Below are 143,282 nucleotides of genomic sequence, written 5' to 3' on the forward strand. Positions count from 1 at the left end.
ATTTTTTTTCAATTATAATGTTTATATAGATGTTCCATGTTTCGTCTTTTTTCAGTATAAAAAATTTTATAGGTTTTTTGGGTCACTTGGAGAGATTTTGAAGAAGAACTAAGTGAGATATAAAATGAAAAGACACCACATTTAATTCAAAATCTTAAAATGTTAAGTTAATGAATATTTCTTCTTATAAACTCATCATTCTTGTGGAATTAATTGCGTGCACTTTTTACACTTGTAATATTAACCAAGTTTTTGCTTACCTAAAATTATAAGATCACGAAAGAAAAGAAAGAAATTTTTTTACTGTCTAAAAAACCCTAAAAAATCCTTAATCCATCTGAATTAGTCCGTATTATATTAATGTGAATAGTTAAGACATTCCAATTACAATTATGAATGTAATGGAAGATATAAGGTCGGAAGATTATGACATACTAACGGAACAAGATATATGCTTGTTTAGATCTATTGTGTTGCTCAGTAGTACAGTGTAGCAACTAATTGAACTGGAAAAAAGAAAAAAAATTATTATTATTATTATTATTATTATTATTATTGATAACTAACTATAAACTAAGACTATATCAAAACAAAGAATTGTGTATGTATGTGCTGTAATAGGCCAGATGCCAGGTGATTTATAATATTGTATTATAATGTTAAATTTATAATATTTTTATTCTCTTTTAAGAAAAATATTTATTTTTGTTATTTAGATTATTTTTTATTAGTTTAATATTGATGATAACTAATTATAGTAAAAATACATAAAGTTAATTACAAATTTTTTTTCCAGTTTATAGTTAATTTTATGTATTCTTTATGTACTCCTATTCTAATTAATTATTATCAACATTAAAATAATAAAAAATTAATCTAGTTAGTTTTTGATAAATAATACATGTTGCTTCATTCTTCAAATACGATATATAAATTAAATATTCTATAATTAATAATTTTTATAGCAGGTACAAATATTAAATCCAAGTATTGATAAATTTACTTTTTATTTATTTTTGGTGAATCTAGTATTTTTGCACTTGCAATGATTTTTTTTTTAATGTTCAAAAGAATAAAACAAATTATGCTAGGACAATTTGTTATAGCATATTTTCATCATATTTTTAACTACACTTACATCAACAGGCATAACAAGCTCTGCATGCTCCCTCACCCTTCTTCTCTTACTGTCGTGCACCTGTGAACTATCATGCACCCTTACCTATCAGGCTTTTATAACATTGCATTATAATGCTAATTTTGTAATATTTATCGCTCCCTCTTAAGTAAAACATTTACTATTATTATCGAAATTATTTTTTTATTAATTTAATATTGACGATAATTAAGTATAATAGGAGTACACAAAGAGTATATAAAATTAATCACAATTTTTTGTTGTCATTTTTTATTTTGATTTATTTAAAAAATTTTAAATGAATAAAAACAAAAAATTAAAAAAAAAATTGTGGTTAATCTTATGTATTTCTATTATAATTAATTATTATCAACATTAAATTAATAAAAAAATAATTTAAGTAGCTTTTGATTGGTCATTCATTATTTAGATATAATAATTTTATGAGCTATCATTGTCCCTCTAAACATTATACAACTACTTTGCTCTTTCTTAACAGACTATGGATTCAGTTATCAAAATAAATAAATAATGCATGTTGCTTATTTTTTGAAATGCTGTATATAAATTAAATTTTTTATTATTAATAATTATTATAGCGGATACAAATGTTAAATTGAAGTATCCATTCTATGATAAATTTGCTTTTTAAATTTTTTTACCTTTAGAGGACTTAATATTTTTGGCACTTGTAATGATTTCTTTATTTTTTTTTACGTTCACAAGAATAAAACAAATTATACTAGGACAATTTGTTATAGTACATTTTTATTATTCTATATTTTTTCGATATATATTAAACCTATTAGAAATTATTAAACGAAACCATGATTATTTGGGAGTGTAGCTCGTATGACTAAATTATTCCGTTTTTAATAATACTATATTGTATATAATTTTGATACAATAGAATTGTCTGCTATCCCTATAAAATTCAGGTAATAACAGTACCCTTATTTTATTTGCGATTAATAATTTATCATGTGTTTCACTAATTCAAAAATCAAAATACTAACTGCTTTTGATTAGGCACGCCAGTGCCTTTATACAAAGTTAACGAAGGAATATTCCTCTTGTACATGATATGACATGACTACACATCTACTATGATAGTTGAGATAATATAAAATACTTTCTTTATACAGTTATCAAAATTAATCTCTGGCTACATACCACCGTCTTCTTCTTGTTTTACACAAAAGAATAAGCAAAGATGAATAAAATGGATTCCTTTATTAACTAGACAATAAAAAAATGCTGAATACAAATGAATTACATCAGGTAAAAATAAATAACTAAACCAATGAGCCTGAAACCTCAATGGTTTATGTCAAAAACTATTCTACTCTCCTCTGAGTGTTTAAAGAATGATTATGCTCCCTCCCCTCGACATACACAAAAGAATCTAAAATCCGAATTCGGCTCAGTAGCATTGGTGCTTTCTACTTATCCCATGCAACAGCTTCAATTTCTGCTTGGGCATTTCTGTATAGCTCTAGCCTTCTTGCGAGCGAGGTTCTGCGCTGCATCACTGCCGGATCCTCATTCAGCAACGCAGATAGTTGTTTTCCCTGGCGAAAAAGACATAAAAGCATGCAAAATGTATGGTCATTGCCTCATTTTTCATCTGACTTGCTATACAAGGAAAAAAAAAAAAAGAAAGAAAACTCACATCCTTCTTCCCCAACTCTGTGAAGAAATGATCGAGTAAGCTGCGTTTAGCCTCGCGTACTTGACAATAAACTACAGACTTGGGAATAGTATTCCTGAGGCTTGCACATACCATGTTCACGTAGGACAATACAGTGGTTGCTGTTGTATTCAAGGAAACTCAGTGAATGTAAAATGCAGGAAAACAATGCCTAGTGAAAATGTGTATATTTGGGTTATGATTGTACCTATGCAATATATGATGATATGAAACACTGCTAAAGGAGTTTTGTTTGAATTATTGAAAAGAAGAATTAGAAAACAAAAACAAATATCTTATGTTCTTTAGCTGAATTATAGTTTCTTACCAATTCGACGAAGATAAGCATCGCTGTATCTGTCGAAAAGCGAGTGAGTTGGATTTCCACCCTTCTCGGCATCTTGAGGAAGTTTGCGGAAAAAGTCGATAGTTAAATAAGCACATTCCATGTCTACCAATTGCAGAGTTGCTCTCTTACTTTCTTCTCTCATCCTCTCCAATGATTCATTGGCTGCAGCTCCAAGTTCTACTTTAAGGGTGGGATATTGCTTTAGTTCCTATAATTAAAAGAGATTGCAGCCAGTAAGACGCTGAACAAAAAAAGATATATCAACTTTGGTATATTGTTGAATTATTATAAAATCACTATAGTATATATAATTATATACAGACACGAAAGATAAAAATAAACAATGAATTACTTGCCAGGGTTTCACTCATAGATGTCTTGATCAGATCCTTCAAAATTCCATGAACCTGAAAATTATAGAAGTTTAATATCAATTGAGTAACTTGCACCGGTCACTACAACTAATATTGTGTTACATGAAAACATACCATATCAACAGCTGCTTCAGCAGGGCCCCTAATAGATACTACACAAGATTCAATAAGACGGCGGTATCCTTGCTCAGGAGCGATGAGGTGAGGTTGATATCCATCTGCTTCAGTTATTAGTTTTCGCACCGTGTCCATTGAAAGATGTTTGTCAAAGTGTAGCCTTTTAAGAGCTGCTGGAAACTGATTGTCAAATACTTGGTAAATTTTATCACCACCAGGGCGTCTGTAGAAATTTAAGCGTTCCCAAAATCAATTTTGATCTGGCTGAGTTGAAAGCATTTCATGTTTTTCATTGTATAAACCAAACAATAGGGAAGGACGTACATTCCATCAAGATGATCTTTAAATATCTGATCAAAACTTCGACAGATTTCCATTACCGTGTACAACTTCCCCTGAAAATGATGAAAGACAATTACAAATTGAATTTTCTTTGTTACTTTGTCATTTGGTGTTGGGAGAGGGTTGGAGGATGTGGCTTACTCCAGTATCTGCAGCAATAGGTTTCCCAATGCGATTTAGTTCCATTTCCAAATCCATGATTGTCTTACTAATTAGTGACTGAAGGCCTGGGATCCGAGACTTTATGACAGTTTCCAAATGCTGATTTAACAAGCATTGAGAAACAAAAAGGACAATAATCAACAACACATTTTTTAAACAAATCATTTGGTAATCCAAAATCAGCACTTAATGCAATTTCAAGTACTACAGATGACATTATTAAGAGAATTACAGTTTAGGCATACCTTAGATAGCACCTTTCCTAGATGCACTGAGCCCATTCTGCTTGCGAGATGTCTATATTCTGGAGTAGTTTCAAAATACTCTTGCTCTCTACGTCGAGCAGCAATCATATCAACATTTTTGTTGATATCTGCTTGGGAGCGGTTGACAACACCAATCCAAGGGAAATTTAGCTTATATGCTTTCCCTTCAAGGATCTAGAAAAGGGAAACAGGAAGAAGAACTAATAAGATGAAGTGACTTTAAGAACTATAACTACATATGGTTAATTCCATTTCTTGTGTTGAGACTTGCAAAGACAAATATAAGCCAAGATAATAATTTTTCATCGTCCAATCCACTGAGTAGATATTCAACATAAGGAAAATGACACTTGTCGAACTGCAGATGATAATTACCAATGTGACATACTGGCATTTTTCTGACATATAGTTGTAATCCTACTTGTATATACTATGGCCATAGTTCATACTGTTTTCACTAATCACAAACTAACTCTTCCTATGTAGAAAACTTTAAAGACACCAGAGGGGAAGGATTTTGAAATGGCAAATTTTCCATATTGTGAGAGGGAAGAGAATACTTACATCCACGGCATCCGTACCCTTGTCCATAAGATCAATCTTTGTCAAAACTCCAAATGTCCTTTCCCCTAAAAGTTTTGATAAATGAGTTAAACCGAGAAGTGTTACAACGATTTTCAGAAACAACTAAACTTCAGCCACATGGTAATCCTACCATCCAATCAATTGCTATTAAAATTATACTGTCTTTGTTATTATTGACAAATCATATAAAAATTCCTATGCTTAGTTAAGGAGCCGGCAATAAAAACTTGAAGAAACAAAGCTTATTGTTCTGTTCTTGGATGTCACAAACCTTTCTTATTATTTACAATATCAACATCTTCTATAGTTTCAGTTTAGCTAATTTATGCAATTAATTAAATATAAAAAATTTAAGTAACAAATTCCATCAATCCAAGTGCTTTATGTTCAGCACTTACCTTTAGGGTCTACTTCACGGGAAATCTTAATTGCATCTGAGGTAGCAAGATCTTGATTAGCCGGAGATATTGCCAAAATGATGCAATTTGGCTGCAATAAGTAAAATTTCATAACTACTTTAAAATCTCAATTACATGATTGTAAATTTAGCTTGCACCACATTTTCTCAACAATGCAAACCTTTCATACTGCTATGTTATAAGCATATTTCTTTCCTCAATATACACACATGCATGTATTCACTGTTTAAGAACTATTACCTTTTCGATAAAAGCCCGAATCATATTTTCAATGTCTTGCACAATGCTATCTGGTTGACCATCTGTAATAACCCGACCAAAATTTAGCGATTACTATAAAGGTGTCTTTTTTCATAGTATAATGCAGCTAGAAATCTGGTCTTAATGTTTTATAGGAAAAATTCAAGTTTTGGAACTCACCAACGGCGACTTTTGTAAGTCCAGGAAGATCAACCAGTGTTAGATTAACAACTGCCAAAATCACCAAATTAAATGGATGAAACAAATCTTTCAAACTTGTAAATAATTGAAGGATGCATAACGTTGCTGCTGAAAAGAAAATGATTGCTACTAAATATGTTATATAAATCTTGTCTCACCATGAGGGGAGTAGATACTAAGATGGATAGGAACAGAAGAAATGCCCTTGGTTCGACCAGTTTCTCTGTCAGTCTCATCAGAGATCTCTTGCCTAACGGCAGCTAAAGAAAAGGAAAATTAGTATCCACTAAAGAAACGGCAGCATACAGATTAATATCAAAGTAATTAAACTCGAGAGTTCAGCTAAACCAGCGAATCGCAGGTAAAACCGAACTTGCAAGAGTTTATTCTTGAATGAATTTGGGAAACTAAACTTCTAAACTTGTTAGACTGTACAGGTTAACAGGAGAATTTGAGAATTCTTGGTTGTTATTATTATTAGAACTAGTTATCACTTAATTATTACAAAATAATCATAAGCAACATTTATCAGATACGTAAGTACAATACATACATGACAGGGGAAAAAAAGGGGGGGGGGGGGGAGATAGTGATTATTAAAAAGGGAAAAATAGTTCATGTTGCACAATTACCAAAATCAGTAAACTTCTTCCTTGGAAGATGCATAAACTCTGCATACTCCCTCCCTTCGTCAATCTTATGAAGTTGCAAAACAAGAGGACGCCGAGTTACGATACCTGCAATTATAAACAAAATAGTTCACTATTAACAGATTCATATCATGGAGACAGAGATTAACATCAATCAATCATAAGGCACATAACTGTGTGCCTTGTAATTTATTAACTTGTTCATCAAAACACCTTATAATCTAAAGCTTACTAAGATAACTTTCTTTTTCCATAATATTAAATCTAATTCAAGCATGCTCAGAAAATATGTCTGGATTAACTTACTTAGGTACATTCAATTCATATTTTATTTTTTTCAAATTTAATCAAATTCAATATACACAACAGAATGAAGTTACCAGATCCACGAGGCAAAAAGTCCTTTCCGACAATACTCTCCAACACCGAAGATTTTCCAGAGCTCTGCAATATCATTAACTAAATTAAACAAAAATAATCGATCGCAAAAACCTAAGCTGCATTCATTCGGTGGAATCTCAGTACAAGAACGAAAGAAAACAAAGGAAACATGAAAAACCAAATGTGATCTATCAACATAAACCAAATAATAACAAAAATCATATTAATGAATCAAATTACAATTTCAATGGAGAAAATCAAATATTCCAAAAGATTTAAAACCGTAATGTATATCGCATCGGCATTGTAGCGGAAATTGTTGCAATTTAAAACCGAATGAAGAAATGAAGAGAGAAACCTGGCCGCCGACGACTGCGATAGAGGGAAGGGCGTCCCAGAGAGTGGGAACGGCACCTTCTTTGCCGTCCTCGCCGTGGTCGCCGAGGGCGGTGCATGCTCTCTGTATCTTGTTCACAAGCTGTATCAGATTCTCCATTTCTCAACTCAGCGAATTGATTACCGAGTTGCCGGCTGAGTTAGTTAGTTAGTTAGTTAGTTAGCCGAGTCGACTCGGCGGTGACACGGAGATGAAGAATGAAGAATGAAGAAGCAGAGAGAGAGAGAGAGAGTGTAAGAGAGAAATGAAAGGAAGAAAGGAAAAAAAGGCGGTTTGAAATGTTCCCAAAGTTCGTTGGAGGATCCTTTTTATAGTTTTAAGTGAATGTACAATATTGCCCCTCTTCTACCCGCCCTTTTTCTAATTAACCTGTCTATCCATTAACTAAGGCATATCTTTCTTTTTTCTTTCTTTTTAAGTTTAATCTTGGGGTAAAGAAGGTTGTTAAATATTTTAAAGTTTTATTTTGTTTTAATTTTATTTTAAAAAAAAAAATTATTTGTATTAAATATATTTTTTATAGTTAAATTTTTAAAAAATTTAGGATTAATTCAATAATAATATAATAATGTATGATAACTAGTTTTAGTTTGTTTGTGTTGATTTGTTCTCGTAAAATTGTTACTGAATTAGTCTTAAGATTTTTAAAAAATTAGTCGTCATGGGTATATTTAATGTAAATAAAAAAAATTTTGGGACAAAATTAAAATAAAAATAAAATTTTAAAATATTTTTTAAATTTTTAAAAATTTAAAAATAAAAAATACTACTTTATCCCTAATTTTGGCATGAATATATATGAATGGGTAAATAAACATAATTCTAAAATATTCAAATTGTATCAAAACTAAATTTTTATTTTATAAAATTTATATTCTTTATGTTATTTTGGGTTGAAGATACTTACGAGTTTATGAAGTCATTTTATTTATTTCATAAGTTTAAATTAACAATTTGAGTTTATTTATCGAATAAGTTATACTTGAATTTTTTTTTTTATTTGAATAGCTAATAAGCTAATAATATAACTAATAAAGGTAAGAAGAGTTAATCTATTTAAAATATAAAAGTTAAGCAGTTCAATACACGAGGCACAGAACAGTATTCCCCCCAATTTAGCATCATCGGTGGTGACGACACGTTGCAGCAAAGAACAGTGTTCCCTCCGGTGCGCCGAAGCGGGGATTTTCCTGCACAATTCCATTCTCAAAATCAAATTGCAGTTTAGGGTTTCAGACATATTCAAACGAGTTGCAACTTAAAGTGTTGTCGGTAATGGTTCTATAATTCACGGGTAAGCATAGGATTCTTGCATAACTCAAGCGCCTCGATCATGACATCAAATTCCTTCAGGTTCTTTCTTTCTTTCTTATAATTTTGATTTGCTTACTAATAAAGTGGAATCTAATTTTGTTGCAAGCAAACTTCTTTGCAAATTCTGAATTGTCTGTTATCCGTCCGAATTTCTTGCCAAGTTTATTGCTATTCATTTTTCTTTTAAATTCATTTCCTGTGTTTTCTTAAACTATGCAGAAAAAATTGAAAGAGCTTGAGAAAGCAGATAATGTGTATCATTTTATTAATATCTCTGCCTCTCTCTCTTTTTTTTTTTTTTGTTCTTGACCATTTTCCTTATCTTCCCTTAGGAGGAACAAGGTGTAGAACATCTCTTCAAACACTTGCAGAATTTTTCAGACAATACGTCACAGCATTTTGATATTGTGTGCATTCTTTTTTTATTTCCTATCATACCTATTATTCATTTGTTTCTTTCAAGTCATTCATGTTTCATAAAGATATATTTCCAATGAAAATTGTGAATCAAATAGGTATCTATTTAGAATCACCCCTATAGTGTTTTGACAAACCCCAATTCAATTTCTAATTGGTTTGGCTGAGCTAATTATTGTTTCACATATTTGAATTTGATATGCTTTTTATTGCTCTGTAATACATTCCATTATCACATATAAAAAGTTCTCATCGTCTCATCAAGTTTATCTATTTATTTATTTATTTAAATTATATTATTTTGGTGACTTTGTTTTAACTGATATTGTGCATGCTCTGTTTTCAGGTCCTTTATTTATTTAATTAATTTTGTTCATTGCAAGAGATCCGTTAACTCTTTTAAACCTCTATATTTAGGAGGATAGGTGGGAACATGGTAACTAACTTCATCCATTCTAATAAATTTCTTTCATCAAATCTATAATTGTCCTTTATTTATATATTTGGTCATTTATTTGTGTTTTGGCTTCTAAAGGTTCGAGTTAGAGGATAACCTTTGTACAAAGTTGACAGTAAATTGGGTGAAGGTGAGCGTCTATTGCAGCCTCTGGTTTTCAAAGTTATTTGAAACTTTTGGTTTGAGATTAATTTTGATTTTAGTTGACTTCTACTTTTTATTTCTCAAATGGCACTAAAATTTGGGATAAGATCAGCAAAGGCAAAACATATCTTGATTTGGCAATAAATTTGGGCACTATAACTATAGCCCTTTTTATGAGTGGCAAATTCATTATATTTTCCTTTAATATCTTGATTGTAAATATCCTTCATTACACATTTCTATATTGACGAGGTAGAAGATACTAGCAGAGATAGAGACAATTGACAAAAAAAGGTCAATAAAGTTTGTTGTCATGTCTGTGTATTACAATTTTCTTCAAGATAGGTATCTTTTTAAAATGGAATTTTATCCAAAATGATTGTATATTTTTAAAAAATTAGAAAATACTAATTTTTTTATCTTACAATAAAATACATAACAGAAAATGAGTGAAAATGGAGAATAAAAATGCCAGATAAAAAGAGGTAATACTGATAATTTTTTATCAAGGATCTAATTCATTTGAATTAAGAAAAAGCAACGGTAAATATGGAAGAATAATTTGTAACTGATGATGTTATTGCAACAATTGATGAACTCAAAGAATTTGAAATGCTACAATGTGGTTACTATTTTGTTTCATTGTTTATTTTTCATTAGTTGAAGTTAAGATGATGGCATTGATTATTTTTAACCTTTTCTTCCTACTAGGCGCATCTTTGATTGGTTCATTTGTCAATTCAAAAATTCTTGTTGCATTTTCTGTTCTTACTGGAAAGAATTCATGCAATATTTTGAAATACAAGAGTCTGATCTTGAAGTAATTCAAGACCTTTGCTATTTTTTAGATTTCATTTGATATATACATTTTCTATTTAAGAGGCATAATCTATTGAATTTGCATTTATACATCATTAGGTAAGTACTTTAATTATTCTGTCTCTTTGACAGTGTGATTGTTTGAATTGGTGGCATGTTTTTTTGGCTATGATACCCAGATATTTATTTCATTTCATTTTGGATTTCATATACACGATTAAAAAAATCATTATTCCTTCTTTAAATTTGTGTTTATTATGCCACATCAGTCCCCAATGATTCTTTCTGTTTCTGATTGTGTGCATCAACGTTACTGATTTCATCTGATTTCTTACTTATAGTAATTCATTTGTGAAATTCTAACTGAAGATATGAGAGATATATCAAGGCATTTTTCTCTTTCAATCATACTCCAAGTGTAATTAATAACCAAAACTTCTATTTTACAATTCATTCTATTTTAAGCAAGAACGGAGTTGTCACAATATCAAAACAAGAAAATTTGATGCAGCTTTGTCTTTGGTGCATCTATTCTTTTATAATATTTGTTTTATACATAAAAGAGAATTGTAATCTTACTTTAAGTTACTTACATATATCATATGTCTAGACTGATAATAAGGTAAGTGAGGTGATATAGAGTTTAAAATAATTAAATTATGTTATTCACCTAAGGTCCTACACTATCCCATCTAAATTGAACATTGCTAATTGCCATTGTAACGGATGCAATTTTCAATTCTCATGGCCGCATTCAAGGTTTTTTTTTACATTTTTGAACTTCTTAAATATCAGTTTGTTTATTTATTGTTGTTTTGATTGGTGTCGAATGACTAATATGTGATTAATGACCCGGTTTTATCAGGTTGAGGCTTAATTGGTCACGAACCTCATCTCGCACAACACGTTTGATGAAAATGCTCCCTACACATTCACTGTGTTATCATTTTGAGTTACGGGCTCTGAAAACATTGTTTAAGTGGCTAAAGCAAATTACAAATTCCATAGAGAAATATTTTTTTGTTGGTTTCATGGTTTAGTTGCTAGATGCAGAGGATGATCCTTAGTTGATAAATCTAATGGCTTCTTAAGATAAGCACTTTTTTATCTAGAGAACATTGAAGGCCAAAAAAACAGGTAGATTTAAGTCCACATGATGCTTCTAATGAACCTTAGGTAAATATTGCAAGTTTGTTCTTTCTTTTTGTTTCTTCTTCTTACATTTAATTTTTGTATTTTTAGAAATACACGCTTATGTTCTATTCTTGATGATGATTTGATTATAGAGAAGTTCTCCGCAGCAATTAGTGCGTCCATCATTGGTGTAATTAGAATGGAGACATCACTTGGAAAATATGGCATTAGGGATTGAAGAAAATCTCATGCCCTAAGCTGTTCAAGCTGTGATGTTGATGGTTTGATGAATCAGAAAGGATTAAGAGAGGGAGAGAGATAGGTTCTTCTCATTATTTGAGAGAATGAAAAATCCCCTTAGAAAATATTTGTTGAGTTATTACACCTTATATACTATGTACTTTTTTTTATGTACTCTCACTAAAAAATAATTACAATGGTAAACCTATTATTGATAAAGAAATAATCTAGGTAACACCCTCCCGCAAGCTAGAATTGTGTAAATCTAACAATCCTAGCTTGGAAACATTGGCAAGAAAAGGACCCGGTGGCAGAGCTTTGGTAAGAAAATCAGCAAGTTGATCATTGGAACGAACTGGCATAAGATGAATGAGACCAGACAAATGCTTTTCACGAACAATGTGGCAGTCCACTTCAATGTGTTTAGTTCTTTCATGAAAAATGGGATTATTGGCAATGTGAATGGCTGACTGGTTGTCACAGAATAGAGTGATAGACTTTTGAAGCGGCAAGCCAATGAAATCCATTAAGAAAGATAACCAACTAGCTTCACAAGTGGCAACAGCAAGAGACCTATATTCAGCTTCTGCAGAGGACTTGGCAACTGTGGTTTGCTTTTTACTCTTCCAGCTAATGAGCGAGTTCCCAAGCATGAAGCAATAACCGGAAATGGAGCGACGAGTATCGGCATAGGTAGCCCAGTCAGCATCGGCAAATCCAGTGAGATGCAGATTAGAAGTAGAGGAGAAGAAGAGACCAGTTGCAGGTCGGCCTTTTAAATATCGGAGTACACGAAAAGCAGCCTGTAGGTGAGAAGTTGTTGCACAGTCTAAAAATTGGCTCAAACGTCCCACAGCATAAGAGATATCGGGTCTAGTATTTGTGAGGTAAAGGACTCGGCCGATGAGCTGTCTATAAACAGTGTTGTCTGTTAAAATGGTACCTGATTCCTTTGAAAGTTTCTGACTATAATCAAATGGAGTAGAGAGAGGCTTGCAATCTAGATAACCAAAATCTCTGAGAAGGTCCATGGTGTACTTCCGCTGATAAATGTGAATTCCAGAGTTAGAGCGTGCTACTTCCATTCCCAAGAAGTATTTGAGATCACCAAGATCCTTTATTTTGAATTTGTCATCCAAATCTTGCTTGATGGAATTGATTTCACCAATGTCATTCCCGGTTAAAACCAAGTCATCAACATATACTAGAATGGCAGTGAAGCTTTGAGATTGTTTCTTAATGAAGAGGGAATGATCATCAAAAAACTGCTTATAACCAGCATCCACAAGAGTCTGAGTGAGCTTAATGTTCCATTGCCTGCTTGCTTGCTTAAGCCCATATAGAGATTTTTGCAATTTACAAACCAAACCTGGTTGTGACACAGCCAAACCGGGTGGTATCTTCATATAAACTTCTTTGTCCAAATCTCCATGAAGGAAGGCAGTGTTGACATCCAGCTGTTTCAAATGCCATTTCTTTGCCGCTGCTAATGCTAACATTACTCGTAGGGTAGTCATTTTGACAACTGGACTAAAAGTATCACCATAATCTACTCCTTGCACTTGAGTGAATCCTTTTGCAACTAGCCTCGCTTTGTGCCTTTCTATGGTGCCATCGGGATTGAATTTTACCCAAAAAACCCATTTGCAACCCACAGCCTTCTTGTCCTTTGGGAGTTCAGTGAGACACCAAGTTCTGTTCTGATCTAGAGCTGTCAATTCATCTTGTATTGCCTTTCTCCAACATTCATGTGCAGCCGCTTCCTCATAAGTGCTAGGTTCTTGATTTGAGGTGATGGCTAGAGAAAGTGACTTATATTTCGGGGTTAGTTTATCATATGACAAGTGTTGTGAGATAGGATATAAAGAGTTAGAGTTGGAAACATTGCTAGAGTGAGCTGTGTGGGTTGTCATACAATGATAGTCCTTCAAATAAGCAGGCGGTTTCTTGACTCTTTCAGACTTTCTAGTAATGCAGTCATGTGTGATGTCAGAGTGTTGTGATGCAGGTGCATTATCAGTGTGTGGTGTGGTAATGGGTGCAATGGTGTGTGAGGAAATTGGTGAGTGCATTGAGCTTGAGAAATGTTCATTTGAATCTATGAGTGTGGTATGTGTGGGTGATTGCAAATGATGTGTGGATGGTGTATCATATTGAAAAAGATCAATGCATTGTGGAGTACGAATGGGCACTACAGAAATGTCAGTGCTAGTGGAATGTAAAAATGGAAAATGAGTTTCATAAAAAATTACATTTCTGGATATGAAAATTTCCTTTGATTTTAAATCAATAAGTCGAAAACCCTTTGTTCCTAATTTAAAACCAAGAAAAGCTGTTTTTCTGGCTCTTGGGTCTAATTTTGTTCTTGAATTTGTTAATGTGGAGGCATATGCAAGAGAACCAAATACTCTTAAATATGAAAGGTCAGGTAAGTTGCCATACAAAAGCTTATAAGGACTAGCATTATTCAGATTAGTGCTGGGCAGCCTATTAATTAGGTGAATGGTGTGAGCAACTGCGTATTACCAAAAACAATGTGGAATTCCTGATTGAAATAGCAGTGCTCTAGCAACACCTAAAATATGATGGTGTTTTCTCTCTACAATCCCGTTTTGCTCTGGTGTTTCTACACAAGAAGTTTGGTGTAAAATTCCAGTTGATGCAAAAAAGGATTTTAGAGTGAATTCTGGCCCATTGTCGGTCCTTATACACTTAACTTGTTTTTCAAAATGTACTCTGACAAAATTCACAAAATTAATAACCAATTGTGATGCTTCAGATTTGGTTTTCATAAAAAAAATCCAAGTGAATTTGCTCTTACCATCCACCACAGTCAAAAAATACCTATGTCCTTCATTGGAAGGGACAGAAATAGGACCCCAGATATCCATATGAACTAAATCAAAACAATCTTTTATTTTAGTTGTACTAAGATTAAAAGATAATTTCTTTTGTTTTGCAAAATGACATGAATCACAAGGAAAATTTGAAGCAATACTATCTATAAAAGGATAATACTTCTTCAGAAAAATCAATTTATGCATGGGTATGTGTCCTAATCTAAGATGCCAAATGTTGTTGTGCTCACTGTGTGAAGGTGTGGTGGGATGAGTAGTAGTAGTAGTTACCGCCAATGAAGCTTGCTTTGTTGGAAGAGGGGGAAAATGAGAGAATTCTGGTTCTCTACTCATTGTATATAACCCTTCTATACACTCAGCAATGCCAATCATTTTTGATGTGGATCTATCTTGTATCTCACAACACTTATCATTGATTAACAATTGACAATGTAAGTTTGAGGTTAACTTTGACACAGATATCAATTTAAAATCAAAAGAAGGAATGTATAAAACATTTTTGAGAAAAAAATTTTTAGAAAATGTGATTGTGCCAATGATGGTGCTAACAGTTTTGGTTCCATTTGGCAATATCACATTGATTGGATCAATATTTTGAAAACTTGCAAAATCTTTTAAGTCAAAAGTCACATGATCTGTTGCACCGGAATCAATGATCCATAGTGCAGATTTTGGAGTGATAATGCTCATAATTCTCGCATTAAAATGTAATGCAATGGTTTTACCTGGAGTGGAAGTGTGAATGGAATTAGTCAAAATTTGATTTGCATTATGAGGTTGTTGCTGCACACTTTTGTCTTTGATCAACTCTAACAAGGCAAATCTTTGCTCTGGAGTGAATCCAGATCTTGATATTCCAATGTTCTCTTGGAGACAATTGAGCTGGAATTGTTTGTCACTGAGTATATCATCATGCCCCTCAGTGATCACGTGATTGATAGTGGTGTTATGTTGCTGCCATTGGTAGAAGTGGGAGGAGTACCCATGCTTCTTATAGCATACATCTTCTGTGTGGCCTTGCTTGTTGCAATGAGAGCAAGCCAATGTAGCTCCACGACCTCTGCAATGGGAGGATCTGTTTGCCATGTTTGCCATTTTGAGAAATCAATGAATCACAGAGTAATAGGGATTCAGATCTTCTTCCTTCCAACTCGTTGATCGGAACAGCTATGTTCACCAAGAAAGAATCTTGCGAAATAGCCTCTCATCAAACTCTATTGGATGAGTTTGAAGGAAGAGGTAAGAACGGGGGAAAGAAAATGTCGAAAGAAAAATTAGGGATAGAAAGAGAATGACAAAATTGGATTCGCAACTTTTTCTTTTTTTTTTTGATTCACAGCTTGGTTGCTCTCCACGCTCACTGCACCATGAAGAAAATCTCATGCCCTAAGCTGTTCAAGCTGTGATGTTGATGGTTTGATGAATCAGAAAGGATTAAGAGAGGGAGAGAGATAGGTTCTTCTCATTATTGGAGAGAATGAAAAATCCCCTTAGAAAATATTTGTTGAGTTATTACACCTTATATACTATGTACTTTTTTTTATGTACTCTCACTAAAAAATAATTACAATGGTAAACCTATTATTGATAAAGAAATAATCTAGGTAACACTGGTGGCCTATTATTGATGTTTTTTGTTTAGTTTGTGTATAATTTTATATTCCATGAATTATGTTCTTTTGTTTCCAACTTACCAAGTAACTACAAAAAAGAGTATGTTAAATAACAATGTTGAAAGAATGGAGTTAATTTTGAGGGTATTGGGGAGTTTTTAATAAGTTGGAGTTTAATAAAATGTTTGAGAGAATTGAATTAATTATGGAGAGAATTCTTTGATTAGGAACCAAAAGAATATAATTGAAATAGAACATGTAGAATGTGTTTGAAATAATTATTTTGTCCTTTAACTATTACCACTAATTCTTTAGTGAGGATAATTTTGGTAATATTATAACTCACGAGAATACAATTGAAAATTAGACCACTTTTTGTGTGATTTGATTTAAATTGAATCATGAAAATTGAATTCTTATTAGAAATCAAATTTGTGTTATTTTTTACTACTTAAGTATAAAAAAAGAATTCTAACACTAGAGTGAATTGAAATCACAATGGTATTATTCATATTATCACTGCATCTACAAATAACACTAGAATAATCTAATATTCTTCATATCTTCCTTTTTTTAATTGAAATGATTACAATTTACTTTAAATTTTACAAATACTTTAAAAAAATAAAGATGATCGTTTCTTTTTTACACTAGATAAAATAACTAACAATTCTTTATATTCACGTCATTCTAATCTGTGTATGTGTATCTTGCTAGTTAGTTAAATATTTGTTTTGGTCCAGTCGAACAAGAACCGGAAATCCACTTTGCAGGTTATCGACTCTCGACAAGTCGTCGACCCATTTGTGTGGAAATGACCTATAGTCCTACACGTTATCCCACTTTCTGAAGAAAGTTTGGATAGTTAACAGAAGCTTTTAGGCGGATAAATCCGAATTAGAATGCCCACTCAAATACAAGATATAACTCCTTCAAAGTACATCATCCTTATAATTAACGACTTCATCATTCATACACTTATTTTGCATTAAAATAATCTTGCAAGTAGTTTCACCCGTCAATTTACCGACGATTGCGACTACGTCTCTTCTCACCAAGCTTGCGTTCAGGTCCAAATACCTTCTCCTCTCCAGTCGTTGCTCTCGATCCAAACATTTTGGACCCTTACGAGCAACCAAACAATATTCATGTTCTTTATCAACTTTACAACATAGCACCAAGCTTTGGTTTACTTTATTTAATTAGAGTTAGGAGTTTTGTAAAAAAAATATTTCTATTCTTCTAAATAGCACCCTATGAATAAAAATGTTTGGAGAAATGGAATCTAGTTATCTTTTTAATGCTTTTCATTTTAAATATTTTGGTCAAAGATGGAGAACCATACAATAAAATTGTTGTTATTATTATTATTACAGGGACTGTACAAGTGTTCAAAACTTTACAAATTAGACAAATTCATTGTCGCATGTCTAATGAGATAAGCATAAGCATGTTAATATTAAAATCAAACAATTATAATTATTATAATTATAAAAATTTCAAAATGCATCTAACGTAGGACACATGTACACGTATGCTGTATATTTTACTTAGCAGAAAATCCATCATTGATCTCCGAATGATCTTAGCCGTCCATTTTGTACCACATGTTAATAACTTAATGAAGTCCACCTAGTACATTGGATCAAATTCAAGTTGCACAAGACTTGTGCAATAAAATAATTAACCATTTCTCTTTTTTTTTTGTGACTATATATTAACCCTTTCTTTTGTTAATTGTTTCCTTGTTTCTAAAGGGTTATTAATAAAAGATTTAATGAAAAATATTTGGGACATTATTTTTAGGGAATAAAAAATAAAAAGTTAACAATTTGATTCATTTTCAGATTTAAAATAATTGTCATCGAGTCTTATCATATTTATATATATTGAGACTATTTGCAATATAAATATTCTTTATCAATTATCACTTCATATATAATTTTTTGAGTCTTTTTCTATCTTTTATTCTTGTCCAACTTCTCTCAAATGTCTAAACTTTTCAAAAGAATTACTCTAACTTTTTTTTCTCATATATCTTCGTTATATATATATATATTTGCTTTTCAGTTTAGTTCTTACACTATTTTTATTTTTATAATTAGATCTTCTCTAATACAAAAAATATTATAGTTAACTAAATATTTATCTATAAATTAAAGATATCTAGTTATAATTAAAAATCTAATTAGATCTTTGATCATATATTTTTTGAAAAAATATTCTATTCATTTAAATATTTTTTATATGAAAATGACCTAATTACAAAATAAAAATAGTATAAGAACCCAATTGATAAAAAAATATAAAATTCTAATTAAAAATTTTATAAAACTATAGACACTTAAACTTTTTTAATATACCAAAAGTTAAAGCAGCAGTTATTTTGAAACCGCAGCAAATCCTATAACATTCCTTGAAAACAAGGTTATGCTCATAGTGGAATTCCTACGTGGCGTTTCTCATATTGCTCTGGGTTTGTGCGCCACAGTTCAGTGATATTTTAAATTTTGAATTCAAAATAAATTTGGAGAAAAAATTCATTCCCATTATTTAGGTTCTCTCTCTATTAGCTGTATCCCCTTTTCTCTCTTCATACTCTTCTTTGATCTTTTTTCTTCTTCTTCAATACCTCCTCTTTTTTCACTTCATCTTTTCCGTTCACTTCAATTCCTCTTCTTATTCTTCTTATGGTTCTAATCTAAGTTGGAAGTGGATATTATAGAGTTTGTGATAGAGCGGATGTGGAGGATTTTACGCTGTTCGTGATGGCTCCAAGCTTCAGGAGATTTGTCGTTGTTGAGGCAACCCAATCTGGGGTGGTTGATTTATGGCCGTGGTTGCGGTGGTTGCTATTTTGGTGGTGGATGATGGTATGGTTTTGGTGGTGGTCGCAGCCACTGCAAGGGATGTCGTCTTCGTCGCGCTGATGCTGTGGTGATGGATACAGAGGATAAAGCAGCGGGAGAATCCAGGTCGGTAAATGAAGTCCTCTATGGATACAGTAATCTTGATTTATGAAAATTGAAATCTGAATCCCTGCACATTCATTTTTTCTTTTATGAAAATATCAACATGGCCCTCCTGTTAATTTTTTATAGATATTGGGTAAATTACGTTGCTTTCTAATATTTGATGAGAAATTTGACTATGATTTTTTTTTTCTCCTATATAATTAGTTATTAAAACATTGAGCTTTGCTGCATTGACTACGTTTTGTGTTCTGCATTTGTTGGAATCTTTTTTCAATTTTGTTATTGTTTTAGCCGTTATTGAGGTTTCTTTCGAGGTCAGTAACTGTTTGTGGATTGCGTTGATGGTGAATTGGGATGTCTTTGATGATGGGTTGAGTTACAACGGTGCTCTATTTTTTTTGTTGCAGGCACAATAATAACTATTCAATTTGCTTTCTTCGACATTTTGAATTGAATGAAACAGTTCAAATTGGGTGCCAAAGAGGTTAGTTTCTTTTTCTTTTCTTTTGTTTCTTCTGTTTGATTTAATCCTTTTAATGAACCTTGGCAATGTGTTTTGTGTCTGTGTTGCTGCTCCTCTGTTTTCTTTTCTGGATCATAATCAATTCCAGATCTTATTTTTGTAGTGTTTTTCATTGGAATTTGACAATTTTTGCCTTTTCTTTTTTGTGATTTTTTCATTCTGCTTAACACATTGTCCTTGCATTTTCATTTATGTGAGCTATTTATGTATGTATAATCAAAATTCATGTTTAGTTGTTGTGCCATCGTTTCAAAAGAATGATATAAACTTACCTAGAAACCCTTATTTTAGTTTATCACTGTAGTGTGGTTTAAGAGGTATGATTTTTCCTTCTTTTTCTTTTTGACTGTAAAACTGTGATAAACTTAAGTTTGGTGTATTTTGGTCATATAAGTTTTCAATTGCACAGTTCTGTATGCAATGTATCAATGAACATAGCCAAAATTTCCTTTTTCTTACAAGTGATATTTTGCAGGATAATTCTTAGTCACAAACCAAAAATGGAAAATGTTGTTGAACCTCCTAGCAGTCCGCGACACAGAAATATATGTTGTATTAATCTACTGTATTTAGAATATCTGTTGATGGATCATGAACAATACACTTAGAAGTGTTTCTACTTTTCTTCTAACTAAACATGAATTAAGTTTTAAAATTAAACGGTTTTTTTTTCATGTATTGGTAATTTTTAATCCCCTGCGTTGAATTAGAGAAAGTTGTTTAAAGCGGTCTTAATTTAAACAATCTGAATAATTTGAAAATTATGATGAGTAAATGAAATGCTGTGATGCTGTAGGTATCAGCAGGTGGAATCCATTTGAAGCATGTAGGCCTAAAATTGATGAAGCAGTGGTTGCAGAGGTTGCTATTTTGGTGGTGGATGATGGTATGATTTTGGTGGTGGTCGCAATCACTGCAAGGGATGTCGTCTTCGTTGCTGATGCTGTGGTGATGGATACAGAGGACAAAGCGGCGGGAGAATCCAGGTCGGTAAATGAAGTTCTCTATGGCCGAGATATGGGATTCCAACACTCTACCATTGAAAGGAAGATCTTGAAACTGATATTAAAAAGGTATTTTATTATTTATGTAAATTTTTAATTTTTTTTCTTTTTTTTTGGGTCAATTATTGCAAAAGATTGAATGTTTCACCTTTCACTCGTTTAAACTATAAAGCATTCTGAGATTGTTACACCTTGCACCCTCCAAGAGATAAATTCAAATTCTCAAAAAATCACAGTAGAATAATTGAACCATCAAAGTAATAAATTGATATTCTTTTATTTTCAATTACATTTGATGTGTATAATGATGATCATTTATCCTTTACAGAACCTGACACCTACACGTTTGCATAGGAAGTTATGATTGCATTTCACCACTTCTAACCAATAATTGTTTGTTGCTTAAGTTTATTATTATATTACTGACATTTTTATACTTTATTTCTTTGACTTTTTTCCCTGGCCAAACTTACAAATTACCCCATTTGGTTAATATTACACACAAGTTATTATAAAGCTGAACCCAAATAGATATATCCAAATAATTAATCATTTCATGGTTTGTGAAATGAGTTATCTACAATGAATAGTTGTATGTATATATATAATCCTTGAAATCTATCCTATAACATATATTGAAAAGAAGGTTATTCTCATAGTGGAATTCCTACTATCATCTATCAGGTTTATTCTCAATTTCTATTATACATATTCATCTACCAAAATTTCAATGTCTTTAATCATCATCACATTTTATATTACATTCCTATATCAAACTAATTTCATTACACCACATTTTTTATGACTATCTATCCACCAAAATTTCATTGCCTTTAATCATCATAACATTTATATTACACTCCAACATCAAACCAATTTCATTACACCACACTTTTTATGATCGTATCTGATATTTTATTCCCTTTCTCAGCTTGCTTTACAATTTACATGTACACACACGCCTAAAATTTTAAAACTTGAATACAAAATTAAAATTAAAAAAAAGGAATTCTCTCCATTTTTTGTTTTCATTTTTATCTCTTCCTCCTCTTTTTTGGTTCTTAATTTCTACTTCTTCATCTTCAATTTCTTTTCTTTTTTCTCCGTTCACTAATTCTGTTTTTGTATATCTTCTTCTTTTTCAGTAGTTCTTATTCGTCTTCTTCTTATAATTTTTATTGTTCCTAATTTAAGTCGGAAATAGAGATTATAGAGTTAGTGTATGCATCAAGATAGAGAATGTCATTGTACCTGATGACTCCAACTTTTAGAGGAGTCATCGCAATGGAGGCAACCCTATCGCTGGTGGTAGGGTTGCGGCGATGGATGAGATGGCGACTGCTATGGTGGTGGACCATGCTATGGCGGTGGTGGTCGCAGTAGGTGCGGTGGAGTTCGTGGTGATTTTCAATGCTGTAGTGATGGATGCGAACGAAGGAGGAAGCGACGAAAAAGAGCAGATCGCTGAAAAGTATTGAGTCGCCGCCACAAAGAGAACATGCAATGAGATTATGAAAGCAGAGAGCACAACAACGATATATAGTGTGTTTGGCAAACCCGTACAAAGAGAAAAAGCTCGTTTTTGTTGGGTTAATTTTTTGTTTAATAAACGTAGAAGTGATTTTGTATTCAAAATCACATTTACAAGAAGTAACAATTTCTTGCTTATGCCTTTTACTAACGGGTTTTTAGCCATTTACACTAAACATTTATTTTTCCTTTACCAATTTTATTTTTTAGACATATTATTGTATTATTTATAAAATTCTTATTATTTCTGTTTATATAAGCTCTCTTTTTCTATTATTTATTATTTTTATCTTTTATTAAATTTTTATTTGACATTATATACCTTTATAATTGTAATTTTTGTATATTATATTTATTATTATCTTTTTATAATATGATTTATTGATTCCATTAGGTAAAATAAATTAAACAAAAAATTAACCATAAATAATCATAATAGTAAAAATTATGGGATATTAAAAAAGAGTACTAAAAGAACTAAAAATATATTATATAAAACACATCATCAAGAACTTTTAGATTTGTTTCATCACAACTAAGGTAAATATTTAATTTTATTATTTTTAGTATTTTTTATAATTATAATTCTGGTATATAATTATTTTTATAATTATAATTATAACTCCGCCTATGTTACACTTGCGGTACATAGCCGGTCCCAAGCCCGGATAAAGGAGGAGGGTTGTGTTAGGTCTTCGGCAACCAACATAAAAATATAGCCGAACCCCCATGACATGAATCAAAGACATTATTGTGCTAAAGCTAGGTCGTTGCCCGGAAGCAACGCGCCGTATGGCTCGAGTACGGTGTCGAAGCAAGAGCCGCTGCATCGGTGCCCGGATGTAGTGTTAAATGAGAAAGGGTTCTCGCGTTTTCGTGAACGGACGAAGGTAAATAAGCTAGTTCACAAAGGAAAAGATAAAGGTCGAAGCGACAGAAGGTTGAGATTTGGGACATGGAACATAGGCACTCTAACAGGAAAGTCCATGGAGGTGGTGGACACCATGACAAGGAGGAAGATTAACATTATGTGCCTACAAGAAACGAAATGGGTTGGTGCAAAGGCTAGGGAGTTGGATACTTCTGGTTTCAAACTTTGGTATACAGGAAAGGTGAAGAATAGGAATGGGGTTGGAATAATTGTGGATAAGCAGTGGAAGAAGGACGTAGTGGATGTCAAGAGGGTGGGAGATCGGATCATCTCTATCAAACTTGTGGTGGAGGGAGGTGCTTTCCATGTGATTAGCGCCTATGCACCGCAAGTGGGTTCGGACGAACAACACAAGATAAGGTTTTGGGAGGATCTAGAGAGTTTGGTTCAAGGCATACCTTTGGGAGATAAGATTTTCTTAGGAGGAGATTTAAATGGCCATGTTGGGAGAGAAGTGACTGGATATGGGAGTATTCACGGAGGCCATGGTTTCAGGGTGATCAATGCCGAGGGTAAAACTATTTTGGACTTTTCCTCAACTTTTGATCTTCTCATCGCAAATACATGTTTTAAAAAGAGAGACGAACATCTTATAACCTATAAGAGTGGCATGACAAGCTCTCAAATCGACTTCTTCTTGTTGAGGAGAGTCGACCGGAAATTTTGCATTAACTGTAAAATTATCCCGGGAGAGAGTTTGACAACACAACATAGGGTGCTCGTCATGGATTTTCACGTTGAGCAAAAGTTGAGGAAAAGACATCATACGAAGAACCCAAGGACGAGGTGGTGGCGGATGAAAGGTGAGGAACAAAGAAGCTTCCTAAGACGGGTAGGAGAAGAGGCAAAGTGGGATGGGAATGGAAGCGCGGAAGAGATGTGGAGGGAGATGGCAGAAGTTATTAGAAGAACAGCAAAAGAAAGTTTTGGTGAATCTAAAGGAATAGGACCAAGAGACAAGGAGTCCTGGTGGTGGAATGCGAGTATACAAGAAAAGATAAAGATAAAAAGAGGATGCTTTAAAGAGTGGTCTTTATGCCGCAATGCAGATAACTGGGAAAAATATAAGGCGGCTAAGAAAGAGACAAAAGTGGCTGTAAGTGAAGCAAGGACAAGAGCATATGAGGGTCTCTACCAGTCTTTGGGCACGAAAGAAGGAGAAAAATGTATATATAGAATCGCAAAGAGTCGAGAAAGAAGAACGAGAGATTTGGATCAGGTTAAGTGCATAAAGGATAAGGATGGAGAGGTGTTGGCTCAAGAGGAGAAGATTAATGAAAGGTGGAAGAGCTACTTCTACGAGTTATTTAATGAGGGACAGAAGACTCTTCCGAGCCTTGGTCGATTATGCACAAGGGAAGAAGATCAAAACTTTGACTACTATCGAAGGATTCGAGACTTCGAGGTAAAAGAGGCTCTAAAGCAGATGAAAAATGGCAGGGCAGTAGGACTTGATAATATCCCGATTGAGGTTTGGAAGGGTCTTGGAGGAAAATGCATCAATTGGTTAACCAAGCTTTTTAATGAGATTTTAAGGTCAAAGAAGATGCCTGATGAGTGGAGAAAGAGCACCTTGGTACCTATCTACAAGAATAAGGGGGATATACAAAGTTGCGGAAACTATAGAGGGATTAAGCTTATGAGTCATACTATGAAGTTATGAGAAAGGGTGATAGAATGGAGGTTGAGAAAAGAGACACAAGTAACAGAGAACCAATTTGGATTTATGCCAGGCAGATCTACCACTGAAGCGATATACCTATTAAGAAGGATGATGGAGAGGTATCGTAGTAATAAAAGGGATCTGCACATGGTGTTTATTGATTTGGAAAAAGCGTATGATAGGGTACCAAGGAAGGTCTTATGGAAGGTCTTATGGAAGGTTTTAGAAAAGAGGAGAGTAAGGATCGCATATATTCGGGCAATCAAAGACATGTATGATGGGGCCACAACTAGTGTGAAGACTCAAGGTGGTGTGACAGAGGAATTTCCTATTGGTATAGGATTACACCAGGGATCATCCTTAAGTCCATACCTTTTCACATTAGTCTTGGAAGTACTCACAGAGCACATCCAAGAGCCTGTGCCATGGTGCATGCTTTTTGCCGATGATATCGTCCTTATGGGAGAGTCAAGGGAAGGCCTAAATAAGAAGTTGGAGTTATGGAGAGAAGCTCTAGAAGTGTATGGTCTGCGCATAAGCCGTAACAAGACGGAATATATGGAATGTAAATTCAGTCTGAGAAGGGAAAACTCCAATATAGAGGTGAAGATTGGAGAAAACATCCTACGAAAAGTTAAAAGTTTTAAGTATCTTGGGTGCATTATACAGGATAATGGAGAGATTGAACAGGATGTAAATCATAGGATCCAAGCAGGTTGGTCAAAATGGCGGAGTGCATCTGGTTTTATATGCGACAAAAAAGTGCCTTTAAAACTTAAAGGTAAATTCTATCGCACTGCTATAAGACCGGCTATGCTGTATGGTACGGAGTGTTGGGCGACTAAAGGGGAGCACGAACATAAGCTGAGTGTGGCAGAGATGAAGATGTTGAGATAGATGAGTGGTCATACGTGATTGGATAAAATAAGGAATGAAGATATAAGGGAGAGAGTTGGAGTATCACCCATTGTGGAAAAGATGGTTGAATCGCGTCTCAGGTGGTTTGGACATGTGGGAAGAAGACCGATAGAACATCCAGTCAGGAGGGTGGATGAGATGGAAGATGGACAAAGAGCGAAAGGCAGAGGAAGACCTAAGAAGACCATCCGTGAGGTGGTCAAACGAGATCTACATGTAAACGGTCTCTCTGTAGACATGATACATGACAGAGCACAATGGCGTCGTTTGATTCATGTAGCCGACCCCACTTAGTGGGACAAGGCTTTGTTGTTGTTGTTGTATAATTCTGGTATATATAATTTTTTATTATATTTTTTTATAATATAGATTATGATCCCATTAAGAAAAGACAAATTAAATAAAAAATTAATCATAAGTATTAATAAAATCATAAACGTTGAATTCTAAAATAATATTAAAAATAAGATTATTGAGAGTATTAGAACAAAAATATGATGTAAAAAAAATACTAAATTAACATTTTTACGTTAATATTTAAAATTTAAGAAAAAATGTAACATATTTGATTAGATACTCTTATATATGATTTATATTTCTTATTTTTAATATAAAATATATTTTGCTAATTTTTTATGTGTTATTTTTATTTTAATAAATAAATATAAATTTTATTATAAAATTAATTAATAAGATTATTTAAATATCTAAATTAAAATGATAGGATAATATAAAAAATTTATTTAAATTGATGTCTATTTTAGTAATTTTGCATCTAAAAGTAATTTTAAATAGTGTAATCCAAACAATATTTATTTTACTATTTTCTTAGTGTGTGACTTTTTTGTTTAGTAAAGAATCTTACTGATTGTTTGAATGTTACTTTTTTTAGTTTCATTAATAATATCATTTATCTTCAAATAATATAACTTTTGAAAGTTTGTTATCTAAATATGGTGATAATTATATTGCACTGTATTGTAGTTTTTTATTAATAAAATTTCGACATTTTTTGTAAATTTGTTAGTAAATGACATAACAAATATTTTTTGTTATATTAAGGTAATAATTTGTTTATTAAAATTTTAATTTTATTATTAAATTTTTTACAAGACTTTAATATTAAATTGTTTTATTCACAACTTTATTATACAATTATATTATAATGCATTTATTATAATTATATTTTTAATTTTTTTTATAAATTCTTGCATTTTTTAAAAAAATAAAATATGTGATATAATTTAACATAAAAAATTTATATTAAAAATTTATATTAAGTAATTAATTTAACTGTATCTTAATATTAATTTTTTTTTTATACTTATCATACCCGTGCATCGCACGGGGCACTTCACTAGTATATTTGAAGACAGATAAGCCTTAAACAATATTGGTTGTCAAGTTGAAGACAAATTGAAACTTTTGTTTTGTTTAAGGATACAACTACTTTGTTCTATGCCTTTTCTCTTTCATTTAAGCATTAAGAACCTTTTTTTCTCTTTTGGTCTTTTGCAACCAGTATCTAGTTCAAGAAACTGGTTGTAAATTGTAATAAGTAATAACCATTGTTGATTATATAGTGTGTCAATTGCGGCAGTTAGTTATTATTGCTGTGGTTGAAGAACTTCACAATAGGGTTATCTTGTGTGAGCAAATATTTTAGCTGGAATAAGATTTTGGATACAATAATGGGATGCATACCCTCAAAGGTAGCAGAAAATAAGTCTCTGGATACACAAACAGTGCAAAATATGACCAAACTACCCTCAAAAGGATCACAACATAGACCTCACCATGAAGATTTTTCTTTTCTTGCTTCTGAAACACCCTGTGAGTAGATACATACATACATAGCTTCCTTTCATCATGAACAACATAATTATCTGGTCAAAATTTGATTTTTGAACTCATTTGTTATGTGGGGCAGTTAGTGTAAGTGAGGTGGAATCATTGTATGAGTTGTTCAAGAAATTAAGTGCTTCAATTGTAAAAGATGGATTCATTTCAAAGGTATCTGGTTTCTAAGTCAAATTTTTTTTCAACTTCTTATGTTTATTTCTTAGTGTACTTAATAACACTATATTTTTTTCTTTATTTTTCTAATACATGAATTTTTCAGGAGGAGCTTCACTTTGCTCTTTTTAGGAACAGTAATAAGAGAAATCTCTTTGTGGATAGGGTGAGTGAATTGAATGAATCATTTTCATTCAGAATGTTTAAAATTTACATAAGAAATCAAGAATAATGAGTAAACAGATTTCTGATAGTGTTATCTATAAATTGTATTGTAATGACCATATATGAACTTAAGAAAATTTGATTGATTCTGTTGCAGATATTTGATCTTTTCGATGTCAATCGCAACGAACACATTGATTTCGGAGAATTTATCCGATCCTTGAGTGTTTTTCATCCAAGAACTCCTGAAGCAATCAAAATAAGATGTAAGAACTAAGAAATTTGAGTTTAGCAGAACAATAGAGTAATATCATTTGCATATTCATGCTTAGGACTTAGCTTATTTTCTTCTTTTTTTGCAGATGCATTTAAACTCTATGATTTGCGTCACACCGGTTACATCGAGCGTGAAGAGGTAAATTAAATTAGTAATCACAAAATTGTTTGAACATAGTTTGGGAATCTGTATAATCAACATAAGAAAATATTGAACTTGTGACATAATGGTTGTGTATGATTATGAACTTGAAGTATTCTTAAAATGAAGTGGCTGCAATCATTTAACTTTGGAAAACTTGTGAAAATTTTTTAGTTGAAGGAAATGGTGTTGGCGATTTTGGTTGAATCTGATCTGACTCTCTCTGATGAAGTAGTCGAAACAATCGTGGACAAGGTTTGTTTCTTGCCAGTGAAGTTATTAAATTCTCGAGTTAACTCGTAGGATCATAAGAGTTTACAAGTTTATTTGAGTTTAATTTTTATGATTTAAGTTTACCTAAACAATTCTTGAGTTTGATCACCTAAATCATATCTTAATTATTTTTCTATTATAAGGATTGATTTTCTTGGAGGTGTTGACAGACATTTGTAGAAGCAGATTCAAAAGAGGATGGAAGAATTGATCTGGAAGAATGGAAGGAATATGTGGAAAAGAATCCATCATTACTCAAGAACATGACTCTTCCTTATCTAATGTATGTTTCAAATACTATAATACAACAAAAATGCTAATCGTACAACAAAATCAACTACTAAAATTAGTCACCAATGTATTTTTGTGTATAAATACATGTGTAGTTTAATTTATTTTCAATGTATATTTATATTCCAACACATATTTTATACTGGTGGCTGATTTTGAGAATTGATTTTAGTGTACATATAACATGGTCAATAATACAAACCATATTGGGTAAGGGAAAAAGAATTAGAATAGGAAAGAATTAATCAACGAGAAAATGAGGAAGAATCAAGAGGGAGCGATAATTCTTTGAAAAAATTGAAGAAAAGGAAATATATCCATTACTAATTCAATCATTTTGAGAATGGATCCTCTCAAATTTTTTGTTTCACTTGAGAGGGTAAAGTTTTTTACCATATATCTTGTGGGTGAGACAAAAAAAAAATATAAAAGAGAAAACATTAAAGAATTAGAGATCACACTTTGCTCTCTTAGTTAAAAAAAAATTAAAAGGATCTATTCTCCTACGCTTTTCATTACATTTTTACTCTATCTATTTATAGTAAATCAATTACTACTAAAACTATCTTAATTGAACACTGACCCTATTTTTACTTATTATATATTGCCTCATGACATTCTTCTTTTTTTACCTTCTTCTTCTTTGAATTGTGCTCAATTAAGTGGTTTTAGAATTTGACTATTTTTCGTATAGTTTAATTTTGATACATTTTCAAATTTAAAAAAATTTATCTTGGACTTATGTAGTTATGTATAGAGATGACTCTTCAAATATTGATTTAAAAACAAAGCTATTTTTGCTAAGATAATATTAGATATTTTAATTATATTATTTGTATATCAAAAATCACTTATTAATTAGTCACCATATATAGAAATATGCATTTGACATATCATAATTTTTTTTATTATACTACTGCAAATAAATTTGATTACTGATCTATTATAGATTTAATTATTTTACTATAATAATTTGATTATTTTGATTATTAATTATTCAATTAAAAAAATTTATGAATTAATATCTATAAATACAAACAAATATATAATGATTTATTTTAGTTACATGAAAATTTTTTAAGATATATACATAATGTTTTTCTAAAGCACTATTTTTATGCCAATTTCAGGGATGTAACTCTAGCATTTCCCAATTTCGTGCTGGATGCAGAAAAGGAAGAATCACACTAAAAGCTTCGAATGCATAGTATTGAACGAAAAAAAAATGTTATAATGAAGATCATGCTAAATTGAATTGGGTCGTATCTAAGAAATAACAAGAAAAATTTTCTCTCTCTCAACTTGAAAATTCATAATAAATTGCATTGACTTATCCAAAATATTTTACTTCAATCTAGAGTTTGGCTATTCAGTTATTCGCCCTCTATTTTCGGCAGCATAAACTCGAAAGAGGTATGCACTCTACATGCTTATGATAAAAACTATATAAATTGAAATTTAGAATAAAATTTGACAAAATTAATAAGAAACAGTACGTGTAATGGATAAATAGAATACAAATAAATGAAACTCGATTAAGTTGGAATTGATTCATTTCAAGTCAACATTGAATAGTCAATAGATTTAGTTTATTTTAGATTAGATTAAATTAAAATAATCCTCATCTATAATAGAAGTGATTATGTGAATCAGGTAAATTCATCGTACACATTTGGTGTTTATTATCAAATTAAAACAACTTGGTTTTACAAGGATGCCAACATATTACTTATTCAAATGGCACACTAGCACATTAGAAGAACTAATTTTGCTAGAAAAAAAACCAATAAAAAGTTTATATATCTAAAGATTAAAATGTATTTCCACTTTCAGGTTATGAAATTTTATTTTTCCACAACCCTTAATCGCTTAATTATAATTAATTTTATGTTTCTGAATTATATAAAATATATATACAACTAAGCAATGAATTACTGCATATATAAAATAACAGTTGAATCTCTAACATTTACTAAAATAAATGAGAGAGCTAATTGTTCAGCAAACTTAAGTTGGTTCACTTGTTAACACCTAAAAAAAAAAGTATGGGCTATAAGCCCAACATGGTATGTTGAAAAATGGTTATTGGGCCTAAAGCCGAAGAAAAAGCCCATGATATCCCTAAACCCTAAACAGTTTCCTGAAGCAGTATCTTCTTCCCTACAAAAACCTCCATTTCCATCACCAAAACCCTACACCTCTTTCCTCCACTTCATTCACCTCACTCTGCCTACACTCCATAAAACCCTAATCCCAACTACCATGACGGAGCTCGACCATTCTCTCTCCGAGAAGAAAAAGAAGAAGAACAAGAAGCACACCGATGACGACACCACCACCACCACAGACACCACCGTCGCCACCGCCGCTGACTTCATGATCAAGCCGCAGAGTTTCACCCCAACCCTCGACACATCACAATGGCCAATCCTCCTCAAGAACTACGACCGCCTCAACGTCCGTACAGGTCACTACACTCCGATCCCATCCGGTTACTCTCCGTTGAAGCGCCCCCTCCCCGATTACCTCAAATACGGCGTTCTCAACCTCGATAAGCCCGCCAATCCTTCCTCCCACGAGGTCGTCGCTTGGATCAAGCGCATCCTTCGTGTCGAAAAAACCGGCCACAGCGGAACCCTAGACCCTAAGGTCACCGGAAATTTGATCGTCTGCATCGACCGCGCAACGCGGTTGGTGAAATCGCAGCAGGGCGCAGGTAAGGATTATGTGTGCGTCGCCCGACTCCACTCCGCCGTCCCTGGTGACTCGACTCGAGTTGCCAGGGCTCTGGAGACTCTGACGGGCGCTGTGTTCCAGCGCCCGCCGCTTATCTCCGCCGTTAAGAGGCAGCTTAGGATTAGAACTATTTATGAGAGTAAGTTGCTTGAGTATGATCCTGATAGGCATTTGGTTGTGTTTTGGATTTCTTGTGAGGCTGGGACTTATGTTAGGACAATGTGTGTTCATTTGGGTTTGATTCTTGGTGTTGGTGGCCATATGCAAGAGCTTAGGAGGGTTAGGTCTGGGATCATGGGGGAGAAGGATAACATGGTTACTATGCATGATGTCATGGATGCTCAGTGGGTTTATGATAATTATAGAGATGAGAGTTATTTGAGGAGGGTTGTTATGCCGCTCGAAGTGCTGCTGACTAGTTATAAGAGGCTTGTTGTTAAGGATTCGGCTGTTAATGCGATTTGTTATGGTGCCAAGCTGATGATTCCTGGATTGTTGAGGTTTGAGAATTATGTTGAGGTTGGGGAGGAGGTTGTGTTGATGACGACTAAGGGAGAGGCTATTGCGTTGGGGATTGCAGAGATGACAACTGCGGTGATGGCAACTTGTGATCATGGTGTGGTTGCGAAGATTAAGAGAGTGGTTATGGATCGGGATACCTACCCGAGGAAATGGGGGTTGGGCCCGAGGGCTTCGATGAAGAAGAAATTGATTGCAGAGGGGAAGCTTGATAAGCATGGGAAGCCGAATGAGAAGACACCGCAAGAGTGGATGAGGAATGTGGTTTTGCCGACAGGTGGGGACAGCATAATTGCCGGAATGGCTGCTTCGGTTGAGGCAGATGGAGAGGGGAAAAAGAGGAAAGCTGCGGAGGCCGATGGTAGCCCTGCGGCTGTTACTGCTAAGAAGGCTAAAGTTGAGGAAGTTGAGAAGGTTGAAGTGGAAGAGAAGGTGAAGGTTAAGAAGGTGAAGGAGGATGTTGTGGATATTGAGGTCGAGAAGAAGGAGAAGAAGAAAAAGAAGAAGAAGGATAAGGAGAATGAAGTGGCATCTTCAGATGAGGAGAAAACTGACAAAGAGAAGAAAAAGAAACACAAAGAAAAGGAAGAAGCTACTTCACCGGAGAAAGATAAATCTGAGAAGAAGAAAAAGAAGAAGGACAAGCATACTGAGGAAAATGGAAAGGATGGTAGTGATGCTGACAGAAGTGAGAAGAAGAAGCATAAAAAGAAGAAAAATAAAGATGCAGATGAAGAATAGGCAGCAGATATGTACTTAGGAAGTTTGGTTGGTTAATCACTTCTCTCTGTTGTCCATCTTCCAAAAAATTTTCCCAGTTTGCATTTAGGATATGCACTTTATCTTTAATACCTTGATGTTATTGGTAGTCTTTTTTGCCTTTCGTCAATAGTTATGTTTCAGAAAATTTGTGGTATGCTTATATGTACTCTGGTTAACTTTGTATTGTGTTTTTGAATGAGCATCCACTAATGGTTATATTGGCTGGCGAATATCTGTAGGAACTTCAAATTTAAATTGTTTTGATTTATCATGATTCATGATTGACCTATTTCAGGGCCCGAATTTTCCTGCACTGTTTTATTGATTGACATGAGATGTTCCTGTTTGATGTTCACTTCATTGTTGTGGCTCACATTATGTTTTGTGAACATGGTTGTAGATCCTTTTTCTGCCAAGAACTACTTTTCTCCAAGAATTAATTGTGTTCCTTTTGTTACCGTTTCGATATAATATACTTCTTCACATTCACAATAATCAGTAGCAGTGTGTTACATTGAATTTGTTTCCACTGCCATAAGTAATTCTCTATCATGTGGCCACAAATTACCTGATTGAGTTGTGTGCTGTAATTATTTACCTTGTTTTGATGGAAATCTGAAAGTATTTGCAAACACCTTATGAAAATCTTAAAAAGTATTCTTTTGGCCATCGTAGTACTATTATAGTATTGGAAATACTTCAAGTGCACTGGGAGCACCGGTGCACCAGTTATTTTAACCGTTGATTTCAATTAATATATATTATATATATTTTCTATAATTTAGATCAACGGTTAAAACAATTGGTGCACCGGTACTCCCGGTGCACTTGAAATGTTTCCTATAGTATTATCCCTTCCATTTGCTGACATGAGATCTTCCAGGTGTGTTCATTCCAACTGTGTCTGTCATGCCAATTTTTGGATTGACGCACTTGCGTTTCTCCTTTTTGGTTCAAGGTTTTGGACGAAGTCATTACCCATTGTTGAAAAAGAGTACAAAGTATAAACAGCTATGGTCTATGGGGTCTATGGATGACACTCGGAGATTTTAGATTTTCATTGGTTTTATTCTCAATGTGTATTTTGTAGGCTAATTTTTTTAGTTATGGATGTAAAAATGGTGATATATTTTAATATTGTAATTTTTGGTGTTTTTTAAAACGGTGAAAAGTATACAAATTGGAGGGTCTGATTTCTGTACTTCAATATTTTTAATTTTTTTTAACACAAATCGGACGGTTTGATTTCTACTTCTTAGTTAAACGATTTCACATTTGAGAATAACATTCCAACAATCCACATTTTAAAAAAACACCACTACCACTCCAATATTAAAAATAAAAAGTTCGTATTTTGTATTTTAATATGTATTTTATATGAGTTATTAATTTGGTAACTATTTTTTGTGTACATATAACATAATTAATAGAAAATATGTGTTTTTATTATAGAATGAAATGTAAAATTTTATAAAGGTTAATAACCAAAATAGTCTCAAAATTAAGGTGCATTAATTTAGATCTCAAAAAAATTACATTGGTCTTTAAAAAATACAACTATCAATAAGATTGATTAATATTAGATTGATTTGTTTGATTTTTATTAAAAAAATTAAAAAGTATGTATCAAAGCTAATATATAATTATAGTGAGAGTGACTACAAAAAGGCATCTCTTATCATATTCTAATTCAAAATGTAACTTTCAAAGCTGTGTTTTCCCTGTCCAAAAAAGAAATAGCTGTCTACTGTGTTATCCTTTCTAGAAATGGTACCCTATTAACTTTTTGTAATAAACTAAATTAGCTATTTTCTTACCAAAAAAATCTTGGACTTCTTGGGGCAAATAAAATTAAATGCTAATCTTGGTGTTCTTGGGTTGCAATGACAACTAGGGTAGTATCAAACACATTTTCTTTGTCACTTACACTTTCAAATCCATGGAAACTAAGGGTACTTCTCAGTGGTTCTTCTATTTTCTTCCTTTGGCATTTTCCAAATTATATCATGAAGAAATATAAATTATGAGTAAATATAAGAAAAAATATAAGACTAATATAAATTATGAGTTTCATTTTATTGATTCATGTTTTTCTTTTTGTGTGAAAGAAAGGTACAATAGCATGGACACAAAGTATATGGTGAAGTAGTTTATATATTCAAATAACATTAATAGGAAAAAGTATTTATAAAATATGAGCAACTTTATAAATAAATTTGAAATCTTAAGAGACTTTTTAATGCATTTCTTCTTGCCGTGGAATTGTTTTTGTGTATTCTCCAATATCTATCTTATCCTCCAACTTTCTTTTGTTAATATTAAAAAATATTGTGCACACTACAAATCTACTTAATTAACTACAGGTTATTTAGGAATCAGTCATCTGATAGTTTCAGTTGACATTGAGAATTATGTGACAAAAAATTGGTCTAAAAATTGGCCGAACTGACAATTAATTAATAAACTAGTAAAATTGGTCGGATTTCTTTAGAATTATCAGTTCGGTAATATACTTTTAAAACGGTGTTATTTTTTATTTTTAAAAAGAATAAAATGACAAATAAATTCTTAAAGATTTATATTTTGTACAAATTAGTTATTAAAAAATATTAATAAAGTCTTCCAAAATAATAAATGTAAATAGTTTAAATTAAGGCTTTTTTAAAGACTTTATTAATAATGTTTTTAGAGTATATATCCAAATAGGTTCTTAAGAAATTTCGAATAAGATGTTTCCGTCTCCAAATAAATTAGAAATGGATCATCTCAATTTTTTTAACAGTTGAGGGAGTAAAGTGTGATATTTCACCAATAATTTTATAAGTGGGATCAAGAAAAAACGAGAGAGAAAGCAATGAAGAATTAGAGATTATATTTTACTTTCTCAATTTTTTTTTTAACAATGGAGAGGATCCATTCCTATTTTATTATCTTAAGATTCCTAAACTTTATAAAAACAAGACATATAGATCTTTCTGTCATATTTTCTAGAACCTATTTATTCAAGTGAAAACCATGAAATTGATTAAGATAGAGATTTATATATCTTATTTTTCTAAAGTTTAGGATCTCAATGAGGGCCAAAAACGTTTAATGCAAAATTTTTTAAAGACCTGTTTAACTATATATTTTTAATTTATAGCATAGTTATCAAATTCGGACTAAACCGATCGGTTCGACCAAAAAATCGAACTTTAAACAAGTCTGAGTTAACATTCTAATCAGACAAGCAAACAAACTAATCAAACTCAGAAAATCCGATCAAATTCGTTATAAACCAAAAATAAAACCAGACCGATTGATTCACTGATGTTAGCACGCGCATCACTCAAATTTCAAAAAATTGGAGGATATGCTGCTAGGCTGGGTTCGAATTTGAGACCTGCAAGGCAACCACTAGACCAAGTTTACTCTTTATAATGTTTGGTGTCTTTTTATAAATATATTATTAACTATTAAACATATCATAATTAATAATTTGATGTATTAATTTTTAGTCATGCAAATTTAAGATATTTTTTATCTTTTTATTTTAATGAATAGTGTTTATATTAATTTAATTTATTTTTTTATTTTATATTTACTCTTTTTTAAATTAATTATTTTTTAATTATATATAACTATTAAAATAAATATTAAACTTTGTTAAATATCTATAAATATTAAAAGAACATAAGCAAAAATTTTTTATTAATCATAACATATTTTTGTTATTGATAATTATATGACATTTATTAATATTAATATTTTTTAACATATATTTAAATAATGTAATAAATACTAATTAATTAATAAATTAAAAAATAAATTAATTTAATATAAAAAATTAAATTTTATACAATTATTTAATTATGATTGAATTAATTAATCTAATTAGTAATTTACTAGTTGAACTAGTACCCAATAATCCAATAATCTAACAAAATTAATTATAAATTCAATTTTAATAACTATAATTTATAGACTAATTTATTCAAAATATAAATTTTTAAAAATTTATTTGTCCTTTCGGCTCCCAAAAAAAAAAAATGCCAAATACACCCACTAGGCCACACTATCCATCCCCCACCCCTGAAGAAGAACCCAACCCTAAACCTTCTTCGAACGTTGCCAGCAGCCCCCATCCCTCTTCAAAGTCGTCGTCGAACTCTTCTCCTCCGGTACAGGGTACTGTCGTCATCCGGGGAAGCTCTACTCGGCCCTTCTCGCATCGTTCCTCCTCTCCTCGCCGTCGCACGAAGTTATGAGGTGAACTCGTGGCGTCGCCGTCGCGAAGGGTTCCTCCGCTCCTCGCGTGGGTCGTCGCTGCTTCTCCCCTCCTCGCCGTTTTTGGTTGTTGCCCCTTCTCTTCTCCTCTGATTTTAGGTAACTCTGTCTCACTCTCATCGCGAGCTCACTCTGCTTCACACTCTCCGAGCTCACTTTGTCATCGCCGTTCTTCTCTCGCCATCTCTCCGGTAAGCCAATGCTTCTTCAGTTTCATCTTTTTTCCAATTAATTTTTAAGATTCTGAACTGAGTTTGTGCTCAGAGTTTGGAATTGGATTATTTATTTAATTTGTTGGATGCTGATGTGATTCTAAATTCAATTTAATTTGGATTCTGAGTTTGGAATTGGGTTCAATTTGATTTAAATTTTAATGGTTTGTCTGAATGCAGAGGCATTTATCATTTAATTTATATGATTGATTTATTTTCTGGGAAAAATTAATTTTTTATGTAGGTTATTGTAGTTAGTAGCTTATAATACAAATTGGTTTGGTCTTAAGAATTGCGCATGTCCTTTTCCAACTTGGGAGATTGGCTATGGCCTTTCCCAGTCTTTTGAGTACTGAAATAAGTATTGGAAACAAGAAGTTTTGGTGTTAATGATTATGTTGTGACTTTGATTTATACCTTTTTGAAATTGAACCTGCTATTTTGTTAATTATGTGTTGGTATTTGGTATTTTATTGCATATTAGTGGTTGTAAATAGTTAGAATATGTTACTCTTTTGAATTAGTATAAAAAAACCCAAAAACCGAACCAAGCCAATTCAATTTTAATTGGTTTGGTTGGTTTTTAAAAAAAACCAAACCAAACCAAACTAAATATTTTATATATAATTAATTCGGATGAATTTTTTTTAAATACGAACCAAACCAAACCGCAAACTGAACACTCCTGCTAGTTAGTCTTCTCTACACTTTTTTTTTTTTTTTTTAATTTTTCAATAATTTTCTTCTGGTCCCTTTTTCAACTTTAGGGTCTTTTGAGATGTGACCGCTAAAAGAGGAAAATTAAATTCACCCTTCTCCAAACACTCCCATCATTTTGTAGGGTTTTTTGTTACTAGCCCCCAAATGTTGGTGCTTTGTCTTTTTCACTTTTAATTTTCCCCCTTTTCGGTAAATTGAAAAAACAAACAAAAATTGAATATTGTTTTCAATTTAGGGTATTTTGTTTTTTCTCAATTCAGAATTTTACATGCCAACTTTTCACTAGGGTTTTTTTTTTTTTTTTTTTTTTTTTTTTTTTTTTTTCACAGTGGGGGGTTTTGTGGAGGGTAAAAGGGGGTGTTTCAGAACCATCAATTTTCTCGTTGGATTCTCTTAGGTTTTGAACGGAGTGAGTGAAGTTCTCAGCTCCCTCCACTCCCCCGTTGGGAGAAAAACGGAGAGAGATTGAATTTGCATCGAACAGTGAAAAAGAACCTGTTTTTGGTGCAAAAGAAGATATTTTTGGAAGATGAAAGCTGAGAAACCAATCTGGGTTAGGCATGAGGGTATGCAAATTTTCTCCATTGATGTTCAACCAGGTGGCCTACGCTTCGCTACTGGCGGTGGTGACCACAAGGTATGTACTTTTCTTCTTCTCTAAGTCTTAATTGCTTTCTTTTTCTTTTTTTTCCTTGAATTTTTCCAAGGGTCTCAATTTACTGATATCAGTTTGAATTTTGGATTATGGAATTGCTTGGTATCTATGGATATTGCTTATCATTTGTTTATATGGATAAGTCGAATATTTTTGTTCCATTTTGTTTGATATTTTCACTGAACTCATTGGGAAAAAGAGAGTCTGTTTAGATAGTTGGCGCATGATTACTTGTTAGACAGGTACTCTGAGGCACAATTGGTTTCTTTTTTGTTTGAATTTTCGAATATTCCAACCCTTTGAGCCGTGTTTTTCATTTAGGTTCGCATATGGAATATGAAGTCTGTTTCTCTAGACTTGGCAAATGATGACTTCACTCAGAGGCTTCTTGCCACCCTGCGGGATCATTTTGGGTCTGTTAACTGTGTTAGGTGGGCTAGGCATGGGAGGTATGTTGCATCGGGGTCTGATGACCAGGTGATATTGATTCATGAGAGAAAACCTGGTTCAGGAACCACTGAATTCGGCAGCGGAGAGCCACCAGATATTGAAAACTGGAAAGTTGCGATGACTTTGAGAGGGCACACCGCAGATGTGGTAATGCAATCGCTTTTACTATTTCAACCTCTTTTGATTTACTAGAGAAGTATTCTATGTTTCAGTGAAATTAACTCATCATTATTTTATCATTACCTTGCTCCTCCAATGTCTTTACATTTTCAATGAGCATCTTTAACTTGGGATCTATTTATCCATGCTTAAAGTAGGTGGATCTCAATTGGTCACCTGATGACTCCACATTGGCTAGTGCGAGTTTGGACAATACTATCCATATATGGAATATGAGCAATGGCATTTGTACTGCTGTTCTAAGGGGCCACTCTAGCCTTGTTAAGGGGTTGCTTGGGATCCTATTGGATCTTTTATAGCAAGTCAATCTGATGATAAGACTGTCATTATTTGGCGAACTAGTGATTGGAGTCTTGCTCACAGGACAGATGGTCACTGGGCAAAATCAGTATGTATCTTTGTTCTGAAATCTCTTATAGCCAAATAATACTTTCTGTTTTCTAATTGAATTGCCTACTTTTCAGCTTGGATCAACCTTTTTTAGACGGCTTGGATGGTCTCCCTGTGGTCATTTTATCACCACTACTCATGGCTTCCAGAAGCCGAGGCATTCAGCGCCTGTCCTAGAGAGAGGGGAATGGTCTGCAACATTTGACTTCTTAGGACACAATGCCCCAGTTATTGTGGTGAAATTTAACCATTCAATGTTCAGAAGAAATTTTTCCGATGCTCTAGAAGGGAAGTCTGTACCTGTTGGGTGGGCCAATGGTGCTTCCAAGATAGGAAGCAAAGAGGCACAACCATATAATGTTATTGCCATTGGAAGTCAAGATCGAACTATAACAGTGTGGACGACTGCAAGTCCTCGTCCTCTCTTTGTGGCTAAGCATTTCTTCACACAAAGTGTTGTGGATTTATCTTGGTATGCTTGTTATCTATGGCTTCATTGTGTATTTATGCGTGTGCATGGACTAGTTTAGTTCTTCCATCTTGCTAAGTGATACCTATTATTAATTGTTTCCCATTTTAAACAGGAGCCCTGATGGATATTCACTTTTTGCGTGTTCCTTGGATGGAACTGTGGCCAAGTATAATTTCGAGGTGAATGAACTTGGTCAGAGGCTAAATGATGCTGAATTAGATGAGTTGAAGAAGAATCGCTATGGTGATGTCAGAGGGCGTCAAGGAAACTTAGCGGAAAGTCCAGCACAATTATTGCTAGAAGCAGCTTCTGCCAAGCAAACACCTAGCAAAAAAGTGGTTTCTGATATCCAACCAAACGAAATAATCGCAAAACCTCATGTCAATGTCACCATTGCTACAAAGACAGTTGAGCCGCAAGTTGGTGATAGTAAGAAGAATGGAGGTCCTGTTGGTGATGGGTCAACCAAAGTTATGAACTCTGTCCGGATTTCTAGCCCAGTTAAACAAAGAGAATATCGAAGACCTGATGGTCGAAAAAGAATTATTCCAGAAGCAGTTGGAATCCCTGCTCAGCAGGAAATCATGTCTTCTGCAGTTCAGTCCCAGGCACTTGATTTTCCCCTCCTGGTTTCTGATAACAGAAAGGGTACTAATGGGGTTTTACCCAATGATGACGGCATAAGAGGTAGTACCTTCAGTGGAGCACTTGGCCGAAATTCAGATTTGAAAGAACGTTCTGGGGTTACTGCTAGGGCCACAATATCTGAGAGCCTAGTGATTGAGAAGGTCCCAGCTACTACTGGAAGGGAAGGAATCATCAATGTTGAGCAGTTGGGAAATTCAGCAACTTCTAGTTCCTCGACTGCTTCTGGTGCAAGTCTTTCCATCAGGGTATTTGATAAGAAAGGTGGAGACGATACTTCACCTATTTGTTTGGAAGCACACCCAAGAGAACATGCCGTGAATGACATTGTAGGGGTGGGAAGTACGTCCACAATGAGAGAAACAGAAATCTCTTGCACAAAGGGGACTCAAGTACTGTGGTCTGATAGGATATCCGGAAAAGTCACTGTCCTAGCTGGAAATGCAAATTTTTGGGCAGTTGGGTGTGAAGATGGATGCCTGCAGGTAAACATGATTTTATTTGTTATTTAGAATTTTCCATACCCATAGATGTGTTCAGCTGTATTGTGTATCGTGTTGTATCCATCTTCTGTAGAATGTCACACTGACTATTCTATATTAATTGATGCCTATGCTACCAAAAAAAAGATATACACAAAGTGTGGGAGACGAGCAATACCTGCGATGATGATGGGATCTGCAGCAACATTCATAGACTGTGATGAGTGCTGGAAATTGTTGCTGGTGACAAGGAAAGGGTCCCTTTACTTATGGGATTTATTTAACCGAACCTGTCTTCTTAATGACTCGCTGGCATCTCTTGTTGCTTTGGGACCTAGTTCCTCTGCCAAAGATGCAGGTACCATAACTTGCCTGCATATGTTTAATATATGAGATGCTTGGTTTCTTACTATTATATTAGTGCTAATTGTTCAACTTATGCAAAGACAAGCATAAGTTTCCGACAATTTTTTCATATTCTTCTGCTATAATTTTTTCTTTTCCAGGAACAATCAAAGTTATATCTTCAAAACTATCAAAATCCGGTTCTCCTCTCGTTGTTTTGGCCACTCGCCATGCTTTTCTATTTGACATGAGTCTCAAGTGTTGGTTAAGGGTTGCAGATGACTGCTTCCCTGCATCAAATTTCGCCAGCTCTTGGAGTTTAGGTTCAATTCATAGTGGTGAGCTGGCATCCTTGCAGGTTGATGTTAGAAAATATTTGGCCCGGAAACCAGGCTGGACTAGGTATGTATTTATTGATTTCTGTATTTGGTACTGCATCCTCCCCTCCCCCACCCCCTCCCCCGGTGCACAAAAAAAAAAAAAATTGAAGATGCTATTGAGTACTTTTACGACATTGATTTATCGTACTTTAGGACATGTAAAAAGCATTAACCGAGTAATGAAAACAAAGCAGACTTCTTCTCTAGGGTGTTTGATTCATGCTTGTAAATTACTTTTCCATGTGTACGATAGTATCGAGTTCTAGTGAAACACTTTCTAAACATGAACATTTTTCATGCAGATTGACAGATGACGGAGTGCAGACACGTGCTCATTTGGAAGCTCAACTGGCTTCTTCTTTGGCTTTGGGATCTCCGAATGAATATCGCCAGTGTTTATTATCCTATGTTCGCTTTCTTGCAAGGTATTCTTATACACTCCATTTACTTGATGTAAACCAAATGCGATTTGGAACATTCTCATTCTTGCATATATGGGCCATGAGGTGCTCTATGCAATGACACTACCTGAAGACTAAACCAAGGTTATAAAATGATTTCAGAGAAGCAGATGAATCTCGATTACGAGAAGTCTGCGAGAGTTTCCTTGGACCTCCAACAGGGATGGCTGAAGAAACATTATCAGATTCAAAAAGCTTAGCATGGGATCCTCTTGTGCTTGTAAGTCTAATCTATTTATTTACTTTTTCAGGCAGGGGGAAAAATAGTTGAGAGATAGAATTGTGAATGCTTGCTATGATTACTATTTTATTTTGTTCCTCCTGTTTGTTTTTCTCTCATAAAATGAAGCTATATGGTGAATGAATCAGCTTAAGTGAGTTTGATTGTTAATGAATTTTGTTTATCATCATCTTGAAATCTTCCATTTGGATATTTGCAGGGACTGAAGAAACACAAACTTCTTAAGGAGGATATCCTTCCATCAATGGCTTCAAACAGGAAAGTCCAGAGACTGCTTAATGAATTTATGGACCTTTTATCGGAATACGAGATTGCCGACACCAATCAAGAGGTGTTACTCAAGACAGCGTTGCCAAAAGCCGATCAAATTGAGAGTTGTTCGTTAACAACAGATAAAGTCAATAATGCTCTGCAAAAATCAGATACGAACCCTCGTGAATGTCAAGCCATAGATTGCAACAAGGACAGTCCCCAGGTAGCAAAAGATCCAACGGATTCCACTCCTTCCCTTGGAAATGAAGAAAATCCAGATGCATGTGGAGCTGATGAAGTTGTCCCAGATTCCCAGCCGATGGAAGACGGTTCTTGACTTGGACATAGATAGTGCATGCAATTGGAGGAAGCCTTTCACCATGTAGTGTATCAACTACTTGGTATGTTTTCTAACATGGCCTGAATGAATGAATGTTTAATCCACACCCTTCTGCATTTTCCAAGCAAATCTATTACATTACACCTTTTTCCATTTTGGCCAATAGGAATCAATTTCTATTGATGCTCAAATTATGTCTAATTTGTACACTATAAGAGCTTTCATCTAAAGCTAGCTGATCCATCTTCACTAACTGGAGTACAACAGTTCTTCTAAAGATAGCAAAGATATTTAGTTTCTATTTTGCTTTATACAATTTCAAGTGCTGGCAAAATTAGAGCTGGTCAATGTTGTAAATCTGAACCATGGTGTTAGTTTTGTCTAACAACTATGGTAAACTCCATCTCTGTATAATATGTGACCGCTGATGGTGTTTTTTATTTATTTATTAATTTTTTTTATGGAAGCAATTATTATATACTTTAATAAACGGTGCTCACTATTATTTTAGTGTTATTTTTTTTCAGAGGAATGTATATGACTATATGTACAAGTTTAACACTTCACATTTTGAAATCCTCAATAAAAAAGGTACAATAGCATAGACATACAAAGTATATGGTGAAGTAGTTTATATATTCAAATAACAGTAACAGGAAAAAGTATTTATAAAATATGAGCAACTTTATAAATAAATTTGAAATCTTAAGAGCCTCTTTTTATGCATTTCTTGTTGCCGTGGAATTGTTGTGTATTCTGCAATATCTATCTTATCCTTCAGCTTTCTTTTATTTATATTAAAAAATATTACATATATATTAAAAATTAATTATTGAATCAGTTATAATATATTTATGTATAAATACATATTTACTATAAATATAATACATAATAGAGCGTAATAAAGTTTTTTATTTATGTAGTTAATCTCATGGCGGGATAAGATTTTTTGTTGTTTTATTGTTATTTAATTTATTTATTATATATATTTTATATTTTAATTTTATATTGATGACTGATTTGGTAACTAAATTTTAGTGTAGTTGATTAATATTTTGTAAAAATGAGTTGTTCGTGGTGGAAATCTAATCATAAGATGCAAAGCAGCAATTTTGGTGTCCAATTTGGTTAATGTCAAATAAAATCTAAATAAAGTTCACAAAATTGATTATGCTATTCTATCACTATCACGAATTTGACCGTGGAAAAGCACAAAGGAGGAAGAGATGAGACATCATACATAAGATGAGAGGAGTATCACCATAATTTAATGTTTGTTCAGAAGGTGATTCTTTAATTTCCCTGCTTCAATTAGCTTCTAAAATTGAGATTATTCAAATGAAGTATTGAGAGAGGAAATGAATTTAAATTATCTAACTGTAAAATAGGAGAATTTTAATACAGTAAAATTCTTTATAAAATGCATTAGATTAGACATTCCATTATTCCTTCAAGAATATGAAATTTCTCACAACACAAGTGACTCGGTGTCACTTGTTAATCAGTGTTTCAAATTTCAATTGTAACGTTAGAAATAGAAAACCATTACAATGTCCTTTTCTTTATTGCTCTGAAAAGGAGGAGCGCACACGGTTTTGCATAACGGTATCTCCGAACATAATAACGAAGAATATTGCTCTTTTCTATGCAAAAGAAAAGGCCAAAAAGAAATGAAATAATGGTACCCTTCTATCAAACCCTTTTACACGTGTATACACATAGGTGTGTATGTGTACGGTAACCAGGGTTAACACTTATCTCTTTCTTTCGTCAAAACAGTATATTATACGGAGTATGAAGTAGAATGCTACGTATACTTATACTAGGCGGCTACACGCGTTTGTCTTGTTCCACAAACAAACCATTTTTCTCTCTCTTTCTTTCTCTCCTTGTGTTTTTTCACATTTTTCCGAGTCAATGTTAAGAAATAAGAACCCTTTACCTGTTCTTTGTTTTCTCTGCAATCTTGAATTGAAAACTCTTCATTTGGCTCAATTAACAGAACCCCATTACGCCATTTCTTCTTCCTGGTGCTAAAGCTAGGAACTTTCTTCTGCTTCTGCTTCTGGGGGTGGTAAGAAAGATATTACTTTTCTGTTCTTTCTGCCCTTTCTTTCCTCTGTTGAGTTATGCCGTTGATTATTCTGATCTATTTGTGATTTGATCCGAATAAGAAGTTTCTTAGAGATTGAATTTGATTGATCTTTGGCTTTCAAGGGAGGGAAAGATGTGGAATTAGGGGAATTAGGGTTTCATTTCCCCCTTTTTCGTATGCTTTTTTCCAATCAAAAGATTCTATCTTTCTGTGCATATTTTGGTTCAATTTGAGCTTGTTTGGTCATTTGTGTCTGGTGTGTGTCATCATCACACCTTAGGTAGCTCTAATTGCACAGAAATTATGGCTGACTTGTGAAAATTGTTAGGAAGTTAGGGTTTCAGGCTTTCTAGGTCAGAGACTCTGTCAACCTTAATTGGTTTTCAAATTTTCCGTTTGATAATCCTTTGTAACTGAAAATGTCATCTTCCGGTGTTACCATTCTTAGCCCTGTGCCAAGGGAGTCACTGTTTACTCCAAATGGGTTCACTCCACTGCACTTGTCTATGGACCAAGAGTCCATATTCATATACCTTTCCTTCTCGGGGTCTGTGACCCCGATGCGCGTGCTGCCCTGCGATACCATCGAGTCGGTAAAACTCAAAATCCAAAGGAATGAAGGTCTTCCTTCATTGAAAAACAAGCAGAGATTAGTTTGTGGCGGTCGAGAGCTTGCGCGGAGCAATTCGCTCCTCAAGGACTATGGGATTACAGAAGGGAATGTCTTGCATTTGGTGATCCGGCTCTCGGATTTGCAGACCATCAATGTGAAAACTTCTTGTGGCAAGGAGTTCACTTTTCAGGTGGAAAGATGCAGGGATGTTGGGTATGTCAAGCAAGAGATTGCGAAGAGGGAGAAACAGCTCGCTGATCCTGAACAGCAAGAAGTAGTGTGTAATGGGGAGCCGCTTCAGGATGAGAAGATTATAGATGAGATATGCAGCAAACATAATGATGCGATGATACATCTTTTTGTTAGGTTGAAGTATGCAGAAGTTAGTACAGGACTCGACGAGTTGTCTGTTGTTGCGACGGAGTTGAATGATGCAAAACATTTCGACGCTGATGAGGATGGTTATAGGAGGAAATACGATGCTGGTAAAGAAGATGCAGGAAAGGAGCATGAACCAAATGAGAAAACTGTGCCAAGGACTCTTGGTACAAATGATCTTTTGGAGCCGATCATTGTTAACCCTAAAGTGGAGCTGGATTCTGAGGTTTGGAATATGATAAACTCTACATATGATGGATTAGATCATGGAAATAGTCCAATTAGATCTGCAGAGGGCACAGGAGGAGCTTATTTCATGCTTGATTCGACAGGGCACAAGTATGTAGCTGTTTTTAAGCCTATTGATGAAGAGCCAATGGCTGAGAATAACCCTAGAGGTTTACCTTTGTCATTAGATGGTGAAGGCTTAAAGAAGGGTACTAGAGTTGGCCAAGGAGCGTTCAGGGAGGTTGCAGCTTACATTTTGGACCATCCGATAACAGGGCACAGGTCGTTATTTGGCGATGCAAAGGGCTTCGCTGGGGTTCCGCCTACTGCTTTGGTTAAGTGCTTGCATGAAGGATTTAACCATCCGGGTGACGTGACTACTAAGATTGGCTCCTTGCAAATGTTCATTGAGAATAATGGAAGCTGTGAGGATATGGGCCCCGGTGCTTTCCCTGTGAAGGAAGTGCATAAGATTTCCGTGTTGGACATGAGGCTGGCTAATGTTGATAGGCATGCCGGGAATATTTTGATCGGCAAGGATGCTGAAAATGGCCAAGCTGTTCTCATTCCAATTGATCATGGATACTGCTTGCCCACAAGTGTAAGCACCATTCCAATTGTTGTTGATTTATTCATATTTGATTAAAGCTATGCACTTGATGATATAGGGTAAGATAATGTTTTATTCTTATTCATAACCAATAATAACTTGAGTCTTCTTTTCCTTGTTCCAACAGTTTGAGGATTGCACCTTTGAATGGTTGTATTGGCCGCAAGCTCGCCAGCCATACTCGCCGGAGGTTATTGACTATATAAACTCACTGGATGCTGAAGAAGACATTGCCCTTTTGAAGTTCCATGGATGGGATCTTCCAGTTGAATGCGCCCGTGTTCTTCGAATCTCAACCATGCTTCTGAAGAAAGGAGTTGAGAGAGGAATGACCCCATTTGCCATTGGAAACTTGATGTGTAGAGAATCCTTGAACAAGGAATCAGTGATTGAAGGGATTGTGCAAGAAGCACTGGATTCTGTTCTTCCTGGCACAAGTGAAGCCACATATCTTGAAGCTGTTGCATCCATCATGGACAAGCACCTTGATGAGATATGCACTTCAATTTCTTAACTAAAGTAGAAATTCGGTATATTAATTTCTATGTACATGTATTCTCTAGTACATACATAACTAATAGCTCCAATGATTGTTGTTTCATTCTATCATAGTAGTTTCCAATATTTCACAAATTTCTTTCATCAAGTTGTTCATTTGTTTACCCTCTTTAACTTCTGAGTTCCTTTGAAGGAATATTTTTACCTTTTTATGACTAGAGACGGTCTTGGTTTCAAAGTTCTTGGGTTTTTTTAGTGGCATGCTTGTGGTTCTTGCAAATTTAGGGTTTTATTTAAGTGCAGACTCTAAAAAGAGTTCTAATTTGTGATGGATTAGTCTTTGATTTGTCAGTTGCCAGTTTGCAATAGGGTATTGAATTAAAAAAAATGAATTTACAAGAGGGTGGGGGAAAATGTGTTAATGTTTGAGCTAAAATCTTATGGAGGACATGTCCAGTTTTGTGTGAGACAAATCCCATGGGGAATAATATAGGAAATAAGTATATATAGGATAATAAGTTTTTTTTTTTTCATTTGTTCCACTCATTTCAGGTATATTTATTTAAATAAAAAACCCAAATTTAGGCTCTAAGATTTTAATATGGATAATAATCTCTGCCACCCAAGAAGAATATGATTAAATGATAAAAACAATAGCTAATTTAATATGCAAAATTTCTCTTCTTGAGATATTAACCTTTACTATTACATCAATAGTATAGTATATAATTATATATATATATATATATATATATATATATATATATATATATATATATATATATATATATATATATATATATATATATATATATTTGTGCTGCTTGAATAAAATATATAGTTGGTGTTTTATAAGGTCAAGAGAGTCTGTATTATCTCTATTAAAATACAGCTGTCAGTTAGGTAAAGTGGTTGACACTTGACAATGCAACTCAAGATATGTGGGAGAGATTGCTTGAACCTATGCAATTTTGTCTAGAATTATGACTTTGAAGCAATGAATTGTTCAACTCAATTCATAAAAACAATAGCAATTTGCTTCAATTCAAAGGTCAAAGATATATTGTTGATAAAACAAAATAAGAAGAGTAAGTATTCTTGCACAGTAAGTTGTCATTCTTTTTATTGTTCTTTGTTCATTTCATGTTAAGAAAGTTGTTGCTATTTATAAATATTAAGGGAATAAAAAAATACAGAATTGAATCAAAATTTAGCTATAATTTATTATGATAAATAGTTACATAATTTATTGTCTATCTATTATCTACTATATATATATATATATATATATATATATATATATATATATATATATATAAAAGACTTAAATAGTATTAAACAAGTTAATAACACCTACATTTTTAATTTTTCTATAAATTTATCATAGTCAACACTAAATTTAATTTGTGAGAATATATCTATATAACTACATTTATAATATCATAGTAAATGATATCTATAGAACCAACCTATCATTAATTTTATAATTTCTCACATTAAATTCTTCAATTATATAAAAGAAATTATATTATACAAAATGTTAATTCATATAAAGAATCTAAATCATCTAATGTTGCATATTTTATTTGTTGAATAAAATTTATTTTATAAAATAAAAGATAAAAAATATATTAAAGTAAATTAATGACACCTAAGTTTTTAAAGTTCCATATAAAATTTTCATGTTAACGCTAAAGTTAATTTTTAACAACATAGAAAAAAAACACGTTCATTAAAATTCTTTAATAATAATAATAATAAAATTTGAAAACTTAATTTATGAATGTAACAACTGAAAATTGTGTGTATATTCATAAATGACTAGAAGTTAAAAAATATATATTTTCTTTTTTTATCATTATTTGAGTGTTATATATATTATATATATATAGTTTCTCTTGGGTTAAAAAAATCAAGATGCAAAAAATAAATCCATATATTTGTGAATTTTTTAAGTCATTAAGATAATAACTTTATACAAAAATATATATGATAAATTATTTATTATATATTTTAAAATTGGTCTAAATAATTCTATCAAAAAATATTTTATTAAACAATTTTAAATTACTTTATTTTTTCTTAACACAAATATTGTTATTATATTCTTGTATTTCTCCTAGAAATCTATTTACAAAGCAATTCTGATCTGAGAAGGGGAAAGAAGTACAAAACTACTATATACCACCATGAAAATTAAGCATGGATGGAATCATTTTACACCATCTCTTGGCAAGAACAGGAAAAACCAAGCCAAGGCCAAAGCCACCATTACCTTTTATAAATTATATTTTGAAGTTGGAGGTGATGGTGAACATATGCGAATCATAATCCTAAATCCTAAACTCTAAACTCTTCACCAGTTTCTGGTTTCTTCAACCGCCGCTTTAACCTTCAGACAGTAAGAATGAAATTAATAAATCTATGCTTTAATTTAATGATTATAAATCATAATTGTACCATTTGATTACCTCTTGGTGGTACTGTCACTGAAACCAAACACACCCTTCATTATTGAGTTTATATCCACAGATCTCTCCTTCATCATCATATCATGATACATTTTACTGCCAATCTCAGTGATTTGTTCCTCCACTTCTTCTAGTGGCTGGTCTATGTTGAGTTGAAGCTCGCCTTTCCTGATGACCGTGACGCCAAATCCATTCGCTTTAGCTTCTCGGAAAGCATCCTATCGCACCGGATAAAAGTTAGAGGTGTTTGCAGTTTGGTTTGGATCGGTTCAAAACAAATTAACAAAAGCAAAAATATAACTAATTGAGCATTGACACTGGCGAGAACATTTGATTCGTTACCTTTGGAGGCCGTGCAACGACGAATGCATTGCCTTTCCCAAGCATATCCAAATGAGCCTGAACTATGTAACAAAAGTTTTTGCAGTCACTCGCATTTTGGAAGGCGATCACATGGTTCGGCTTAGGTTCCAATTCAAGATCAGAAGCCATCTCCAATGCATAAAATCCCACTCTCTCTTCTCCATCATCAATTGTGTACATCTCAATGCACTGACAGAAAACAAACAACTCAATTCACCATCAATGAATAATAGAGTGGAAAATCTCCAATAATTTTGATCCATCAAAAACTGTAACTCAAGGACATAACATTCATATTTATTTCTTATTTTCAGGATTTGTAAAAGTATTGGAACTAAGAATAAAAGAGATATACATATCTTACCAGCACATGTGGAAGATCTAACCACCACAAGTAATCTTCTTCTTTATCATCTGCATATTCGCGATATTTGCTAACTACGGCTTGTGGTCCAAACAGTTCCATCTCCCTTTTAAGTTTGTTGAGTTTCTTTTCCATGAAACCCTTGCTCCTCTCAGGTAACCTGTTCATCAGGTCAGCTGCTTCGTCGATTTCTTTCTCGGTGATCCAACGATCCAAATCCTTCCCAATATCCTTCATTGTGGCCTTAACTTCTGGATCTGTTTCGGCATTGTAAGAATCCAGAAAACCTTGGGACCATTTCTTTGTGTGCTGCCAATATTCCTTCCCTGACTTTTTGCCAACTTTCACAGATCCATCACTTCCTTCAATAATAGTCCTCGGTTTTTTCAACTTCTTACTTGGTGCTTTAGAACCATCAACCTTTTCTTTTGAAGATGAATGTGCTGATACTTTTGTAGAGAGATTTTCATCCTTCTTCACAGGGTTCAAATTTTGGGTGGAATTTGTCTTTCTTTGTTCTAGGAATTGATTTAGAAACTCCGGAACTTTCTCCACAGGGGGTCCTTTCCAACGGGGAATTATTTTCTCCGGTGGATCATATATACTAATGCCATCTACAAGAATAAAAACCAAGAATTAGCATTAACCTCAAATCTTTTAAAACAAGATAGCTAATATATCTCAAGAATTTAATCCTACAGAATACGCTTATAAGAAACTCAAGAATATGTTAATATATCATGTCCATGACAAAAGCAACTAAACAATGTTGCCAAAATCATCTCAAGAAATTAAGTTCTCTATATCACATAATTTTGAGAAAACGCAACTACCTGCTCCATAATCAAGATTCTCAATATTTGCATGGAGCCATTCATGGATGTGAGAGAGTTTTTTATTTTCTATTTCCACTTTCTTCTCAAGACCTCTGAAGAAGGCTTCTTTATCTTCAGCATTCATCGAATAAAATGGATCTCGTCCAGATAGTTCATTATCTCGGACTCGAAAAACAATGTCCCTAAGATGATCATCTTGCATCCAATCAAGTTCTCCACCATCTTCAAATCCGAGTGATTCCATCTCAGTGGGAATACCTAGAGGTTGATCAACTCTCTCTCTTGCAACCATGTAATTATCTCTAAACCCTTCTCCAATTTGCTTAAGTATGGGCTCAACTTCATGGAAGTTTTTCTCCAGCCAATTTTCTGTCTTTGCAGATGCCCTTTTCTCTGTGCTACCAACATTAACTTCATGATCTAAAGTGATCTCAGACTTTCGAAGTTCTTCTGCTTCAAGTTCAAAACCTAAGTCTTTGTAGACATCCTTTGCCAGGTTGAATTCCTTATTGTTCTGATTAGAATCTTCACTGGCATTTATGGCAGGTTTAGATTCTGATGTTTCATTCAAAGAATCACTTATAGTTTGATTGCTCATGAGCTCATCTTCATTTAAGTTTTCCTCTAGCTGATTTTCTGCCTTTATAGATAGCGTTATATCTGCACTAGTGCCGTTAACTTCACTTTCTAAGGTAGTCTCAGAATTTTGAAGGTCTCCTCCAGATTCAATACCGGTGTCAGGGTTTTCTTTCATTGGACCAAATTCCTTATCCGCATGATCAGAATCTTCAGCAGAATTTGTTAAAGACTTAGAATCTGATATTTCACTTAAATCATCAGTTCTGGACACAATTCCATTCATCTCCGATGTTTGGCCATTAAAGTCAATATTACTCGAGGGCATAGAATCGTAATCCTCTTTCACATGTTCAAAATTTGTTGATACAGTATCAGGATCTTGTTTGTCATGTTTCTTTGAAAGATACTCCCTAGCTTCCTTTACAGACCGTATGATCCTTGGTTTCTTTTCCATAGAGCTTTCATTTGTCACAGATGAGCCATTAATAGGCATAGCCAAGGGTTGTTGGTTGCCTTCTCCATCGTTTGCTCTTACACTATTATTGGTAAACTCTAGTTCCTGTTTATTGGTCTCTGTATCACCTTGAACTAGGATATCTGAAGCATGCACATTGCATTCATCCTGAATTACCCCATGCGATACTGAATTATCAATAACTCCTGTGTCATCAACAGATGCTGATTCCAAAATTGCATTACTATCTGTTGTTTTTCTTTCAACTTCATCTTGATCTTTCTCATCATTCTTTTGTACAACTTCCATCTCATTGGATGACTCCTCAATCACAGGACCATTCCTATCAGTATCTTTACTAACTTGAGACTTTTCTCTAGCCTCAATTCTCCGTGCCCGCCTAGCCATTTCTTGAATTTCTTGAACTTTATAGTCGAAATGCGTAGTTTTACTTGTCACTTTAGCAGATAGACCTTGTACCGCAGGTTTATCAGCAGTAGCCTTAGCCTTAAGAATATTGTTCTTAAGTTGATCCTTATCTAACTTGGGCTTCTTAATGTCCGTTGTCAGTGACTCCGACTGCTCGGGAATAACCTCAATGGCACCCTTCACCAAAACCTCTTTCTCCTTCCTCGCCTTGATCTTCCTCCTCATCATTTCCTTCTCCATTCCCGTGTACTCGACCTCCTCACCTCCAACAGTAAACAACTTCTTCACTGCCCACATCACAAGCAAGACACACAATACTCGGCCGCCAACTCGCGAAATCTTCAGAAGCAATCCCGGTTGAGCAATAAAACCACGAACACCACTGACAAAACCACTCTCTGCCACCACCTCCTCCCCTTGAACAACAAACTTAGCCACAGAGCTATTCCTTGAAATTACATTATTGCCTTTCTCCATTTCCCTAGCCATGTTCTTAGCATTCGAAATCTTATAAATCACTTCAGGGAATTCATCAATCACTTCCCTATCAACCTTGTTCCTTCTCAATATCTCATCTTCATCAACAATTACCCTTTTGACACCACCATTGGAATCCTCATAAACAGTGAATATAGAGCCAGAACCTATACCCCAATACTCAAAATCCTTCTTATACTGTTCAACCCAATTCTCTAACTTATTCAACATAACAGACTCACCCAAAGAAAACTTAGACTTTTGTTGTTTTTCCACTTCAAAGTTTTCAACTTTAGTGCCCTCAGAAACACTATCTTCGACCCCATTATTGAAACTAGTGGATTTTTCGTGGAATTCAGAGGGTGGTGGATCAGTGATAAGCTTATTGGGACTTACCCGGTGGTGGTTATCATGGAGGAGCTTCTTCCTGAGATAGTTGCGGCGGTTGGTGGGTCGTCCAAATTGGGCAAAAGTTTGAAACTTTGTAGTCTTTGAGCTGAAAAAATGGGGAGAGAATAATGGGATTCTGTGAAATCTGGGTTTGTTGCTGTATTTTGATGGGAATTTTGTGTTGCTGAGGGTTTGGGGGTTGCAGAAGGTTGAAAATGTTGAAACATTGAGAACGGCCATGGATGAAAGAAGAGAAGCAGCAGCAGCTGCTGCTACAGAGAAAGAATCGATGAAATCATAGTTGGATTTGGATGAAGCTTGTTTGAAAGATCCAAGGTTTTTTTGCTTTGGGGGGTTTTAGCTTTCTGCTAATGTTTTCTAATGGTGCTGATGCTAAAATCTTCTACACATGAAGAACTGATGTGGAGTGCTTGTTGGAATGACACGTGTTCGCAGAAGGTTTATTTCATATTCTCTCAAATTTTTTTAAACTTTATTTTACATTTTCTTTTAAAAAATATTTTATATATTTTAAAAATTAATTAATAGATTAAATAATTAAATATATAATATTTTTTTTCAATTTGACATGCAAAAATTAATTTTTTATAGATTTAAGTTCTATTTAAAAAGTTGCTGACTAATAATTTGTTACATATATAATACAAAATTTGAATTTCAATAGTCAATACTTAAGGGAGCAGATAAGTTAGCACTCCACCTACACAAATTAATTTCAATAATTAAATTTATTTAAAATAATATAATAAAAAAATTTATAAGATAACAAATACATATCTCCATTAATCATTACTCTTATTATTTGTTGTATTGTCTGATTTAGAGTTGGCTCACATAAGTGCTACAATTGATGGCGCCGGCCTAAAAGGTTAAGACAAATAAATAATTTGAGATTTTTGCTGGCGGTGATATGAGTTTTCCATGTTACTATTGTATGTCATTTTCACTCCTAAGGTAGTAATATTTTGTGAAACATTAATGTGAAAAATTGGTACCACTCTTAACAACTAGATGCAACTCCCTATTACAATAATGACTTCCATCATCAAAACAAATAAAATAAAGACTTTCCCATAACATGACACTCTCTGTTTTTTGTATAGCACTCCTACCTTAGAATATGATTCACAAAATAAGGTACAAACAACCACCAAAGTGTGTGAAGTGTGAACTATAACATTGATGTTCAAGCAGCAAACATCATGTTATTTGAGAACTTTAAACACTATTTTTGAGAACATCTTCTTAATAATTGTCCAACGTCGTTTTTTATATTGGTTGTCGTAGACCTAACAACTCTTGTTATTTTTCCCGAATTTGGGACCAGCTATGTACACATAGGCAGAGGTGTTTTGAGAATATAAGCTTTAAGGAATTTAGCATATCATACGCCTAGGAGCAAAGATTTGATAAGAATCATGGTTAGAACTTTGGGGGAGAAAAGAGAGAGAGGGGAACAAAATCTTATTTTGTAAGTTGAAATTTTCAATCACCATTCATCATTCTTGAATTTCTTTTTCCCAAAATTATCAACATTTGCAAGAACACTACACCCTCTATTTTTAACTCAATATTGAAGAGAAAGATGCTTTTGTTTATGCTCAATATCAAATATCTAGCTGCACAGATTTGGTAAGCACACTCCACTTTCCGGGTTTTGCTGTTCTTTCCATATCCTTCCAGTTACTCTCAGCTTCAGCTCTTTCCGGTCCCCACCGGAGAAGAAAAGCGCCATGTTTCGGTATACAATGAGGCCGTCATGGCTATCTCTAACTTTCTTGTGGCTATCTCTTATGCTTCTAGGACTTCCCTCGAAGGTTAGTTTCCGCCCATTTCCTCCTACTTCCAAGCTGTAGCTATAGCTCCGTGCATCTCTTTCGTCGCCCATGAAACGCAGGAATGCCATGTAAACCGGAGCTGTACCGAGCTGGAAGGCTTCGAAATGGAGACAGAAGTACTGACCAAAACAGTGGAAGACCTAACAGAATCAACAAAACAATTAACCATATCAATTTTCCAGAGAAATAATAAGTAATTCTAAGCTCATAATTTTAAAACCAACAAAACAGCTTATAAGCATAAGTAACATTTTAGAATTGTGATGTTTTTACCAAACTTAGAACTCCATATTAAACTTTATATGCTTACAGTCAGCATCCACGTAGCGTTTTCGACTTCCATAGGATTAGACTTGACATAGCGATGGTTAAAAGTGCATCCAGAATGCATATCAACCCTATGATCATCCCTTAAATGAGCAACAAGGTAGGGAATATCCCCGACAATAGAGCAATCTGATCCGGCATAGGGGCAGTTGTAAGGTCTGAAGTTACAAAGAGACTCGTGTTTGAGTTTGCTGTAATATGGAAAAATCTCAGGACAGCCAAGAGAGGTATATCTGCAAGGCAATTCTAGTGATTCCGCAATCTTCTCCAATGCCAAACACCTTATGTCACCGAGTTCTTGTCTACAAGTAGGACACCGGTTATGTACCCTTGTCTTACAAGTTGAACAAAGGGTATGTCCATTGTGGCACTGCACGACAAATAAGAATAATCAATAGGCATCATGAATCAAAAGCTAGGTAGTCTAAGAGCCCGTTTGCAAGTAGCAGAAGCTATTTTTTTATTACTTTTGAATTATGAAAAGTCATAGTACGCGTGTTTGGCACCATTTTAAACAAAGCTTTTAAGTTTTCGAAAAGTTAATTCACAGCTTTTTGAAGAAGTAAAAATATATGACTTCAAAATAAAAAGATCTACTTTCATTGTAGAAAAATATTTTTTATTTTTGCTGAAAATATTGGCCCTCCACCACCATTTTCATACAAGGTTCCATCTGCTAGAAGTATTGGCCTTCCATCATCATTTTCACGTAATGATTCATCTGCTGAAAGTATTGACCTCAACCACCATTTTAAAACAATGGTCCATCTGAACCACCTATTGCATATATTCTTTCCAGTTTTTTTTACCATTTTACCACTCTATTTTTATTATTGAATTTGTATTTAACATTATGCGTGGTATAAAATCTTAGTTTTACTTTTATTTTTTTCACATGTGATTTTATTTTTATATAACTTGCTATTATTTTTATAGTTAGTTATAGCAAGTTCTTGATCCCAGTAAAAGAGGAAGGAGTTCTAATACGAGTAAAAAAAATAAAAAACAGCAACAAAATATATATTGACACACATTTCACATTTATTTTTTATTTTTACTTACCATATCATACATAATAAAACAGCAAACACTAACTACACAATAATTTCTTTGGCATTGCCATCAAGATTATTGTGAATTAAAATTTTATTACTATTTACCACATAAGAACACCGCTATGGGTGAAGATAAAGTAGATGAAGTAGAAGAACTAGTTTCTACCTAAAAAATAGAACTAACAAGAGAACAAATAAAGAATTAATTCCAAGATAAGTGAATGGACTTCATGCACTAGATTCTGAACCTTGGTAACTACTAATGATCCTTTTATTAATCTTCTAGTTAATTTTCACCGCCAATTACTAAGATTTGATCATGTTCTTATCCTATGGTAAACTCTCTAAGAGTACGTTTGGTTTTTGGTGTGGGGGGATGGGGTGGAAGTTTTCGTGGATGAGTGTAAATTACATATCAAACTCATCCACAAAAATTTCCGCTCCATTTTAACCTCTCAACCAAACACACCCTAAGGTCATAACCCGTAACCAATAGTAAAAGGACTATTTAGTATCTTCTCGTACCTGTTTGCAAGAGATGGATGTACCTAATTCTCCCATAGGTTATACCACCCAAATGAAAAGCTCAATCAGAAACTACACATCTCCAGATATCTCATCTACTTACACAAACTCTTATAATTGATGTGTAGAAATTTATGTTAGATCTTGTAGCCTATCTAGCAGCATCAATGAATTTATTCATAGCATAATTCAGAAACCTTCCCTGCAAAGTGACTTGCATAATATCCATCCTATTCTACTTAGATTACTACTTTATAGGTTCCTCTCATTACCAAGATAAAGTTATTTAACAAAGTTCTTGATTGATTAAGATGCATTGATTAAAGACAACAATCCTCATAGGAATAATCATAAGTTGTATATTAGCCTTATAGTTAATGTGCCCAATTCTTTATTCCCTTAAAGTGCAGTCTATAAAGGTATCCATTATTGTAATTTTCACCCTAACTTTTACAAACCTTTATGTAGAGATAAGTGTGTGCAATCACACCAAACCTTACCCTATCACTATGCTTTCTAGCAATTAAAGCCACTTAATTTGTGTCATCCAACAGAACAGTGTTATCCAAATAGCACTACACCCTAAGGCTGCGTTTGACGACTGTTCCAATACATCAAATACAAGAGACACCGAGACAGTAGAAACCGAAAAATTTTGCTCCCATTGTACTCATATCACTTATTTTCTTCTTCAAACAACTTAGTTTCTCCGAATGTGTCTGAATTTCTATCCCGGGACAGTCCCCAAATGCGGCCTAAGAGGGCAAAAGCTAAACCATGATGCATATTACTTTCAACCAAACGAGGCACAAATCTCAATTGTTAGAACTTGGAAGCACTAGTGTTGATTCAAGGAAATAACAAACCTAACTTTGAATCAAGCTCATCAGTTGAACCATTAATAATTTAATATGCAATGCCAACATTTGAATTCAGCAACTTTCTTTAGCGTTGATATTTTGAACTCATCACCCTAAACCTAACCCCTGAAAAAGTCAAAAACTTTTTGAGCCACCAAGCTTTGAATCAATCAATCAACAACCCTTGTCTCTTACGTCCTGTTTTCAACAACCCCCCATATGATTCAACATCACCCAAATCATTCAAAGCTGAAATCTTTTTTCCTTTGGAAACATGAGATCCATGAAACAAAAGCCAACCTATAATTCCTAAAATCAAATTCAACACTTCTAATGCAACCTTATACCTTAACAGCCACAAAAGAACAAAGGGTACCTAAGTCAGCATAAACACATGACAAAATTGAAGCTACAAAACCAAAAATCAAACCAAAATGGATTGAAGGAAAAAACAACAAACCTGATGGATTGGAGGGTACATTGAATTTGTGCAAACAGGACACTCAAGAAGCTCATGAACACTTGTAGCTGTGGGACCACCACCACTGCTATGATGAACCTTGTTGATTGAAGAAGAATACTGATGATGATGATGATTGTGATGTGGATGATGCACATTTTCATCATCCATCATGATCAATGATGATACAGTACTATTACTATCACCAGATTCCATTCCTCTCCCAAAGCTAACACACTAGTAAGCTCAATTCCCTCAAATCTATGTATTCTTCAAAAATGGGTGTCTTTCTTTTCAATCATATATGCATCAGAAAAACAAAAAAAAAAACAAAAAACAAAAAATACAAAAAGTAAAAATTGAAGCTTTTTTGTGTGTGGGATAAAATGTAAGCTCAGTTTTCAATTGGGTGTGAGAATTTGAAGATAGAAAACAAAAAGGAAGAATTTTTTATTTTTGTTGATCACAGATAAACAAGACCAAATACGATGTTTGTTTTCCCTCTTTCCTATGTTGTTGTTCTTCTCAGAAACCCTTTGATCAGAATCAAACATTTCTCAGCATTTCATAGAGTATGAGGAAGAGGAAGAAGATTAGAAGAAGAGAAGTGCAAGGAAAGAGTCAGAGAGAGAATAGAATGCAACACACAATGTAAGAAGAAGAAAAAAATATGTGGAAAGTGTACCAAGTTTTTGGGTTTGTGTAAGAAAAGCTGAGATTTTTCTGTCACAAAAATAAAGGAAAAAAAAAGAAAGAAAGTAATTTTTATAGTTATGATTTTATACATCATTGGAAGCTTGAAGAAGCATAAGTAATTGATTTATAAATATTAAATAACTAGATTTTTTGTTTTTGTATTGGATATTATTATTATTATTATTTTTTAAGTTAGGAAGGAGACTAAAATTCGCAATTTTTAAGCGAACAATGAAAAACTATGTCATTTGAGTTATAGTTCGTTAGTGAAATTATTATTATTATTATAGAGGTAACATTTTTGAACTAGATTTATCCACAAAGTAAAAAAATTCAATTCTTAATTATTAAGAAAGAGATTTATCATTAATTTGTTTTACTTTTTAATTATTTTAGACACGGAAATGTTTAGTAACCAAAGAAAATCAGTCAAAAACAGTCATAACTTACTCATTAATTATTGCGATAATTAATAAATGCTAAATAAAGCAAGTTCAGGCTGTTTTTTTTGTCTCCCTAGCATTGCCTTTTCAGACACGGATTAACACTTTAATATATTTTGGACATTTTTAAATAAAAGCATATTTTAAACATATAAATTAATTAAAGTGATCTTTCAATTAATTTAAATCTTAAATTTTATTATTCCAAACATGACCGAAGTGTCTAATTAATATTTACTAAACTAATGTCAAAAACAGAACAATTTTTAGTTGAAATTTATAATGACTATTGATATAGAATAAGATAATTTGTAAATAATTACAGATTAATTAAGCCTCTATCTTTGATAATTTATTATTCTTACCATCCTCATTATTGGTCAAGGCTATGATGCATGCAATACAAAATAGATGTATTCAATGGAAGAATAATAAAATTTGAAGGTGAATCTAAATGAATTAATTAATTACCTAACCAAAATCTAAACCAAACTAACTTATTACAATAAGCCAAAAAATATTATATACTAATCTTCAAAAGTATTTACTACACATTTACATACATACACATAATCTTTTCAGTACAACTTTTATTATTATTTAATTAATTATAATAACTAATTAGATTTCTTTCTATTCGTTACATTGATCACTTCATACAATAATAAACATTAGGTGATATGGACCAAACATTACTGTTATGAAACCTAGTTGGTTCTTTAATTTAGGTACTTTATTTATAACTCTCTAAACCATGTGAAGGTAGAGAGAGATGTTGTGGTCTCAAAGTCTCAACCATTAAAGGATGCACGATATGTTTCATTTGATTGATGATGGACCTATAATGCCACTATCTCATCATCATTATTGGAATAAATAAATAAATAGATAATATTTTCATTTTTCTTTGAGCTGTATAAGGGTCCTCTATGTAAAACTTTTTCCATGCATGCGGGGTGTTAGGTTTAACAAAAGTTTTTATCTTTTATTTTTCTATTTTTTAAAATGTGTTTTTTAAATGAAATAATTCTTAATTTAGTCTTTAAAATTCTCATCACTTATTAAAATAATCCTAAACTTTTAAAAATGACCAAATTATTTTCTAAATTTATAAATTATGAATCTCCATTCGTTACTAATTCAATTGTCGTTACTCGTTAACACAGTATTAATATGACGTTATAATAATGCTAAAATAATATCTCCAACCGTAAAGTGACATAGTTAAAACCTTAATATGATCAAGTGTCCTAAATTGATTAATCAAATTTATTTTAATTAATGATTATATGTTGATATATAGACACAAAAATAAAACATAAAAGATAAAAAAATTTTGTTAATAATAGTGCAGTGTGGCCAAAATTTTAAATAACTAATATTAACAAATTATTTTCCATTTTCAAAATTTGAGCTACTTTTTCGTAATAGTAAAAGAGAAACGCATACTTTTAGCAAACTTATATAAATTGTATATGGGAATTTTTACTTCCAATTTGAAAGTGGTTCTTGCAAATTTAACGAATATTAGAGTTGTTTAGTGGTCAGTTTTTTTTTTCATATTGGATTGTTATCCCTAATTTTTATTAATATTATGATGTTTTGGTATAATATGTTAATACAAGAGTATTTAAGATAAAAAGAAATTATAAGTTACAATTTTAAATAGGACAAAAAGATAGTAATTGAAATAGGATAGGATATGTCTTGAAAATGTCATGTAAACTTTGTAGTGTGATAATAATTATGATGGTCTTGACTTATTTAAAACAGATTGTCTTGTGGTTATTTAGTGTATAGTCATAAAAATTACTAAATGACTAAAGTAGTTGATGAAAATTAATCATAAGGTAATTTACACATATAAAATGATTGAAGAAAACGTTTACGCAAATATAATATTGGCAATTTTCAGACGCAAATGCAACAAACGCAACTATATATAATTTGCTACACTTTGCAATGGAACTTAATTGCACGTAATCCGTTACAGGGTATCGCGGATTACGTTGAGGGTGGGGTTACTCATAAACTGCTACAGGGTGTAGCAGTTTATGACCAAATGGCTTTTATGCATAATCCGCTACACTCTGTAGCGGATTATGAGTATAGTGGTGTTTATATGTTAGGGTTTAAAACCCATGATGCCAAATGCACGAATTGATACAAAATATAATCGTCATTCGCAGTAACTCATACAAAAATAATACAGGTATAACTACATAACTAATACAGATATAACTGTCACAAGTCGTTAACCCTAACAGAAAATAAATAAGTCATAATTCATACATGGATAACTGTCGGAAATTAAGAGAGTCGGATGCTACTGTTGGTCACCGTCACCATCATGATCGCCTCCGAATGGACCAAGTAGGTGCGAGCCTGTGCCACATCGAGTCGGACGCCTAACCCTAGCCGCTCGCCGATCTCCCGACGGAGCCTCCTGTGCCCCAACTCCAAATGCAGATGGTGGCGTCCCCCCATCCCAAACCAAGTGTCGTACGGGCTGTCTGCGGGCTCATTTAAGTCGACCAGGAGCTGGGTCTCAGGAACCTGGGTCTCAGGCATATCCGTTGGCTGTGGCCTATACTCCGTAGGGTCTGAAGGGCCGCCTGGAATCGGGCTCTGGTACTGATGAACGTCGTCACCCCATATGAACTCATCAAAATCCGCATATAATTGGGGTCACCCAACTGATCGTCGAAATCCATGGTGAAAGAAGTGGTAGCAAGATCGGCTAACAGCTGTGTGCTACACCCATGTAGTACCTGAGAGCTAGATACGTGGGTAAAAGGTGTACCACCCATACTAGCCTCCATGGTGCCACCAGCATGAGTGTTTGTAGGGTGCTGACGGGACAATCCTGCCTTGTCATCGTGGTGGACGGGAGGTGCTCCTCCACCACGAGCAGCCCGTCGTTTAGCAGAAGATCGACGAAGGCGATGATCTGCCTGGCCTCCGTCATCACCACCAACCTGCTCCTCCTGCATCTTGTCATCTAGCCAGCGCCAGTCGCGATCAGTGGCACGTGTACCGATGCATCGTCTCCGCTCCAAACATCTGTTATCCGGCATATCAGACGCTGGAACTCTAGTCGGCGTCTGCGACGACCCTCTGAGTATAGCATCATCCGGAACCTGGGTCGGCCTGGGGTCGGCGAAAGCAACTCCTGGTGACAGAATCCTATGTGCAACATGGTGCCACCAGTCCAGATACTCAGGGGATGGACCAAGATCAGGAACTCTCTGGACACTCAACACAGAACGAAGTCGCTCGTCCCAATGCTGATGCCATGTCCTATAGTAAGTGGGGAACCATCTATCTCCACCCCTGCCGTCCTTACTATGAAGATACTCTATGTTGAGCGCTGGCTCAAGCAAATGCTGTATGTCCCCTAGCTGTGGGAAGACCCTGTCAACCTGATGCCACTCAATAACTGCAAAGTAGATCAGGTTGGTGACAGCCCGTCATAACCGGCTGTGCTCCTCGGTCAGTATCTCCGGATGGATGACTGCCAGTACGTCCAGCGAACCATAAGGCTCCCACACAATCTGATAGACAGGAGGCAAGGTCAGCATTATACCAATGTATACATATAAGTGTGAAAAAAACAATTAAAATAACAACAAACAAAAACAAAATACTTACATCTCGATGAGTCAGTCGATCCAATGCTAGACGATACTGCATAATCCACCGTTCCTTCCCATCAGAAGAGGGCAAATATGTGGCCCATCTGAGTAACAGAAATAGCATATAAGTATGTAATTTCAAATATATAACGTAATGAACTTGAAAGAAAGAATGAATTAAAGTATACCTGGATGCCAATGGAAAAGAGAAGGCATCAAAACTCGGCGGCTTCAGCATGGGGAACCGCCAAAAGATCCATGACTGTAGCAACTGTAGAGGTCCAGCCAAGTTGGTGATGTTTCTGTTCGCCACCCTGCACATGCATCGGTACAGCCACGCCAATGCAGCGACGCCCCAGCTATAGCTTCCCATATCGTTAAGTCTCGCCACAAAAGGCAACTAGCGAAGGTGGACTCGATTAGCACTCTTGTCCATGAACAGCTTTGTCGACAGAATCATCATAATATACGCGCGTGCATATATGCGCACGGTCTCCTCCGAAGCATCCGCTGGTAACACCCTAAACCGCTCATGAAACCATGTGAAGTGGACTGTGTATAACTTTCTCTTATCCGGCAGCGGAAACTCACCAAATAACTCCTCGAACCACTCCCATGCCGGTCTGGCCCCCTCGATGTGCATGTGGAAGTCTGTCATGTACCCGAAAATAGCCTGGCCAGTGGCCATCCACTGGCAGCCCGAGCTGGTATGCCACGTCCTGGAGCGTGATAATACACTCTCCGAATGGCATATGGAAAGTGTGGGTCTCAGGCCGCCACCTCTCAATAAATGCCCTGACCAGAGGTTCATCCAACCAGAACCAATGCGCGTTCAGCCTAGCCAGGTGGTACAACCCAGCCCTCTCTAAGTAAGGTATGATCCTATCATGTAACGGCATATTCTGTTGCCTACGGACGCTATACACACATCGGGTTGGCTGCATTTTCAGAAATAAAGAACACCGGCTTAATTTCTAACAATAACATCACCAACCAAACTATAGCTTGTATTTCTAGTCTTAAGCTACTTGGGTTTTGAAATTACTAATTTACCTCTCTACCTTGACTATTAAATGTTAGATGCCAAAGTTTATATTTCAAATTTTCATTTACAAACCAAAACCTAAACTAAGTCTCTATCTATCTAATTAATGAATTACTTCCTTAATATTAAATAAAATATACATTTATTAAAATAGTGTTTGGAAATACAGACACTTACCTCTGCATCGATGGTTCTGGCTACGTGAGCAACGCCGTCGAACCGGTACAACCGCCGTTCATCCTCCATTCTTCCAAACTACTCAAATATTTTAAATTTTCTCTCCCTTCTCTCTACTTTCTCTCTCTAACTTTCTTTCCAAAATAACTCAAATGATTTCCGCTACAGCCTCACGCGGTATATATAGACAACCCACTATACTTATAATCCACTACAGGGTGTAGCGGATTATGCATAAAAGCCATTTGGTCATAAACCGCTACAGGGTGTAGCGGTTTATGAGTAACCCGGCCCTCAACGTAATCCGCGATACCCTGTAGCGGATTACGTGCAATTAAGTTCCGATGCAGGGTGTAACGGATTATATATAGTTATGTTTGTTGCATTTGCGTCTGAAAATTGCCAATGTTGTATTTGCGTAAACGTTTTTTTCAATCATTTTATATGTGTAAATTGCCCTTAATCATATACCTAATATAAGTTATATTGGTTTGTATGGTAGAATAGAAAATACATAAGTTATAGCGATTAATTTAGCTATTGAAATTTAAATAAAATTAATTGTTAAACCCTTAGCAACCGATTTGATAGGTCGCAAAACCTTAGTTACTAATTCGCAAGAGTTTATATTAGCGACTAATTTTTAGTTAAGAGTGACCAAAACAATGACAAATTAATTCTGTCGCTAAAAATTGATTACTATTTTAAAAATTTCTTGTAATAAATTACTAAATTTCCTCGTTTGGATTGGCTATCTTAAGAATTTTTACTAAGAAAAGAAAAAAAAAACTCCAAATAATGAAAGCTACGTTTCCTAATAATAATTTATATAGTTTTGGAGTTATTCATCTTTGTCATATTAAGTATTATTGTTGCTTAATTAGAGGGCACATCTTGAAAACGTTTGAGGAACGGATAATCTGAAAATTATTTAATTAAGGTATAGCTTTCGGGTCACTTATTGCTACAAATTTTAATGTTAACTTCCCCTTCAAGGCTTAATTTTTAATAACATTATAAATAATTTTAATAATTTATCTCCGGCCTTATGATTATGACAATTCTTTTCTTCTCTTTTTTTATTTTTATTTTTTAAAAAAAAAATTGGCTAGACATCTTCATTACTTAATTTATTTGCCCTTTTCTTTGGATTTTGTTATGTACTATATTTTGTTGTCTTCTTATAGAAATAACGGATGAAACGGATTAATATTTATAGATTTCATATATTACTAGATTATTGTTAATCTTTATGGAATTTATTGCCATGCTTACACTAGATAAGGTGGGAATAAATGAGAACAAAAAAAAAAAAAATAACAATATCCCTAATCTCTAGCTATCATAAAATAAAATAAAAAGTACATTGCTAAAAATAACAACTTTCTATAAAAGATTAGAGAAATTAAATAATTAACTAATCCACTAGATCTATATACTCTACATATATACATCAATACTTTATTATATAGGAATATTCTACTATACAGATTGAAATGGTATAAAAAAAATATAATTTTTTTATAGTTATTTTTTATTATTTTATTATTATTCAAAATATAAATCCTACTTTTATTAATTTCTCTTTTATTCTATTAAAAAAAATCTATAAACTTATATTTTTACCATATAATTCACCTATTATATAGATCTATTTCAAGTATTAAACTTTTTTCCTCAAAGAGTTACATGCCATTACATTCCTTGAAAAGAGTTACACGTCATTTTCAAGTGTTAAATGACATGTTAGAATTGAAAACAAGTAACAAGGACTAATAATTAAATGAATAAACAAATAATTAAAGGGGGGGGGGGGGAACTAATTAATAGAAAACAAGAAATTATGTTAAATAATTTGGCCAACTATTAATAATACTCCTTCCTTCTTAAATAAATATTTTTATTTTTTAGATTATTATTAAAAAATTAATATATTTGGATAATTTTTTATTAGATACATTAATTTTCTGAAAAATATTAAAAATAAAAAAACACTTATTTTAAAAAAAATAAATAATTAATAATAGGTAAAAACTCAGTTACAGTCAACTTCACATAAAGTTAATAGTTAAAAACTGTTAAATAATTTAACTGATTTGATTAAATTTTATCTAACGATTTTCAATTATCAACTTTATATATATATAAGAATCATATTAAGGCATGGATTAAGTGTTTCTCAAACTTTGCAAGAGATATGTTTGTTTTGTGTTACATGGGAAGCGTTAAAACAAAATTATTGGCATCAGATATGACTTGGAATCAACGTTACTTCAAGGCAAAATCACCATGCTAAAAGATTCTACAGTATATATAAAATAATTATTTAAATTAGTCTCTAAATATTTTAAAAATGAATATTTTAATTTTTCGAAAAAATTAATATTCAGATTAACTTTTAACGTTTTCTTCCATCAAATATAATAATTTTCAGTCTATTTTTTAACATAATTCACTAATAAAAAATATTAAATTAATACGTAAATTCATACATATAATAATTAAATATTTACGTGTACGAAAAAGATAAAACAGTCCATAATCTTAACTATAATAAAAAGAAAACTTATATTAGAAGGTAATATATTATGTACTGTCAAAAAAAAAAAACTATATTGTAGGTCAGAAACAAAAATAGTTATGTAAGATGCTTCATTATTTTATTTTTATTTGTAGGAGTATATTCTCACAAAATTCACCCTCTCATGATTATAAAATAGAGTAACATATACTTAATTGTGGGACCATATTTTAATTTATTCTATACTAACAAACTGAGTATATATATACATATATATATATATATATATATTCTAATAAATGAATACACAAAAAAAAGGTATATAAATTTTTGTCTATCCATGTTACACAACTCACAAGTGATATAACCACACAAAATTAAAGATAGATATTATTAGGGCCAGAAACTCTCAGGTTGGTTCCTAAAGAATGGGGCAAAGGGAATATTTCATGAACATTGATCTACCTCTACCCCTCCTCTACCTTTTTAATTTTGTGGAATGATTATGAGTGTTTTTTTTTTTCTCTTTTAAAAAAATCTGTTTACATATGATGTCACCCATTATTGGTGATGAGTAATAAGCTCAGCTCCAAAATTTCAATGTTAGGGATATTATCTTCTTGTAATTAATAATTTTATTTTTTTATTTTTTTTAATTAAAACCCAACAATTTGCTCTCAATTCATGAAGGTCCACCATCACCAGACATGAAGGTAAGGTGCTTATTGTCATTAATAGTAATGGAAGCCATTTATGATATATAAGACTTTTTGAGGCTGCTAATTATTCTTAAATATAGTTTGATAGAATATTTATAAATTTGCGCTTATTTTTAGAAATTGAAATTGAATTGTGAAATTAAAATTTAGTATTGTATTTGATGGTCTAAAATTAAAACTCTTGAGACACAAAATTTTAGTTCTTTAATAGAAGTATAATAATTTCATACATTTTTTACATTTTCATTTAAATTCAATTTTAATTACTTGATGTGTTAACTATTTGTTACTTTTATTGTCTCTGTTACTTTCATATAAATATCGCATCGTAAATATAAACAATTAGATATACATGAGAAAATGGCAACGACATATATAATATCTTGTATTACTACAACAATAAATATGTTTAACAATGTTTTACTTTATCAAAATAAAAATTCTTATATATAATAGTATATATGCTTTGATTTATTATAGAACTTAGAATCATTTGCAAACCCTCTTCATATCACCAGTTAGACTTTTACGAAGGCGAAATTCGAATTTTTTGACACTTGTTTAAACAAATGAATGAGTTGATCACTCAATCAATCTAAGTTGGTTAAACCTCTGTGTATTTGCAGAAGAGTATGAGATGGGAAAGATTGTATGGATGGAGGAGTAGGGCCGGGCCTCAGCTGTGGGCCTACAGCTATTGGACCTTTGTGCATGAGATGCTTGGGCCAATTCCTAATAGTTATATATAGTAGTATATGATTGAAAAATTGTTGTCACCTATAAAAAGATATGGTTGATTTTTTTCTTTACAATTGGTTAAATCTTTTTAGTATTTGAAATGATAAAACAACTGCTGAAGCCCGCCAAAGAAACTAATAGCATTAGAATGGTCCTCTCCATTTTTGTCAAAAAAAAAAAAAACAATTGGTGTTAATCCAAGAACTTTTTATTTTTAATATTAGAGTGATAACAGTGTTTTTTTTAATGTGGATTGTTGGAATGTTATTCTCAAACATGGAACCGTTTAATTAAAGAAGTAAAAATTGGACCGTTCGATTTATTAGAGATACAGAAATCAAACCGTTCGATTTTTAGAAATACACAAATCGGACCATGTTAAAAAAAATTTTAAAATTTCAGGTACAAAAATCGAACCCTCTGATTTGTGTACTATCCACAATTTTAAAAAATACTAAAAATTACAATGTTAACGTATATCACTACTTTTACTTCCATAACAAAAAAAAAAAAACCTTAATCCAAACATATTTGTACATTTATGTCAATATATAGCTTAACTTGTTTTCATCTTTCACCTACCATATACCAAACAAAAAATGTTAAATCATGTCAAAGAAACTATGTATGAATTCGTGAATTTTGTTTTAATTTGTTAAATTTAAGTTTTAAAAATCTTACTTTGTGTTAGATTTAAGTTTTAAATGTGGGATTCACTTAATTTTATTCTAAAATAATTTACTAAAGTAATGGGTATCTTAATATTAAATTCAAAAATTTAGATTAAAATGTCTTACTTCATAAAATATTAAAATCAATCTTTTAACAGCCTAGAGTCCAACACCATGGGAAAGAGACAAAATTGATCAATTATGCTCTTTTTCTCTAATTCCAAAAAAGGTAGTTTACTAGTTTTACATTCCTTCTCCTACTAACCATTTTGACAATTTTCTCCATTTGTCTCCTTTATGCTCACATATTTTGACTTATTTTTACATGCATGTGCTACATGGGCATTTTCGGAATTATCTGAGATATTCTAACAAAGCATGTGCCCTTGTCTGTCCAAACTTATGAATTATATGTGTAGGAAAAAATAAATAATATCCACGAACATAGTATTAGTATCAATATGCAATAATGCATTAACCAACTTTGTTAATAATTGAAAATATATTGTATCTAAATTGTTGAAGTTTTGCTATGTAAAGAGTTCATGTGTTTCTATACATTATTGCAGATGGAGTCAGAAAGAAAGAGACAATGGGATAATTTTTTAGAAGATAAAGTATTATTTGTTTATAATATTTTGTTAAAAGTTAAAATTACTTTTAACATTTTTTACTTTTAAAAATGTCTCTTTATAATAAATTTTTAAAATAATAGCCTGTTAAAATATAATTTTTAAACAAATTTTTATTTTAAATTCATTGTCACCTATCTAAATTTTTAATTTTAATTCTATTTTGTTCTGCTTAAATTCGTTTATTGTCACTTCCAAATTCTTTTATTCTACCACTCACAAATTACTAAAAACAATTATTCAACAAATAATAAAGCCAGTATGTATAAATTAGAATGAAAAAGACAAAAGTACTGACAGTAACGATAATAAAATGAGTGTGGAGAAGATCATATTTTTATCTATCAGTTCGGATTTAGAATGAGAGTAAAGAGAAGGTTAGGATCTTTAAGTGAAAAAAAAATGACTTTTTTTCCTAACTAATTGGCATAAAAAATAAATTTGTTCAAAAATTAACATTTTTTAACAACATAACTATTTTAAAAATTAATATTTTTTCATTTTTAAGATTAAAATAATATTTTATCCGACCTTCAATTTCAACAAGAGATATTCCTTTATCCTTGTTTTAGATCCTTAAATTAATATACTTTAAGAAATAGATATATGGATGGTGAAAAAAGAAAATAACGAAAAATTATAGAGGTTAGAAAATGACATAGTCGTTAATAAAACTGTGAAAGAATAAGAAAAAAAAGATGAAAAATATTGTACTTTATATTTTTTAATTATTATTGATCAATTGATTGAATTGTGAATTATGAAGGTAAAATTAAATATATATAGAGTATTTAGCCTATGAAAGATAAAAATAAATAAATGTAAGATAAAAACAAATAAAGATAAGATAAAATAATAAAGGCTAAAATTGTAACTGAATTTATGTATTCTGTTGGGTTGAATTTATGGGTCACGAAACTTCTTTATTTTTGTCATGGGATAAGGTGGAAGAGTGGTTTAATATGGCCCCGCAAGCTGGTGGATGGAAGATGTCAATAATCCACAGCTTGGATAAGTTCTGGTGAAATGGTCGAGGAAGACGCATGTGACGTGGTGATGCAGAGGGAGTGCGTGCGGCGGAGCTAGAGCTGCTGACAGAAAAAAAAAACATAGAAGGAGATGCTGTGCTTGAGGGAGAGAGAGCAAGCAACGATCTTCAGAAGGCGCGTAGAGCGCGATAAGAGAGAAGGCGTGTAGAGCGCGATAATTTTGGGTCCATTGGACTCTGAAGGATAAGAAAAGAAAAGATGAAGGTGATGCAGAAACATAGAAGGAGATGCCATCTGCACTTTGTTTCAGTGATTAAACATAAACGTGGCAATCTCCAGAAAGTTGAGGAATTAGGGTTTCCTCTTGAAAGAATGAATAATAATGTAAATGCCATTAACATTGACATTGATGAAAACCAAGTTAACGACGAAGAAGAGATGCAGCCACTGCCATCAACATGCGGTATATGCACCATTCCTATATTCGTCGACGACGTCTTCAACAACAACGACCGTTGCATGCACTCTCCCTATTACTGCCATAACTGCATCCGCATCTACCTCGTCCACCGCATCCGATTCATCACCATAGAACGTCCCTTGCCCTGACTTGAGCTGCCCCGTAAAGTTAGATCCAATGGCATTCAAGACTCTCATCCCTGAAGACATCTTCCATAAATGGTTTGATACAACGGTCAAATCGGCACTCCCTCCGATGAAGTACCAGCGTTGCTGCCCTTTTTGCTCCGAATTGGTCATCAATGAGTGTAAAGATAAGTATATGAAGAAAGTGGAGTGCCCTAATTGTAAGAAGGAGTTTTGCTTCAAGTGTCAGGTTCCTTAGCATCATGATAAAAGCTGTTATGATCATGGTGTGCACGGTAATGACATGAAGTTTGCGAAGCTTATTCGCAAGAAACAACGGCGTAAATGTTCTCATTGTTCTTGATGGGTTGAGCGAGTTGATGGATGTAATTTCATTTATTGCATGTGTGGGTTTTACTTCTGCTATATATGTGGAAAAGATTATGACTCTGATACCATAATAAAACTATGAAAGAATAAGAAGAGAAAGATACAAATTTTTTTATTGTTTGTTGTTGTTTCTTGTTAGAATATGGGTAACCAAGACTGAGGTAGGTTTTCACTTGGATGGATGTAATAGAAATTAGTTGGATTCTGAGCTAAATTGGAAGATTAAATATTCATTGTGGGAGAAGGTTGAAAAAGAAGTATGGTGATTTCTCACCGGAAAGATGATAGCTTATGTATCCTCCTCAAGGAGGATGATACCATAGCTCTGATACCATAATAAAACTGTGAAAGAATAAGAAAAGAAAAGATGAAAAATGTTGTACTTTGTATTTCTTGATTGATTATTGATTGATTGATTGATTGAATTGTGAATTATGAAGGTAAAATTAAATGGAAAATGCTATTCGTACACTAAAATCATTCACCAATGTATTTGTGTAAATACATATGCGGTTTAATTTATTTTTAATGTGTATTTATATTTTAACATGTATTTTATACTGTGGCTGACTTTGGTGGCTGATTTTAATGTACACGTAGCATAATCCAAACTAAATATATATAGAGTATTAGCGTATGAAAGATAAAAGCAAATAAAGATAAGATAAAAACAAATAAAGATAAGATAAGATAAAATAGTAAGGGCTAAAATTGTAACTGAATTTGTGTATTCTATTGGGCAGAATTTGTGGGTCGCAAAACTTCTTTATTTTTGTCATGGGATAAGGTGGAAGAGTGGTTTAATATGGCCCCACAAGCTGGTGGATGGAAGATGTCAATAATCTACAGCTTGGATAAGTTCTGGTGAAATAGTCGAGGAAGACGCATAAGACGTGGTGACGCAGAGGGAGTGCGTGCGGCGGAGCTAGAGCTGCTGACAGAAAAAAACATAAAAAGAGATGCTGTGCTTGAGGGAGAGAGAGCAAGCAACGATCTTCAGAAGGCGCGTAGATCACGATAAGAGAGAAGGCGTGTAGAGTGCGATGATAGAGGCCGCGTAGAGCGCGATAATTTTGGGTCCATTGGACTTTGAAGGATAAGAAAAGAAAAGATGAAGGTGATGCAGAAACATAAAAGGAGATGCCATCTGCACTCTATTTCAGTGATTAAACATAAACGTGGTAATCTCCAAAAAGTTGAGGAATTAAGGTTTCCTCTTGAAAGAATGAATAATAATGTGAATGCCATTAACATTGACATTGATGAAAACCAAGTTAACGACGAAGAAGAGATGCAGCCACTGCCACCAACATGTGGTATATGGATCATTCCTATATTCGCCGACGACGTCTTCAACAACAACGACCGTTGCATGCACTCTCCCTATTACTGCCATAACTGCATCCGCATCTACCTCGTCCACCGCATCCGATTCATCACCACAGAACGTCCCTTGTCCTGACTTGAGCTGCCCCGTAAAGTTAGATCCAATGGCATTCAAGACTCTCATCCTTGAAGACATCTTCCATAAATGGTTCGATACAACAGTCAAATCAACACTCCCTCCGATGAAGTACCAGTGTTGCTGCCCTTTTTGCTCCGAATTGGTCATCAAATGAGTGTAAAGATAAGTATATGAAGAAAGTGGAGTGTCGTAATTGTAAGAAGGAGTTTTGCTTCAAGTGTCAGGTTCCTTGGCATCATGATAAAAGCTGTTATGATCATGGTGTGCACGATAATGATGTGAAGTTTGCTAAGCTTATTCGCAAGAAACAATGGCGTAAATGTTCTCATTGTTCTTGCTGGGTTGAGCGAGTTGATGGATGTAATTCCATTTATTGCAGGTGTGGATTTTACTTCTACTATATATGTGAAAAATATTATGACTCTGATATCATAATAAAACTATGAAAGAATAAGAAGAGAAAGATACAAAAAAATTTTTATTGTTTGTTGTTGTTTCTTGTTAGAATATGGGTAACCAAGATCGAGGTAGGTCTTCCATCGTGCAGCCACAGTCTCATTGGTGCTAGCTATGTTCCATCAAAGCCACTATCCCGTTCGAAGCCCGTTTGAAGGTGCTCCTGTCTCGGTGTCTCCCTTTAGCGTGCTCTGTTCAAGGAATTTAGCTTCTAGGTAATCTTTTTAACTATAATTGAATAATTTTTCATTACTATGAAGTTCTGTGAACTGTGATTTTTTATTTTTCTGTGAACTATGAACTGAACTCTGATATAGTTTTGCCGCGTCCACCTCTCCCTACTATGTTGTTCTGTTGTGTTTATTATTTTTTTACTATGATTTTCTTCTTGATTTTGTTAAGTTGCTATTTTGCTAAATTGTTGGGTTATTGTATTTGAATTTGCTAGATTCAGATTGAGATTGTTCTTCTTTTTTTATTGGGTTATTGAATTTCTATTTAGGTATTGTTCTTACTTATTGCTAAATTCAATAAATTATTGTTGTTGTGTACCTATTGTTGTTCTTGAGATTATTGAGTTACTGTGTTCTTGCTAAATTGTTAATTTGCTAATTTTCTAAATTGTTGTAGTTTTGACTTTTGAGATTGAGATTATTCTTATTTCTTGTTATTAGATTGCTGGATTTGCTCTTTGCTATTGTTCGTGACTTTTAAGATTGCTGGATTTGCTATTTGCTATTGTTCGTGACTTTTAAGATTGAGATTGTTAGCTGGATTTGCTATTGTTGTGTACCTATTGTTTTTCTTTGAGATTGTTAGGTTGTGTTTTTGCTAATTTGTAAAATTGTTGTTGTAATCTTTGAAATTGTTGGATAGTTGTTATCTTTTTCATTGTTGTGCTGTGTTTTTTTGTGTTTTGATGTTTACTGTTGTACTTTTATGTATTCAATTAAGTCAATTAACACTATACTTTGGGCTTAATTGTGCTTAGATTGTTAAGTTAGCTAATTCAGCATATGAATTTTGCCAATTATGCATTTCTTAATTCCTAGATTAAGACTTACACTAGTTTCTTTCCTAGTAACAACTTATGTGACTACTTTTGCACTGTTATGAACTTATCCATTCACCTTGTAGGCATGCACTTGGTGGCTTTGATGGAAGCACAATGATGTCAACCATTGAAGTGTTTGATCCTCTTCATGAAGCATGGATAACCAGAGAACAAATGAATCATCCTAGTTGCGAAGCACAATTATATCTACTAACATTAGTCTTAATTGTAATTCAGTGGTACCTGTTCTATGCTGTGCTAACTGAATGTGTCTACATATAATAATCGGTAGCTGGAGAATTATAAAGAAGTAACTTTCTAATGATGTCATATAGAAGTTCTTCATAAGTATTTTTATCTAATCTTGAATGAATGTTTGTTTATCCTCGACTCTAGATTGTCAACGGTAAAGAAATATATCAGCATTCATTTATTGTTTTTTATTATAATATATAAAATATTTTTGATTTTGTTATTGTTATTTGACTTTTGAATTTGTGTTTGGATGAAATTATAATATTGTGGTTGATGTAGTATATTTAATTTGAATGATATTTTAAAGTTGATATTAGACTATAATTATATTTTAGTATGTTTATTTATATTTTATTTATTATTTTATTATGAAACGGTTATTTTAGTTGAATTACGGTTAAATCAGTTAAACCAATAAACTAATAAACTAATAATTAGAACAGTTCGATAACCGATTCGATTCCCAAAACCTTGCTCATATCATAAAATTCAAATACTGAGTGTTGTGTCAAAGTTGGGTCAATATTTAAAAAAAATAATCCAAATATGATAGCTTAGAAAAAGGGATAGTAATGTAACCCCCCCAAAAAATAAATTGTTGGCCATATGCCAAGCGTGATTGCTGATCCAACATGAAAGTTTGACATGCTTATTTCATTTGTTTCTAAGATTCACTCAATCATTTCCGACACTCTTCACCACTAAAATTATTGACATGTCTAATTGTTTTTTCCCTTAGGATGCTAATTGAAGGGAGGGAAAAATAATTGAGCATGCATTATTGTTGTACCGTGTTTACCTGAGTTATTATTGCACACACGATTTCAGTCACATTCATCTTAAGGTATGATCATGACAATTCACTCTTCTCAAATCTTAATGTTACTATATTGTATACAACATAAGTGAACATAAGCATTTCGATGATGCTACAATTACTAATTAAGATACCAAACTAAATTACCATTGTTAAATCGCCAAATTACCATTTCATTAAGTTAACCAAGGCAAAACATAAATATCTATTCTTATATTTAGTTTGACCTAAACCAAAAATAGAAGCCAACTATTACAAAATTTAACTTTCACTACTACAACTCACATTGATTCTTTTTATGCGCATCCTCTCGGGGCAAACCCGACCCGAGAACCCGCCAAATCAAACACGACCCGAAACCCTTGTTGCTGGATATTCCCAATTATGGACAACCCGCTCATCGTCCCGGCGAACGCGAAGCAGTAAGTTCCCTTATCATCCACCGGAATTAGGTAATTCCCGGCTGGAAGTGACACATCGGCACCTCGAAAATGTAGCACTACGGTCGGAACTTTCACTTGCGTCATCCCCGAAAAATCAAAGCAAGTATCAAATAACGAGTACTCGGGTGCCCGTTTCAAACGGGCTGCCCCAACCTGAAAAGCGTCCCTCAAAGCCTCATAAGCGGGTCGGGTCAATCGAGTCACTGAAGTGCCCGAGTCAATAATTACCCCACCATTTCCGGTTCGGTCAAGCCGAAACAAAGAAGCCGAAATTCCACGAACCAGCACCCCGCCAACACTAATTCCCAACAGTTCGACATAGTAAAATGTGTCGAGCTTTGGGTTCTTTAACAACGGAGTGAACCGTGCCGCTCTCGAAACTGCCAAATCGCCAAAAACCATTGAAGACGGTTTTGATGAAGCAGCTCGGTCCACTAAACAATAACTGAATTTGTTATTGAACCGGATACCGGCTTGGGTCGGAAAGGAAAGCATGCCCCGGCCCAGGCCCAAAAGGCCCGCAGCCCCAACAAAGAGCCCCTCGTTGTCATGTCCACAGCCTAAGGCCACGCGCGGGACGCTGGCGCGTCGCCGGAAAGTCAATGTCTCAGTGGCAAAATCGCCGACGGTGAAGGACCCGTCTCCATATGAGACCTGATACTCGCACACCTTTTTCCGGGCGTCGCATCCCGGCGAGTCCAGCTGCCGGCAGAGCGGAGAACCGCAGGGTACTGGGGCAAAGGTCCGGGACCCTTTCGGGTCGAAAACTGGGTCGGACTCTGAGTAGCACTTCTTGCACGGCGCACATTGGAGCCAAACGACGTCGCTTCCGGTGTCGAGCACCATGTAGAGGTAGCGTGGTGGCGTTCCGACGCCAAGGCGCGTGAAGTACTCGCCGCTGCCCTGAGCCAAACCCGAAATGACTGAGCTGCTGAAGCTCGAACCGGGTTGTGATCCGAACCCGGTTTGGTTCTTGGGTGAAGAAGAAAATGGAGCTTTGGAGACGAAGGAAGTTACAATTTTGACCCTAGCAGCGTCCCTTTGGAGCCTTTGGGTAAACAATTCGTGCGGTGTTTTGTTGGAAGAGAGTGCATCGATGTGGTGAAGAGAGACAGAGAGGGAAGCTGATTCGGGTTCCGGGTCGGGTTGGTCGGTTTCGAGTTCGGGCCAATAGAGGGTGGGTTGAGATGGGAGTGGGTGGAGGATAAGGGTCTGGGTTTCTTTGGTGGCGGTGGAGAGTGTGATGAACACTGAGAAGAAGAAGAAGAGAAGAAAAGCTTTGGCCTTTGCTTTCTTCTCTTCCATCTTTGTTTTGGAGAGAGAGAGTGTGTGTAGTGAAGAGAGGAAAAAAAAAAAAGTGTTTGAGAGTTGAGTGGTTGATGAAAGGGGGTGGCAGAGAATAAATAATGCGTAGTGATAGTATGTGAGGAATGCACTTTCACTCAATTCTCAAGTGTGTTCCCATTTGGTGATTATTTTCTTCTTTTTACTTAATTAATTATTCAAAGTTGCTGTTAGATTTGATGCTATGGGTATGGGAATATATCTCAAAATTTTGCATTTTTGGCTAGGTGACATGTCTTTTTTTTGGGATAAAAATATACTTTTTTAAAAAAGAAATTTTTTTTTATCATCATAAATAATTTTAGACAATTATTAGAGTAGTCAAAATAGTATTTCATTTAAGTTTAGTGACATCTAGATTAAGATTATGTTATGGTAATTAGTAATAAATTGGAGTGTGAGATTACTAGCTTGTCCATAATAGAAAGATTAGTAGAAAAGTGGTATATGCAAAAGGAAATTATCCTTATATGGTGATTTGGAAAAGCTAATATACATGAAAGAATATAGTAATTCTTGCCTAGGTATAAGTATGTGATGAGCTACAAAAATGTACTAGTATTTTTTGATACATTTGTTCGTAGAGGTTGTTGATCTGAATAGCAGGACTAACATACATTGGATAGCTACAAACTTCTCTTTTAATGAATTGGAAATAATATTGTTAGTAGATTTACAATTGCTATGTTTGGTTAATTTAAATAGAATTTTTTTTATTGAAGATAGAAAAATTCGAATTTGTAATTTTTTAGATGACTATAAAAAGAGTAGAAAATTATGCCATTTGAAAAAATATACAATATTATAAATATATTAATTAAAAGAGTATATTATACATAATAACAAAAAAGAAAAATATACAAGAATCACCAATAGTATAAATTACACATGATAATTTTCATTATATAAAAATACATAGCACTGTTGGATCATTGATGGTGGAGAGCTCTTCAAGATCGGCTCAACAAGTGGTATTAGAGCCGATGGTTAATTGGTCTAATAGTTTTAAGGAGTATTTAAGGTGAAACATCGAAAGTCTTTCCGGTAAAAGTGGTCCAGACAACGTGTCCTGCGGTATTTTGCGGCGGTGTAATGGACGAATATTCGCGATAAAGGAGCTAGAAAGAGGGAGAGTTGGTGCTTGATGTGGAGGCTCACACTGAAGAAAGAGATTGTTAATGTTACAAGTGTGAGGAGTTAGTAGTTCCAGATCAAACAAAGAAAGAAAGAGTGAAGAATTTATAATTAAGAGATTCATTAACTTACTACGTACTTTATGATTTTAAGTTGGATGTGGTATCTTCTCATCTTATGTTATTTCACTTGATTCCTTTCCAAAATCTCTTCAATAGTCGAGAGTTCTCTACAATTGGCCAAGAAGCACAGCATACTCAACTTCTACCAAAGTTTTTTATTTTATCTAATGATAAAGTGTAACATTGGTGGTGAAAATTTTATTTCTTTTCTTAATTTAGTATTTAAGAAAAGTGACATATATTTATGAGAATTTAACAATTCAAAATTTATAAAGGCACAAATATCCAATATATCCAAGTGACAAACCTTATGTCATATATTTTCTTTGTTCATTTTATTTATTGCTAGCTATCTCTTTTTTAACATATATTTGAATCAATATAATTAAAGAGAACCAAGAGACATATAGAATATAATATATGTTTAACAATTTGATATGTAACTTTTCATCAAAGATTAAGATCATGCACTTAAAAGGGTCAAATATAATAAACAAATAAATATTATTTATTCATTAGTTTTAAGTACATGTCATTTTCTTGATTTATGAATATATTAACATAAATAAGCAAGACTCTATATACATCAAATAATTGTCAGCACCTCAGTATACATGCATGGTGCCACATTATTTGTTTTTTTCCTTAAAACCAAACGAGAAATTTAGGCTTGATTAGAGGACTTATTTGAACAACCACATGGAGAGGGCAATTTGAGATCAAAACCTCACGAGTAGTCTAATTTTTTTTTAAGAGTGAAAGTGAATGTATTATATTTTGTATTTAGTAAAAGGACAAAATATAGAAAAATATGTGTTATTGCCTTATTATTATTTTTTTGTCTTTTTTTCTCTTTATATTTATATTTTTGTCATGTTATATTTGAACTACTAAATATTTTTAGAAGGATTTCCGAATATAACTATAAATTAATTTATATTAAAGTGTTACTAATAAATTTGACATCAATCATTTTATCAGAAATAGAACATATACTTACAAATTCTTTAAGCATTTATAAATTTATTTACAGATCATCACTTACAAATTCTTTAAGCATTAATGTGTATTAAAAAATTGTAATAAGTTGAATTCATAAAGCTATCTGTGTTCATTAGTTCACCAACCAAATAGTTTTAAGAATTGTGATTTTCAGGCTTGAGATCATTATTTCCCGTGATAATTATATTATTGTTTACCCTTATCCATGATCTTGAGTACTTGAACTTCGATTCTTGTTTCTTTTTCAATAGCTTTATTGTTAATTAAATTGAGTAGATAATGTTGGAATAATGGACAAATATAAATTTCTTTTATTTTTAGATCTACATATAAAAAAATGCAACATGATAAGATATATTTTCTTTATATTTGAATAAATTTAAACTTTTTCTTCATTTGAATATATTTTCACGAACAAAACACTATCTCCGAAGTACTTTTTTCCCAAATCCAAACAATTTGAACCTAAACCAACAAACCAAGACAACCCATGACAGGAGAAAAATAAAGATACCATAAAAGGAAAAAAATTAGGATCAGTTTTTTCTGTATTATAAATGTATGTGTGATATTAATGATATTTTAGTGGTATTGTATTTTATTCTGCTATAGGTCTGCTTGAGTTTTTTGAAAAGAACAAAACGTCATCAATGTTTTGCGGGTGGGTGAATTCTTTTTTTAATAAAAAAATAAAACGACATCGACGGATTGCATAATTTTTTTAAAAATTTAGCATGGACAAAACGTCAGCGACATATTGTATAAAAAATATTTTTTAAATTTTATTACGGGTAAAATGTCAGCGACGTATTGTATATTTATTTTTTTTAATTGACGCAAAGAAAAATGTCAGTAACGTTTTGATTGAAGACATATTTTTAAATTTTTTTCGGTCAAAACGTCGTTGATGTATTGCAGAAAAAATAAAAAACGTGGATGATGTTTTGTGAAAACGTCAGCAACGTTTTGTGCTAGGAGAAATAAAAAAATATATAATTAACTATAAAAGAAGTTCTAAATTGTACTAAAACGTAAAAATAGAGTATGAGAGTAAAGTTTTACATAGAAATAGAGTGATGAGAGATTTATTCTACAAAATGTTCTCAATTTGAGCTGAAAAAAGTTCATGAATGAGTATGATGAGTGTATAAAATGGAGGGTTATATTAGTTTAAAAATATACTACAATGGTAAGATTTTATCTCATACACATAAAGGCGTGAGTTTTATATGTGAGAATCCATGTGTTATTATTGTTCTTTTTTCAATAACATATGAAGGACTTAAGAGCATACTTTCTCAAAGTGTAGATCATTAAGTGCAAAAGAGAGTCATAAATATTCTGTACATGCAGCCTGTGTTAGTATTTGGTGGTTTCAGCCAATTTCAAATAATGCATGTGATTGATGAAGCTAGTATGCAAAGAATGTTTTTTTACCTATCATCAAACTAGAGCACAGACCTCACTTATCGAGTTGTATGTTGAGTTCGAAAAAATCGATGATGTTGATTTTCCAGAACCCAACATAGATTGGGTGGGTTATAATACTAGGTCTAGGTGGGTTAACACTAACCTAACACTAACACTAACACTAACACTGAGTCACTAACAATAATTAATTTATTAAAACTAACCCTAACACTAACTAACACCTATACTAACGCCGGTACTATTACTAACAATTAATTAACTTACTATTAATTAATAACAAAATAACCTAAAAAAATTACAAAACCTTAACCTACTTTTAAAAATTCTTATTCACACTTTCAGTTCAAAACAAAAAGAAGAAGCACAAATTTTTACCTGAATGACTTTGGTTTAGTTGTGGTGACTAATAAGTATGGGTGCTATCGTTTTACTTATTTTTGGTGGATTTATTTATTTTTGTTGGAGTAAGAATAACAATAATAGAAGAGAGCCGTTTTGTAGAACTGGAAAGAAAAGTAGAAGAAATGGAAAAAAGAATATAGTTACTAAGGTGAAAAAGTTTTACGCTAGAAAGAGAGAGCCCATCAGCACGTGTTAACCATGCACAGAAAACATCATTGACGTTTTGTGCAAAACGTTACCGACGTTTTGTTGAAGAAGTTAGTGACATAAATAGAAAAAAGGCGGTGACGTTTTTCTGTAATCATCATATATCTCCACAACGGCGTCAAACACAATTTTTTGGGCATTTTGGAGGATTACACCAATTTGAGCTCTATATTAAAAATAAAAAGCTCAAAAAATTACATTACAAAAGGATTATTAAAAATAAAAAAAAAAACTAAAAAATAAATCGATCTCAAATAGAAAGTAAGACGAAGGAAAGAGAAGTAGCGGAGAGAAAATGAAGAAAAGGAAAAATTCAGAGGCAAAAAAAGTGTGGTAAGAAAATTAAGAACCAGGATAAAAAAGAATAAAAAAGGACGGGTTAATGTTTAAATTCGTCCTTGAAAGATCACGCGATCTTCATTTTCGTCCCTGAATGATTTTTTTAATCAAATTAGTCCCTGAAAGATAAACTGTTAGTCAAATTAGTCTTTCCGTCAATTGGATGATGACGTGTCACGTTAAGTGCCACGTGGCATGATGACGTGACACGCCACGTGGCAGGTCAGTAACACGTGGCACGCCACGTGACAGGTCAGTGACACGTGGCATGCCACGTGTCACTTGACATATAAAAAAAATTTCTATTAGTCAAAATAGTCCTTGAAAGTACATACGTAAGTCATTTTCATCCCTCAAATTTTAAAAATTAGTCAAACTAGTCCTTATATATTTTTTTTTATTTTTTCTTCATAAAATTATTTCTCTCCTTTAATTCTTCTCAAAATCTCTCTTATTCTTTTCTATTCTAAAACTTTTTTGTTTACATTACTACATTTTGCTGAAATATATATATACTCAAAATTGAAATATATGTATTTATTAACCTAAATAAAGTTATATGCTCAAAATCAAAATTTATGTATGTTAACCTAAACAAAGTTATACCAATATTTTTTTTCTACTACATCTTTTTTTTTTCATTACGGTATTACTTATATATAGGAGGTAATGGTAGTGATACTTAGAGTCAAAATTCAAGAAGATTCACAAATTTTGCTTCAATTTCAAACTTTACAAAATATTAAAAATTTGTTGGTTAATTATTATTATTATTATTATTATTATTATTATTATTATTATTATTATTATTATTATTATAAATGAATTACTTCTTAAGCATAATACGTGCAAATATCATAATAAATTTTTGTGTGTTTCATATGTTTAAGATAAATTATATAATTTTTCTTTTAATTTCACAAATCAATGAGATAAAATGAAATAGGAAACATTATACATATGCATAACACAGGCTACTCCGCACTAGTACATTATATAAATAGATATGCTTCGTATTAAAATAAAATTCCTTTTGTTTTAAATGAAATATTTAAAAAATTATATTAGAATATTAAGATTCAAAAAGTGATTCCATAAACCAGTTTTTCAATTATTGAGTTTTACTATACAAATTAAATAATAATAAAAATTATAATTTTAAAAAATTTAAAAGATTTAAAATTTAAAATAATTACTATATTATTTAGTAAAATTTAAAATATTAAATTTTTAAATATATAATCAACAATAATTTGATAAACTCATTTAAATAAAAAATTCACATAAAAATTATAATTTGAAAATGTAAAATTTTAAAATACAAATGACAAAATAACTTTATAAAAATTTAATTATTTTTATTATTTTATATAAAGAGAATTTTGTTTATTAAGGTTTAAAAATAATATTAAAATTAGTAGTATAAAAAAATATTATAAATTTAATATTATAAAAAAATTATATAAGGACTAGTTTGAGTAACTTTTAAAATTTGAGGGATGAAAATGACTTACGTCTGGACTTTCAAGGACTATTTTGACTAATAGAAATTTTTTTTATATGTCAAGTGACACGTGGCATGTCATGTGTCACTGACCTGTCACGTGGCGTGCCACGTGTTACTAACCTGTCACGTGACGTGTCACGTCATCATGCCACATGGCACTTAACGTGACACGTCATCATCCAATTGACGGAAGGACTAATTTGACTAACAGTTTATTTTTCAGGGACTAATTTGATTAAAAAAATCATTCGGGGACGAAAATGAAGATCGCGTGATCTTTCAGGGACGAATTTGAACATTAACCCAAAAAAGGACACACAGAAACACAATAACAATACAAAAATAGAATTAATAGAAAAGAGGATTTTTTTATTAGACCTGTAAAAAATTTGTTTTTAGTGACTTAGACCACTTGAATAGATTTTTTACTTGATATTTAAAGAATTTGTCTTGACAATCTAGATTAGAAGGTTGAAAAATTGAAAAAACTAACACTAAGAATTACTTTCAGTGGGATCCTTCAAATTTTTTCATACAATAAGCAAAACAAATTATTCACCTCATTTAATCACACAAAAAAAGTGCACAAAGCAATTCAAAAAATTTTATTTGTCAAAAGTTGTCAAATTATCTCACAAAATATTTAAATAGACTCATAACAGATTAGTCTAAAAATAGGCCAAAAAATCTTTTTTTAAACCAAGTCCAACTAAATTAAATTACAAGGCTTAGAATAATACTAGTTATAACTAATTTTTGTTATGTTAAACCAACTTAAATAGATTTGATTAACAAAAAAATTTAAATGTATAGAATATCTAAATGGTCTTTCCAAACAAGTATCTGGAAGTGAGGAGAAAAATGGAGTTGGTAATGGGTAGGGTAGGATAGAGTTTGAAGCTAACTTTAATCTTATCTGCGGGTTGAGATTTTTATATAAACTCAACCCTACTCTATCGCGAGTTGAGAATATCCCAACTCTAATCTTATCCGTTCTTAATCTACGGGTATCCGACTCTACTCGTGGATTACAAAAAAGATGCAACATTACTATGTAACTTGATAATAATTTAAAATAGAACTGACTTTTATGTAAAAGAAAAAAGTATTAAATTATCAATTAATGATCTTCTTTTAATAGTTAAAGATTTTTTGCATTTAGTGAGAAATCTTTGGTTCAACATCCACTTAAAATATATTTTTATATAAGTATATAATATATACGTAGAATAATTTACTATTTGTACCCATGATAGTTCAAAACGCTAACATTTGTACCCATCGTAGATGGAAACTGACTTTGTACCCATGCAAGATAGGCTCCGTGTGACAAAAATAGCCTGGCTTGGATTGGCACTTGCTTCGGGGTTGTAGGACCCTACGTGGTTCTCCGAACCTCCCAAAACCCAATCTACGTGGAATTAAACAATTTTTTCAATCTATGTGAAATTAAACAATTTTTTTTACTAAGGGTTGGGAGATTGAAGAAAATTTCGCCGGAGACTCTGCTGTGCCCTAACAGAGGTCGTCGTTTCGTTCTCAACTCGGAGAAGACGTCTGGAAGACTCCCAAGCCATCACCTTGAAGCTACGGGTTTCAATGCTGTCATTCCCAACTCGGAAAAGACGTTCGAAGTAGTAGCAAGCGATCAGTATAAAAACGTAAAAGAGGAACGTGCAAGGAATAGCGAGCAGAGCTCGAACACAGCGGTTTCGTCATCGACGGTGCAGAGGTCACTCCCTTTGGTCGGCAGAGATCAGAGGTATGTCATTGCCAATGTTAATTAATTTCAAATGTCATTGCTACTAGTTAGACAGATTATATTACCATATCAAATCCTGTTTGAGAATTGCTAAATTGGTTGATTTCGGGTTTGTGTTAAGTGTAGTAACATGTAATATTTTATTAGAATGTGTTGGTTAATTTCACTTTCAGAAATGGCACCATTCATATAACACTATGTATTAATCATAGAGGACAATTTGAGAGAGGGCTGTGTGGGAAGGTTAGTTACGTTGGTGGTGAAGTCACAGAGATCGAGAGGGTTAATGTTGATACCCTGAATGGTTTTTTCGTATCTGATTTGCTGAAGGATATAGGATGTACATTTGTTACTAATTTTTTCTGGCTGGTACCTGGGAAGGAGCTTGATGATGGATTGAGTGACCTAAGGGTTGATATGGATATAGTTAGAATGTATGAGACAACTGTGAAGAACAGTAACAGAATAAATGTATATACAGAGCATCCGGTGGATGAGCCCATGTTAGTTGAGGAGAAAAATATGACTCCATCAAAGATGAGAGTAAAGCGCTGTGCTAGAAGGGTTCCAACTCCGAAGAAGAGTCCAAAAAGAAGATTGATAGTAGTGGAAGATGAGGATGATGCTAAAATTGTACGTAACGTGCAAGTTGGGATGGAAGACCGAAAAAGGAGTGAGGCCCAGAGCAGGGAAGAGGCCCATGAAGCACATAAATAGGCTGGAGTTGAGGCCCAAAAAGAGGACAATGTCAGTATGGCCCAGGAGACAGCAGACCCACTACTTTCAGTATCTGATGAGATAGGACAGATTTTTCAGCCTCCCCCAACACCTGTCATACCAGATAAATCACCATCAACTCAGTTCCAACCTTTCCAGCCATCTATTCAAGAAGATCAGCAACCAACACACACTGTTTGTTCAGACCCAGTCTCGCCTTCTGAACCCAATGTCTCTGCACCTCTTGAACCAGAACAACTAACCCAATACATCCCATATCCGTATGGAAATTCACTTTCACAATCAATCCCTCAGTCAGTTCCACCCTCTGAGACCAATAGGACTCCCTAGAATGATCAGAGCAATCCTTCAGATGAGGTCGAGGGAAGGACAAAGGTGAATAAGAGGAGATCAACAAAGAGGCCTCCCTCTACAGGACAGTCTTTCATCCCAAACCCCGATCCGAACAAGTCGCCAACCTTCTACGTCCCCGTTGATGAGGATGATTTTTCTGATGAAAATCCTGGACATCATTGCTATGAATAAGAGGAATTGCATAGCATAGCAAGTGACAAGGATACTGACCAGACGCAATTTTTTCCTCAGAGCAATGCTGATGTCCCGGTTAGCCAGGTGCGGTTGGAGTTAGGGATGGAGTTTGAAACTCTAAGCCATTTCAGGAAGGCTGTCTAAAAGTTTAATATCAATATTGGAAGGAGCATATTCTTTGCTTGTTGTGATTCTACAAGATCGAAGGCTATATGCTATGATGAGGACTGTCCTTGGCAAATATACTGTGCCAAGAGAACATTCCCAATAAGTTATTAGGTAAAGACCTTTGTAAATGAATATACCTGTAGTAAGGACAATCAGTGTAAGCCAGCAGATGAAAAATGGGTCATAGATGAGCTGGAGGAGAGGATACGAGTGCAACCAAACTTGACAGTGAGGGAGGCTGACCAATACCTCAGATCTGAGTATGATGTACTAATCAATGAAAGAAAAATTTACAGATCTATGAAGAATGCAAAGGAGAGGATTGAGGGTTCTGAGATTGTACAGTATGCACGACTTCGTCATTATGCTAATGAGATACTGAAGACTAATCCTGGGTCGACTGTAAGGATCCACACGAATCCTATGCCTGATTCCAATCCTATTTTTCTGAGGATCTATGTTTGCTTTGATGCGTGCAAAAAGGGGTTTGTGGGTGGATGTAGACCTTTTATAGGGTTGGACGGGACCTTCATTAGAGGGTATTATGGGAGGCAGTTACTGACAGCAATAGGACAGGATGCAAATAATCATATCTATCCTATTGCCTACGCAATTGTGGAATCAGAGAACAAAGAAAGTTGGAAGTAGTTTTTGTAGATACTCCAGGAGGATGTGGGCGATTTTCAAGCTAACAGGTTTAATTTCATGTCAATTAATATGCAGAAGGTACTTGTGCATTCTTTTGTTGTTAAGTCTGTTAGGGCAAGTTTATACCTTTTCTGTCTTATTTAAACATGTTATAATGATGTACATATGATTCATGTGTTTAGGGAATCTGATAGTAGGTCTTAATTTGGTTATTATTTTGGCCTGTCTTGAAATTTCATGTATGGACTTGTTCAAGTGTGTTTTAGAATTTCATTGAAAGCTTATTACTTAATCATTGTTAGCTTATTATTGAATTCTAATTTACATTTTCAAAGACCACATGAATTATTGAAATCCGTGTTATGTAACTAGTTGCCCGTCTATTTTTTGAATTCTATTTTACAATTTCACTAATCACATGGATGATTGAAATCTGGTTTGGCCAAGAATGGGCTAGGTAAATATTGAATTCTGTTTTGGAATGAGACTGATATTGGAATGTTGGAATCTAGTTTAGCTAAATACTTAATTATGTTTCTGGATTGTTGGATTGTTGATAATTGCTTACTTACATGCATGCCTATAAGGAGTAATACTGGCCGTACAAGAAATATACCCAAATGCTAACCACAGATTCTATGCAATGCATATATGCCAAAACTTTCGCAAGAAATAGAGTAACTTGCAGCTGAAAATGTGCATGTGATCTTGTGCCAAGGCAACCACAACACAAGACTTCAATGCTGCCATGGAGAGACTAAAAAGGATCAATGTTGGGGCTTGGGAATACCTTGAAAAGATAAGCCCTAAACAATGGAGCATAGCTCATTTTAGTAAATACCCTAAGCTGGACAACTACACAAACAACAACTGTGAGGTGTTTAATGCGAATGTGAAGAATATGAGGAGTAAGCCGATAATTACGATATTAGAGGAAGTGAAGTGCTACGTAATGAGGATTATGGCTAGGAACAAAAAAACTTTGGTTGGGTACAGCGAAAGGTTAGCTCCAATTCAACAGAACAACTTAGAAAGGGAGAAGCGAGAGAGCAACAAATGGAGGCCTCTGCCTACCGGAGATGATGCAGAAAATGTGTACGAGGTGCAATGTCTGCCAATGAAGGTAAGTGTGGATCTTGGCAAAGGTACATGTAGCTGTCGACTTTGGCAAATCACAGGGCTACCATGTAGACATGCCTGTGCTGCTTTGGCTTACCAGAACAGAAGGCCCGAAGAATATGCACACAACTGGCTCACCATAGGTGCATACAACGCAGCCTATTAGACTTCCATGCGTCCGGTTCCAAGCCAGGAGTACTAGAAACACCTTGAAACCCTCCCTATTCTGCCACCACGGTATAGAAAACCAATCGGAAGACCTACAACCAAGAGAGACAAGAGAAATAATGACCCTAAAGAGAAGAGTGACCCTCATAGAACAACGAGGAGGATTGGGACTATTATCTGTAAGTACTGCCTCCAGGTATGGAAGTCTAATTCTAGGTGAAATTCCGTAAATTCTATAATTATTGATTCATGTGATTTTAGTTGAGTTTACGACTAATACTTGTTTCCTTAGGCTGGTCACAATAAGAGAAGTTGTAAAAAGAGAAAGGAAGCAATGGGTGAAGGGACTTCTGCACCACAGGCACCTGCAGATGATGAGGATGAGGATATGCTTGCTAAAATTTACTAGGAGGAGACATTAGAAGCTGTAGAGGCTGAACAAGAGACCACTGAAGAAGGAAACGGAACCGCAATAGCCCACACTCCACATGTAAGTGAATTGTATTAATCATTTCACTAATCTGCCTTGTAAACCTTGTGTGATAATGACTGCGTTGTTCTTTGGAATGAAGTAGCCTCAACCAATGCCTCCCCTACCAACAGCACAACCACAGCCTCCAACAAACAATGCAACAAATAAAAAATAAGTTAAAAAGAGAAGTGTTAAGCGGCCGCCTCCGACTGGACAAACACAGCAGCCAACGACACCACCTGCCAACCGGCCAACTACAACTCCATCCACACACAACTCTCAAACTACACCTCATCCACTACAAGGTGCTAGTGCAGGGACAAGCAACCGATTCATGCAGTTCATGCCCACACCTTGAGTTATGACTCCAACTGCTAGAGGTCGAGGCACAGCTGATAGAGGAAGAGGTCAAGTTACAGGTCGAGGCAGGATACGGAGATCAAGCAGAGGAAAAAATGGTATCTCAAGATGGAGCAGTAACTCGACCCCAATATCGTAGACTAGTTATGGTTGCTTTTTATTGTTTCTAGTTTACACCAGTGAGATACATAAGTCTTGTATTTTGTTATGCATTTTCATGGTATGGCTTAGATATGACTTAGTAATGCTTTTTTTGAGGGTGTGATTTGAGTTTCCAATACTTGGCTTCTTTGGCTTATTTCAGAATGTTTGGAACCTGCAGCATCTCTTTATATATAAAGAACAAAGTCTTGTTACATCATCTATATACTTGCCTTCTTTTGCCTTTTTTGGTATCACTATTGTCACGGCATTTTGTTCGGCCAATTTGGTTCGAACTCATATATTGAAAAGCAAAACATCAAGTTACTAATTTACAAATACAGCTTATTATTGGATCCTTAAGGAGAAAAGAGAGATTCAGGTCCATTTTCAACAGCATGCATTGTCTACTTTTAAACGTTATCAAAATCATTTCAGATTGCAGCAACAAGTTCAAAGCCTGCGTATCTACATCAATGTATCACATGTAAAGCAAACCAGTATAGATTAGAAATAAACCATATCATGCCAATATCATGAGAAAATTTAACTATCATGAACAAAGATCCCCAATTTTACATGTCTTATAATTTTATCACCAAATACAACTCACAACAAACAAAACGTCACCCCCAGTGCAACAGTTGTAATCAACAGTTTAATTCCCCTGATTTCACCCCTAATTTCAATCATAAATTTGTCTATCTTCCTAGCCATCATTGAGGATGCTTGCTGATTTTTCCCCTGCAATGACAGTCAATCCATCATCATGCCTTGCTTAAGAATGCTCCGACTTTCTCTTGGCTAAACATCTTGCCAAGCCCTCCCATCCTTGTTTGAGTTCATCCACCCAAACAAAGTATTTGCAATCTCTTGTCTGAAAAAACACAAAAAAAGGCCCCACATTGTCAACTAAAACTCAAAAATAATTGTCTCACCTCAACAACAACAGCATCTGGCCCTTACCGTCCATAGAGGACATCTGATGAACCATCTATTAGGGTTCGTAATCGTGCCAGACTCCATCAACACAACATCCCTCCCATAGAAACATTTACCATCAAGCTTCTTCTCCTTCATCTTCTTCGAACTTGAAGAACTGCTACGACTTCCATCATTTCCATCAGAGTTAGATCTGCGTAATGACATTACTGGGGTTATGAGATAACTCTGGGTGTACTTGAATTTCACCAATATTTCATTTTGGGGGTATGGCTCGAATTGGAGAAGACAAGTTGCTAGGGTTTTGATTTCAAGCATAAGGCTCTTTCTACCTTCATATAGAAACGTTCAGATCCATGTAGTCAGGGCTTAGGGAGGTTTGGAGAGCCACGTAGAGTCCTACAACTCCGAAGCAAGTGCCAATCCAAGCCATACTATTTTTGTCACACGGAGCCCATCTTGCATGGGTACAAAGTCAGTTTCCATCTACGATAGATACAAATGTCAGCGTTCTGAACTATCATGGGTATAAATGGTCAATTATTCTATATACGTATATAAAGTACAGGTTGGTCGGGTAGGACCGCACGCTATCAACCCTACCCAACTCACACCAGAACCCTACCTACACTTTATTCTATCCGCTGCGAATCAAGTTGACAATCCTACTCGATCAAATGGGATCGAATTAAATACCTGATAGAGTATATGTTGTCATCCCTAAAAACAATCCTCCCATCAAGACAACCTCGTTGAGAATCAGAGAGAAATAAAAGAGCATCTGTTTATTTCGTTCTTATTCTCATTCTGTACAAGTATACAACTAATAACAAGTTGGTTTTTCATTTAGCTAGCTATTAAAAATAAATAAATAAATATATTAAACTCATATTAGTAAGTTATGTATAAAGTTAATGAAAAAAATTTTAGATATCCGATCCTAGTGATAGTGATTGATCATGGCATATATATTTACGAAAAGAGTAACATAAACTATAGAAAGAAGGCTTCAATTAATTTCTTCCGCCAAACTCGCTAAGTAATGTAATTGAGTAATTCAATGTGAAAGAGATCTTCATAGTCATAATATAATGCTAGTAATTCTTTTGCCTTTGAAAATATGTAGTCTTCATCACCAAAAAAGACTGAAATACATTTAAATAAAGGGGAAGAGTTATTATAAAATCACACACGGGACCTTCTAACTCTCCGTTTGTTTAAAAAATGATTTATCAATCTAAAAATTTTAAACAAGTTTTTTTTTATATATATTTATTTAAGGGCAGAAATTGACCTTGCTACTAATCCTTGGTTGTGACCAATATATAATATTAGGGCAGATAAGATATTTCGGAAAATGCAAAAAAAATCAGCAATTAAAATGCATAGTATAACACCTTCAATCACGTGAGTCAAATTCCGAATGAAGCTGAACTATGTCTGTAGATCTATTGGTCTATGTTCAAGTACCTGCTCCCATGTTATTAGACCATCTACAATAGAGAACTCATCTCAATTTTTGTCTATGGTCTACTTGTTATAAAAAGTAACTCCACATCAACTTTTGCATTATATACAATAAATAAGAACTCAAAGCATCTCTTTCTTCTCCATTAGGAGGAACTAACTTTAGTCCTTATTGTAGTCTCACTTAATTAATTAATTAAAATACTTAAAATTAATGTAATTAATTTTTTTAATAATGTAATTTAAATTTTTAAATTTAAAAATAATTTACTATTAAAAGATATTAATATTAAATAAATTCATATATAACAATAATACACAATATATAATTCGGGTTACACTAATTTGTAAAATTACTTAATATAAAGAAAAACATAATTAAGCTCTATAGTTAACGACAAGCATTGTGAAATTGTCATATGTGTTCAATCAAGTCCTCTTTCAATTGTCTATGCTGCTGCCTATTTTGAAGTTGGGTATTTTTTTGGAGAAATTGATAGTATGGTGCAAAATCTTCTTCTCCTAGTTAAGGTTGTGATAAGCCATTTTCGACATCATCATACTCTAAGTCTTGAGCAAAATTTCCTGCATAAGTGTCTCTCTCATCCTTAACAATCATATTATGCAATATAATACAAGTTCTCATTATGTCGGCAAGCTTCTTCTTTTCCCGAAAACGAACTGGATCATGTATAATTGCAAAGCGTGCTTGCAATACTCCGAATGCTCGCTCCACATCTTTTCTTTGCCCTTCCTGGTATTGTACAAATAACTTACGTTTCTCCCCTTATGGCTTTGAGATTGATTTGACAAATGTGACCCATTTAAGATAAATACCATCTGCTAAATAGTATCCCATAGTATAATTATTACCCTTAATAGTATAATTTACCTTTGGAATACGGTCATTTAGAATATCATCAAATACTGGAGAACAATCTAACACGTTGATATCGTTATTTGAGAGAATAGAAGAGTAGTAGAAAATGTGAGAATAGAAGTGTATCTAAGTGGTATATATAGAGTAACAAAATATTAATTTATTAATAATAACGGTAACATAGTAACATCTAGTTTCTAACGACTAATTTTACAACGGCTAATTAAATATAATAATATAAATCATTAATTAAATAAGAATTTAATTATTTAATCTAATTAATTATTTTAATTATTAATTAAATAAAAATATAATTATTACTAAATTAATTATTATTTAATTATTTAATATAATTATTTAGTATAATTAATTAAAATTTTATATAATTATTTATTTAAATAATAACTTGTCATTTGGCAAGTTATTATTGGCTTCTCAAAGTCCCCATTCAGAGAGCCTGGTTTCTCTAGAAATTTGTGTGGAGACTTTCTCCTCTTTTGCTCCAATGACTAGGACCTTTCTGTGTCAGAAAAAGTAGAATTGAAAATCGAACTTACTCTTACAGATTTACAGTATATTTAGTGGGTAAATATCAATAAACTATTGTCATGAAATCAATTATCAACCTCTAAATTATATATAGGTTTATTTCTTTATGTTAAATTCTTTTGGCATAACAAAGTTAAAATTTAGATATTTTAATTATATAAATTCTAATACTATATTTTAAATATTCTTAATTATTTAATTATCTTAAAAATTTAATTATTTAAGATTCAATTTTGCATTTCAGATAAAATAAACCAACTAAAACTATTTTTATCTGATCTGGTCTAATAAATTGAGTAGGTACTTAAGTCTCTACGGAGTGAATTGAGTGAGTTCAAGTGTAGGTTGCAACAAGTAAAAATTTTTTTAGCTACTCTAATTCTCGAACATGCTGGGAAATTGTCGTTAATAATAGGGATAACTTAATTAATTTGGGTTAGTCGAATAATAGTCAGTTCACTCGTCTGTTTAAACAAGTATCAGAGTTTAAATTTTGCTTTTTGTAATTTATTAGTCAACCGTAGATCCTTAAATGGAGTTTAAATTTGCGACAAATTAGTGCTTGACCTATTAGACTAAAAAATACTATAGACATAAAAAAGAGAGTTAAATTTTCATTATTTGCGAAAAGTTTCTTTTATTTAATCAGTCAGCATTCTAGCTACTCTATAAATAGTCTCTCACTCCAAATAAATTTTGGGTAAAACAAATACATAAATTAAACACGTAATAATATTTCAAAGTATAAAAACGTAAATCGAAACTATCTAATTCGATTTATATACATAAAAGAAATGCTTTCGACTATTTATTTTAAATTATTTTGACACCATATAATTCAAATTATATTAATTTAATTTAATACTATAATGGTTAATTCAAATTCAATGAATCTAATTTATATAAAATTATAAACAAAGACATACATATAACGTTATTTAGTTTGAAACTTTCATGTAATATTATTATGTGTTTGGTTTATACATGTATTTTACCCTAAATTTTATTCAATTTTTATATACACATCCTCTTAAAATACCTGTTGACTTTAATATCAAAATTCTTTGCATATATTTCTTAACTGTCGCCCTAAAAAAGACAGCAGCTCGAGGTGTTTTAACACCTCATTTAAAAGCCTCACAATTCACTTTCAAGTACATTTTGGTATACGTATATATGTTTTTTCTTATCAACTTATAATTTTAAAACAGATGATTTCATAGCAAATTAGTGTAGGAGCATATATTAACAAATCAAATAGTGGCATCCAAATTAAAGAGGCAAGTAAGCAACGAATCTGATAATTTTTAAAAAAAATGACAATTTAATAATAAGTTTTGAAAATACATTAAGTGTTAAAAATTTTAGCCAAACTCTTATGTATATACTCTATTTGTTTTAAAATAGGGTTAACTACTATTTTAATTCATATAGGCCGAAATTTTTTTTTGTCTTTAACATTTTCTTGATTACAAAATCGCCCTAAAGTTTAACTTGATTTTAAAATTATCCTTATCTTAAGGACCAAAATCATACGAAAATGACGGCGGAGTGGAAACAGATGTGGATTGTAAACAATTTTTTCTTTTTCTTCTTCCTCCTTTGTAGGAGAAAAAACACTCTCTTTCTCTTATTTATCTTTTCTTTATTTATTTTATATTTTTTTGTTATGAGTAATTTGATCTAAAATTTTAATATTTGAGTAAAAAGAATGATTTTAAAGCTTATTTCTAAACTTTAAGAACGATTTTGTATGCAAAAAAAAGTTAGAAACGAAAAAATTTCAACCGATATCTTAGGAACCAAAATCGTACTTAACCCTTTAAAATAAGTGTCATTTTTATTTTTTAGGTTCATTGAAAAATTAATTTTTTTTAATGAAACAAAAAAAAGCAATACTTATTTTAAAATTGAGGGAGTATATAATTGCTACTACAAAACTAATTAACAATGGGAGAACAAATAATACTCTTATTAAGTAGTTGAACGACCCAGGAGTAAAATTAATTCTACATTTTTTACATAACCGGATAAAAAAAAGGACAATAATTCATAACATCCATAATTGCTTACTGTTTTTTTTTTTTTAATTTGGGGTTGGATGGATTAAACAACCCAATTCAAGGCATGCATTACTTACTCATCCATACTATATTCACATACACAATATTAAAAATTTTATTTATTATTTGACATCAATAAATTTCGCATCTAAATGCATTCATTATAGGTCATAGAAGATGACCGCTAAACTAAAATCTTACGTGAAAAGAACAAAAGTTACTTAGATGGCTTACCCAGGCCAAGAGATCAAAACTGGCCCCATTATAATAACTCTTTAATTCTAGCATCAATAGTTGAAGTTAAAGAAACCAACTTGAGTTGGTCGAGTGGTCAGCTCACTCGTCCGCTTAAATAAGTGTCGGGAGTTCGAACTCCGCCTTGTGCATGCAACAACTCATTGGCCAGCGACAGACTCTTAAATAGAGCTCAAATCTAAAACGGATTAGTTCTTAACATGTCAGATTGGGAGATACTGTTTGGATAAACCAAACAAAAAAATAGTTAAAGTTAAAGTCACCATATCAATTCTAACCTATACACTTTAAAACATGTACCTTAACACTTCAATAATATTCAGTGAAAAGTTATTGGCAGTACCCAAATTTAAAATGATATAGTTTTTTTGAAAAAAAAAATCAGAAACAATAAAATATGGTAGGTTGTATAAAAGGGTCCTTTAGTGTCAATTTAAATTTGTTCTTTTGATTAATAATAATATATTATTATTATGACTATTTTTTGGTATAAAAGCATGTACTATTGAAGGGCACATTTCCAGATTGTGGGGCTGTGGGGGCAATAAGAAGCATTAAATTAAAACATAAAAAGGGAAAAAGAAAGAAAGGTAGGAGGAATCAAATGAAAAGAAAGAATATATAAAGTGGTGTAGACATTATGCATTTATACTCTCAACAACACATGCAGATAAAAATAAATAAATAAATAATAAAAAAGAATGAAAAAAAGCACAAAAGATATTCCCAACTCAATCATGTGTAACCAAAACTTATTGTTTGAACTTTTTGGGTGGTCATATGGATAAGGTATATTAAAACCTTTTTTCTTTTCCTTTACAAATAATGGTGCATTATTATTGAGCTCTAAGCTAGCAAAAATAAAAAAGTTTACACAAATTAAAAATAAATTAAATACATATATAACGTATTATATCATAACACAATTATTTGAGTTGTCAAAATAGTAATAAGATAAAAAATTATTTTTATATATAAATACCTTTTTTTAATTCGTTGTTTGCACTTCTAAAAATAATAGAAGTTAAAAAAAAAGAAGAATTTTTTTCATTAGAAACAAATTGAAATGATGTACCATATATATCAATTATTAGATTTTATGAACAATCTTGTATTTTGTTTGTATTTTGATTAGAAGTTCCAAATCGAAGAACTTAGGGTTATATATAGGATCCTGGTGGTAATATTTAAAATAAAATTTCTGAATATCAAAATTATCTCTTACATTTTGAAATTAAGTCTCTTATTGAATTTTAAGGGTTCATAAAATATTGAGTGTTTAGACACAAGATATTAAAGTATACTAATTATTTATTGGTGATTGCCCTTGGTGATTGGTTCTACGTCAAAATAACCTACTTTTGAATAAAAGTAAAAAAAAAAAATTGTAAATATTTATCTTCATTCTTGTTTGCAACTAATTTTTTTTTCAAATTTATTCTTACAATTTGTTAAACAACAATTATCACTATTGATTAAATAAATTAAATTTGCATATACATATTACATAACTAACTAACCAATTATATATATATATATATATATATAATTCTTTCTATTTCAATCCATACAATATATTTGGGGATTTTTTGGTATTGTGCTTTGGGTTTTGGTCAACGGTATTATACAAGTATTTGTTGTTTAGTAATGGACCTCTAAAAAGTCATAAGGCCCTATACTATTAGCAATACTAAATTATTTGCATCATTTGGATCTATGCCCATTAACAAAATTGGACTCATCAGCTTTTGACCCATTAAGACCTTACTCTACCACCTTTCAATACCAATAAAAACTGTACACAAGTCCTGACCAAAAATTTTGTACACAAGTTGACAAAAAAATATTATAGTACTTTGGGCCTTTGGGGGTATATTATTTCCAAGTTAATAAAAGTTGTTACTGTATAACTAAGTTAGGTTAGTTAAATAGTTAGCAACGAATCAGTCAATGTCTGTCAAATTAAAAGATATTATAAAAAATAAAAAATAAATCCAATTTAAGGATGCCCTATGGTCTCTTGACTTGGGTTAGTTTCAAATTTCTTGATGGTTATGTTAAACAGATTCTAAGTGAAGATGAGTTGTTGTTTTGTAGGAAGAAAGTAAAAATTTTTTCATGAAAAATTGTTGTTTGTAAAATATATAAATGGAATTATATATTTTTTAAATATTAGAAAAAGTTAAGTATATATTAGTGATATTTCTATCTCCCGTCTTTGCCTTTATTTATTCGCAAAATCGTAAAAATTTCGTAAAGTCCCATTTACTCTCGCATGGATAATTCTTAGATATATTTTTTTTTTACCATCTCAATCCTTTGCTCAATTTGATTAACAGTTTCTTAAAATTTATTGAATCCTTTATATTTTTTCTTAGACATAACATTTTATATGTAACACCTTAATATTCAAATTCTTATACTCAAATCATAAGTCAATGATAATAAAGTAGTACGACTCAAAATAATTATATATATAATTGAAAGGAGTTATTTAACAAAAAGTCTAAAATAGAGTAAAATAAAATCGTGATAAAAAAAATCTCGTATCAAAGAAAAGAAGATAAAGTATTTAGATAGCGAATAAAAATAAAGTATAATAATAAGGAAGAATAGAATCACGACAAGGTATATATATATATATATATATATATATATATATATATATATATATATATATATATATATATATATATATATATATATATATATATATATATGAATATAATAGCCACTAGTCACAACCTACGAAGTTTAGGTTGACTAGAGTACAATAATAAAATCAGTTGATAATAGTAAATTTTCTATCTCTCCCAGAATATATATCAAAGCCTCTATAGACACGTTTTCAAAAGGAAATAAATACATAATAAATGGTTTTTAAAATAAATTTAGAAAGATTCTAAACAAAAGTAAAACAGAGTCTAACGATCTTCGCCATCTTTAAGAGAAACCAAAGCTCATTGCTGAGTACCTGGACCTGCATCTGAAAAACAGAGAATATATATGGAATGAGAACTCGCGACCCATGGGTTCCAAGTACGGTAAAAGTGCCAAATAAATACAATGCACTATAATAAGAACTCACTAAGCATCCTAATCTCCCTTTCATCAATTATTCACCCTAAGTTCTCACTAATCCATAACTTAGGCAACTGTCCTAGGGGATACTAAATCTAATTCAATCTCTCATCTTTCCTAACCTTCCAAAATTTTCAACTTCCAATTCATTGCAAAACCATTACCAGAACCAGCACCAGCAAATTCGACTAAGTGATTATATATCAATACTTCATATTTTCACCTGAAGTAAGTGAAATCACTTCACTGCGTCTACTCAAGGAATTCAAATCATCTCTTTCAGTATTCATCATTGTTAATCAGTTATCTCATCATTTCATTTCAATAAAGACAGCTCTCGGCATCAACCAACACCAGCATGAGAGACCTCTCAGTTGTACAAACACAAACAATGCAAACAAGTAATACACAAGTAAGACAATTAATGCAAGTAAGCAAGTAGCAATTAAGCATGTAATATATTCAATTAGGCAAACTCATATAATTAAGCAAACCCAAACAAATCAAACATATGCGAATGATGTATGTCTGTCCTATGGCCAATGAGCCCATCTATCGGTTATACAGCCAACCCGACACACCCGGTAGCTAACCCGGATATCGTCTATCAACACAAAGGGAATCCTCAACCTTCAAGGAGAAAATTCTCAACCCCCAATTTTAGAGAGAGATTGTGATATAACGATAGGGAATCCTCAACCTAACTCATTCACACCACAGCCAGGAATCGAATCGAAGGAAAATCTCAACCTTCTCCATTCAATTTTCCACTGTAGCAAGAGAAGAATTCCTCAATCCCACTTGCCCATCGTAATGGGAGAGGGAATCTTCAACCTCGTCTTGTTCATCACAGCAAAAGAGAGAATCTTCTATCTCATGTTGCCCTTTCCGACATTCAAATTAATAATCACAGAGTTAAATCGAAGGAAATCCTCGACCTTCAATCCAATCCTCTGGTGTGACAAATGAGGGAATCCTCAACCTCAAACTAGCCCACCCCAACAAGAGAGGGAACCCTGATAAACCCCATTTGTAGGGTTTATCTTGTATTGATTTTTGGGGATTTTATGACCTTTTACCCACATTTATTCAATAAAATAGCATGGTTTTATAACTTCTCCCTTAATTGTGCTTAAGAGTGAAAACATGCTTTTTAGGTCTTAAAATAGCTAAATTTAATTCTCCTTGATTCCATTAGATGCCTTGATATGTTTGTTAAGTGATTTCAGATTTAGAAGGCAAAGATTGGATCAAGGGAATGAAGGAAAAGCATGAAGAAATGGAGAACTCATGAAGAAATGAAAGAACCGGAAAGCTGTCAAGCCGACCTCTTCGCACTTAAATGACCATAACTTGAGCTACAGAGGTCCAAATGATGTAGTTCCAGTTGGGTTGGAAAGCTACATTCGGGGCTTCGAAACGATATAAGATTTGCCATAGTTGCATCACGCATAGGGGCGTGCACGCGCACGGTACGCGGATGTGCCGATGGTGGCCCATGACCCACTTAATGCAACACGTGGTCAGCGATTTTAGAAACCTTGTGGGCCCAATCCAACTCATTTCTGATGTTATTTAAGCCAAGGATTGAAGGGGAATCAACATACTTCACATACTTTTTGACCATTAGTTTAGTTTAGCTTAGTTTTAGAGGGAAAGTTAGTTTTAGAGAGAGAAGCTCTCACTTCTCTCTAGAATTAGGATTAGGATTAGGTTTAGTTCTTAGATTTAGGTTTTAATTCATTCATTCTTCTACTTCTACTTCTCAATTCCTTGTTGTTAAATTCATTCTTCTTCCATTCTTTTGTTGTAATTTCCTTTATGTTGTTCTTATATTTTGTTGTAGATCTACTATTGTTCCTTCCATTTTCTTTCAAATCAATAAGAGGTAATTCATAATAATTGTTCTTCTTTACTTTTCTATTGTTGATCTCTTGCCTTTGTAGTTAGATCTCTCTTTAATTCTTGCAATTTATGTTGTTTACTTTTATTGCCTTTTATGTGTTCGTTGAAATGCCTCTTCTAGATATAGTATAGATTTTGTTCCTCTTGGCCTAGGTAGAGTAATTAGTGACACTTGAGTTATCTAATTCCTTTGTTGATTGGTAATTAGAGAGATTGCTAATTGGTTTGGAGTGCACTAAAGCTAGTCTTTCCTTGGGAGTTGGCTAGGACTTGTGGCTCAAGTCAATTCATCCACTTGACTTTCCTTTATTTAGTAAGGGTTAACTAAGTGGTAGCAATGAACAATTCTCATCACAATTGAGAAGGATAACTAGGATAGGACTTCTAATTTTCATACCTTGCCAAGAGCCTTTTATAGTTGTTAGTTTATTTTCATTGCCATTTACTTTCATGCTTCTTATCCAAAACCCCAAAACACATTTCTAACCAATAACAAGACACTTTATTGTAATTCCTAGGGAGAACGACCCGAGGTCCAATACTTCGGTTTATAAAATTTAGGGGTTTGTTTTAGTGACAAACAACTTTTTGTATGAAAGGATTATTGATTGGTATAGAAACTATACTTGCAACGAGAATTCATTATTGAAATTCTAAACCGTCAAAAATCTATTCATCAAACCCCCGACCTCAACTTATTTATCACAGCAAGTGAAAGAATCCTCAATCCCAACTTGCCTTTACATGAGTTGGATAACACCACCGTCCCCACAACGCAAATCTTATTGCCTCTTTAATCATAACCACAACACGAGGGAAGGAATCCTCTACCTCAACTCGCCTATTCATTATGGGATATAGTACCTGTCACACTTCACCATCATCCTCATTATCAATCCTGTGATCATCATTATTCTCATTATCCATCTCATCTCAATTCATATTCAACCTTAATTAAGTTCAGTCATCATTATCCATTCACTCTCATCATCAATTATCTCATTCATAATCATCATATATCACTTAACATCTTATTCATTTCTCTCAATTTTACTAACTCAATTCATTTGGCTTTATCCCTAACTCGCTCATCCTCAATTCCTCCGGCTCTAGACTCATATCAAAGTTTATAAAGATTTAGAAGGACAAACGAATGGTTGAAAGCCATAAAAACACATTTTTTCATATTCTGAAAGGTGTGCATATGCATACATGTGGTGTGCGTATACACAGGCTGAAAACTTGGGATCCGTGTACCCATGCAAAGGTCCACGTACGTATGAGGTGAAAATTTAGTAAGTCGTGTACGCATGCATAGTGTTGCGTACGCATGATCCCAATTTTGGACCATGACACGTATGCATGCGACATCCGCGTACGCAGAGGCACTTGGTAGAGGCCAATGCTCGTGTACGCACCATATTAGAAAACATAAAATCTGATATGTTGCAGAAATCAGCTTTCCAGTCCACTTTTCAAAACCTCATAACTTTTTTCACAAAATTCCTTTTTCAACCATTCTTAAACCGTTGAAAAGATCGATAAATGAATTTTGAAAGTTTTCCAACTTCGATGACCAAGTTATGACCTACCAAAGTTTGCCAAATATCTATTTTTACCAAAAACTCACATTTACCAATCCTTCCAATTCAAGTCAAATTTATTTTTTCTTAACAATTTTTACCACAACCAACCCATTTCACATTTTTACACGCAACCAAGTCCAAACCTTCTCCAATTACACAATTCAACTCAAATTCCACTAATATCACATCTCAATCCTCTATTTTTAATTTTCTAGCAATCATGCCTACTTTTCCATCATTCATTATCAATTTCCATTCAATTACATACATCATCACACAATACAATCATCACTTACTGTCATTACCTTTTTCCTGACTTCCGACCCAAAATTCACGGCCTCCACCCCAAATTCACAATTTAATACATATTCCACAAACCAATAATCATTATCTAATTCATCAAAATTTTCAACACCCAAACATGCAAATTCACACAATTTTCAATCCAATCATTAATTTTCACGACATATCAATATCAACTATTTACACAATCCAAACCTAATCCTAGAGGCATCTAGCCTAGGAATCTTTATCACACCACACGGTACTTAAATAAAACTTAAACCATACCTCTTGTAGTCACAGTAATTTGGTCCTTCCTTGCAAATTTTTCACCAAACACTAGCTCCAAGCTTCATCAAGAGTTTCAAAACATAATTCAAGTTCTCAAAGTGTGCCAAATTTGTCCAACAATACTAACATAGCCAATTTCACACATACATTACTCTAGGGTTTACAAAATCTCATAAATCATAAGGGTTGGAGGATTCTTACTTTAACGCATAAAAATTGGGCAGAGCACAGAGAAATACTCACCACAGTACCTAAATAAAATCGAAGAGGGCAAGGAGAACGATGCGTAGTCGGAAACGGCTTGTCAATCGGAGTTTCGGAGAGAAAGTTATGGTGATTTGAAGTTTGGGAAGCTAGGTTTTCTTTCTCTCTTCTCTCTATCCGCCCCTCTCTCTCATTTTAGGGTTAAATGAGTTTCAATGCTCATAAATGATGCTTATATACCTTGAGTTTGGGTTTCACTTGGGCCCGGTATATGTATATGACTTGTTGGTCTAATTTTGAGCCAAAACATTTAAGATTAATGTTTTAACCTGTATTTTAGATATTTTTATTTTCTAATTATAAATTCTAACTTTTTAATCTTTCTCATTCATAAATTATTTTCTCAACTGCAATACCAGACAGATCTCAGTCGGTGTGCATTTTTGTAACACCCTCACTATCAGAAGTCACGCTTCCGGCTGCGCCACTCTGATAGCAAGAAGTATTACGACCACTTTACATACTAAATACTAAAATAGGAGCCTGTGACTCGACACTATATCGCTGATTTCTTTTTAAACCGAAAATAAACACTTTATCTTAAGAAAAATACAAGCAGGCATAGATTCATATACAAGACTCCTTACATAATATCTCATAGTATAATATACATATAGAACATACAATTCCTATCCCTCTTACAAATTTGTAATAACAAAGACGAGGGAAGAAAATAGTCTAATTAACACAGCAGCATGATGAGCGGATAATTTGTACGCTTTTTGGCATTGTTTTTAGTATGTTTTTAGTATGATCTAGTTAGTTTTTAGTATATTTTTATTAGTTTTTAGTTAAAATTCACTTTTCTGGACTTTACTATGAGTTTGTGTGTTTTTTTGTGATTTCAGGTATTTTCTGGCTGAAATTGAGGGACCTGAGCAAAAATCTGATTCAGAGACTAAAAAGGACTGCAGATGCTGTTGGATTCTGACCTCCCTGCACTCGAAGCAGATTTTCTGGAGCTACAGAAGCCCAATTGGCGCGCTCTCAACGGCGTTGGAAAGTAGACATCCTGGGCTTTCCAGAAATATATGATAGTCCATACTTTGCCCAAGATTTGATGGCCCAAACCGGCGTTCAAAGTCACCCTCAGAAATCCCAGCGTTAAACGCTGGAACTAGCACCAAAATGGGAGTTAAATGCCCAAACTGGCATAAAAGCTGGCGTTTAACTCCAAGAGAGGTCTCTGCACGAAAATTCTTCATTTCTCAGCCCAAGCACACACCAAGTGGGCCCGGAAGTGGATTTTTATGTCATTTACTCATTTCTGTAAACCTTAGGCTACTAGTTTTCTATAAGTAGGACCTTTTACTATTGTATTGAGACATCGAGGGGTAGCTATCTTCATTGTTATGCTATCTTAGATCATTGGGAGGCTGGCCTCATGGCCATGCCTAGACCTTGTTCTTATGTATTTTCAACGGTGGAGTTTCTACACACCATAGATTAAGGTGTGGAGCTCTGCTGTACCTCGAGTATTAATGCAATTACTATTGTTCTTCCATTCAATTCCGCTTGTTCTTGTTCTAAGATATCACTTGTTCTTCAACTTGATGAATGTGATGATCCGTGACACTCATCATCATTCTCACCTATGAACGTGTGACTGACAACCACCTCCGTTCTACCTTCGATTGGGTGAATATCTCTTGGATTCCTGATTGCACGATGCATGGTTGATCGCCTGACAACCGAGTGCTTGCCTGACAACCGAGCCAACCATTCCGTGAGATCAGAGTCTTCGTGGTATAGGCTAGAACTGATGGCGGCATTCAAGAGAATCCGGAAGGTCTAACCTTGTCTGTGGTATTCTGAGTAGGATTCGATGATTGAATGACTGTGACGTGCTTCAAACTCCTAGCAGGCGGGGCGTTAGTGACAGACGCAAAAGAATCGCTGGATTCTATTCCGGCCTGACCGAGAAGCGACAGATGATTAGCCATGCTGTGACAGAGCATAGGAACATTTTCACTGAGAGGATGGGAGGTAGCCACTGACAACGGTGAAACCCTTGCATAAGCTTGCCATGGAAAGGAGTAAGAAGGATTGGATGAAGACAGTAGGAAAGCAGAGAGACGGAAGGGAAGGCATCTTCATGCACTTATCTGAAGTTCCTACCAATGAATTACATAAGTACCTCTATCTTTATCTTTATGTTTTTATGCGTTCATCACCATATCCATTTGAGTTTGCCTGACTAAGATTTACAAGATGACCATAGCTTGCTTCATACCAACAATCTCTGTGGGATCGACCCTTACTCGCGTAAGGTTTATTACTTGGACGACCCAGTACACTTGCTGGTTAGTTGTGCGAAGTTGTGTTTATGCCATGGTATTGAACACCAAGTTTTTGGATTCATTACCGGGGATTATTTGAGTTGTGAAAAGTATTGATCACAATTTCGTGCACCACAGCATATAAACCAAACTCAGTATAACTCTTCTTAATGCCTCTTCATCTGGTTCCTGAACAAATAAAACTGTAGGGGGGTGAGAACCTAACCACACGGTTTCACCTCAGAGTTTCAAAGTTGTCATAAGAAGATATTTAATAAGAAAATTGTTTTCGAGTTCAGTGACTATCATTGCCTTATGAATCTTTTAAAAACTAATAGGTAATCGTTCAAAACCTTTTTAAGGAAATAATGTTTAATCTTTCAGAAATCCAAAACCTTTCCTTTCTTATAAGAAAATCTCAATCAGAAACCAACCACGCAATCAAACAACACAATCATTAATTCAGCACCAAAGTTCATTCTCAAATGTAGCACGTCAGGATAAACACAAGCAAGACAGACAAGGAAAGCACAAGTAGGTAGCAGTTACAGCAAATAGTTCAAGTAGCAGTTAAGAACAGTTTAGCAATTAGGCAAACCAAAACAAGTTCAAAACCAAGCAAAGCATACAAATGCATATGATGCATGCCTGTCCTGTGGCTGATGAGATTCTGTTTAACGCCAGGATGGCACAAGAGGGAAAATTCTGTTTTTCAATGCAATTTTTTTTTCAGGTTTTCAAAGTTTTTCAAAATCAAATCTTTTTCAAATCATATCTTTTCAATCATGTGTTTTCAGAATCAATTTCTTTCCATTTTCAAAGATACTTACTATCAATTAATGATTTAATTCAACACTTCAAACATGTTGCCTTTTCTGTTGAGGAAGGTTTAATGTTTGAATCATATCTTTTCTTGTTAGTCAAGTTTTTAATTTTCAAAATCAAATCTTTTTTTTAAAATGTTTTTCAAATCATATCTTCTCAATCACATCTTTTTAAAACTAATCATATTTTCTTAACCACATCTTTTTCAAAATAGTTTTCAATCAAATCTTTTTGATTTCTAATTTTAAAATCTTTTTCAAAAATCACTTGATTTCTTTTCCACTTTCATTTTCGAAAATCAAGTATTGTTTTCAAAAATGTTTTCAAAATCTTTTACTTAATTTTCAAAAATTACTTCCCTCCTTCTCACATCCTTCTATTTATGGACTAACACTATCCCTTAATGCAAAATTCGAACTCCATCTTCTTTGATAAGTTCGAATTTTCTACTTCTTTCTTCTACTCTTCTTTTCCTCTGACACTTTATGGAATCTCTATACTGTTACATAGAGGATTCCACATTTTCTTGTTCTCTTCTCTTTCATATGAGCAGGAGCAAAGACAAAGGCATTCTTGTTGAGGCTGATCCTGAACCTGAAAGGACCTTGAAGAGAAAGCTAAGAGAAGCCAAAGCACAACTCTCTTTAGAGGACCTGACCGAATTCTTCAAAGAAGAAGGACACATGGCAGCCGAAAACAACAATGCCAACAATGCAAGGAAGGTGCTGGGTGACTTTACTGCACCTACTCCCGATTTCTATGGGAGAAGCATCTCTATCCCTGCCATTGGAGCAAACAACTTTGAGCTTAAGCCTCAATTAGTTTCTCTAATGCAACAGAATTGCAAGTTCCATGGACTTCCATTGGAAGATCCTCATCAGTTCTTAGCTGAGTTCTTGCAAATCTGTGACACTGTCAAGACTAATGGGGTTGACCCTGAGGTCTACAGACTTATGCTATTCCCTTTTGCTGTAAGAGACAGAGCTAGAACATGGTTGGACTCTCAACCTAAAGAAAGCTTGGACTCTTGGGAAAAGCTAGTCAATGCCTTCTTGGCAAAGTTCTTTCCACCTCAAAAATTGAGTAAGCTTAGAGTGGAAGTCCAAACCTTCAGACAGAAGGAAGGAGAATCCCTCTATAAAGCTTGGGAAAGATACAAACAATTAATCAGAAAGTGTCCTTCTGATATGCTTTCTGAATGGAGCATCATAGGTATTTTCTATGATGGTCTCTCTGAACTATCCAAGATGTCTTTGGATAGCTCTGCAGGAGGATCTCTTCATCTGAAGAAGACGCCTACTGAAGCTCAAGAACTGATTGAAATGGTTGCAAATAACCAATTCATGTACACTTCTGAAAGAAATCCTGTGAACAATGGGACTAGTCAGAAGAAAGGAATTCTTGAGATTGACACTCTGAATGCCATATTGGCTCAGAATAAAATATTGACTCAACAAGTCAATATGATTTCTCAAAGTCTATCTGGAATGCAAAATGCACCAAGCAGTACTAAGGAGGCTTCATCTGAGGAAGAAGCTTATGATCCTGAGAACCCTTCAATGGAAGAGGTGAATTACATGGGAGAACCCTATGGAAACACCTATAATCCTTCATGGAGAAATCATCCAAATTTTTCATGGAAGGATCAACAGAGACCCCAACAAGGTTTCAACAACAATAATGGTGGAAGAAACAGGTGTAGCAATAGCAAGCCTTTTCCATCATCTTCTCAGCAACAGACAGAAAGTTCTAAGCAGAATAACTCTGACTTAGCAACCATGGTCTCTGATCTGATCAAAACCACTCAAAGTTTCATGACTGAAACAAGATCCTCCATTAGAAATTTGGAGGCACAAGTGGGTCAGCTGAGCAAGAAAATTACTGAACTCCCTCCTAGTATTCTCCCAAGCAATACAGAAGAAAATCCAAAAGGAGAGTGCAAGGCCATCAACATGGCCGAATTTTGGGAGGAAGGAGAGGCAGTGAACGCCACTGAGGAAGGCCTCACTGGGCGTCCACTGGCCTCCAATGAGTTCCCCAATGAGGAACCATGGGAATCTGAGGCTCAAACTGAGACCATAGAGATTTCATTGGACTTACTTCTGCCATTCATGAGCTCTGATGAGTATTCTTCCTCTGAAGAGAATGAGTATGTCACTGAAGAGCAAGTTGCTAAATACCTTGGAGCAATCATGAAGCTAAATGACAAGTTATTTGGAAATGAGACTTGGGAGGATGAATCCCCTTTGCTCACCAAAGAACTGGATGACTTGTCTAGGCAGAAACTGCCTCAAAAGAGACAGGATCCTGGAAAGTTTTCAATACCTTGTACCATAGGCACCATGACCTTCAAGAAGGCCTTGTGTGACTTAGGGTCAAGTGTAAACCTCATGCCTCTCTCTGTAATGGAGAAGTTAGGGATCTCTGAGGTACAAGCTGTAAAAATCTCACTAGAGATGGCAGACAACTCAAGAAAACAAGCCCATGGACTTGTAGAGGATGTTCTGGTTAAAGTTGAAGACCATTACATCCCTACTGATTTCATAGTCCTAGAGACTGGGAAGTGCATGGATGAATCCATCATCCTTGGCAGACCCTTCCTAGCCACAGCAAGGGCTGTGATTGATGTTGATAGAGGAGAGTCGATCATTCAAGTGAATGAAGAATCCTTGGTGTTTAAGGCCCAAGGATATCCCTCTGTCATCATGGAGAGGAAGCATGAAGAGCTTCTCTCAAAACAGAGCCAAACAGAGCCCCCACAGTCAAACTCTAAGTTTGGTGTTGGGAGGCCACAACCAAACTCTAAGTTTGGTGTTGAACCCCCACATTCAAACTCTAAGTTTGGTGTTGGGAGGTTCCAACATAGCTCTGAGCATTTCTGAGGCTCTATAAGAGTCCTCTGTCAAGCTAATGACATTAAAGAAGCGCTTGTTGGGAGGCAACCCAATGTTTTATAATTAACTATTTTCTTTTGTTATTTTATATTTTTTGTAGGTTGATGATCATAAGAAGTCACAAAATCAATGAAAAAAGCAAAAACAGAATGAAAAACAGGAAGAAAAACAGCACACCCTAGAGGACGCACCTACTGGCGTTTAAACGCCAGTGAGGCTAGCTGTTGGGCGTTTAACGCCCAGTCTGGCACCATTCTGGGCGTTTAACGCTAGAAAGGGGCACCAGACTGGCGTTAAACGCCAGAAAAGGGCAAGAAGCTGGCGTTAAACGCCAGAAATGGGCACCAGCTCGGCGTTTAACGCCAGAATTGGCACAAATCGAGATTTTGCTTGCCATTTGGTACAGGGATGACTTTTCCTTGACACCTCAGGATCTGTGGACCCCACAGGACCCCCACCTACCCCACCACTCTCTCTCTTCTTCACCCGTTCACCAATCACCTCAACACCTCTTCCCCAAAAACCCTTCACCTATCAAATCCCATCTTTCTCTTCACCACTCACATCCATCCTTCATAAAACCCCACCTACCTCACCATTCAAATTCAAACCACTTTCCCACCCAAACCCACCCTCAAATGACCGAACCCTACCCTTCCCCCTCTCCTATATAAACCCTCCTTCACTCCTTCCTTTCCACACAACCTAAACACCATTTCTCCCCCCTTTGGCCAAACACATAGCCATTCCCTTTCTCCTCATTTCTTCTTCTTCTCCTCTCTTCTTTCTTCTTTTGCTCGAGGACGAGCAAACATTTTAAGTTTGGTGTGGTAAAAGCATTGCTTTTTGTTTTTCCATAACCATTTATGGCATCCAAGGCCGGAGAAACCTCTAGAAAGAGGAAAGGGAAGGCAAAAGCTTCCACCTCCGAGTCATGGGAGATGGAAAGATTCATCTCAAGGGTGCATCAAGACCACTTCTATGAAGTTGTGGCCTTGAAGAAGGTGATCCCCGAGGTCCCTTTTTCACTCAAAAAGGGTGAACATCCGGAGATCCAACATGAGATCCGAAGAAGAGGTTGGGAAGTTCTTACCAACCCCATTCAACAAGTCGGAATCTTGATGGTTCAAGAGTTCTATGCCAATGCATGGATCACCAAGAACCATGATCAAAGTGTGAACCCGGATCCAAAGAATTATCTTACTATGGTTCGGGGGAAATACTTGGATTTTAGTCCGGAAAGTGTAAGGTTGGCATTCAATTTGCCCATGATGCAAGGAGATGAACACCCTTACACTAGAAGGGTCAACTTTGATCAAAGGTTGGACCAAGTCCTCACAATCATATGTGAAGAGGGCGCCCAATGGAAGAGAGATTCAAGAGGGAAGCCGGTTCAATTGAGAAGGCATGACCTCAAACCCGTGGCTAGAGGATGGTTGGAGTTTATCCAACGCTCAATCATTCCCACTAGCAACCGGTCCGAAGTTACCATAGACCGGGCTATCATGATTCATAGCATCATGATTGGAGAAGGAATAGAAGTTCATGAGGTTATAGCTCAAGAGCTCTATAAGGTGGCGGACAAGTCCTCTACCTTGGCAAGGTTAGCCTTCCCTCATCTCATTTGTCACCTCTGTTATTCAGTTGGAGTTGACATAGAGGGAGACATCCCTATTGATGAGGACAAGCCCATCACTAAGAAGAGGATGGAGCACACAAGAGACCCCACTCATCATGAGATCCCTGAGATACCTCAAGGGATGCACTTTCCTCCACAAAACTATTGGGAGCAACTAAACACCTCCCTAGGAGAATTGAGTTCCAACATGGGACAACTAAGGGTGGAGCACCAAGAACACTCCATCATCCTCCATGAAATTAGAGAAGATCAAAGAATCATGAAAGAGGAGCAAAAAAGACAAGGAAGAGACATTGAGGAGCTCAAGCACTCCATAGGGTCTTCAAGAGGAAGAAAGAGCCGCCATCACTAAGGTGGACCCGTTCCTTGATTTCCTTGTTCTTTATTCTTCTGTTTTTCGAATTTCATGCTTATGTTTATCTATGTTTGTGTCTTGTGATCATTAGTGTCTTAGTGTCTATGCCTTAAAGTTATGAATGTCCTATGAATCCATCACCTCTCTTAAATAAAAACGTGCTTAATTGAAAAAGAAAAAGAATTGCATGAATTTTGAATTTTATAACAGTTTAATTATTTTGATGTGGTGGCATTACTTTTGTCTTCTGAATGTATGCGTAAACAGTGCATATGTATCTTGAATTTGTGGTTCATGAATGTTGACTCTTGAAAGAATGATGAAAAAGGAGACACGTTACTGAGGATCTGAAAAATCATAAAAAATGATTCTTGAAGCAAGAAAAAGCAATGAAAAAAAATCGAAAAAAAATAGAGAAAAGGGGAGAAAAAGAAAGAAAAAGAAATAAAGTTGTGATCCAAGGCAAAAAGAGTGTGCTTAAGAACTCTGGACACCTCTAATTGGGGACTCTAGCAAAGCTGAGTCACAATCTGAAAAGGTTCACCCAATTATGTGTCTGTGGCATGTATGTATCCGGTGGTAATACTGGAAGACAGAGTGCTTTGGGCCACAGCCAAGACTCAATAAGTAGCTTTGTTCAAGAATCATCATACTCTACTAGGAGAATCAATAACACTATCTGGATTCTAAGTTCCTAAAGAAGCCAATCATTCTGAATTTCAAAGGATAGAGTGAGATGCCAAAACTATTCAGAGGCAAAAAGCTAAAAGCCCCGCTCATCTAATTAATACTGATCTTCATAGATGTTTTTGGAATTCATTGCATATTCTCTTCTTTTTATCTTAGTTGATTTTCAGTTGCTTGAGGACAAGCAACAATTTAAGTTTGGTGTTGTGATGAGCGGATAATTTGTACGCTTTTTGGCATTGTTTTTAGTATGTTTTTAGTATGATCTAGTTAGTTTTTAGTATATTTTTATTAGTTTTTAGTTAAAATTCACTTTTCTGGACTTTACTATGAGTTTGTGTGTTTTTCTGTGATTTCAGGTATTTTCTGGCTGAAATTGAGGGACCTGAGCAAAAATCTGATTCAGAGACTGAAAAGGACTGCAGATGCTGTTGGATTCTGACCTCCCTGCACTCGAAGCAGATTTTATGAAGCTACAGAAGCCCAATTGGCGCGCTCTCAACGGCGTTGGAAAGTAGATATCCTGGGCTTTCCAGAAATATATGATAGTCCATACTTTGCCCAAGATTTGATGGCCCAAACCGGCTTTCAAAGTCACCCTCAGAAATCCCAGCGTTAAACGCTGGAACTAGCACCAAAATGGGAGTTAAACGCCCAAACTGGCATAAAAGCTGGCGTTTAACTCCAAGAGAGGTCCCTGCACGAAAATTCTTCATTGCTCAGCCCAAGCACACACCAAGTGGGCCCGGAAGTGAATTTTTATGTCATTTACTCATTTCTGTAAACCTTAGGCTACTAGTTTTCTATAAGTTGGACCTTTTACTATTGTATTGAGACATCGAGGGGTAGCTATCTTCATTGTTATGCTATTTTCAACGGATCATTGGGAGGCTGGCCTCATGGCCATGCCTAGACCTTGTTCTTATGTATTTTCAACGGTGGAGTTTCTACACACCATAGATTAAGGTGTGGAGCTCTGCTGTACCTCGAGTATTAATGCAATTACTATTGTTCTTCCATTCAATTCCGCTTGTTCTTGTTCTAAGATATCACTTGTTCTTCAACTTGATGAATGTGATGATCCGTGACACTCATCATCATTCTCACCTATGAACGTGTGACTGACAACCACCTCCGTTCTACCTTCGATTGGGTGAATATCTCTTGGATTCCTGATTGCACGATGCATGGTTGATCGCCTGACAACCGAGTGCTCGCCTGACAACCGAGCCAACCATTCCGTGAGATCAGAGTCTTCGTGGTATAGGCTAGAACTGATGGCGGCATTCAAGAGAATCCGGAAGGTCTAACCTTGTCTGTGGTATTCTGAGTAGGATTCGATGATTGAATGACTGTGACGTGCTTCAAACTCCTAGCAGGCGGGGCGTTAGTGACAGACGCAAAAGAATCGCTGGATTCTATTCCGGCCTGACCGAGAACCGACAGATGATTAGCCATGCTGTGACAGAGCATAGGAACATTTTCACTGAGAGGATGGGAGGTAGCCACTGACAACGGTGAAACCCTTGCATAAGCTTGCCATGGAAAGGAGTAAGAAGGATTGGATGAAGACAGTAGGAAAGCAGAGAGGCGGAAGGGAAGGCATCTTCATGCACTTATCTGAAGTTCCTACCAATGAATTACATAAGTACCTCTATCTTTATCTTTATGTTTTTATGCGTTCATCACCATATCCATTTGAGTTTGCCTGACTAAGATTTACAAGATGACCATAGCTTGCTTCATACCAACAATCTCTGTGGGATCAACCCTTACTCGCGTAAGGTTTATTACTTGGACGACCCAGTACACTTGCTGGTTAGTTGTGCGAAGTTGTGTTTATGCCATGGTATTGAACACCAAGTTTTTGGATTCATTACCGGGGATTATTTGAGTTGTGAAAAGTATTGATCACAATTTCGTGCACCACAGCATATAAACCAAACTCAGTATAACTCTTCTTAATGCCTCTTCATCTGGTTCCTGAACAAATAAAACTGTAGGGGGGTGAGAACCTAACCACACGGTTTCACCTCAGAGTTTCAAAGTTGTCATAAGAAGATATTTAATAAGAAAATTGTTTTCGAGTTCAGTGACTATCATTGCCTTATGAATCTTTTAAAAACTAATAGGTAATCGTTCAAAACATTTTTAAGGAAATAATGTTTAATCTTTCAGAAATCCGAAACCTTTCCTTTCTTATAAGAAAATCTCAATCAGAAACCAACCACGCAATCAAACAACACAATCATTAATTCAGCACCAAAGTTCATTCTCAAATGTAGCACGTCAGGATAAACACAAGCAAGACAGACAAGGAAAGCACAAGTAGGTAGCAGTTACAGCAAATAGTTCACGTAGCAGTTAAGAACAGTTTAGCAATTAGGCAAACCAAAACAAGTTCAAAACCAAGCAAAGCATACAAATGCATATGATGCATGCCTGTCCTGTGGCTGATGAGGCTCATCTGTCGGTTATCCAGCCAACCCGACAAGTCTGAATTGTCCTTAAACTGTCCCCTGACGTGCATCCCCAAGAGTCTATGCATAGCTTTTTCTCAAATAATCAATATTGCTCAATGCGGGTAACATTCCCGGGAGACGTCGTATGGTCAACAGAGTATCGAGTTTTCAACCTGGTACACATGGTGGCAAGCTATGGTACTTTATCCAGGGAACCTCGTATCTCAGATAATTCAAAATCATAAGCCAAATGAATAATTCAAAATTTATATCTCAACATTCTCAACATTCTTAACATCATAATCATTCATCAATTCGAATCTCATTTCCAAATTAATTCAAAAACCATATTTCAAAGAAATCCTCATCATCCTTCTTTTCATTCCATTCACTAACAATTCTCAATCCAAAACGTAACTTTTCCTTTGATAAATGAAGTAATCTTAAATCATATAACGCTTAAAATTAAACTTTTTTAAAATAACTACTTCAAATGAAACTTCTAATTTTATAAAATTTCGGCAGCATCTCCTCTAAAATTCGGATTCTGCCACCCTTTTCGGGTCCCATCCAAACATTTCTCAAACCTTTTCCCAACCCTTTCCAAATCTCATCCAGTTCCAAAATTCAACCAGTTCGAATATCAAACTGTTTTCAAAGCAAATCAGTGCCAATAATAAGTCTCTTTTTCAAATCAAACCAGCTCAAATACTAGATCATTTATAAAGTCATTTACAAAGTCAGACTAACTCAAAATTAAACCGTTTTCAAAATTAATTCAGTTTCGTGTTCTAAATCATTTTCAAAGCCAATTCGTTTACATTACCAAAAATAGCTTCAAAACCAAGAAAACCATTTTTTCATAATAATCTACTAAATAACCTTTCAGACTAATATCTTTTCATCAATCACAAACTACTCAAGCAGTCAAGCAATCAATCATTCAGTCCAGCAGACAATCATAATCACAGATATATGTTTCTCACATTAATATCTATTTATAACAACTCTGTAAGACGAATTTTAAGAAAATTCCTACCTCGTTCGCGATTCAACTACGCGACAAATTGCATTTCTATTCTTATCCCACGGCAGCAACATCAATACTGACCGTCCCAGCAGCAGCCACAGCCTCTAAACACAGCCTTAGCTCAATCCTAAAATATTAATGTCGTGTAAAACTCATTAAACTATAACAGAACATCAACTAAAAGGAGTTTGGAATAAGGAACGACTTACTGGGCTTACGAATGATCGAGAAAACGGAGCAACAACAGCCCCAATGCCATAGAACTCAGCAATCAAGACCCGTAACTCGATCCTACGACACCAAGGCCTCAGATCCGCAAACAATTTAAAACAGAAATACTAATTTTAAAGATTTCAGAACGCATCGCTTATCCAAACAGACTTAGACTTCAGTGGTGGTTTTTGGTGGCAGTGGCAGCGGCGAGGAGCTTCAGCGATGCAGAGGTGCGGCCAGAAGCTTCAGCAGCGGCGGATCTGGTGACAGTTCGGATGAGGACGGCGTCGGCGTCACGAGCGGCGGCTGAGCACGGCGTCTGAACAGGTCGCAGTCCTCCCTTCCTCGCGGATCTCTCTCCTTTGCTTCATCCATGGACGGCGGCGACAGGATCCTCGGCGGCATCTTCTCTCTCTTCCCGCGAGCGTTCTCCCTTGGTGTGACAGCGCAGTGACTTGGCGGCAAGGCTGGGCGCGATGGCGGCACAGGGAACGGCGACGACGATGGGTCCTGGTCGGCGATGGCGACAGCTCGCGATGACAGGGACGCTCCTCCGCGACGGCATGAACAGAAGCAACAGCGCGAGTCCTCCCTCTTCGCGTCTCTCTCTGTCCGATCTCCCTCTCTTTTGTCGACAACGGCGGCGACGGAGACGGCAGTGACACCCACCGCGCCGCCTCCCTCTTTTTCCCCTTCCTTTCTTCCTGTGGCCTTCCCCTTTTTGTTTCTTTCTTTCTTTCCATTAATTTGCTGTTGGGTTTAGGGAAGAAAAGGGATTCGGTGGCTGAGGAGATAAGGCGGCTAGGTTTTTGGGGAAATTAGAGTTAGGGTGATATTTTGGAGATTTAGGGTTTTGGTAAAAATTAGGTATAAGGATAATTTGATAATTTTAATAAAATTGAAGTATAAAGTATTAATATTTGAAAAACTAATTTAATCTCTAAAATTACTTTAAAATATTATCTGTGGTATAAAAATACTAATTAATTTTCAATAAATTACTCTAATTGAAAATTTATGATAATATAATTAATTTCTCTTTATCTTTAAGTTAAAGTACCAAATGATGTAAATTAAATTATCTAAAATCAAATCATATAAAATTCTTATTATTTCATAACTACCAGTTTTATAATTTAAATATAGAAAATAATTCAATAATTATAAAATTAGACAAAATTCTAATTTAAATAGCTAAACCTCATTATTTTTGAATTTTCAGAACTTTAAATCATAAATAGGAAACTAATCCATAGGAATAGAGTTTAGATAAAAACCTTAATTTATTTCAAGTCCAATTAATTGCCTTTAATTATTTTCAATAAAAATAATTTCTGAAATTAAAACTATAAATAAATACCTAATTTGAGATTGATTTAAAATAGGACTTTTCAAAAGCCTTGGATCTTACAATTTTCACGCAGAAAATTATGTTTTCTGACTAAAAAAAATTCACTAAGTCCAAATATCATATTTAAATTGTCAAATTTTAATTGCTAATTTTTTAAACCATTTTTATCTATTTTTAATTAATTACTTAATTAATTACAATTTAATCGGATTTTACATTATATAATCCACCAAATTATTCTTCTCTTTCTTTTTTTTTCCCCAATATAAATATATCATTATTAACTAGAATATATAAGGGAAATGAATATAGACCATGGGCTGCTACTAAACCAATCCACATGTTATTGTCCTAACATTATTTTTTGAAAAGAAATGAGAAACACATGTGGTTGTTTATTCCTCATTTGCTTGATTGTGTCTTACTAGTAGTCAAATTGATAGACAACCATTCATCTTTATCATTCCAATTGTGCTAAGTAACCAATAAGATACTAACTAACAATAAGCTAACAAACATTTTTATTTTAAACTACATTTTATACTAATTAATTATTATTAATTAATGATTATTTAAATTTTATTTTTAAAAATACAAAATTAATAATTATTAATTATAATTATTTAAATTTAATTGATTAGGAATGGTTTATTTATACTTTTTCTTCTCCTAAATATAATAATAAAAGCACCATCATCCAAGTAATAAGAGATTGATTTTAATTCAATAAAAGGTATAACATATTTTTGCAATATTATTATGTCATCTATATTCAAAAACTCACTTTAGACTATTTTTAAAGCAAGAAGTAATAATTCAAACTCACTTTTTCTAACGTGACACTAATAATATACTGTTAAAAAAAATAAATTTATTAATTAAATCATATGTCGTTTATATTATTCCTTCATCTATCATACTCAAGTTGGAAAATTCTTGCTTGATAAATTAAAGTCCTTCATGGATCCCACTATGATAAATAAGAAAAGACATGTCAATAGGTTAAAATTGTCACATATATATTGACCCTTGTGTTCTATAAAATTACACATAGCCTCACTAGAATGCATGGTCATGGATCCTTACTCTTTCACTTCCAACAAAGGGCAAGGATGCTCAATCAAAAAATGTTATTTATTTCTACTTATTATTTTAATTTAATTTCTTTTATATTGATTAAATTAATATATTTGTACTTATTTTTACTAATTTAAAATAGTTTCAGTCTTTTGCTAAGGTTTTGAATTTTCATTCCAAATTGAAATTGATTATATTTCAACTCTTTCTTGAAGAAGATGATAAAAATTCCGATTAAAACCCTAATAAAATCGAGTGAATTCCAAATATTGAAATTTTATTTTCTTTTTTGAAAACGAGATCTCAAATCTCAATTCCAATTATGATAGTTTCATCATCATACATATCCCTTCAGATCTAGTTCTTCCATCACCGAGAATTCTAACAATACTTAGATTTAAATATGATCACTTTTTAGTTATTTTGCGAACCCTAATGTTCTAATTTGAATTTAAGATAAGGCTTTTAGATTTATTTTGGGTGTACTTACATATAAGGTAATAATTAAGATATTGATGCATATTATATTAAAAATAATTTAGTCAAACGTGTTAAATTATTTAATGATTTTTATCTATTATTTTTACATAAAAATATTTTTACGTGAGTATTTAATCACCTTTTTTTATTCTTCTGATAAAAAAATAATATAAAATAATTTTCTATTGATAAAATATTTTAAGTAGGTGTGTAATCATGTCGGGTTGAATTGGATTTGACAAATTTAAAAATTGAATCCATTAAATTTGATTGGTTCGGATTGGGATCAAATTAGTATTTTTTTATTTGACCCAAATCGATTAAATTCGTGTTGAATCGGTTCGGATAATCAAGTACCCTATTAGTATTAAATTTATAGGAACATTTTAAAAAATAAAAAAAATTATATATCAATAAAAAAATTATATTAATGAAAAAAAAATGTAACAGGTAAAATTAATTAAGATTAATAAAAAATTATATAAATATTATATTTTTTTAATATAATATATTAGATAATCAGATATTCGGATCGGATCCAAAATCCAATACTCAAACCAAATAAGGTCGGATATAATCATATAACTACTGTGTAAGTGAAGCGTGGGCATGCATGGATAATAATTCATCTAAAGCTTATTAAACAAGCATGCATGCATAGATGCATGTATCTTCTCTATATATCTTTATGCTTTTGGGCACATAAATTTCTTTTCAATAATATACAGCGTGTCAATGATAGCACGATATGCACGTTTGAGTGCATCTATATATAGTTCTTGTTATGGGACCATTTTAATTATTCAATATAGTTCCTTTGTTATATGAGATACATTTGAATGGAGAGATTAAAAATCATATGGAACTTATTTTATTCACGAGGAAAAAATGACAATCAGCAGCACTATCAGTACAAGAAGTAAAAGAAACAACTCATTCAATAATAATAATAATAACAACAATAATAATAATTAATAATAATAATAATAACGATGATTTAGTGACGGTAAAAAAATTTATATCATGGTCCAATGAAATAATCCAGTATTTTGAATAATTACTTTGATGATGTATTTATATATATAAATAAAATACATATTAATAATTGATACGAAATCACTAGAAATAATAAAGATAAAAAAATAGATGATAAGAAAAAATATAAGAGGGCAATGTAAATATTAAACAATATAAATAACGGTTTAAAAAAAGAAAATTAAATTAATTATTAAAATCAAATTTTTAATTTATTAGAATAATCAATTTTTGAATTTAAATTTTTAAGATACGGTTAGACAAGACAACGTAACCTCTTCCATCACATCACGCACGTTTTCCCCCTCCTCCCCTCCTTCAACTCACGTTTACTCCTTTTACTACGTCGCCGCGACAAAATTACCGTCGTAATTTCAACCACCACAAGGTACAATACCACCACACTCCGTCTATTTTTTACTTTATTTATTTGATGAGCAACATTTCTTAATTGCATTAGTAATATAACACCATCAAAATAGTTTACTTATTTTTTATATTAATAACATTATTTATTTGAACATTAATTATTTGTTGTTACTTGCGATTATTAAATATCGTTTCTAGCTTACTCCATTCGTTTTAAAATAACTATCGTTTTTTTTTATTTTTCATTAAAAAAATTAATCTATATATCTAGCTAGACAAATCCTTTATCCATATACATTAATGTTTTAATGAACCAAAAAAGTAAAAACGACACTTATTTTAAGTCAAATTTAGTTAATCATACATAAGCTTTAATTCTGTGTATTCAAGTTCAATATATATATCATAACATGGATGAGTAAAGAACTTAGGATTATATATATAGAATTAAGCGAACTCTTAACTTTACAATAATTATTATCTTACAATTTCAGAAGTCAAACACACCTTGGGTCTAGTATTTTCCATGTTCAATTAATTATTATTAATTAATTCCACCAACTAATAGATGGTCAATGATAAAAAATAATAAGATAAAATTAAGAAAGATTACAAAACATTAGTGGACAATAACATGATTCAAGTAAAGTGGTAGGAATCTAAACACAAAATAAGTCCACGCAATTTTGACACTACATTGTTGGATTTACCCAAGAATCAATGCATGACATTCCATGCTATAGATTAGGTGGTTTGGTCACAAGCACTTTTCTTCCCTTATATAATATTTTCATTCACTTTTATAAGCAAACACATGCACCACATGATTCTTTGTCATCACAAAACTCGTTCGGTGAAAATAACTCAACACGTGAACCTTTTTAATTAATTATTCAATTCAAATAATAATAAAATAATTTGGTAACCCACTCATCACACAAACCACACAATGCTTATAAATTGCACAAGCAATGAAAGCAATATTGTTTATCTTATTTTCTGTTATACTATAAAAGGTATTTTATTATGATTATGATATATATTATACATTATTGATTGATATTACACTATAATAATAATAATAATAATAATAATATAATAATAATAATAATAATAGATAACTCAATCTCAAAACCATTATAGAAAGAAGAAGAAAATAACAAAAGAGTGATCTACAATAATATAAGGGCATCAAACTTCATGTGCTTTTGCTCCTTTTCATGTGCGTCAAATTTGGCTTCATTATTTGTTTAATAATAATAATAATAATAATAATAATAATAATAATAATAATAATAATAATAATAATAATAATAATAAAACGCCGAGTATCTTGAGTGCAAAATTTTGGCCCTTCATTTTAATGTTTATCAAATTTTCAGACTCTTTAACCTTAGCCAAACAAAGAAGTGCAATAATGCTTGCCATTTCCGAGAGGAGAAAACGACACTAATTTCTTCTCTAATTAGGCATATTATACATGGTATTTTCTTTTATACGTAAGAACAATCATTTTTAAAGTTTAAAAAATATATATTGGCGAATTATATGGTGATTATTATAGTTATAATTCTATTTTTTTTTTTTACCAAAGATAAGGAGACTCCAACCTGTAACTTCTTAGATGAATATGAAAAAACTATACTATAGTAATAATTCATTAATAGTCATAATTTTATGTTAACTAAATAGAAAACATAACTTACATTACAATTTATCACTACTAATACATATTTAATGAACCCTAATAAATTGGAAATAGATTCTTTTTATTTTTTTTATAATTGATATTGTTAAGTGTGATCTAATGGTTCAATATCTTTTTTTAATGCTTTTTTTTAGCCTAACTTAAAGAGTACATAGTGAAAAATCACACTTTATCATAACAATTGAAAAAAAAAATTGAGAACATTCATTTTCAACTTGCAATTACTATCTCTTAAACCTAAATGCTTCCATGTCTAATTTGGTCATTAAACAACCTCAAGTATAGTGTATACTGTATACCAAAAAAAAGGCGAACATTTTGACTATCTATACTTTACATCAAATGAATAAACTAAATGAGTAAGAAAATGTCATAAACTATGTTTCTTTTTTCTAACACAAAATCTATGATTGAGATATTACTATGCGAATATGAGTTTTCTTGAGTTGGATTCACCAGAGATCGCCGCGATCACCTTTTCTTTTGTGAGTTGTTCCGATGCATGGGACTTAATCACGAATGTGTGGAAAACATGATCATTTGTAGCATTAAATTTGGACTCCAAAATACTCATTTCTGATTCTTTTAACGCTTGGATCAATTTTGATGTAGGATGAAGATCAATAGGACAACTCACTTTCACAATCACACCATCTTGATCCGCTTCTATATCCACCTTGAAAGAACAAGTTCTATCTCGAAGATTGGCCTCAATTCCTGGTAAACTAGCCTTGGAAGTACTTTCCAGGGTTGATTTTTCGTATTCCAAGGCCTTTAATTTCGCCTGTAGCTCATTGATGTGAACTATGGCGTCTCCCAACAAAGATGCCTTATCCATCTTCGAGATATTAGGTACAACAGCGCGCAACGCATAGAAACGTTGGTTTAGTTTCTCGCGCCTTTGCCTCTCCGCCTCCACATGATTGAGGGGCTCTTCCCTTCCATTGGCAGGCTTCCTACCTCGCTTTTTCGGCCTTTTTTCTTGAGTCGTGCTTGGTTTTTCTTCCGGATTCTCTTCTTTATGTGATGAGTCTCTATTTGAAATCTCACATTCGCCAACGATTGATCTCCCAAAAGACTGTGATCCTACCCCAAAATCAATTTGCATCGGCGGCCGTTGAAACTTTTCCAACAAGAAATCTTTCTTCCCGCCACAATCGGCTTGCTTTGCCATATTACTAGGGCAGGACCTAGGAATAGGAGGGAAAACTCCTCCAAGACAGCCCTGACTCAAACCTTGGTTAACTTCCCAACTTCTTGAACCATTAACACCATCCCTAGCATTATTAAGAAACCGAATTCCATTATTCCCATTAGGGTAACCATTCCATGATTTCTTCTCTTCAATTTTCCTAACAACAACTTTCTCCCTAAAATTCTTTCCCCCTGAATTCAAATTCCCAACATTCAATTCCTTCCCAAAAATCTTTGGAACCGGAACACCCTCAACTCTATGATCCCTAACCCTAATATCTCTGTCCCTATCCCAATTCCCAACATCCAAACCACAAAAAAATCTGTTTTTTTCATCTCCCTTGACATTTAGCAAAAGAAGAAGAAAATACAGAGTACACAGCTTTTAACAAATCAAGGTTCTCATCAACAATCCTCACAGAACCTAGTTCAACAACACCTAATTCAGTTGGAACCAAAACAACAGTTTTAATCCCAGCTGATTTTGCCAAAAATGCCCTCACACAATAACCAGAATCACAATTCAAAAACCCATGATCACCATCTCTATCATCAGCATCATCATCATTACAAATCCATAAGTGCTTACCAAGTTCAAAGCACTTACCTGGACCACCATAACCTTTGGGAAAAGAGAAGTACATGGAAGCAAGGAAGAACATCTCAGTGTCAGTTACACAGTCAAGGCCAAAAGCGTAATTTTCATTTTCCTCTTCAGAACCATTAAAAACCGTGTGAAGCTTCTGCAGCACCCTCTTCCTCATTCTCTGAACAACCTCATCATTATCAAATCCAAGTCTCAAAGCTTCTCTTTCTTCTTCACCTTCGATTGGTTCTCTGCAACAGCCATCACCCCAACCAAGAACAACACAATCTTTTTTGAATTTGGACTGTGAAAACTGCCAAAAGATCGCGTAGTTCCAACTGAAATTGTTCAAGTTGGGGCGTTCAACAAGATCAGAGAGCTTGTTCTGAAGATTCTCGAAACTCCCTGTTGCCATTAACATGCTCTCATTGGTGATGAAGGAGTTTGAAGCCAAGTAATCAAAAGCACATTTTCCGAGAATTTTCATCACCATAGATTTTTCTTCTTCTTCATTATCATTCCAATTCCAACCGCCACTACCGCCACCGCCACCTCCGCCACCTCCGCCACCTCCGCCGCCGCAACCACCTGAACCCACCTCAAACTTCATGTTTTTGACTCCGACGACCCAGATAACCAAAACGATGAAAAATTGAAACTTTTTCACAACCCAACGATGAAACGAAAGAGAGAAAGAAAAATTCAATTATGGGTATTCGAATTCTAATCTCTCAGTTATGAAACTAAAGAGAGAACAATGGTCTATGTTTTTATGTTTCTGTGTGTTGTGTTGTGCTATGAAGGTGTGAAACAGACATTATAAGAGTTCTCAAAGTAATCGAAGGAAACATGTTTCACACTTCTGATAACGAAGATTAATAAAAATAACTGAAAGAGTTTTTTTTTGTGAAAGTTAAGGAAACAGAGCAGGAATGAAAAAAGTTTTTTTAAATTAACAAAGACTTACTTTCTACATGGTTTTACCTGAAGTTAATGGATGAAAATTGATAAATGATAATTTAGTTAAATTTATTGGCTAAAAAATTTGGATATGGAAGTAGGATGCATGGTATACCTTAACGTGTTAATTTTTGGTGTTTTTTAAAAACTATGAGAGGTACATAAATTGGACTCTTCGATTTGTGTTTAAAAAATTAAAAAAAATTGGAGTACACAAACCAGAATGGTTTGTGTACTCCAATTTTTTTTAATTTTTTAAACACAAATCGGACGGTTCGAGTACAGAAATCGGATTATTTCTGTACCTCTTAAAAATCGGACGGTCCTATTTGTACTCTATAAATTAAATCATCCCACATTTTCAAAAAATACCGCAATAAATTACAATTTAAAAAAATACCATTGTTAATTTAATATTAAAAATAAAATTGTGAAATTTATTAAATTTTTTAAAAAATTTTAAATATTAATTTTATATAAAAATAATTATATATAAATTTATATTTTTTTAAGTGATTTTATTTTATTTTTTATTAACAATAAAATGATGGTTTATAGGGCAATAAATTAAATTAGTATTAACCTCATTGTTATGTTTTTTTTGGGTGACAACCTCATTGTTATTTATCTTTGGAGAAATTAAGTTTTGTGAGGTAAGAAACTTAATAAAAATAATAAATTAATATTTTTAATTATTTTTAAATTAAAATAATAATATTTATAAATAATAAATATTATAAATTTAAAAATAATTAAAATATTATTTTATTTTTTTATTAGCATTCTTATTTTAGAGAATTTTTTCTAAATTGAGAGGTAGTAGGAGAATTGTTGTTTTCACGTTTCAATCGGGTCATCTTTTTTTTTTAATAATTGAATTGAATGTTTGGTGGAGCTGTTTGAATCGTAAACTGTTTGGTTTCATCTTCTTCTTTTTATAACATTCTTTTATATTAAATTATCAATTAAAAAGATTTATAAATAATGTAAAGTTTAATTTTTTAATATATTTATTGGTATTTATTAAAATAAAAAAATTACCAATAAATAATTTTAACATATATCCTCAAAATATATGGTGGCTAACTATTAATTTTAATAAATATAATTATCGTGTAAAAAAGTTATATATATCTACATATATATATTAATTATGTATCTCTGTATTAATAAAAATAATTATTTTTTTATAATTATTGTGTAATATTAATAATCTAAAAATTAAATATAATTAAATAATTATATAAAATTATTTACATTTTATACCGTGTTTTAAAATTAAATTCTGTAATTAATTAGCTTGAGACATTTGTTTTTATTTTAATAATATATATAGCATCATGTTTTTAATAGATGAAAATGTAAGTATATTAGTATATATATACTATATAGACTGTATAACAAAATTATCTTATTAAATCAATAAATAAACTAAATCTGAAATTACGAATTAATGGTTACTGATTCAGCCTATAACTAAATTTAATAAAATCTAATACTATGGGTCAATAAACCAACAAAACAGCTAAACTTGTTGAAAGAAAAAACAGCATTTGGCATGAAAATAGGTTTTAAAAAAAAATCATAGATCAATAAATGACAAATACAAAGCTTCAAATTGAAGGGACGACGATTTAAGTAAGTTTGTGATTCTCGTGCTAAATAGTAAATAGTTGTAAGCATAACTTCCATGTGACTCTCAGTTAATGAGTTTCTGAACTTTGTGTCAACCATGGAGAGATTTGATTATTTCATAGAAAGTATACCACAATTAAATTTATTTCAATCATATTAAAAATAAAGATATCTTGTGCTCTTAAAATACATGTAAGATACAAAATTAAAAAGTTTTTATTATAAATATAAAAATTTTAAATTTTTAATGTATTTATTTTATATTTATTAAATAAAAATATTTAAAATTTTTTATTAATAGTAATTTTATCATGCTTTTAAGACTTATATTAATAATCAATTTTTTGTATAAACTAAATATTAAAGTATATAATATATTTTAAAATAAGTTAAATAATATTTATATTTATATATACATAAATATATTATAACTAATTTAGTTGTTAATTTTTTGTATATATTTAATATTTTTTTAAGAGTAAACATATTCATGACCATTTGAATTTTGAAATTTCACAAATCATTCATATGATAGGTTTTGTATTGAATAGCTTAAAAGTAGCAATTTTTAATGGGTAAAAACACACAAGTCTAAAGCTATTGCTGTATTCATCATATTGTTAGAAACTTACAAAACAAATGAAAACTCTTTGACTTTCAATTTTTATTTAAATAATGATTAATATTCAAGCATTATTTAACTAAATCAATTTATAATTTATTAATTTCTTAAGGCAAAAATAAAATATTGGATAATATAATAAACTTTTGGCTATGATAATAATATAATATATACCCCAAAAAAGATTTATACCTAAATTTGTACATGTAAGTAGAAAGTTAAAATTATGCAAATTGATCAACTTGTTCTACTTTTTCTTTTCACTCTTCTTTCCTTTTACAATTAAACATGAATGAATGGGTAACATACATTATTTAGGAAAAGACTTAACTACCAAACTTTGGTTAGAAAGATTTAGGTGCTAATAAAATTTTTTTATGAAAAATGTAGAATTTAAAAAAAATATTAATTAATTAATTAATTAATTAATTAAATATGAACAAAAAATATTAAAAAATTAAAATGTATAATTTAAAAAAATAAAAATATTTAGAATATAAATAAAAATACTAATTTTAGAGATTTTAGCCTAAAATTGGACCAAATAACTAAAACAAGTGAATCAGATTTATGTTCGGCCAAGCCCACACATATATACCCCTAATTTAGCATTTCAGCATTCCATTCCAATCAGAGTGAGGGAGAGCGGCTGGAAAGAGGAGAAGAGAGTAAAATTCATACCCTAGCCATAGTTATTAACTTATTATTCACTTATTACATTAAAATCCACATAATTTTTGTTTCAAAGCTCTGATTGATGAGTCGTTTATGGTCATGTGTCGCTCTTCTTATCCTCTTCATTTCTATGAAAATATTGCGGTGAGCAAATCTGAAATTCCTGCCTAATTTTTGAATTTTTTATTTCTTGTTTTGCATTTTGGGATACATGGTGTCAAAATCTTGTGAATTTAGTTCTTTACGGATACTCTAGCATGAATTTCAAGTGGGTCTACTCTAAATTCGAGTGGGTTAAGATAAAAAAGTCTAATTTCTTTATTATCAATAATTTTAAGTGAAACTCTAGCTTGAAATGTGAATTAAATTGATGTAACTAAATTACATGAAAAATGATGACTTACTTGAATTGAGTTAAGTTGCGGTTTTGTGGCTTGTTTTGGTTGCGGAGCATTTGTGGAGGCTTGATTGACGTTAGGTGAAACTTGGAATTGCAGAAAGCAGAACGGATTCAAGGGTGTGAATTACCATCAAAGAGGTACGAGTCTTGATTTCGGATAGGCATCATGTAAACTACGTGAAAACTTATGCTAGTTGTCCCTAAGATATGATTGAATGAAATTGGTTAATGTTGTGTTGATTAGTTGTGATTTTGTGAATTGAGTGGTTAGTGAATGATGTGAATGTGTATATAAATGAGTTAATTTGAATATGAGTTGTGGTATGGTTGATTATGATGAGTATTGATATGGAGATTAGCCGGAGGCCGAAATAGGGTGAGATATTTTCTATATGATAAGTCGCGATAAATGATGAATTTACCATGAATGAATGGTTGTTGAATTCATGATTGGAATAAATGATGATTTGGTTGTGTGATTGAATTGTGATGTAGTTATCGAAAGAAAACTTATGGAATTTGAATGAGTATGTTGGAACTTGCTTGATTAGATATGGAATGGATATAAGGTGATGAATGAGTGTTGAAATGCATAGAAGAGGTTTTAGAATGGTTTAAAAATAAATGAAATTGAGTTTTGGTGAAAATTTACAAATTGATAAAATTAGTAAAAACAAAATTTTGACCAACTTCGATATGCCATAACTTGGTGCTCAGAGCTTGGATTAGTATAAAATTTTCTTAAATTAAATCTAGTTAAACTATCTTTAAAATGGTTTAAGAATAGAAGAAATTGGAATTTATGCAACAGACCAGAACTTCTGGTAAGTGTGCCCACACACAGTATGGTATGTGCGCATTGGGCAAAGCGTGGAAAAGCGCTCGTGCGAATGCACGAGGAGTATGCGTATTCGTACGCATGAAACGGGAATGACTCTTTGGTGTGTGTGTACGCACAAGGATGATGCATGCGTACAAGTTTTGTTTTGTGAATAAACTCTATTTTTTTATTGTTTGGCCTTTCTGAAACACTTGTAAACTCTCGTAACCTCTAATTACAACTTGTTTTTAGGCTCGGAAATGAGTGTGAATATATAGACTGAATTAAATTAGTATTTTAGATGAGATTGTAAACTAAAGCTAATGAATATTGATGAAAGCTTGAGAGCAATGAACTTGCTGAATATCAAATTGACACCAGACATGAACGATGAGATTGATGATGACTGAGTATGGCCTGATTGGTTGAATTGGCAAGGTCTGTGTATATCTCGTTTGTATATTAATTGAATATCTCTGTCTATGGTCTAAATGGCTGGATTGATAAGGACAGTGGTCTCATTCCACTTGCGTATTAATATGGCACTGCTTCCAAGAGAAAGTGGTAGGACACACTCTCTCAAAATTATTCTTCCTGTGAATGTGGTTGTGGTATGAGAGTGAAAAAGGTGGTAGAGCTCTCTCTCTCAAAATACTTCTCCCACATCCTCTTCTGATGGTGTGTGCTAAAAGTGGGAAAGGTGGTAAGGTACTCTCTCTCGAAATCTTTTCTCACATTATATTTTAAATGTGTGTTGAAAGTAGGAAAGATGGTAAAACACTCTCTCTTGAAATATTTTTTCCACATCTCTCTCTGGTTGTAAGGTGGTTGGACATATCTTACAGAATCGTGTGGTATTTAGGAAAAGGTAGTAGGGCACTCTCTCTCGGAATATTTCTTCTGAGTATACCTCCAGGAGAAGGTGGTAGGGCATTTTTTCTTGGAATTATTCCTCCTGAGAATGCGCAATAGAGAAACTAATCCAGGAGATGCCAACCAGATTTGGGTCGGGTCGGGTCCTGACTCCTGACAATTTAACTGACACATGAGCTCATGACCAATAAAACATGCATACATAATTTGTATTTGTGTGTATTGATTGGGTGTGCATCTTATATTTGGCTTGTCTTTGTGAATAATTATAACTATATACTATTTGAGCTACTTGCCTTATCTATTCTTTCTATCTCTATATTTTTTGTATTGTTTTTTATGTGTTTGAAGAACCGAGAGGTCCCTTATGTTGACGATAGTGCGTTGAGGGCTGTTTTTAATACGATGTCAATGACTAAATGATTGGATGATGGAAATGAGTATTATTTTTAATACGATGTCAATGACTAAATGATTGGATGATGGAAATGAGTATTGATTGATAATCGAGCTCCTTGGGTAGATGCAAGGGTCGTGATTCATCCCACTTGTTCTGAGTTGAGATGATTGAAAATCCTTGGGTAGATACAATGGTTGTGGTTCACCCCACTTGTTTCGAGTTGAGATTATTAAAATTCTCTAGATAAATGCAATGATTTTCCCCCACTTACTTCAAGTTGAGAAATTGAGAATATTAGTATAACTGATGACTTGTATTGAAATTGTTGAAATTTACTAAAACTGTTGAAACTAATGATGATAATTGACATCATTGAAACTGAATGTTAATAATAATTGTTAAAAACTGATAAAATCGGAAGGGCTTAATGCTAAAAAATGAACAATAATGATATTGAGAGAATTAATAGTTTAGTGCTAGAAAGAATTAAGATTTAAGATAGTTGACAAGGGCTGAGACTTAGTAACTTAACCCTGTTTGGATTAGAAATGACCATAAACTTGAATCTTGAATGATTGGAGTTTAGGATTGTCTAACAGGTTCATATCTTTTTACATTATCTCTATTTGGAATTATTGTCCTATTAGGAACCTTCGGATTTTCATCCGTTGTTGGATTTTATTTTTCAGATGTAGGACATGGTGCACCTCGTTGAACATGTTAGTTTTCTCTCTAAAGCAAAGATTGATTTTTGGATTTCATTTTGCTTTAATTGTTGTTCTCCACTTTTGTATATTATAACTGTATCTCCCTCTAAGAGATTGATTATGGAGAAATAGACTGTACATTTTGTGTCTTTCTGGGCTGTATTATACTTAACTAGCTGGTCTTGTTTTTGTAGGTCGAGATTAGTGTTGATATATATTTCCTGTTGAATCAAGTGTTGATATATATATTTCCTGTTGAATCATATATATATGTCTTGCTCTTTTTTATATACCGACGCTTGTTTTCTCTAACGTTTTGAGTGTGATGCGCTTTTGTTCTGTTATTTTTTTTTTTACTCCTATTTATATTTATATCTTTTAATTATATGTATGTATTTTTATTTCTAAAAGTTATAACACCTCACCACCTCTAATTTACGGTTATAGTATAAGACTGTGTGTGATAGGGTGTACAAAAAATATTTTTGATAAAATAACTCCTGAATAATTTAAATATATGACAAAAATAACTAATAAATATTATATTTTTTATAAGTCATAAATTTTTTTTATCAATTTGATCCGAATTTTCGTAGCAATATTTAAATAAATATTTAGAAGATACACAAAAAATTTTGAAATAAAATTTAATCTCTAAATTTTTTTATTTTTCAAATAAATTTGATTATTCATAATAAAAAAATAAAAAAAATTATTTGACATAAAATTTTTAAATTTTAAAAATAAAAATATCTTATTTTTTTAATGATACTTATAAAAGATTATATTAAAATATGATCTCTAATATTATTTTTTTAAATATATATTTAATATTTAATTTCTTTTGTCACACTCTTAAATTTTTCAGAGTACTTATTTATCATTAACGTCTTTTGAATTTATTTTTGTTTACTATATAAACTTTTAAAAACCATTATTTTAGAAATTTACTCACCGGAAAACATTACTTGACGACTTTAGAAAAGGGCTAAATTTACATTTATGCCTTTAATCAGGGCCGGAGCTTAGTTGAGACAAGGGGAGCATGGTCCCTCCAAATTTTGGTTAAAAAAATTAGTAATACTCTTTTAAAAAATAAAAAATAGTTCAATTGGCTTAAATATTTGACTATGACTTAAAATACTAAAGTTCAATCTTCATCTTTTCTATTCAATAAGCAACACTCTCTCTACTTTTGAGTTCAAATATAAAAAAAATTAGGTATTTTTTATTTATGTAATTTAATATTATTTTATATTTTACTGTTAATTTAATTTATTTTTTATATGATAAAAAATATTAGAATATTCAATAAGTATTAATATTATTGTATTTGTATAAATTGATAAAAAAATTCAATAAATATTATAAATTTTAATATTTGTCTTTCTAATTTCTTTTTTACATATTTTACAGGATATATATTTAAATTTTTATATAAAATAATCATAAAAAATTAAAGAATTGATGTATTTTTTATGAGGAATGCTAATATTAAAAAAGGAGAACATATAACTTTACAATATCAACACCTGTAGATAATTCTTCTACTTTAATGAATCACGAAAAAGTGAGATACAACCTTTAAAAGTTCAAAGAGTTGCATCTGATGAGTTTGACTTTAATTTTTTGGAACGAAACCCTAGAAAATAACTTCAAATTTGGTAATATCACTCAAATAAGAGAGATAAAGTTAGACAAATTTATTTTAAATAAAATTTAAATAAAAAAAATCTTGACAATTATTTTCTATCTGCCCTCCAAAAATTTATTTCAGCTCCCTTTTGATATAAAATTTTGATACTATAATTTATAGCATGCGATGTAATTAAGACTTCACACATGCATATCTCACCTTACTTCACATGTTTGTTCCTAAAAGTGTATGATTAGTAGATTTAGCCAGGTGTTTGTTCCATGCAATTACCTACTTAATTGAGAAATTATTAAATTATATGTTGATATTGGAATTAATTATTCTATTTAATAATAATAATAATAATAATAATAATAATAATAATAATAATAATAATAATAATAATAATAATAATATGACTCTGTTACTAAATAAAATAACAATAAACTAAAAAGATAAATAATTAAATAAAATATATACTTACACAGTTAATCTTTTTTATAATCTTTATCTTGTTCTAATTTCGATCATTCTAAATGTTTTTGTATTAATGATTAAATAATAAATGGTTAATAATTACTTTATAAATTTTTAAAATATTTAAGTATTTAATTTTTTACCTTTAACACAATTTTTTTTAAAAATTTACATTATAGATTAGGTATTGAATTAAAGCATTTTTGTAATTTTTTTTCTTTTGCAAGTTCTCTTAACCGTGGTATATATTAAGCGGTCTTCAAAAGTTTCTGTTTTGATATGGATATTTATGGGCGGCTCAATTTTTTTTGATGAAATGTTTATGTTATAAAAAAAATTATATTAAATAAAAATTAATAATAAAGACTCTATCATACAAAGGTAACATATTCGATCAGTAATAACAATATTTTTTTCTTTTTTATACATTATTAATATTTTTTTATATTATTATATATATATTAAATAAATATTTATTATATTAAGATAATTATATTAATAAATATTAATACTAAAACATTTTATTTATATTTTTTATTTTATATTTATTTTTTATTTTTTTATTTTACAATAATTTTATGGAATTTTTACTGAAATAAAATAAAAAAATATTTTTTAAAATTTTATTTTTTAACTTTAATTTTTTTAATATGATTTTTTTTTGGATTTAAGACGAGTTAGCTGCACCCCAGAGAAACTCTATATTTTTTGTATGGAGTTCGCCTAATCTGACGAACTTTACTTCAATTTTTTTTTAAAATACACGAAAACTTAAATTTTTAAACCATTATCATCGCATCTAAGAGTATATAGAAGTATACAAAAATACACAAACAACAAGTATGATTTTTTCAACATTGCTAGCGACAATTACAACTATTTTCATCGTCTACAAAAATATATAGATGCACGGGAATAAATCATATTTAACAAGAATTTTTTTTATTATAAATAAAAAAAATCATTATTTTCCCAATAAAAATATGATTTATTCTAATATACTCTCGTGTATTTTTATGTACTCTGAAAACGATGATATATATCAGTTACCATTGTCTATTATAAAACTTAAAGATTTGAGTTAACATTTTTTTTTTAAATTTAAAGTGGAGTTCGCCGGAGTTAGACGAACCCTATAAAAATTTTAGAGCTCGCCGGCTTTGAAACAAAAAATATCATCGTATTTAAAAAATTAAAATTAAAAAATAGAGTTTTAAAAAATATTAATTTTTTTATTTTATTTTAGAAAAAAACCCAAGTTGTCGTTTGTCATTTTTCGACATGTCTTATACGTGGCTCGTTCGTCAATACACATTATCTTTAAAAAAAATAAAAGTTAAAAAAATAAAATTTTAAATGATCAAACCTAAAATTGTAGTCAATTCAACTTAGTTAAGTAGTCACGTTGATGAGTTGAGAAAAACATATTGAGACATGCATATCGAGACACCCACTGATCTTGATTATTTTGGCACTTTATTTCTCTTTTTTCCCCAGCTTTTAAATACAAATTGATATTAGATAGATAGATCCATTTTCCTACTCCTAACAAGCTTTTTATGCGAACTATTCAATTTGAACTAAATAAAAAGCTCATTTGAAAATAGAATATATTAGTTTATTTGATAAAATTTAGGTCTGTTTTGAATCTCAATTTTAATTCTTTTAAATAAAAAATAAAATTTTATTTTAATTTGAAATTATTTAGTCTCAAACACTACTTAAATCAATCAAATACTAACATAAGTTTGGAAGAAAGATAAAGGCGGGGAGATTAAGAGATAAAAACGGAAAGATTGAGACTGAAATAAGTCTCAATATTATATTTAGCATAAAGTGAGAGACAGAGACTGAAATAAAAATGAAATTTTAATTTAATTTGTATAAAAAATAAATTTAAATTAATTAATTGAAATAAAAATATTTTAAGTATAAAATGTTATTAAAATATTAGTCTTCGTTTCAAAAATTTTAGTATTTTGTATTTTTACTGTTTAAAGATACTAAAATACTAAAATTTTGAAGAGAAAAACTGAAATTTTAATACTAATTTTTAAATTAATAAATATAATATTAAATTTTAATCTCCTAATTTTCGTCCCAATACCTCAAAATAAATGCTACCTAATAATCACATGAAGTGGAAAGTAGTAGAGTTCATTATTTTTTTTGCTTGTAATAATCTTAAAAGTGACAGGTAGCAATGCGAGGAAAAAGCATGTTACAGATTGTGCAAAAATAATTGAAATTATTAGGAGCTTTAATTTATCTTTTTAATAATTTTTTTGATATTTTAAAAAAATAAAAATAAAAATATGTATGTTATTTTCTTAAAATATTAAAAAAATTAAAAAGATTTATTAAAAAGAAACACGTTTTGGAAGTATCACAAACGAACACGCCTTCCATGTTTTTTGTTTAAGCAGCTTTCCACGTTTCATTTTCTTGTTGGGCATCTGCACGTGATCAGCACGTGAGATCATTTTATTTTAAAAAAAAATTTAATTTATCTGTAATAATCATCTCAAAAAATAATGAAATTCTTAACAAAAAAAATTTTCTGATTTTTAATTTTTATTTTTGCGAGACATACTAATTTTTTTATCAATATTTTTTTTATATTAACAAAATAAACTTATATTACATGTTAAATTATTGATTTATTTGTTAAGAATTAACTAACTATGATTGATAGATTTTTTTTGAGAATCTCGTTTGTTTGTATAATTGTTAGGGTTATTTAAAGTTTTTTAATATTTTTTGTTATTTTTCTTAAATACATTGATTAAATGTATTATGTAAAATTAAGAAATATTAATAAATTTTAAATTACTTTTATTTATATAAATTAAACATAAAATATATTAATGATTAATGTATCACATAAATATTCTGAAAAAAGATCATTAATATAAAAACTAATTAATCTCACAATATTACATAACAAAGGCCAAAATAGTGAATTTTTTTTACTGAAAACCTTGTGGTCCTTTAAAAATTATCAGGACTAAAATGGGTATTTATTTTTCTATTTTTTAGTTCACAATCTCATTATATTCTTCTTACTTGTTATTAAGATTTTACTTAGTTAGATGTATAATTATTTATTTATTTTTATATTATTTTAAAAGTAAATTTAGAATTATTTCTCATAGTTACGGAAATATATACTTATAGGATTGGAGTATAAAATATATAACGGATTTTTTTGTTTTAGTTTGGATATTTTATGAGAATGAGAGTGTATTTACAAAAAGTTTAATTTATACGTTCAAATTAGTAAAAGTCTAAAAAATGTAAGATTAGAAATATAAGTTTAATCTTCGCTGAATCAGTTGTGAGATCTAATTTAATAACAATTTAAAATTGCTGCAAAATGTAAGTGTCAAGATTTCACGCATGTTTATCGATAATTACAAATCGTCACAATTTAAGATTTTGCGAATATATTATATATATTCCATACTTAGTGAGATTGAAATTATTCGTAATGAAATCACATCATTATTTTGCTTTTTAATTGCAGTACGGGTTTTCAATGGGTGTATATGATACAAATGCAAGAAGGGAGGCTAATAAAAGAACAAGCCACGTGGAAGAAGGTATGAATAGCAAGACCATAACAAACCATTCACGCGGAAAGTAAAAGGATGACAAAAGTGAAAGGTAGTTAAGGAAAAAAAATGATCAGAAAAAAAGAAGTGCATGAATTGTGAGCTCATTCTCTTTCTGCAAATTCTCCTCCCTCTGAATTCTTCAAGTTTCTTTTCTTCTCCTTATTGACACTTTGCTTTTGCCAGGTGAGTTGGGAGTCTAATACTGCTTGTGGTTTCTCCTTATTGACACTTTGCTTTTGCCAGGTGAGCTGGGAGTCTAATACTACTTGTGGGTCTCTCTTGATTTTTCTTTCCTTTTCCTCCTTGTAATTACTCTTGACCTCATACACCAGATATCATTCCTTGTGTTAGTTTTATTGTTTTTTATATACTATACACACATTATCATTGGACATCCGTATCAGTATGTATAATATATAATATTTTCCCATCTTAAGATCACGTCATTTTTTAATTGTTTTACATGTTTATATATATATATATATATATATATATATATATATATATATATATATATATATATATATATATATATATATATATATGTGTGTGTGTTTTGAATAATTAGATTTTAATTAATATAATAATTATGTATGTTCTTTGCGTTGTTTTATTTTATTTATCACTATAAGATATATAGTAAATTATGGCGGTTTATTTAGTATAGCGACAGTTTTAAACCGTTATAAAATTATACTCCCACAGTTATATCAAACGGTTTAGTTTGTGGTGCGGAGATTAAATTTTACGATAATTTTCGACAATCGCTGATGTAATCATCGCTAACTTAATATATTGCGTCAGATAATCTAGTGGCGGTTTTGAAACCACCGCTGGCCAGGCAAGATTATAGAATTGAAAATAAGTAATTATTTTTATATGTATATACTATGGGGAAAAAAAAGGAGATAAAGAGAGATATTTCCTTGAGAGAATAATTTCTAAACAACAAACGGGGTTCTTAACAAGTTAAATAGAAGTCACACAAGTGGACCTTTTGTTAATCAACATCTATTTATTTATTTATTTATTTTACTTTGGAATTTATATGTATTATATAGATAGTGGAAGTAGCATGATTTGATTGGAATTCATGAAAACTTATTGCTAGCTTTTGACGTGTTGGGTTGCTACAGAACATGAAACATTGAAGTATATATAAATTTTCTAAGGGTTTTTTCTTTCTTGGGATAAAAAGTACTCTTATAAGATATTTACTAAAATTATTATTAGTAAAAAATTATTTTTTAATAAATATATTTTAAATACACTAAAACTATAATTATTTAATTTTTTATATTTTTCTATTAAATATTTTAATTAATGTCTTTATTAGAACACTCGTTGACAAGAGTCAATTTAGTGGAAAAATATTGATAAAATTTGACACAAGAATTAGAAACTTAAGAACAAGTCAAACATCCACGCGGTTTCATTATATGACAATTTCAACTTTAAAACTCGTAATGACAACAACACGTAATAATCTTATATAATAGACTTTTTTATTTTTTCCAGCTTAGGGATGGACAAACAAACATATAAGCGTGTCATGTATTTAATTAATTAGAATATCAATAATTGTGAGCGTGATAAAGCTTCCACCAACTTGATATATTATTATAATTAAAATTGATTACTACGTGATTATGAAGTTTTTATTACTAATAAAAGTTTTTTTTGGTATATAAAACGATATTCGAATTTTTATCAGTTTTTGTTTTTTATTTTCTACAATATCTTTCAACTTAATTGTCAAGTACTAATTCATTATAATTTAAGTTCTATTATTTAATAATTTATTATTAGTCAATAAATTATTATATATACAACACAAAATTTAAATTTTTGATACTTATTTAAACAAATAAATGAGATCATTCGATGATTTGACCCATGCAAATTAGTTATTTACCTATTTCATAGAAGGATCAAGATCCTTTAAAATAGGAGTTAATTACTTTTAAATTAAGATAGTGAGGCACATATATTATGAAAATTATAAAATTAAGAGTAATATTTCAAATAGATCATCAAAAAATTTATGGTCGGATAGATTTGTCCCCAACAAAATTTAACTATAATTTTGACCCTGACATTTTTAGTTATACACTAAATAGGTCCACATGGCAGTTTAACCCGGTCAGGACGTTCTACGTGGAGGTTATTAACGGGCTGACGTGTCAGGTTAACTGCCACGTGTTACCTCCAGAACAATTTAGTCCCCATCCAAGTTGGACAAAACGACGTTATATTGGATCATGAGGCGAACGACGTCGTTTCGTGGAGGACAAATTCATCCCCACCATGGAAGGCAGAGTTGCGAAACGGCAACGTTTTAAACGGGGGACCTATCTACCTGATGATTATGCTTTTATAGGGACTTATTTGTCTGATAACCTAATGTTTAGGGACTTATCTGACCTATAATTGGTGACATTACCCTCAAATATATTCATGGCCCTTTTTTGGTTTCATTAGAAACACAGGTTGATGTATCTGGACCTGGTAGTTTGCAAAATTCTAATCCTCTCTCTCATGACAATCAAATTGAAGATTCTCCTTCACATGTCACAAAAAATGTCTCAAGCAATCCCAAAGTATGCTAATTTTGAATGACTTAGTGCGTATGTTGAACGATGGCTTTGAGGAGAGAGTAAAGCAATTGGAGGATCTGTTGTTGAAAAAGAATGAGGATAGTCAAGTTGTGAAGAACTATATTGTTTTTGCTTTGTTTAGGGGTATAATAATTGGGGACATTGGTAGTTGTAGTTGTGTTTTGTATGTATGTGGTGGTTGTTTAGGCAAGTTTTAATATATGTTGATTATCAAATTATTAGATTAAAATGTCTCATTATATTTAGATGGATATGTATGAAATCAATTGTGGTGAAATAGTATAAAAGAAACACATTGCTTTTGGTTTGTTTCATCCATTTATTCCGGTGTTGGAATAAATTTGATTAATCTAGATGCTGTATCACTGGTTGCAACATTCATGTTCTCAGCACTAACACTTTTCTGAGTCTTGGGCCTGATTACTGTTTGCTTTGGACGTCTAAAAGGTTGCTGAGCTTCGAATTAACAAAATTATTATGAGGATGTTTCATACAGATTTCAACATACGCATTAAGTCATTCAAAATTAGCTTACTTTAGAATTGTCTGAGATATTTTTTATGATATGTGAAGGAGAATCTTCAATTTGAGCATCATGAGAGGGATGATTAGAATTTTGCAAGATAGCAGGTCCAGATACATCAGGTTGTGTTTTCAATGAAACCAAAAAAGACAATGAATATATTTGAGGGTAATGTCACCAATTATAGGTCAGATAAGTCCCCAAACATTAGGTTATCAGACAAATAGATCCTTATAGAAGCATAATCATCAGGTAGATAGGTCCCCTCGAACAGGCAGATGGTCTGGTGGGGACGAATTTGTCATCTACAAAACGACGTCGTTCGCCTCATGATCCAATACGATGTCGTTTTGTCCAACTTGGATGGGAATCAAATTGTTTTGGAGGTGACACATGGTAGTTAATCTGACACGTCAGCTCTTTAACTTTCATGTAGGACGTTCTGACCGGGTCAAACTGCCATGAAGACGTATCTGGTGTATAACTAAAAACAACAGGATCAAAATTTTAGTTAGAGACAAATTTGTTCGACCGTAAATTTTTTAAAGACCTATATAAGATGTTACTCTAAAATTAATGTTTATTAATCATCCATTTTATCGTTTTATCTATTTTTTCACTTTAGATGATTGATCAAATTCTTCGTAGAAGCAAATGCAATGAAAGTGTTCTTTTTCTTATTCCAATGGGCCGGAATCCAATAATGAAAGTTATTGATGTAGCATGATCATTACTAGAATAGAAAGCATGTGAGCCTAGTAGTGAGAGATAGAAAGCCCAATACTAGTATACAAATGGCCCAAATAACTTTTCCAAAAGCATTATGACCAAAATATTATTCCAAAAGCATATTCTTTTCTTTTTCTAGGCTTTCTCAAATGCCAATGGATCTTCTCAACTATGTAGACTATTTTTTTCCCTCCAAAGTTTGAAATCCTTCAAACAAAACTTAATATGGGAAGTGAAATTACTAGATACTTGAGGAACCCAATACCAAAAAAAAAAAGGAACATGTGGGGAAATGATAGGTTATAATTTCATGTTTATTAACCACGTTGGTTGGTCTAGTAGTTAACTCACTAATTCGCTTAAGCAAGTGTTACGGATTCGAATCATGCTTTGTGCATGCAGCAACCCATTTGGCCAGCGACAAACCTTTAAATGGAGATCTGATCCATGACAAATTAGTCGTTGACTTGCCGAACTGAAAAATACCATACAAAATAATAAAAATTTAATGCTTATTTATTTATATTGTTCGTTGAGACAAGGGAGTAATATAAAAAGTGAAGATACCATGTTAAGTGATAATACTTATATGTCATATTAAGTGATAGGTAACATCCCATGCCATGTTAATTAAAACTAATATTTGTTTTTCCAAATTTTCTAAAGTGATGACATGTGAAATGTCACGTGTTATAAACGATTAGTCACACCCTTTAATTTCTTTTAAAACATTATTTTAAGCAATAATAAGTGTTAAATTTGTAAGTTATTTCATGCACTTATGATTTATTAGGAATCAAAATAGAAAATACTCATTGTCAAATAATGCCAAAGACAAATGTTTCATGCACATAGTAAGTTAATGATTAAAGCAAACGTTTAATCAACAAAAATGATTAAAGGGTAGATTTAGCTATCTCTCCATGCAGATCACTTAACACTTATACTCATGCCATTCAATATAATAATTGAGAAAAAATTTTAGGGAAAAATGAAATTAAAAAAAAAATCTAAATCATCAACCGACCACCATGATGAGAGGTCCCAAAAGTCAAAATCACTACTATACCCTAATTTGCAATTGTTAGCCTCCAATAGGATCATCTAACTTTGCAAATTAACATATAATTAGGTAAAAAAATAAAACATATTTTTTTTAAGAATTAATTTCAAGCTTAAACTATGAATATGAAAAAAGAGATACTAAAAAAGCTCTATTCCCTAGGAAATCTCAAATACTCAAATAAAAATTATTTAAAAAAAATAAAAAAGTAACTAAATATATATATCTAGCACTAAATTGGCTTTAATTTAAGAAGTGGGGGTAGGTGTTTGCATGAAGTAGGGCAAAATGTGAGTAATATGTAGAAGCCACGTAAGCATTATACTATTCATTATAATGTTTATGAATTTATGAATATAACATCATTCAAAGTTAAAAGTAGAATATACCTAGCTATATAATAAGTAGTGCAACTACTACAAAAATGAAAAAGAAAGATAGTGAAAGTGGGCACGTAGTGCACGCGGTGAAAGTATTAACTATGCATACATTTACACTTTATTGTGTTGTATGCTCATAAGTTAAGTGGTGACCACTATTTAAATAGATTATATATGTAGATGAAAAAATATCACTTCATTTTGTTATGTGTTATTTAATTTATTTTCTATTTAATTGAATATTTCTTTTATGGGATTTATATAGAGATGGAGAATTTGGAAGTGGATATATAAAAACATAAAAATATCATGGATATTCATTTTTAGGTTTAAATTATTAATATATAATTAAGGATATTATCGTATTTGATTTTTTTTTAATTAAGTAAAAGCTTGTGTGGTTTTGTTATTATTACTAGAAAAAGACTTTTAGCGATTATTTATTTTGTTTTTAGCAATAATAAAAATAACCGCTAATGATATGAGTCTCTTATATTTTGTCACTAAAAAATTTTAGTAACAATTATACAATAATCAGTAAAAAAAATTTTATTAATAGCCACAACAAATATATAATTGTCACAAAAATATAAATTAAATAAAATATATAATAACTATTATATTATTATCTTTAAAAATTTGTCACTAAAAATTATTTTATTATAATTTATTGATCTTATAT

The 143,282-nt window shown here is 32.7% G+C and overlaps 8 protein-coding genes, 1 long non-coding RNA gene and 1 pseudogene across 12 annotated transcripts; 5 read left to right on the forward strand and 5 right to left on the reverse strand.

Annotated features, from left to right (window-relative positions):
- Positions 1-2,352: 2,352 nt before the first annotated feature.
- LOC112708055 (dynamin-related protein 5A-like) lies at positions 2,353-7,591 on the reverse strand. Its single transcript, XM_025760174.2, has 16 exons — positions 7,273-7,591; positions 6,914-6,977; positions 6,516-6,620; positions 6,042-6,143; positions 5,863-5,913; positions 5,683-5,744; positions 5,422-5,512; positions 5,003-5,067; positions 4,418-4,612; positions 4,152-4,271; positions 3,993-4,063; positions 3,666-3,891; positions 3,534-3,584; positions 3,157-3,385; positions 2,811-2,950; positions 2,353-2,709 (listed from the first exon to the last, which is right to left on the reverse strand). The coding sequence occupies exons 1-16, from the start codon at positions 7,408-7,410 to the stop codon at positions 2,581-2,583; spliced, it is 1,839 nt and encodes a 612-aa protein (XP_025615959.1). The 5' UTR covers positions 7,411-7,591; the 3' UTR covers positions 2,353-2,580.
- An 11,152-nt stretch (positions 7,592-18,743) lies between these two features.
- On the forward strand, positions 18,744-30,354 carry LOC112708056 (calcineurin B-like protein 7). Of its 4 annotated transcripts, none has more exons than XR_011864981.1 (11): positions 18,744-19,282; positions 19,690-19,766; positions 20,602-20,878; positions 27,518-27,684; positions 27,782-27,864; positions 27,974-28,033; positions 28,190-28,298; positions 28,395-28,447; positions 28,625-28,705; positions 28,867-29,006; positions 30,145-30,180. XR_011864981.1 is itself a non-coding variant. In XM_025760176.2 (11 exons), the coding sequence occupies exons 1-11, from the start codon at positions 19,248-19,250 to the stop codon at positions 30,203-30,205; spliced, it is 1,116 nt and encodes a 371-aa protein (XP_025615961.1). In that variant the 5' UTR covers positions 18,744-19,247; the 3' UTR covers positions 30,206-30,354. The 4 variants fall into 4 exon arrangements, 3 of the variants coding, with proteins under 3 accessions (XP_025615961.1, XP_025615962.1, XP_029144505.1); XM_025760176.2 differs by having other exon boundaries at positions 28,894-29,006; positions 30,145-30,354; XM_025760177.3 differs by lacking the exon at positions 30,145-30,180 and having other exon boundaries at positions 28,867-29,118.
- Positions 30,355-31,129: 775 nt separating this feature from the next.
- LOC112708057 (H/ACA ribonucleoprotein complex subunit 4) lies at positions 31,130-33,261 on the forward strand. Its single transcript, XM_025760178.3, has one exon. It carries the CDS (start codon positions 31,277-31,279, stop codon positions 33,008-33,010), a length of 1,734 nt encoding a protein of 577 aa, XP_025615963.1. The 5' UTR covers positions 31,130-31,276; the 3' UTR covers positions 33,011-33,261.
- A 3,833-nt stretch (positions 33,262-37,094) lies between these two features.
- LOC112708058 (protein HIRA-like) lies at positions 37,095-44,012 on the forward strand. The gene is given in 12 exon segments (XM_025760179.3): positions 37,095-37,488; positions 38,559-38,866; positions 39,206-39,481; positions 39,652-39,784; positions 39,787-39,902; positions 39,979-40,376; positions 40,489-41,506; positions 41,651-41,861; positions 42,010-42,250; positions 42,531-42,653; positions 42,792-42,909; positions 43,130-44,012. Coding segments are annotated over 11 exon segments (3,132 nt in total). The 5' UTR covers positions 37,095-37,488; positions 38,559-38,758; the 3' UTR covers positions 43,520-44,012.
- A 1,155-nt stretch (positions 44,013-45,167) lies between these two features.
- On the forward strand, positions 45,168-48,182 carry LOC112708059 (phosphatidylinositol 4-kinase gamma 4). Its single transcript, XM_025760180.3, has 2 exons — positions 45,168-47,437; positions 47,574-48,182. Exons 1-2 carry the CDS (start codon positions 46,037-46,039, stop codon positions 47,958-47,960), a joined length of 1,788 nt encoding a protein of 595 aa, XP_025615965.1. The 5' UTR covers positions 45,168-46,036; the 3' UTR covers positions 47,961-48,182.
- Positions 48,183-49,976: 1,794 nt separating this feature from the next.
- Positions 49,977-55,395, reverse strand: LOC112708060 (uncharacterized). The gene is made up of 5 exons (XM_025760181.3): positions 51,976-55,395; positions 51,143-51,756; positions 50,758-50,967; positions 50,416-50,633; positions 49,977-50,336 (listed from the first exon to the last, which is right to left on the reverse strand). Exons 1-5 carry the CDS (start codon positions 54,545-54,547, stop codon positions 50,285-50,287), a joined length of 3,666 nt encoding a protein of 1,221 aa, XP_025615966.1. The 5' UTR covers positions 54,548-55,395; the 3' UTR covers positions 49,977-50,284.
- Positions 55,396-55,795: 400 nt separating this feature from the next.
- LOC112708061 (E3 ubiquitin-protein ligase SINAT5-like) lies at positions 55,796-60,186 on the reverse strand. The gene is made up of 3 exons (XM_072201592.1): positions 59,394-60,186; positions 56,477-56,863; positions 55,796-56,306 (listed from the first exon to the last, which is right to left on the reverse strand). The coding sequence occupies exons 1-3, from the start codon at positions 59,607-59,609 to the stop codon at positions 55,944-55,946; spliced, it is 966 nt and encodes a 321-aa protein (XP_072057693.1). The 5' UTR covers positions 59,610-60,186; the 3' UTR covers positions 55,796-55,943.
- Positions 60,187-76,830: 16,644 nt separating this feature from the next.
- LOC112708062 (aspartyl protease family protein 2) lies at positions 76,831-78,589 on the reverse strand. The gene has a single exon (XM_025760182.3). It carries the CDS (start codon positions 78,427-78,429, stop codon positions 76,978-76,980), a length of 1,452 nt encoding a protein of 483 aa, XP_025615967.1. The 5' UTR covers positions 78,430-78,589; the 3' UTR covers positions 76,831-76,977.
- A 44,277-nt stretch (positions 78,590-122,866) lies between these two features.
- Positions 122,867-125,352, reverse strand: LOC112705478 (transcription factor MTB1-like; annotated as a pseudogene).
- An 11,695-nt stretch (positions 125,353-137,047) lies between these two features.
- On the forward strand, positions 137,048-137,728 carry LOC112708490 (uncharacterized). Its single transcript, XR_003156350.3, has 2 exons — positions 137,048-137,382; positions 137,471-137,728. It is a non-coding gene; the product is annotated as an uncharacterized lncRNA (long non-coding RNA).
- The last annotated feature ends 5,554 nt before the right edge of the window (positions 137,729-143,282 follow it).

This window comes from Arachis hypogaea, chromosome 8 (assembly GCF_003086295.3).
Source record: "Arachis hypogaea cultivar Tifrunner chromosome 8, arahy.Tifrunner.gnm2.J5K5, whole genome shotgun sequence".
Lineage (NCBI taxonomy): Eukaryota > Viridiplantae > Streptophyta > Magnoliopsida > Fabales > Fabaceae > Arachis > Arachis hypogaea.

Bases quoted from the DNA above. Each gene is read 5' to 3' on its own strand.
- LOC112708055 (XM_025760174.2), bottom strand. From the start codon at position 7,410: ATGGAGAATCTGATACAGCTTGTGAACAAGATACAGAGAGCATGCACC. The intron at 6,144-6,515 runs GTAATTGTGCAA...CCTTTTCTTTAG, and splicing joins GAAGAAGTTTACTGATTTTG to CTGCCGTTAGGCAAGAGATC. The intron at 2,951-3,156 runs GTAAGAAACTAT...TGAATACAACAG, and splicing joins TGCTTATCTTCGTCGAATTG to CAACCACTGTATTGTCCTAC.
- LOC112708056 (XM_025760176.2), top strand. From the start codon at position 19,248: ATGGATACAGAGGATAAAGCAGCGGGAGAATCCAG. The intron at 19,283-19,689 runs GTCGGTAAATGA...TTTTTGTTGCAG, and splicing joins AAAGCAGCGGGAGAATCCAG to GCACAATAATAACTATTCAA. The intron at 27,865-27,973 runs GTATCTGGTTTC...TGAATTTTTCAG, and splicing joins AAGATGGATTCATTTCAAAG to GAGGAGCTTCACTTTGCTCT.
- LOC112708057 (XM_025760178.3), top strand. From the start codon at position 31,277: ATGACGGAGCTCGACCATTCTCTCTCCGAGAAGAAAAAGAAGAAGAAC.
- LOC112708059 (XM_025760180.3), top strand. From the start codon at position 46,037: ATGTCATCTTCCGGTGTTACCATTCTTAGCCCTGTGCCAAGGGAGTCA. The intron at 47,438-47,573 runs GTAAGCACCATT...TTGTTCCAACAG, and splicing joins GATACTGCTTGCCCACAAGT to TTTGAGGATTGCACCTTTGA.
- LOC112708060 (XM_025760181.3), bottom strand. From the start codon at position 54,547: ATGGCCGTTCTCAATGTTTCAACATTTTCAACCTTCTGCAACCCCCAA. The intron at 51,757-51,975 runs GTAGTTGCGTTT...TTATTCTTGTAG, and splicing joins GAATCTTGATTATGGAGCAG to ATGGCATTAGTATATATGAT. The intron at 50,337-50,415 runs GTAATCAAATGG...TACTGTCTGAAG, and splicing joins AGTGACAGTACCACCAAGAG to GTTAAAGCGGCGGTTGAAGA.
- LOC112708061 (XM_072201592.1), bottom strand. From the start codon at position 59,609: ATGGAATCTGGTGATAGTAATAGTACTGTATCATCATTGATCATGATG. The intron at 56,864-59,393 runs GTTTGTTGTTTT...TTTGTCGTGCAG, and splicing joins TGTACCCTCCAATCCATCAG to TGCCACAATGGACATACCCT. The intron at 56,307-56,476 runs GTAAGCATATAA...TGATTCTGTTAG, and splicing joins ACGCTACGTGGATGCTGACT to GTCTTCCACTGTTTTGGTCA.
- LOC112708062 (XM_025760182.3), bottom strand. From the start codon at position 78,429: ATGGAAGAGAAGAAAGCAAAGGCCAAAGCTTTTCTTCTCTTCTTCTTC.